Source organism: Vanellus vanellus, assembly GCF_965231255.1.
Source record: "Vanellus vanellus genome assembly, chromosome: 3".
Taxonomy (NCBI): domain Eukaryota; kingdom Metazoa; phylum Chordata; class Aves; order Charadriiformes; family Charadriidae; genus Vanellus; species Vanellus vanellus.
In genome coordinates, this window is record NC_138907.1 from 18,563,515 (window position 1) to 18,707,693 (window position 144,179).

At 40.6% G+C, this 144,179-nt stretch overlaps 2 protein-coding genes and 1 long non-coding RNA gene across 5 annotated transcripts; 1 reads left to right on the forward strand and 2 right to left on the reverse strand.

The window, feature by feature from the left end:
- Positions 1 to 3,870: 3,870 nt before the first annotated feature.
- On the reverse strand, positions 3,871 to 11,010 carry LOC309669660. Of its 2 annotated transcripts, none has more exons than XR_014268933.1 (3): positions 10,953 to 11,010; positions 5,939 to 6,082; positions 3,871 to 4,643 (listed from the first exon to the last, which is right to left on the reverse strand). It is a non-coding gene; the product is annotated as an uncharacterized lncRNA (long non-coding RNA). The 2 variants fall into 2 exon arrangements; XR_014268934.1 differs by lacking the exon at positions 10,953 to 11,010 and adding an exon at positions 6,718 to 7,180.
- A 7,098-nt stretch (positions 11,011 to 18,108) lies between these two features.
- Positions 18,109 to 99,409, forward strand: FBXO11 (F-box protein 11; the record flags this gene model as incomplete). Its single annotated transcript, XM_082481202.1, has 23 exons — positions 18,109 to 18,217; positions 58,826 to 58,953; positions 59,072 to 59,153; positions 65,803 to 65,947; positions 67,286 to 67,415; positions 68,480 to 68,563; positions 68,646 to 68,778; positions 73,828 to 73,934; positions 74,034 to 74,145; positions 79,691 to 79,797; positions 79,884 to 80,021; positions 90,953 to 91,170; positions 91,478 to 91,563; positions 91,645 to 91,739; positions 92,833 to 92,955; positions 93,061 to 93,146; positions 93,514 to 93,590; positions 93,702 to 93,845; positions 94,770 to 94,880; positions 96,018 to 96,125; positions 97,526 to 97,634; positions 98,038 to 98,136; positions 98,216 to 99,409. The coding sequence occupies 23 exons, from the start codon at positions 18,109 to 18,111 to the stop codon at positions 98,343 to 98,345; spliced, it is 2,661 nt and encodes an 886-aa protein (XP_082337328.1). The 3' UTR covers positions 98,346 to 99,409.
- Positions 99,410 to 99,519: 110 nt separating this feature from the next.
- On the reverse strand, positions 99,520 to 115,135 carry MSH6 (mutS homolog 6; the record flags this gene model as incomplete). Of its 2 annotated transcripts, none has more annotated exons than XM_082481201.1 (10): positions 99,520 to 99,689; positions 99,972 to 100,171; positions 100,359 to 100,513; positions 101,003 to 101,092; positions 103,370 to 103,487; positions 104,809 to 105,074; positions 106,447 to 108,988; positions 110,415 to 110,602; positions 113,339 to 113,541; positions 114,873 to 115,135. In XM_082481201.1, the coding sequence occupies 10 exons, from the start codon at positions 115,133 to 115,135 to the stop codon at positions 99,608 to 99,610; spliced, it is 4,107 nt and encodes a 1,368-aa protein (XP_082337327.1). In that variant the 3' UTR covers positions 99,520 to 99,607. The 2 variants fall into 2 exon arrangements, with proteins under 2 accessions (XP_082337327.1, XP_082337326.1); XM_082481200.1 differs by having other exon boundaries at positions 106,447 to 108,991.
- Between the last annotated feature and the right edge of the window lie 29,044 nt (positions 115,136 to 144,179).

The window sequence follows — 144,179 nt, forward strand, 5'->3', positions numbered from 1 at the left end:
GCAAGCCATATTGACTTCACAGTCTTTTAGGAGGCACCCTGAAGGATTTTAGGGAGACACTTACAGAGGAGTTGTACCTACCAGGAAACAAAGCATGGGCTGATATACTAAAAGACTACCCAGGAAATCTAAGCGGTTCCATATTGGAGGGAATTTTCTTCGTTTTCCTGAAATGCAGAAATTCCAAAGTGCAAAGGGATTTCTAAAGTGCAAGCAAAGACAATAGTAGGATAGCCTAACTCACTGCTTCAGGATTTCCAGACGCAATCTATTGCGGACATAAGGTACTCTCATGCAAAACAGCAGGAAAGAAAAATGCTGCAGAGAAGTAAGCGGAATGTGTAAAACTAAATGCTAGCCATACACAAACACTAAGTCCATTGATGAGTTATGATAATTAACCCATGGCAACACTAGAGAGGATTATTAATCTGTAACCAGTCTTTAGAATATGAGGGGGGCCGACCAAGTTCCTATATAACAACCAGCCCACACAATCACCTGTTGTGCCCGGATGAGATACAGCAAGACGAGTATAAAATATCCTGAAGGATGCTAAGATGTTCTAAAGATGTCCACCAGTTGGTGGAATGGAAAGCAGCACAGACAAAAGGGCTGGTGATACAAGCCGGACCCGAGACAGCTGGGTAGAAAGACTGGTATGGGTAGGTTTCTCAATGGTCCTTCTGATGCCATGTGATTACAAAAATCACAGAATCACAGAATGATCAGGGTTGGAAGGGACCTCTGGAGATCATCTAGTCCGACCCACCCACCAGAGCAGGTTGCCCAGGATGGTATCCAGGCGGGTTTTGAATGTCTCCAGAGTGGGAGACTCCACCACCTCTCTGGGCAGCCTGTTCCAGTGCTCTGCCACCCTCAAAGTAAAGAAGTTCCTCCTCATGTTAAGATGGAATTTCCTATGTTCGAGTTTGTGCCCGTTACCTCTTGTCCTATCACTGGGCACCACTGAAAAAAGACTGCTCCCATCCCCCTGGCACTCTCCCTTTAAGTATTTGTAAGCATTAATAAGATTCCCCTCTCAATCTTCTTTCCTCTAGACTAAAAAGACCCAAAATAAGTAAAGACAACCTGATTTCCTTGGACAAAATCCCTTGACTTCATGCCAATCTGCTCTAATGACATTAAATCTTGTTTTGAAACAGGTGAGGTTATGTAGGGTAAGGGCAGCAACCAGATCCCTATTCAGGGAGATGCTTACTGTTCTCCAGAGGATGACAGGTAATAACAGAAATGGAACTTTTGCTCTTGAAACTTGACATTAATAATGCCAAGCTCTTCTCCTTTCCACACTCTATTATGACTAGTTGTTTCTGTTATTAATAGTAACAGTTAGTGGTAGCACAGCAGTGCCTAGAGAGCTCCACCGCGATCAGCCCTGTTGTGCTATGTACTTTGCAAACACCCAATAAGACGGATCTCGCAGCCTCTCCCTGCCCAGGGGCTCAGCTCTAAAAAGACAAAGCAATCAGAAGACAGGAGGAGACCAGAACATGGAGAGATGACGGGAAGGGAATCGGCCGAAGGTCACATCTCAACGTCAGAAGGAAAAAGCAAGACGAGGCGCTGGGCTGGATGGTTGCCGGTGCCAGCCCGTGCTAGCAGCAGCCTCTCGAGCCTCAGCTGATTTGCGCCGGTACCTCGGTGATACTCTCTCTCTCCCAGAGACCTGACTCCGACAAGGCCGGGCTCTTTCAAAATGAAACTTGCACAAACCCCCCAGATTTCTTGCCCACGCTTTCCTTTTGCCATGCAGATGTTTATCAGCCTCTAATAGCTAGCATAGGTTAGCTCAACAACCTGATCGATTAAATTTTTACACTGGTACCTGGTAAAACACTATGGAACAATTGGAGCCCATGGTACGGTTAACCAGAAAAGCTTTGCGTCTTTTTGATCCGTGCATCCTCGATTCTCTCCTGTTATAACTAGTCATTTGCCACAGGCAAACAACCGTTGGTCTCCTCAGCTCCAGCTGAAGGCAACAAATGTCCAGTGAGAAGTACAAAAGCACGTTTGATAAAGAGGAACTACAGTCTGAACACCAGCCTTTCATCCGAAGGGATCGCAAAGAGCTTTCCAAGAGCCATTAAAAGCCCCAACGCAGCTGGAGGAGGCTGAGAGATGGGAGGCAGGCTGGCAACCCGCACATCCTCCCCGCAGAAGGAGGGGGAGGTAGGATATTTCGATCGAGGATATGAACGCAAATCCTTGTTGCTACCACGAGCCATAAAATCGGCAATAGTGAATCAGGGGAGGACAAACAGGTTTTGCGCTTTTTTTAATCTCTTGGGAGAATTTCAGATGTTTCTTGCCTATGAAATACATGGAAATAATCTGGAATGCCCCGGGACAAGTTAAAATAGATACACTTCAGAGAATCTAAACACTACAGTATCTTTAATCCTCCCAAACAGAACAATCATGACATTTTAAGAGGAGTAAATTCTTTTTTTTTTTTTTTTTTTGGGGGGGGGGGGGGGGGAGCACACTGCACTCATGTTTTCCAACTTCTCAACTGCAGATACCAGAACTTGAATTTTTTTTCTAGAAAGTGGTATTTTAACATTATTAAATTATCGTCGAAGTGGGAAGCTTAGTAAAAACACCGACACAATGTTTAATAAAAACACCAACACCGAGACAAATGCCAATGCTGGTGATGCAAAAAACCCACTAAGCCATTTCATCTGACTAAACAGTGTAAGAAACAAAGGCCTTTGAATTGCTAACAAGTTAAATCACAAATTGTAGGTTTCGCTATCAAATATAATACACCACAAGAAACTTTATCACACATGATTAAAGCTGGCATTAATTTGTGCTTGGCTTCCACCGCATAAAGCCCAAGCGCACCCCTGAGAGGGGAAATCCTTGTGCCTGTGGAAAATAACTGCGAACTTTGCCCTGTGGTGAGTCGGCAAGAGGCTGACACAGGAAAAAAGAAGTGAGTGGAAAGGATCTGACTGGAAACACAATAGCAGACTTAAAAGGCTCTGATAAATGAAAAGTCATTCCAAGATTAGGGTCTCATTCAAAAAAATAACAAAGACATTTTCTGGTATGTGGCTGAAAATAGATTCCATATGAAAACGCTTAGTATCAATGCTTTTAGTTCTCAGCCCTCTTCGAATAAATGCAGCATTTTTAAACACTAAAATGGCATTTTAAAAACTTCCTGAAATGTAGATGCAGAAGCTACACAATTAGTGTTTTCATTTTTCAAACCCATACTGCAGTTTTAAAGACTTTCACGTTGCAGTTCCTTCACACTTTTTTTCCTTCCATCTGCCTGATCTTGTCCTCGCTTCCCGTAAAAATACTACAAGTGAGGAAAAAGAAAACAATTTTCCTTGCCTGAAAGCTGAACTGACTTAGAGGCAGTTAATTCAAGTGTTCCAAAAGCTTTGTGGAACATTTAGAGAAAGCAGTGCGAAATGTTTACCGTTTTCAGACCATCTCTAGTATTGAACGAACCTTTAAATCTCTCTTATCAGGACATACCTAAATTTTGAACTCTGTAAAGCACTGCTGCAGACAGCATTTGTTTTCCTTCTCCATAAGAAAAAAAACTGATGGAGTGAATCTGAAAGGCAATTTCAAAAAGACAAAGCAAATGAAAGAAAACTCGAAGTTTTCTCAGACTGCCTAACATCTGCTCATATACAAATAAATATAATAAATTCAGTTGTTTAACAGTAAAAGCACACCTGGGGGACAAAAAAAAAAAGCTATTATTGTGTTGATACGTTAGCTATTAAAGCCTTGCAGCACAGGGTTAAACTGCTTGTAAGCACAGGCTCAGCACTAGCACGATTCTTACAAAATACATTAACCCGGGAGCAGAGATGGTCATAAATGGCACACAGGCAATCTCTCATTCCAGGGATATCGGCCAAAGAAGTAACACCCAGGCTCCCTAGAGCAATTTTTACTCTTCAAAAATTCACTCCAGTCCAAACAGGCGAGAGATGTTGCCGTCTAGCTTTGTAGCTCCCCATACTTTCCTTCCAAAATAAACTCCGGCTGAAAAAAACTTCCAGCCCAGGCCGCTCCCACCCTGCAAACAGGAATGAAGAAGACCGTGTAGGAGAGCACCACCTAGTGACTAATGCCACAACAATATCACCGGTGAAAACCACAAGAGGAAGAAAAACAAAACTTTTAATAGCAGCGTGCCACGTCCAGTTTAGTTTTGTCCTTTTTTTTTTTTTTTTTTTTTTAAACCTCTTTGTCCTTGGAGAGGTCTCATTATGACCAAACGTTGCTGTAAGTCAAGAAGCAATTTAGTTTAAATTCAAAACATTGGGTTTTGGTAAAACATATCCTTCATGTTTTACAACAGGCAGGTCTTCTATTAGAATTTGCACTTTAAACACCATAAATATGCAGTGTAGGAATCTGGGAGTCCAAACCGCCAAAAACTCAATTCTGCCACCATGACTCAAGTGAATAATCATGAGACATCTGTGGGACTACTTCCAGGAGTAGGAAAAGCAGCATATGTCTCCGAAAGTGCTTAGAACAGTACATTTCTGCCAATTTTATCGTGAATGTTCTATCTGCTGGTTGAAGCCGCAGCTTCTGGAGTCAAGTGCTTCCATGTGAATCTGAATTTTAACCTAAAAAGAAAAACAATTTTCTAACGCTGAAGTTCAGAGAAAAAGCTTGGGGAAGTGTGAGAGACGTGAACCCCCCCAAACTAGAAATCACCACGAGTAATAAAGTAGCATACTTTAAAATCTGTTTGAATGCTGCTGAGAGAGCGTGGGCACGGGTGTCTGGAGATGACAAGACTGTGCAAACTCTCTGAACCTCACTCCTGGGTGCAGCGGCTCAGGAAATCCGCCGTTCAGGAAAGACCACCGCTCCCAAACTCTACAGGCTCGCTCTTCTGCTGCTGCCTTCTGCTATTTCTGAACAACCACGCGCAAGGGGCTGGGAAACGATTCTGCATTGCTTTGGGGAGGAAGGGGGAGGAGAGGGGCTACTGACAAATCCTATTTATTTTCACAGATCAAATGTGGCAACTGTGGGTAATTACAGCTGTATTAACTTGTACAACTTGTAATTACAATGTATCTTCAGCAGAGAAGTAGCCTTAATACATACGCAGCCCCAATATATTACTCCTCTTCATGCTCTTACTAAAAATACAGACTAACAAACAAATCTAATTTCGTGGTTTGTTTCTTCCCATTTCCACAATAATCCCAGGTTTTCCGGGATAGTAGAACAAAGCAACCTGAAGAAGCAAACGTTTCCTCTTCGTTGTCTGAAGTCCGGCAGGTCGTATGGTTGTAATATGCTGTAGGAAACTTATTTTACTGTGTTTCTGTTGGTGTTTTCACCATCGTGTGAAATTTCAGTTGCTGTTCATGCCAGTCTGAATCCTTCAGCTGGAAGTCAGAGTAGCATCTAGACTACATCTGCAAGCAAAGGACTTTTGCAAGCCAATGCCCACGGCGGCTCTGCTTCGAGGTTTGCTCTTGCAGGGGAGCAGGCAGGTCTTCCCCCTGGTTGCTTGTGAAACCATCTTTCTTCCCCACTCCTTCCATCTGCGCTCTTTTTTGTTTACCATTAAGGTCAAGTCTGTGTGTTTTTCCCCACTCTGCCTGTTGCATTAGTGGCCCTCAAAGTGAGACCTTCTCTGGTTGGGAAATGCTTGGTGAATTTTTAAATACAATTATTGATTTCACATTAAATTTTCTTTATGAACCAGGAAAAGCTCTTATGTGAGGCTGTAACAGCCAAGAAATATTTGACAAGTTGTTTAAAATCTACTGCCTGGAAGCAGTCTGATCGATCGACTAATTTATTTTCCTTATTTTTAAGTAGATTCTTTAAACATACCTTATATTCACTGATTAGTATTAGCCATCCTGAAGTATATAGCACAAAAGTGATCGCATATTACCTGCGGCAGAAGTGACCACCTCTTGGATATTTTGCCCAAAGGTGTTTTCTTCCTTTCCTTCAATGGCACATGATTAGAACGTAATGATTTTGCCTCCACACCAGCCAACACTGCTTCCGTGCCTTCTCTTTTAGGGCATCGAACCTGCAAAAGGGCATATTCTTTCATAAAAGCAAACTTCTTGCCTGTTGCATCAGTTTATTTCACATCCCACAGGTGTCCTTTTGGATACAAATTATTGGCTGCTCTTTAGTGAATAAGTTTTTAGTCATTCTTTGGCCTCAGAAAACTACCTTTGAAATGTTTTATGCAAGAGTATTCATTATGAACAATTAACGTACTGAAAACGTCAGCACCTCAAGAAGGTATTATATAAAAGATGAGTAAATTTATGTTCACGCATCATTCAAACTTCCTGAACTTTTTATTCTTCTAAAATGTATGTCTCACATTGTAGTACAATAGCTTATATGAATTTCATGACCTGAATGGAATAATGTCAAAACTGCCTTACTGCACATTTTAGAAAAGGAAAGCAATCAATTAAGAGTTTTCTTTTCTCTACCACTATTTTTAGGTAAGACATCTGGCAGCTTGATAGTAATTCAAAGTACTTACCCTGGAACATCCCTTTGCATGTTTTTAAGTCAGAAGCCAAAACAAAATTGGTTTAGAGGAAGCTACAGTCTATATAGAGACATTCACGTCAGGTGAAAAAGGCCTTTTGTATCAATTGGGGGGTGAAAGGGTTACTTGTACTTACTTATCCTGATACTTACTAAGTTTTAAAATGTAGAACGATCTGAACTTCAACCTCTTAAACTTTTCCCTTTGACACACGGAAGGATCTCAGATTGTTTCACTTGATTTAGTGAGGTTTAAGCCTTAAAAATGATGCAAGTTTCACATGACAGTCCAAACACTCTGTAAAGTATTTTAAAGATACTGCCAGCTAATTAAACAAATCCAGGAGCAGCAGATTCTAATCTAATTTACAGTAACATGTGAAGTAACAGCATCAGTCACTTCAGTTGCTTTGCACTGCTGGAAGGGGGATTACGGCATGGGTCACCCTACATGATCAGCTGCGGTCACAGGTAGCACATACCACTCTCATAATGTCACGGCACCACACCTAGGAGAAGACGAGCGGAGAAGTTCAATGGCTGGTTCCCCCTTGGCGAGAACAAAGTCCCCCAAAACCCAGAAGAACCTTCAGCTCAGGGCTCTCAAAGTCGTCGACCAACTTCCTTCTCTGGTTTACAACAGCTGCTCTTCCAGGCCGATGCCATGAGGGCTGTCTTTTTACCTTTTCACGGGGAGAGGCACAAGGCGGCTTGCGCTCATGACAGAAAGGGTTATCGATTGGGCTTTATTAATTTTTTTTTTTTTAGCTGCCAGAGATAATTGCTAAGTTTAATACTGAATTAATAGCAGTATGAATTTTAGACAAAAGTCATTAGATCGCAGACAGATTGGGGATAAATATAATGTCAGTTGTGTATATCTCACACACTACAATAAGGGAAATACTGTCGCAGTAAGGTCTGTATTTCAATTCAATTATATTTGGCAGCTCAATTAGAATTGCTCACTAACTATAATACAAATATTTTCTCTTTGAGTGTGCTATAGGAGTGGATATTCTCCCCCCTTTATCTCACGATATGAGTGATGAACAGGATGATTCCAATTAAAACCAACGCCAAACATTCCACTCCCCAGTCTTCATCATTTTATGTTCCTTCACTGACTACTCTTCCACACCTCCAAAAAATTTGACTCATAAATCAGACTGCTACCTTCTCTCTCCCACACTTCACAGGATGAGTATGGAAACATCACATACACATAGTCCAACAGTGTCTTGCAACAGAACGTAGTTAGCTGTCAAGAAGCTCACGCAGGCTGTGGAAATTCCATGATTATGATAGCTGAACCTCCCCTATCCACCCAAACGCGGTCAGAGCCATGCAAAATCCCAGCACTGGGCTGCCACAGCTCAGCACTGCCCAACACTGACTACTGCAGCTAATGTCATATTGGAAAAGAGTTTATATAAAGAAAATTTGATTTGATGCTTTTCCTTCTTCTCAGTTGTTTTCTGCACCACATAGCACTGAAAAAAAAAAAGTAAAATGCCCAACTCCATTTTTTTGTTGTGAACAAATATTATGCTAATCCATACTGAAAGCGGTTCACAGAAGTAATGCCATCTACACAGATGTCAATCTAAAAAAAAAAAAAAAAAAAAACTTGCATCAAAATGTGCCTGGCTCTGCCAAACAATGTTACAAGACAAAGTCATCCATTTAATCACACACAGTAATAAGATCACCAGTTTGATAAAAAAGGAAGACAAAGATCAGCTGTTAAGACATGCAGATTACAAAACAAACAATAAAGGTTGAACATTTATAAACTTCTACAGCAACAGCTCCTCTACCTATCTCCAACTGCACCTGCAGTGACTGTCAATAACCTGTATATACAAAACAGCAAAAACACATCACTTCCTTTTATCCCATTCCTAATAGGAAAATTCTCTAAAATACTAGACTAGTCTTGTCTTACTCAAGTTTTCCTTCTCATCTTAACTAACAGCGACTTGAAAATACACGATAATCCTGATTTTCCATTTTCCTCTTCTGAGGTTTGCTGTGAAGAAAACCGTAAAAACTTAAGCTGAGGAACAAGAAGATGTAAGACTTTCTGGGACTCTGAAAATCTAAGTTTGTAGTTCTGGACACAGACAAGTGGAGCAAAACCAGACTTTATTTAACATATTTAAACTAGTTGTTTTGTAAGCTGTCCTTACCGACAATATGCATTTAACCATACTACATAAATTTCTTCAAGGCCTAAATCACACTGGTGCTCATCACCAATAGTCAGTGGAGAGGATTTTACAGTACTACTGATCTCATTTCCACACACATTTTTCTGAATGAATGATCTCTTCTCCATCTCTGCTTGTCAGCATAAAACCGACGAGACATTAGTTATAGGCAACTGAGAGAGAAGAGAGCATTTTCCACATACAGCACAGCTATTCTTTATCAGTTAATTTGGGTGAATTCCTGTTTTTATGTCCTTTGCATAATGAAAAGGTCACATATCTTTTGGTATTTATGTCCACGTGCTGGGTGACATATAGTCAAGACCAGAGAATACACACCTATAGGGCATGTACCACACACCCCGCTAAGGGAGCAATGCAAGCACTCAGTTCCCATCAACTGCAAAATCCTTGAGTCTTCCAGGGATGCAACCTACCGCTCCACCGCTCACCTCAGCAAGCAAAACCACTCATAGTCTCCAGATTAGCTAGTTAGTGGCAAATAAACATTCCAGGTTCATTACAAAGATTGTCACCCTGCAAGCGAAGCAAATCAATATTCCACACCCAACAGCCTTTACTCAAAGCCCTGGAGTCTCAAGATAGGCAGAGATTAAAGGACTATGCTTCAACCAGCAACGCCGTGGTGAAAGGCATCAAGAACGGTATGTTCAGAGAAGGTGAAGGCTGACCCACTGAGGACAAGAGGACAGAGTTCAGATCTCCCCCGGAGTAACAGGGTCATTGGGAAAATCAAAAACAAGCCTTTGACTCATGTGGTAAATATGGGATAGGAAAACCTTCTAAATCCGGAATAATTTAGGATGAGAGCTGAGCAAGGATTCAAACAGATACCTGCAGCGTGCTACCCTGAATCTATTCTATTTTGTCAGTTACCCTTCACAAAATACTTTCTGCTGTTGATCAGCTGACCCTGCTGAGGTATAGAAATGCTCACATGTAAAATGGAATACAAATAGTAGCCCGCGTGTCCCCACCATGTGGATAGCTGGAAAAACAAGGCAGCACTGGGAAGTCGTCATACGTGTCGACCTGCAAGACATTCCTTGCCAACCTATCTGCCACTTACCCTCAGCAGTGGAAGTTGAAAGCTCCTTGAAAGCAACAACCAACATCACCACCACGTGGCAATGAAATGAACTGCTTAAAATCATTACAGAGCTTAAGGTCTACACTCACTTCGTGATCCCAAGTTGGTCATCTTTTAAGTACGTGCTGCCACCTACTTAAACGGATAGCTCAATCAAGAAACATAATGCGGTGCTTCATCAACAGCCCAAACAGATCCTACAGCAGAGCAGCTATGTCTGACAGCACTCCAGTAAAACATATCTAAATAAAGGTGACTTTCACCCAAAGGCCCTGGGAAGCGCTAAAGGCATGCTTCCAGCATCACAGTAAGCCAATCTGTGTTCGAGCTTCCTTCACCACACAGGGGCCATGTTTTCCACCACTCTGTGCTAACACTTGCACACGCGCCTGAAAAATAGCCGCGCTTTCAGTGGGATTAGCTTTCAGTCGGATTACCTCCTTGATCTGCCTAACTGTGCTGCTGCATAAATGCTAGTTGACAGAACAGGGGACAGGGTAGGAGCACAGCAAAAGGGTGCCTGTGAAGAGCAGGATTGCTTCTTAATGGCAATGACAGTTTAGTCCCCAGCTGCAAAACGCTCTTCAGGACATCCAAAACCCCTTTCTGGGGAAATACCTCTCCTGAACCAGTCACAAGGATAACTAAGACCTTTTCCCCTACTCGTCAGATAAGCCATGACTGATAGATCCAACTGACGCTGAGAGATGGAGGAAAAGAACTCGGATTCATCTCTTCTACCTGCCCAACCCAGAAAAAGAGCAAACTGGTAAGATATACACATATGACACGCTACGCCTTTTTTTTTTTCCCCCTGGTTCGCTGTTGTTGGATTCACGGGAATTAATTTCGCAACCTTTCTGTATTTAAAGAACTTCTCTGTAGAAAAGGATAACTTTGGAGCAGGAGATTTAAAAAGGCATTGGTCTACCAGGCAAAGTTAAAAACCGTAATATTCCTCATATTCTCCCTTTTTAGCATGAAGAACTTGTCCCCACCTGTAAACAAAATCAGTTATTGATAGGGTAAGACAGTCAGATAACACCAATAGCACCCACACCCACCTGCTCTCACGATCTGAAGCGAAGGCAACTGTACCACATGTCCTCACGTGCTGATGGCGAGACCATAGCTGCTTTCAGTTTCTCGTCTCCAGGACTGAAACAGGTATTTCTTCTCACTGCTGACCCTCTGTTGAGGTGTGTGAAGATACCAAATCCCAGTTAAGAAGCACCCTTTGGACACTCTACAATGCCACCAACAGTTTGACACGTTTAAAATGAAGACTGGGATTTCTGGTGTCCATTTCATATTTAGCTGCTTACAATGAAGATGCAGCAAAGTGTTCTTAACCGCTACTGCCACTCTAGGCCTGTCTTGGATAAGAATCAGGTATTACAAGTGCTTTGTAAAAAATGGGGAGCTCAGAATCCTACCGATAGGGTTTTGGGGAACAACTATCCTCCAAACCAGCAAAAGCTTCCCTAAAGAAGCCGTTTTTTTCTTCAGTAGGTCTAAATCTGGAGGTAGGTTCTCATATAACTCCAGCCTCCTGGTAGCAAATGATTGATTTTTCCAGTTGGTGGTATCAGGTTTACAAGAAGTACCTCTTTCTCATTTGGGGCCTGACTCAAGTCATTATGTTGAAAGATTTGTTCAGGCTACATCCTCTCCAAAGCAACGTAAACAACAGACATACCTGCCATATTTGGGGGCGGGAAACCCCATCACTGAAGACAGAACTTGTCATATGGATGCACTGCTGATGCAATGAGCAAAACAAAAGTAAGACTCCAAGAAATAAAAATTGAGTTCAAGACAAATTTGAAATGAGAAACTAACAGCAAGATCTAGGGAAATTTCTTAAATCTGAGCCACCAACTTAAGAAGAACTACAAGTATAAGGTGTATCCCATGCTTTTTTATCTCTGTACACACATTTGGAAAGGAGTAGTGAGAAGCAAACCTTGAATAAACAACCACAGAGCCAAAATGTTATCTATCTCAGTATTGTATTAAGTGTCTGGACAGATAATTTGGGAGAATAATGCTATTTTAACAGGTCACCCATAAAAATTGTGTGATTTATACCCAATGCATTTTAATTAATTTTAGCAATAAAGCATTTTATCAGTTCAGACTATCTGAAACATCTAAATTCAGTACAAGCCAGTGGGCCAAACTTGGGGACTTCAGTGGAGGGCAGTGGGTGTCACTGGGAAAACAAGGCTGAAAAAAATAGATTGGATGCTCGACAGTTCCACCTTCACATGCAACAAATGTCATCCACTCCACCTCCTCAATATAAATTCCTGTCATTGACTGTAGGCTGGTCTGCTCAGTGGCATCTCTGCCCCAATACTACCTCAAACTTGTCATTCAGGCTTCACCTCTAGTATAAGCTGTTGCACCTTTCCCTCTGAGCTCCAGACCCCTTACACTTTTGATTTATATCTGGGATTGAACACATAATTTTCTCAAAATTTCATTGTCACAAAGGTAGCTATTGAGCCCACTTCCCACATGCTCCCCATACACAGCCCATCAAGCTGCAGAAGCGAGCACGGTACTGAGCCGCGCTGCAAGCCTGCTTCTGACTCTCAAGGGCCAATGGCTCACACCAGCACCAAGACCTCTGTGGTAGGAACCCACAGGACCACCCCCCAACCCATGCCTCCCTCCTTGTTAGTGGCCCAACAAATCCAGAAGGCAGGTGATGTGCATGTATCTATCTGGTTATGAAATTTCTAACGTTACAGCTGATAATGCTTTCAGACTCAGACACCATCCCTCCAGGACTTTTTTCAGCAGTTACTTTTATTAAAAACAAAAATAATTAACGAGAACTGAAGTACCATTCAGGCTTCCAGAGAGCTTTTGTTAGAGCAGAACCAAAATTAACATGTTCGATAAACATGTCGCAATACTCATGCAAGCTTATAGGAAATACCACACATTTCCCCACCCTGAGGTCTTTACTCTTCCTGCAGAAACCATGTTGGTACAGCAACAGAAAACTTCCCAGCCACAGACATTCACCCAGAAGGCAACTCACTAAGGTCAGCTAATATCAAGCTAGATTTCAGGAGACACAGACTCCAGGTAAATGGAGGGGAGATTTAAGAGTCATTTTCTATAAGAGCGGGAAGATCTAGCTGCATTAAATGGAATGTAAAACACAACTAAGAGGAACTGAGGGCCAGAGAAATAGCAACAAAATGGCATTAATATTTTTGAGCTGCAGAGCAAGCAGGTTCAACCAGTTCTAGGTATCACTATTTCTGAAAGGCCCACTTATTCCAAGCTTATATGAAACAACCCTCTAGGTTTACAGAATTTAAAGTCAGTAGCCCACACCAGGTCAGTCCCAAATCTTCAAGGCAGCATTTTTAGTTCAGGGAATATATTAACAGCTTACGAGATGATTAGAAATAATAGGCAGTCTTCTGCTTCTGAAAGCAGTAATGTGACACTGTGGAGAAAGCCTTAGATAAGGACTCCTGTACTCTGGGTTCTATTCCCAGCCCTGTTAATAGCCTGTAAATGCTCTTGGGCAAGTTATTTCAGCCCTTTTTGCTTCACTTTAATCTGTAAGGAGAGGGATAGACATGTGGCTCCTTGCAAAGCCATTTGAACCAATTAAAAAGCATGATAAAAACTGGCTTCTTGTATTGTTCAAATCCACAACTGTAGCTAAAGGCTCTGTGGTGGGCTTTGTGTGACAAACTGCAATAGTGCTCTCTCTTCTCAAAAATATTAGGAAGCAACAGCTAGCGAGAATACTGTGTATCTTCCACTTAATTGCAAGCCAGCGATTCAGTGGTTTGTGGGTTTTTTGTTTGGTTGGTTTTTTTTGTTGGTTTTTTTTTTTCCCAATTTGCAGTTTCTGAACAGTTTTTAAATAGAGCTTTAGGGCATCATATACAAGTTGAAGTGTTCTTACTTATCTTTTGTGAACCCCGTAGAAGTAATCCACAGATCACCATTCACTGAAATCTATTATCCTACACTTGTTTTGATCAACTGTTAAAGCAATACTCACATCCTCAGGGCAAGTAAAGATCATAACAACTTACATGAATCTGTCCCACATTCAAAGCATTTCTAACAACCTCTAAAGCAAGGCTTTTCAGGTTGCTAGTGGATGTGGCATTAAAGGGAATAAAATACTGGTGATTGCTGCAGATCACCCCAGCCTGAATCAGCCTCGCTGACTTAACAGTTTACGGTGCCTCACACTCATTTCCCAATCCTGCTTATTCTGTGTCCCCACCATCTCTAGTCTCATCTATTTTCTACTGAGACTCCAGAAAAGGAATACTTAACTGCTCCATGATCTTGATCAGATCTTCAAGTTATTTTAACTGTCTTCAACTTTAGAGCAAGTCAGCTGAATCGGAGTCACTCTTCTGTCTCTGCGTGTCACCCTCAAAAACAAACAGGAAGCCCTATATCAGTATTTCTGCCACTACAACTTGCGCTACTACTCTCTAGGAAGCTGCCTCATTAGCTACAAAGCTCTAACTATTCTATGTTAACACACAATTAACAAGTTACTGTTATTATCACAAAGGACTCTGTGGCATCCCTTTCTCCATGCAGGAAGGTGATCTCTTCAAAGCAGCAGCCAACTCTTCATGTACATACAGAGAACCAGATGTCATTAATGTTTAAATACATATACACTCAGAATTCGGCACAGCTTAGAAGATAGTCTTATACAATGAGCTAGCACTTGAAAGCTCTGCCCAAATTGCTTATGCTGTAAATACTCCAAATAAACTCTTCACTCAGGTCTTACGCCTTTCGGTTCATAATGTAAAGTTGTTCGTGGGTCACCAAAAGGTGATTTGTGGCCAACATAACCAGTCTAGCAAGCATTTATATTGTAGACAATTATGCAAAAAAAAAAATCACAGTATAGTTTAGCTCCACTTTCCATTCCCTCTCTTCACAATTTAAATAAAGAAAAAGCTGCCTTGACAAAGGCAAAATTATCTTGCCAGTATAAATTGCACCCACCTTCAGGAACGGTTTAATAGCACATCATACAGGACAGCTTAAAGCAGCTCCACAGTGGTCAATACAATGAAGCCTTAATATTAATTTGGACTTGCAGTGTCATTTTCAAAGAACGGTGTTCTTCCTCTCAGAAGCTATACAGCAACAACAGAGGCACGGGATGGCAAAGTATAACATTTTAAAAACTGACTTACAAAACTGAAGTTATGATGATCAAGTTCCAGTTGTCACAAATCGGATAGGACGGATTTAATTTTGTTATGAGAAGAGCTACAGAGCTCTAGTCAACACTTTTGTTGATTTTTCAGGCTAATGTCTGGCCTTCTAAAGTGCAGCCAAGAATATTAGACAAGAGCACTGTACACATTTTCCTACTCCATGCCACGCAAACTACCAATGAATGCTTACAGTTATCACTTTTTGCACCAGTAATTTATTTAGCAACTTCATCACTTACTCAGGATACGAGGGTCTCATCACATTGTGAAAAATGCTGAGTCAAACTTCTGCATAACGTTCTACAGATTGCCCTCAAAGTATTTCGGCTAAGTCAGTGAGACTATGTATTGGACCTGCTTATATATAGACTCATGTTTTTCCCATTTACAGTAATCTTTACCTAAAAATCCCTTTTTGTAATTGACTTCTTAAGGTGGTAACTCGTGTTAGGAACATGATGGTGGGAGTCTGGCAAAGATATCATTTGGTTTCAAACTAGTTCCAAGTTCAAGACTTTTTAAGGAAATCTAAAGCCTGCTCTGATTCAAGTTTTCAATAAAGTTATAATATCAGAAACTTTAGATTCTTATATGTATTAGGTGAAAATTAGCTTGTCATCAATCTTGACTCTTGAAAAGGTTTTCAGAGATTTAGAGTACTAAAAGTTTGGAGTGCGCCAGTACTGAGCAATTTCAGGTAACCTTGCAACACTAAGAATTCATTCACTAGGTCTTGGTGAAGAGAGCACAGCTAGACCAGTTGAACAGAAATGCAGTTAAACTATTAAAATATTGTATTTTTAAAGATTATAGGATTTTAATTGTGTGAGAGTCCTTAACCATGACACAGTAACTTCAGCACAGTTCTTGGGTATGGTCATTCTTCCCATTTAAGAGTTAAAGCAGTTTCCACAATGCTGCTATCAGAAAAAAAATATTTTTACCATATGTACAAGTAATTGTGTAGCTGTACCGAATGTTTAATACACTAGCCTGGTAATTGTTATGACAGAAACAGGCCCCAAACAGATTGACATTTATTCTCTTTCCCTATGAAGTTCTTTTCAGAAGAGCTTAACTTTATTATTTCTTCCCCTACTACTAGAGAAGGTGATAACAATTACTTTTCTTGGGTATGGAAAACAATCCTCCACTGTTTCTCCAGTCATTCCTCAAGGCAACAAAATATTAAGTCTAAGGAATGCTTTTTTTTGCATACATTTATTTCTGGTCTGATATGAACTTGAAAGTAGAATGTCAGTGTCATTTACTTCAGACATACAAGTATAAATGTCTTTAAAGCCTTTTTTTTTTAAGCTGTTATTTCCTATAGTCATATTATACCTTCATTTGTCACCTTTGAACAAGCTCCTGCATAATGTGCTCTTAATTACACCCATTTGTATACATTTTACACCAGATAACACACTTTTTCTTTTCAGGTGCAGACGTGGGCCCTGGTTCTGCAGACTCCAAGTGCTTAGTTTAATTAGGACTACACATAAACCCACCTTTGCAGCATTAGAAGCAGACTCCTGAGCAAGCCTGCAAAGAGAAAGCATCCTCCTTACAGCTCGGATTTTACCATCCATTTTATTAAGTGATTTCTGCAAAGGAAATAAAAGCACAACTAACTTCAATCATTTTTTTTTTTTTGCTGCTCTCAGGGCTACCAGCTGAGCGCCAACATGACAAATATAATAAAAGCAGGAGAAGCCTCATACACTGTCTAAACTGCCAGCCCAAGATAAATAGCATATTGCTGTTATTAGCAAAAGGAAACGAAATGCGAGTGTGCACACTGACCGAGGAATACATAACATTCCCTGAGTGAAAAAGTTTGTTAACGACCGGACAGGAAACAACCAGCCAGTACATGGAAACCGAAATGCGACGGCACCCCCAGCCCGAGCCGCACCAGGGCTAAACCCACACCCGAGGGGGGTTACCAAGACGCACCGTACACACAACAAGGGCTTTTCGCCAGCCGCTGCCAGCCTCCTTCCCCCCTCTCCTTCCCTCCCTCCCGTGTCACACACAGCCTCAGCGCAGGGCTGCGGGCGCTCGGGCGCCTCCACACCCCCTTCCCCTTCTGCGCTCCCACCCGGCTGCCCGCGGGCAGGCTCCGCTACGCTGCCGGCGGCACCCGTGCTGCAGCCCGGCCGCTGACAGGCACCCAGGCTGCCTCACGGAGCCCGCTCTCTCCCGCTCCCGCCCAACGGCCTCAGGTGGATCCGGTGGGGCCTGGCGGCGCAGACGCGGCGCTAACCAGGCCCAGGCCCCGCGCATGCTGCTGGCTCCGGCTCCCGCGCCCTCGCCTCACGCCACCGCTGGGTCCAGGTACCGCCGTCAGCCGCTCCTCCCCGCACGGCCTCGTCTCCCGCGCAGCCGCCACCCTCCCTCCGCGCCCGCCGCCCCGACCCTTATATCCTGGCTCCGCCACCCCACCCCGCGCTGCGCCGCCTGCCAGCCCGCCCCTCCCCACCCCGCGCCCCATAGAAGCGGTGCGGTGATTGGCCGCTCCGCCACCGGTCCGTTGTTTCGGAGGCGGCGATTGGCGGAGCGCGGTCGCTCAGCGGCTGCCTCCCCGCGAGTGTGTGTCTCTGGCAGTGTCAATGGCTCCTCCTGCCACGGAGCAGCGACGGGCTTGAGACGGGCAGGACCGCGGGGCTCCTTTAAGAGAGGGATTTTCGGGGGGGCCGGGGAGGGGGGCCGCGGCGCGAACGTCCCCCACAGCCAGCGCTCGGGAGAGCCAGCGGCCGGCGGCTCCTCTGCCTCTCGAGCGAGCCGGCGAGGAGGCGGCAGCGGCGGCGGGACCCGCGCCTGGAGGACCCCCCCCCCCCCCGCCCCGTCCTTCCCTGCTGCCCGCTGCTGCGAGGCGGCCGCCCCGGGGCTCCCTCCTTCCCCCCCCTTCCCCGACGAGGCACCGGTTGCCGGAGGATTCCCCCCCTCCCCTCCCGCCACCCACACGAGTCGGCAAATGAACTCGGTCCGAGCCGCCAACAGGAGACCCAGGCGAGTGTCCAGGCCGCGCCCGGTGCAGCAGCAGCAAGAGAGGAACAACGCCGCCGCCGCCGCCGGGGATCGGGGTAAGTCAGGCGCCGCCGCGCCGAGCGGGGGCCTTGCGTGGGGTTCGCCGGCGGCGCTGGGCCCCGCCGCGCCCGGCCGGGCACCGGCAGGAAAAGCCCAGGCTGCTTCACCCTTGGCTCCCGCTCAGGCCGCGCTTTGTTTGGCTTGGGCTCTGCCCCGACTCGGGGCCGCTGGGCCCTGCCGCCGAGCGGGAGGGAGGGAGGGAGGGAAGCGGGGGTTCGGCCCCTTCCCCGGCCGCGCTCCCACGCCCGCCGCGGAGGGGGGGGAACCCGATCGCCGCCGGCCCTTCGGGACAGAACGCGGCGAACGACCCCCCTCGAACCCCCCGCCCCGTCCCCGGGGGCTGCGGGGAGGCCAGCCGCCCTTCGCTCGGGAGAGCCGGTGCCTCCCCGCGGGGAGCGGCGGGCTGGGCCCCCGGGCCGGGAGGAGGGGAGAGGTGCCGCGGGGGGAGCCGGCGCCCGGGGGGCTGCGGGGCGGAGGAGGAGAAGGTTGGGGGGGGGGGTGCCGGGCAACTTGCGCCAACACCTTCCCCGCCGCCGCCGGGGAAATGGTGTCCGGGGGCGGCGGCCCGGGTCTCGCCGAGCCTCCGCGGCCCGCCGCGTCGCGCAATGTTTGCTGCGCAGTTCGGCTCTCGGGCTTCGGTTACAGCGCCCGGCGGGGAGGGGAGGGGGGGCGCGGGCCGCGGCCGATCGGCCATTTATTTACCTCAGCCACAACGCCTCCCCCCCCCCCCCCCCCCCCCCCCCCCCCCCCGCTCGCCCCGCCGCGGCACCCGGCGGCCCCGAGCCGGCCGGAACGGAACGAGGGTCTCCGTTCCCCTGCCCCTCAGCCCCTGGCCAGCGGGTCCGACCGCGCCGGTGGGGCCGGGGCCTAGCGTGAAAATGTTGACAATTTGGAGCTAATGGGGGAAAAGCACCATTGTCTGAGGGGATGGGGAAGCGGCGAGGTGGGATTCCTCCCCCTAATGGAGCCCGGAGCGGGGTCGCTGGTGCTGGGGTACGGGGGGGGGGGCTACGGAGGAGGTGGCGGTCCCTCAGCCCGGGCAGTGTCGCCCTAAGGGTGGCTCTGGGGGGGTGCGAGTGTGCGTGTGCTCCCTCTGTGCAGGGTTGGTGGTTGGGTTTTTTTTTTTTTTTTTTTTTTTTTTGAAGGCGAGATGGGGGTGGGATTGGAGGAGACATTTTGCATGTCTTATCTGGTGGATTGGATTTTAATTTTTTATGCATTGGCTGTCACAACTCTGGCATGATGAAGGAGACTGATCTGTGGTGCAGTTTTAGATGTACAAATGTCTTTTTAAAATAAAAAAAAAAGCCTTCATTGTCATCCGAATGTCTTTTGTTTGAGTATCTGGGATATCACATCGAGAACAAGGTATTTTAACTGCGGGGATGCATTGTGATAAATATTTTAGTGCGTTTTATGCAATCAAAACATTTTAAGCAAATGAAGTAAAGAAAATTTAATCTGAGGAAGTATTTTTAATTCTCCATTCCTCCCCCCCCCCTTCCTTCCCTCCCCTTCCTTCCCCCGCCCCCCCCTCTCACACATTGGTCAGAGCAAAGAATGTTACCCAGACCAGATTGCTGTGTATATAACCAGAGGATGTGATGTCTTATGCCCAATTATGGGTCTTGTGTAAACCTTCCAAAATCTTCAGTAATTACATAATTAAAATGACTTCTCTGGTATACTGACATTAAAAAAAAATACAAACAAAAAAAAAACACAACAAAAAGAACTTCCTCCTCTCAATGACATACACTGAGGATTTTCATCATCATCGATGTTCCATATGCAGAATATAGAATTTTTTCAACCTTAGTTTACTTTTTCTTTTAAACGGATGAAAATATAACTTCTAAATGGCATCTGGAAAGGTGTGCTTATGGATTAAATGCTGTGATTATTCAGTTTTACATTGGACTGCCTGTCTCAAGCTGTTCATATGTTATTAATTTGCTAAAGATACAGGCAGAAACTTTTTCTGTTAAAATATGAGGCTGCAATCCATTTTTCTAACTCTGATGTTTTGTGGAACTCTATATTCACCTGTTTATTTTTTTTGACATTGTTCATTGCTGTTTACCACTGAGTGGGGATAAAATTGTAAGAAAATCAAGTTCCACATTTAGCTGAAATTGCTGTTCCATACGGATCACTGCTAGCATTTACCTTGCATTTTTGAAGGTCAGTTGCGCTAGGTCTGACTTGCCCAAAAATGTATCAACAGTGTAAGGGTCTCTTGTTATTAGTGTTATATCTACATTTGGGGTGCCTCTAGTGCAGTTCCTATTCCTCCTATCTCAGAACTTGCAAGGTCTGATCCACTATCTCTGGAAGCTAATGCCAGTTTTACCTGTGACTTTGATTGCTTTGTGCAGGGTTGTTACTGTAAAGGATGATGAATAATGCTACTAAATTATAAGCCAATATAGTAGGGTTAGAGTATACCACACAAGTCAGTGGTGACTTTTTTTCGCCTTTATTGCCAAGCAATGTAGGTCATCTTAAAAAAGGCTGTATGAAAGAAGCAATGTAAGTTATTAGGAAAGGCTTTCTATTAAACTCAGATTAAAAGTTTTTATAAAAAAAAGTTATTAGATAAAGTGAATGCAGCTGTGATGAAATGAAAATTATTTTTTGTTATTATTGTTTCCTCCATATTACAGCACAGTACTTATAAGTACAAATATGGAACAGAGTTCATAATGTAGCACATAGTTAATCTTTGGAACTTCTTCTTGTTTCATATCATTAAAGTAGATTGCTTAGTAAAAGGTGTACTAGGTCTTGAGCTTTATTTATTATTTAATGATGCATAAGTAGACAGTGTTTTGCAACTGGGTAACAGCTGTTACATTTTCACCACTGGGTAAAAATTAAGTTATGACTCCTGTCATTAATAACTAGATCACTAGGAAAAAAAAGGTTTTCTAAAAATCCTCCATCAAAGGTTCCTTGTAAGGGTTTAAAAATCACACAAAGCTGTGCTTTATACTGTGAAGTGATCCTCATTTTGATGTATTTTATATATGTAGTTTGAATAGATCTAATGAATGCATAATCATGCTATCTGTATTATACATTAATAAACAATGGTTATGTACCTGTATTCTGATTTGTGGGAAAGGGGGATCGTAAATGATTGCAGATAAAATTTTTTTCTCCCCCAAACTCACTGTGTTGTACAGCCAAGACAAGATGTCATCAGGATATACTTCCCAAGATGTTTTGCCTTATGTTCCTCTGTTCACACCTCCCTCCATCTAAATTAGCCACACTGGCTACACTATGCTACTTCTGTTTTACCTTCTCCCTCCTGATCTCTCCCCAGTCACCAGTGGGGTTGCCAGTGGTTTATTCTGTGGTTTTGGAATTCTGCATGAAGGATACAGGATAGATAGGTCCTTTCATTTTCTTTAGGACAATGGTCTACCCAAAAGGAAATCTGGACTGGGCGATGTCTGTGTTTAAATATTCCTGTGTTTGCTTATAGTGCTTTTTTTTTTTCCTTGAGGGTATAGGTTTGACTACAGTTTTAGGAAGAAGACAAGGTTAGACACTTCCTGGGGAAAAAAAAAATAATCTTGTCCAGAATGCAGCTAAAACTGTCAACCTCAGAGCTATCACATATGATTATTTTTTTTCTTGTTTCTATTCTTCCCAAAATAATAACATTAGTACATATGTGCTTCTTTATAACATCAGGACATTACTGGATAATGTACTAACGAGGTTCTGAGCTTTATGTCCAATATTAAGTGCTTTTAGGACTGGATTCTGTATACTGTTAAGCACCAAATGTGTAGCACCATGGCAGCTGCGTCTGCCACAATCCTGCGCGTTCCTTTTACGTGGTAGCAGTGTCCATGTGACAAGGCAGTGAGCTGGCTCCGGAGCTGCCTGCGCCAAATGCTAACTGCCTTTTTTTTTTTTTTTTTCCTTCCCCACGTTGATTTTTGGCACAAGTGCCCGTACAAGGGAAGGGATAACACTGAATGCCTGTGGGTGTGGTGGGACTGTGGCAGCTCCGGTTTAGATTGGGTTAAGCTGGGTCAATACTTTTGGAGTTGAAGCATATTTAACACATACAGCCTGTAAACCTACCTTGCAAGTTTGCTACCCTTCCTCCCCCCAACCTATTTTCCAAAGAAAACAAGACTTATACACCCATACCGTCTGTCTGTCTGTCACTCTGCAACTTCTGAACTTGTTAGCTCATTTCAACCAGATTTGACAAAGGGGTGTGAAGTTCTTAAGTTTTGTGGAGATTATTGGCTGGGCAGAGGAAAAAGACAATGAGGGAAAGACATTTATAACTTACCCTCTCTACCCATGCCAAGAAGCAGCAACCAGCTGGCCTGTCAGCACACAAGGTAATTGAATTAGTCATTTGTCTGTAAAGGGGACATGAGGGCTTGAAGTACTGGGAGAAAGAGTAGGTTAGGCTGTGTAAGACACAAACATGTAGAAACTAAGCTCCAGTAGATTTCTTGCTCACAAAGCTTGAATTTTGTAATGTTGAGATAAATATCTCAGGAAAGTTAAGGAGTCTTTATTTGGCCCTATTTCAAGTGCATGCGTGTAAGCATGTGTGTGGTTTGGTTGGGGGTTTTTTTTGGTTTGTTTTTTTTTTTTTTATATATTTAATATATGCACCAAAAGACATATTGGTGTGTGCTGGGCTGTAACAGTAACTGAATTAAATGACTCTTATTCTGAAGCAAATGCCCAGACTTGCATCAAAATAACTAAATTGGTTTCAGTTTTTGTAGGATCATTCTATATGGCAAGAAGTCAAGAAGTCAGGCATCGGTTGCTCCAGGTGGAAGGAAATCTAACTCAGGCTCTTCCATATTCCTTAAGAGAGAGTCCTAGGCTGGGAAGAGATATATTTACATATGGATATGTAATCTTTGTTTCTGCAATGAAAAGTTTCCAAAGTCTAACTTACAGATAAACGGTTAGAATATGTAAATTTGGTATTTCACGTACAACTTCTTTTTCCAGAAAGCCTGATTCTGCATCGTGAGTACTAAGGAGTGTCTGGGTTCCTCTGTTGTCCTTCATGTAGGACAGGTGCCTAAATTTATGCAAAAGCTTTCTAATTTGGAGAGATCAAAATCAAGTGTATTTGTTCTTGGTGTACTGTTCTTGGTGTAATGTTCATCTCCCGTAGTTTTGGTATATTTTGGTTGTTACGGTTTCTCAGAAATACCAAGTATTTTTTTTATTTAGTTTCCATGTTACAAAACTTTGAGCCCAGTGTTTTAATAAAGAGGTAATGAAGTCTCCTACATGGCTCTATCTGGTATCTTTCTGCTTTGGGGGAAGGTTGTGCTCTGTCCCTTCCTGGTGCTTTGGTGCTTCCTGGGAGAATCACAGTTATGGAGTAGACCAAAGCTGTCCAACGTGTGTCAGGCTTTTACTGCAGGTGTGCAGGGCATTAAGCATAATAAACATTGTGTGCACTGGATATGGAGGATTTAACGTATACGCATAGAATTGGAGCACTGTGAATGCTTTGTCAGCCCAGCAGCTGCCTGGGAACGTCAGGCTTGCAGCTTGCTTTACATCGGCAGTTTCCTCACCAGCATGGTAAATCTGGTGTGCCCAGCAAGTGCTGAATTTGCAGTGCCTGTGCAGAGCGACTGCTGTGTCCGTGTGTTTATTCGGCACATTAAGCACACTTACTCTGCACATGCACAGTGGTATGGTCAGGGAGGCCAGGTGGCAGCCAGAGGGGGCTGCCACTGCAGGGAGGACATCTGCTTTGGGCCACCCTCCCGCCTGGGTCAGTTCTGTAAAGGGAGTGAGTATGCACCAGGTGTGTTGTATCGTGGGTCACCTGTGGCAGCACTTAAACTTCCTCTTACAGCTTGTTGCTGTGAGCTGGTTGGTTTGCTAGGGAGAGGAGGTGGTGTGCTTCTCTAAGATTTCTAAGTTTTCTGAGTTGTGCTGATTAAATATATTTAGCCTTATACGTTATAATAGGGGGTGTAGGAAAAGTAAATCAGAACTGTGCACTGTGTGGACAATAAAAGCAAAGAAGAGAGGAAAACATGACTGAATTAACAGGAGTTGAGAAAATGGAAGGTTTGTTCAATTGACTTTGTCATTACCTAATCCTCTCATGTTTTCTGGTTGTTAAGTACTTCTGTTTGTTTCTTGCTTATGTGGTGTTTCTCTGCTCAGCACTTGAATAGGAGGGGAAGCATACTTGGTGATTTTTATTTATTGTTCACGTTCAAACTGTAGTATCTGAATGTAGCCTAGGATTTTAGTCCGAGTCCTTTAGTTCTTGATGAAATGAGCAGGGGGTAGAAGCAAACTAAAATATGTAGTGAAATTACATCTATCAAAATTCTGCTTTTATAATATATTTCTACTTTTAAAAAAGACTTAAATTCTTGTAAAAGAAGAGAACAAGATCTAGATCTGGATTCTAAAGTAAAGAAGACACTCTAGAGGATTCTCCTATCGTTTAGATTGTACTTCCTATTAGAAAGTTTAGTGAACTTTTTTTGAGGTGATTAAAATCTCTGAATCTGGAATACTTCTTAAAAGATAACTTTCATAGTGGTTATTGTGGTTCTTCTCTATAAATAAGTTTTGCTGATTATACTGCCTGCCTGTTCTTAAAATGTTCATCCATGTTAGAAGCTGGGAGGACACAGACAAGCAACAAATGAACACTTGTAAAGCATACAGTTCTTTCGGCAGGCTTTTAGGGACTGTTTTTTATTCCCTCCTCTGAGATATTCCTCTAGTTGCATTTTGACAAGGTAATGAGGTAATTTTGGAACCTGGTTGCTAGAGGAAGGGGTCATCCCATTATCCCTGCTCCTAGCCCCATGTTCCCATCCCCTGCCTTGCATTGGCACTTGGAGCTCCCTGAACCAGATCACCACAGAAACTAAGCCTCCAAAACACCCCGAATAGTTATCTGCTGGTTTAGCTCTTTGACCTAACTAACTGCAGAGTTTGGCAAGTGTGTGAGAGAAGTGGTCATCAGGTAGGCTTAGGAGTGGGAGGAAAGCAGGGGGACTGCCCCTCGTCCTCACCGCTGACCAGCAGGTTGGTTTAGCTCCTGTGTGAGATGGGAGCCTTGCACCATGACTGGCGATCCTCCTGTCCGTTTGCAAGGAACTGTCGGAATGCTGCTGTGGCTCCGTTCTATGATACATGCCGTGATACATACAACAAAACCTGCTGTTTGTTGTAAGGGAAACCTGAGTTTTCCACTCCGTTGCCAGGTTCATCAGGTTCCTCCTGATGTCTTAAATGTGAGTAGAGTTCAGGCACCGCTTTGTTCTAGGAGCTCGAACTGCTGCATAGTTTTTTCTGACTAGAAATGTTGTTGCTGAGGCTCCTAGGTTTGTTCCTGATAAGTGCCTATGTTTTCTTGATTCTGCTCAGTTTATTCAGCAAAAGTGTACTGAAATATTATTCCAATGCATACCAGATATTACTGGTATTCCGATATCAAAATAATAGTAGTGTTTATCTTCTTGCGCAACTGGTTCTGTGTCCCAAAAAACTGATTCAGCTGTGTAGGTCTACCATGTGAGTGCCTGTCTAGTGTTGATGGTGTATGTAATGTTTTTCTGCAGTTTTTCTGTCCTGCTTGACTTCATTGAGTTTGGTAGGTGCTTGGATTAGGGTTATTTGTTTGACAATGGTCTCTGCAATTAGCAGTGAAAACTTATTTTAAAAATGAACTAAATCTCTTATCAGACATTGCTCTTGGGCTGTGAAAATACTGGGGGTGAACAGTAAGAGTAGATGCGGGTTATTCCAGCTGTAGACCTCTGGAAAGATAGTCCTTCTTATGTTCCAGAGAATTCCTAAGTTCCTAGCTCCTGAGCACGGCACAGAGAAACAAGCACTCCTGGGAATGAGGTTGGGAAGAAAAAGCTTGGGTTTTGTCCTGCTGTGAATTGCCATTTACAAGGCAAAATTAACACAATCATTACACTAGTTTTAAATAACCACTGTCCAGACCAGCAGAAGAGCTGAATTTGCAGTCTCATGGTGATCATGCTGTGTGCATGCTTTTGTACCAAAGGACTGGTTAGCGTGAATAGGTCGTGTTACAGTAACTATTTCCTTTTGGTAATCCCAGTTTGTAGTGTTTGGAAACAGCCTGTTTGCCTTAAGGGCTCTGATTTGTGTTTTCTGTTGCTTGTTTTCAGCTTATACATCTAGAAGAAAAGTTTTAAGGGTTTCGTCTCTTGCGTTCTGAATAGGGGTGAGTTATAGCTCTACAACCGGTCTAAATTTCAAGCTATCTTTGTATTTGGACAGGTTATTGTAGGATGACAGGTTACCATATGTCAGCTGATCTGTGGTATCTGATTCACAGTAATTGTTCATGTGTATGCTCTTAGCCTGTGGCAAATGGAAGGTAATTTGAGTTAGCTTGACCCTCTTTCATTATGCTCTTTCAAGGCACTCCCTTTTCCACGTGGATTGTTAGACCTGCTGGAGTGCCTTGGCTAAAACAATAATGCAGTTTCTGTCCCCAAGCTAGTTTGGGTGTATCTATATACAACAGTAAGATGAGGACTTTGCCACAGTTTCCTGTATTGTTGCTGTTTTGAGACCATACCTTGCTGAAGGAGTGAATACTACAAAGATGCTACCCTGAAAATCAGTCAGATGTTATAATTACTAGGTATGTTTTTCTTTAGCAAAACTTATGAAAGCTTTATTAGTGCATTTTAAAAGACCACAAATAAGTTGTTTAGTTCACAGTATCTTGGTATACTTCTTCCTTGTTTTTAAAGAAGTAGGTTTTACTTCAAGTTCTTTCAGAAGGTGCTTGGTAATTGAAATCATTCTAACACTGTAATAATGCTTTTGGATGTTCTGATTCAAAGCCTACTGAAATCCTGGCTAGCTGAAAGATTCCCATTGACCACAAATGGCACTATTCAAGATTCACTGATCTGATCTGAAATGACACGAAAGGTAAAACAATTTATTTACTTCTTAGTGCTTAGTTCTTATTTGAAATTTGATTTTACAACAGTAAATACATTGCTATCCAGTCTAGTTCATCAATAACTATTAAAAATCCAAAATACTACTTACATGTGTATGGAAAAATACTTTTCAGTAGTCAGATATTGCCACCCTGTCTTGCTGCCTTGCTGAATTTCTAAGGCTTCCAAAGAGAAACTCAGAACTGCTTCTTGAATCTACCTCATTTCCCCTTCTCCCACAGATGAATCTGGTTACTTAATTACTGCACTACTGATTCTATGTGTATATGACAAATAAATAAAGCTTCCTCCTCATTTTTCATTCTTACTTGGCCAGTGAGAGCTTTTTAGGAGGTATTGGGTAAAACTTACAGTTCCCAAGCTTCTTGTACTTGGAAAAGTGAGTGGAAAAGTATGACTTTTTTCTTCACTGGGAGTTCAGTCTTCTTAAGACATAGGCCTTGGTACAGACTTGCTGTAGTCCTCTGAGAAATAAATAGTTGTCAAATTTTGTCAACATACCTTTAAAGAATACCTTTATGCTGCAGAATTGTAGGAAAACTTCCGATTTTAATCATTTTTCTAAAAGCTGAGGACAAAATGGATGCTTTTCAGCTAAATAAGCCTTTCCTGACTATTGGGAAAGCAGGAGACCAGGAAGATGACCCAAATGCTCTGTTGGGTCATCAATTTAAATTGTGTGTAGTAGCTGTTCAAATTAATGTTTGCTATTTCCATAAATTGTTGCTGTCTTGAAGGAGGAAGAACAGCAACTTTGTTTAGATGGTGGTTTATATTAGCCTTTGGCAAGATGTGACACTTCAGCTTTCTTTGAAGATGGTGAGATCTGTGACCATCTTTTTTTGGCAGAAAGGTTCTGCCCCTTCACCTTCTTCATCAGTGATTGAAGACTGGTTATTCAAAATAAATAAGAGTTTACTCTGGAATTTCACTTGCTCTGTTTTGACCTGTATTGACTGCAGCTGCCCAAGTCAAGATCATGGATAGCAACAGGAGATAATTGAGCTCTATCCTTTATGACTATGGAAGTTGCAAGACTGAAGGTCTAGGGTGGTTGCAGTATCTGAAAATGGGTAGTGGGTTTTCCATCACGAGAAGAACCATTTTATTGAGATCCATTTGGAGCTTCCTCTCTGGCTCCATTTTTAAGTCTCTGCAAAGCTATGTAGTAATTGAGCCTCTGAGGCATATGCTTCAGATTGTTTTTGAGAGAACCTCCTTCAACTGAAGTTGTGCAGTCGTTTGGCTAGCTATAAGCATCAGTGGGAAGGCAGGAGGTAAATGCTTTGGGCTAGTGTTGCTGTCTGGGTGATTAGAAGAAGAAGTTGTGTGATTGTGATAATGGGTAGTATCTGAATGACTTCATGTGGCCTTTGACCCTTTCATATCTTGTAACATTTCTTAGCAGCAGCTGCTCATTGATCAACAGCTTGTGATTGATAATCTGTTGATAAAATTGACTAATCAGTATGGATGCTTGCCATTGTCAAATTTTACCTAACTGAAAAAGTCATACCTACTCAGGTTCAGTGGGTGTCTAATGACGCCCTGTTCTGAAGATAAAGTCATCATAGTACCTGTCAATGTGATGCTGGATTTCCCATTTTGTCTTAAGTAACGTTTGAACATCTGAGCTTGTTAACGTTAAAAGTGTTAATAGGAAATAATGTTTTCTGACAGCTCTGTCTCATCTAAACCTATTTCTTAAATGCCAGAGAGGAAGAGGAGGTGAAATTATTCTGATTTTCAGTTATAGACAAATTAAGCTTAGTATGTAATTCCAAAGGAAAATATATTGGTCATGCTAATGTTGAAATAAGCACTTTATCTTTTAGGGGCTTCTTACTTTAGCAGAGCTATTAGCTATAGTTTTCATAATTGGGCTGAAAATAAAAAGTGAGTTTAAAGAAAGTTTAACTTATTTGTAAAAATGTGGATAATAAGAGGGGAAAAAGAAGAATGGAAAATTAATTTTAAACAAAATTTCATTTGAAAATTTTCAGTATTGGTCTACCACATAATATCAATTTAAGATCAGTTTTCACATAGGATTCACAGATTTTTTCAGCCTATGTTTTTTCTGGGTAACTTTTTGAAGAAACTGAAGATTTGAGTTAAAAATAGGTAGTGTATGGAAAAATCATGATTTTTTAACTGCTCTATTTGAAAGGCCTACAGAGCCATACATGCCATCCACTGATGTTGTAAGAGTGGATTCATTACCACGTTCTTGGATAAATCCCAACAGACTGACTACATAGCTTGTTTCCTTTATTTCAGTCATCTTAGTGACCAAGATTGCAAAGAGCATTGCTGCCAATGCATTGTTTGGGGTTTTTTTGTGTGTGTAAGATTTAGAAACTTTATACAATTTTGTGAAATCAAGAACAGTAGTGGAAATGCTGAGCATGCTGAAATCCTAGTGAGTTGGGCACAGTGATTTTTCAGACTTAATATCCTTTGGGTGCCACTCAAATGTTTCTTCCTTAGCAGTAAGGTTGGACCTCCAGTATTCCTCCGGACTACCACTATTAGCAAACAGATGGTCTGTTGAAGTAGTACTGTAATGGCTGGGGAAGGCAGGAATTCTCAACTGTTTCTGTCACTTGTGTGGTGGAAATAATTACTACTTTCGTAATGAGCAAGTTTTAAATAGTAAGAAAAACTGAAGTGGTCTGTTTTAGTGTCTTCGTGATGTTTTGATGCAGATGTAGTCACTAAAATTATGTGTATATACTGTGTGTTAAACATTCACTATTATTTTTCTTAATATTTGTGTGTAGGGTCCTGTTGGCAGAATGATTATATTTTTCAGTAATATAAATACTGTATGTAGATTATGGTGGCTGGGGGAACTGCTTGAGCCTGGTTAAGTTTTCTTTTGTAAGATTTCTGGGACATGTATTTTGTCTTTCACCCAAATTCTTTAGTTCTGTGGAAGTGGCTGGATATAGCATAAAATGAAGTTTTATTCCTCTAGTTTGTGGAATCAAATACAGTTTGAGAAAGGGGCAAAGAGGGATAGATCAGAATAGCAAGATTTGAAAACTTGCTATCCACAAATCCTGCTTGTGTTGGTTTTGTAGATTGGTTTTTTAAAAAAATCAACCTGCTCCTTTTTTATTAATACAGATGAGTGATACATTTCCTTCCAAGGCATGCCTTTTCCCTCCCCTAATCAGATATTCTTCACATATGTGGAGACAAAATTCTTAAGTATCCCTTTTCTCCAAACCTAGCTGGCAAAGTTTCCCCACCAAGATAAAATTTCTGTTAATGAGACTCTCTGTAAGACTTCATGATTTTAGCAGTTTAAATTAAATAAAAAATTACTTTTTTTTAGTGACACTTTCTTCTTTAAAGAATAGACTCATAAATATGTGTGCATATTTAACTTTTTCTTTAAAGTGAGAGGAGCAATTCGGTGATTGTTTCCTCTTTCAACATTTCTAGTAACAGTAATGCAGAGGGTGGAGTGAGGCTAAGGAGCAGTTTCTAGTCTAGAAGGTTCCTGACTTACTGATCTCTTCACAGAATCCTTATTTTTGTGTATGCTAAGAGTTTACTTGGGAGAGAGCTGTTTGAGTATTAAGTGATATAAAAAGATACTAATCAGTGCGCTCAACTTCAGTCCTTCCCTTCTGCCTGAAGGTCTCGCGTTGGGATTGCAGTAAATGTGGGGAAATGTCTCTTATCCTGTCATTTCTTACAGCGAGTTTAATGAAGGCCTAGGTGCTGGTAAAGGATGCCCTTTGTTTTACTAATCTGGATATTTGTCTTGCAATACTCTTGTGTCTTGTAGGCTTTTAGTCCTGTCTGTAGCTGTCCTCGTTGCACACCTGGGATGTGGTGAAGTACCATTGTTCTGATGGGAAATGAAAGCATAAAGAAATGACGTAACTTGCCCGAAGTCACCAGGGAACTCTGTAGGCACAGTTTCACCGTTGGTTTAAGCAATGTAATTGCAGATGGCCACCAAAAGGGATTTTCTCAGTGGTGCTTTGCTTCTTCCTTCCTTTGTTGGTTTTAGTGCCAGTACACCTGTACCATCACTGGCCATTGCATGAGGGAGCTGGTGGAAAAAAGTCTGTACTCTCCTTTCTGGCAGTATTATACTCTTAGATGGGTTTAACTTTATCATGGAACCACATATGTGGGAAAGCACAGAATCGAACATGATGCCCTTGGGTTCCTGTGGTTGGTAGTCTAGTTTTGAACTATACAGTCTCTCTTGGTACAATACCTGTTGTCTTTCTGGACTTATTTTAGTGCTCAACTTGTCCCAGGATGAAAACTGGATAGTCAAACTGGGAGTTGTTGCTCTCATTTGTCTGGTGCTCCTAGCTGATCCCTGTTCAAGGCAAAGATCACTGAATGGCTCAAAATAGGGTTGTGGCGGTGCTTTACTCTTTCAAGGCAGCACATTAAGGTAAACGGGAATTGCAGTTGGCTGGCTTAATTATTCTAGGCTGAAAACTGGAGCTACTCTTGAATTGCCACGTGGGCTGTACAGCCATCTGTCATTGGGGCAACAACTTGTATTCTAAGGGGCAGCTGGCAGGGTTGAGGCTTGCTTCAGCTGGCAGGCTTTTTTTTTTTTTTTTTTTTCTCTTTTAATTTGCCACTGTATGTCAGTCAGAGCCCTTATTTGTGGGTAAGGAAGAGAGTAGGGGTTGTCTTAATTGTTTGTGCAATTAACTTAAAAAAAATCCCAAGAGGAAGGGTGAGCATTTCTGCGAGAATAAATTATGTTTGTATAATTTGCATTCTGTGTCCTTACAGACTATTTTTTTGCAGTTTTGCGATACAACAATAATGTGACAGTTGTGAAGCCATAGGTGTGCCTGTGGGTGCACTGAACCGTACGTATGGCACAAGAAAATTATATGTTCTTACTAAAATGCAGTGTTACATTGTGAAAGCACAAATACCGAAGCAGATATGTTGAGAGGAAACCTACAGAAAGGATCATGTGGAATATTCAAACATTTAGGTTTTGCACTAGTTCTTTAGAAGCTTTATCTTACAGGCTCCTGAGTACGGATGTGGAAACTCTTAATGGTATTGATCGTATGAACCCTTTGCTGTCAGCAGAGAGAGAAAAACACATACTAATAACATCATTTTATCTGAGGAAGACTATGTGGGGTTATGAAAGGTAACTGTGGGGAAAAATAAGTAGTTGGAGGAAACACTGCAGTTGGCAGTCAAACAATATATGTTTTTTAATTTGAAATGCTTTGAATATTTTTATTGGAAGAGGGGGTACTGTTCCCTCTCGCTCTGTTAGTTTGGTTGGCTTTTTTTGTTTCTGTTTTTTTGGTGATTTTTTTTTTTTTTTTTTTTTTAGAGCAGGAATGAGTTGATAGTTGACTGGTTTGGGGAAGTCTCAAGGAGCCCAGGAGACCATTTTACATTGGCTGTTGCATAAGTCTGACTGCTATTACTTGTTCGTTCCCCATAGCCAGCTGATATGCTGGGAGTAGTGTGTGGGAAACAGCATAACTTTAATAATGGATTCTTAGTCCTCAATCATAATCTTGACTGGTGCAAATGATATTCTGCTCTAACTTAAACCAGCTGATGGATGCTCTGAAAGGACCTTTATAAAGATGTAGGTAGGTGGCATACATGTGCTCTGTGTACCTCTCCCCACTTTTCTAGCGTGTCCAGTAGACCAGAGACCATTAAAGGGAATATGTGCAACATGCATTTATTGACTTTGTGCTAGTGAGAGACATTGGTTTAGTCTCAAAATCTGTCTCAGTGTTGATTGTGCCTTTCCAATGTTTAGAAATAATTGGTAGGCCCCCCAGGCTGTTAAGGCTGCAGTCTTATGAACATGCAGCAGGGACATGTCTGAAGCATCTCCTCGTTGCTACATGTAGCTCAGAGAATGGTCTGGAATGAAATTTTTCTGTAGAACTGTCCAACTAAATTATGTCATTTGCTAGGTGAAAGCAAATTTTTGATGGGAAACTTTTTTTTTTTGCTTTCAGATGTGGTGGAAACATCTGTCTTTAATAATTGCTTCAAATTTACAGGAAATTATATTTAGCTCTCTGTACTTTTCAATCTGAAAGATACAGTTGATTTTAAAAAAATAAATTATAATGACTTGGAATAAAAAGTTACAATTGTAAGTACCAGAAAGGGCACTGACAAGCTATTGTACTCATTTACACTGGCAAAATGAAGTTTAGTGGCACTTTCAAAATTACTTCCAGTGTAATTATTTCTGATAAAGGATTTGCCTAATATTGTCTGTATTTTGAGAAATTCAAGTCCATGACTTAGTTGCCTTGATTTTGATTTTTTTTTTACACTGACACCATATTTCCTAATAGATGCGTTAGAGACAGTTTTATGTTGGCAACCATGCTGTCTTCTCTGAGGCTGTCCCATTCGGGGGGGGGGGGGGGGGGGGGGGGGGGGGGGGGCAGGAGGAGAGGCTGTGGAGTCCTGGTATTACTTTTTCAGTGTGTTTTAACTTTTATTTTACTACACATGGGTCTCCTGTCTCCTATGTCATTTGTGGTGATGAGCGGGGAGAATGTGGTGGTGGTATGCCTTTTCCTCCCCTTCTTTTTATCTCACGTCTCTCCTTTGTTGGGAATCCAGAAGTCGTCTTCTGTATTTACAGTGAGGAACTAGTTCACAGTAAGGTTTGGCTTTATAGAAGATGAAAATTCATTTTGAACTGCTCTTTACTCAAGATGCCTGCAGCTCTGTATTTGTCCACTAAGGGCACCAAACCAGATCTTTTTTGGCACTGGAGTCACTGGCAATTTTGTTGCTGTGTTGGTTCCAGAAGTTTTCCCTTTGTATGATTTTCTTCCGTTTCCAATACTGTCACAGCTGAAGGTTTGCAGATCTTCAACCACAATCCATTACTTTTCATTAAAGGAAAGCTCCTCTCCTTTCCCATTTGTTTCTGAAAGAACACAAAAGACCTTTTAAAAAGGCTTTTTTCTTTTGCCTGAAAATCTAAGCTGAAGTAGCCAGACTGGGTTTTGTTTTTGAAATGCACATGACTTCTTTTATTTAAGTTTGAGGGTGCTAGGTCTCAAGTATGAAACGTGATTAACAAAGTTTTCAAAACCGGTTATGTTATCTCACAGCTCTTTACTTTGTTTGCCGGAATGCATTTTCTAACTAATAGATGGCACCACGTATAGCATAAATGGTTCTTACACTTGGAATATAGAAGAGTTTGCTGCAATGAAAGATGGTTTTAGTCTTCTACCTAAATGCTGCTCTGAAAGTCGTCTTAGCGTAATACTGTTTTGTGTATGCTTAATTATATGCGTTCAACAGTTTGCTGCCTGGCAGTAAATCTAGTCTGAGCTCTAAGTATGACTTTTACTCTCCCAGTCTAGGTTGTTATAAATGTTTAATATTTATTTTTTTTCATTCTGATAACTGTATTCGACTAGTGCACTTGATCCAGAAAGTATCTAATATGTTATTGCTGTATGCTTTACTTAGTACCAGATGGTAGCCCTGATATATGTGGATTGCTTCTCTATATGTTTTATCTCTATAAAACGAATAGGTATATATTGCTTAAAGGAGCTGTCAAGCTCTTGCCTGTATGCAAGGCCTGGAGTTGCTTGTGGACTGTTTCTCATACGTGGTGCCTATGTATGATACTTTTTGTTGTTGTTGTTGAGTAGTTTGGACTGCTATATTGCCTACATTTCCAGTAGTACAGACTGCTACATTGCCTACATATTGCCTTAAGATATTAGTATGACATAGCTGTTAGCGCCAGTAGAGCTCTTTCTTTGAGGGTGGGAGGGTTGGTGTTGGGAAGAAGATATGAATAGCAGTGTCTTCAGCTGAAATTACAGAAGTTACTAGGAAGTAGGAATTTATAAGTTTGTATTGAGTAATTCTGCTCCCTCCATCCCCCATTCAGGAGAACTGGAGGGTCTACTGAACAAAGAAGAGTGGTGTTTGGGTTTTTTTGTTTGTTTATTGTTGTTTTGATTTTTTTTTCTTCCTTATAGAACTTTATTTTTGATTGCAATAGGTGTAGAGGTCCAATATAACTTTTTTTTTTTTTTTTCAATTATAACCTAAATTCTGACTGGTTACTGTTTGGATTGTTTTTTTGTTGGTGGTGTGTTTCTGTTTGGTGTTTTTTTTCCCCCATTTCCAATTTATGTCTGGTATTAGTCTTGCACAAGAATTTAGATCTCTTGTTTAGCCCTCAGTAGGAGAGGAAATGTCACTGCACTCATTGATGATGGATTCCCTTTCATTGACTGTGTTGGGTTGCTTACTTGGTTGGGGTCCCTCCTGTTTCATATCCCCCCCATGCTATTGCACTTGGTTTTGTTGTCTATTGTTATAGCTGTCTTATTTTTCATGTACCATATGTGCAGAGTTGGATAATAAAAAGTAGGTGGATGAGGATATTTGGAAACTCAAAACTTTGAATATCCCATGCAAGCGAGGCAGGTGACTTTTCTACTGAAAAAAGACTTATGGTGTCTATTCTCAGCTGTGTCTGCAGAGACTAGTTGGCAACTGCAAGGAGGGGGAGGTTTATAATTTCGCAATTAAGGATGGCAGGAGTAGAGGAGAATCAAGTGCAGGTAAGTGTCCTGACTCAGTGTCCTGTTTTGTCCTGCAGCCTCTTTTAGTCCTTAAAACTGAAATAGCAAATGTAGGAATCTCAGCCTCACTTGGAGAAGTCTGCTTTGTGGTCAAAAAGTGGAGGTGATTCAGTGGTTGGGTGCATCCTAGTGGGAGACAGAGATGCAAGTGCAATTTGATGAAGAGGAAAAGGCAAAGAAGATCTTGGAAGTGTTTTATATTGCTGTTACTGATGGGTGGATGAAGGCTAAATGTATCAAGTTTTCATGAGAAGGAATTGAAGGGAGAGAATGTTAAAAATGGGTGAATGTATTCTGGATTGTGTTTATTTCTTTGCCTAATAACTACAAAAACAGGTCATGTTTAAAGAAGTAGCATATACTGGAGAATTGAGCTGTGAAGGCTTCTTAAACTTTTTGAAATATTTGGGGACCAGCCAGCTGTGGCTGGTCACTTTGTGTACAGATTCATCAGTTTGGAATCCTCCTTTGCAGCCTTTCATGGCTTTTTCTGCAAGTGAAATTTGTAGTCTAAAACAGTGAAACCTCCAATTCTACAGAAGCTTTGCATCTTCAAATCTTATCTGTATTAATAAATTTGTACTGGTGCATTATTTAAAGATCAGATGGAAAAAATATTTCAGATTTCTAAAACAAAGGACAGGTTGCTTCTCACAGCTTTCTGATAGGGTATGTGAGGAGCAAGTAAGCAAAAGATGAAGAAAATGTGGAAGTGGAAAGATGATGGTGGGATTATTTGTTTTTCATATTGCAGAAAACGGAGTCTTCTGGAAAGGGATTTATGGTTTTTGGTAGATTAATGCTAGCCATCCCTCCTTAACAGAAGTGCAAAGTTCTTCTAAGAAATACTTGTTTCTACCAGTATGCTAGTTTTTGAAGTTGGGAACAAAAGACCCCAGTAATCAACTAAACCCCAGAAAACTAACCCATGTGGCGTATTTATAGCATCTGGATATAGGATGGGTATTGATACATGTGGAGGAAAAAAGTAAAGATTGCTGTAGAAAAATTCTGGAGGTAACTTCAGAATGGTGACACATGATGCATGCTGAAAGTTAGTATTTTAAAGAATTATTCCTAAAATCTGTGTTCTGTGTAAAGTAGTCAAAAACTACGTGTGAAAAAATTACTTCAATAAATATACTGGCACTTTTTATGTTAAATGTTTATTTGTCCGGTCTACAGAATATGAGCAGTTTAATTAACCATAGTTTTGAGAATAAACATGTCAAGAATTCAATTTGACAGCTGTTTAGCATGCATCTTGACAATTTTTGTGGCTATGTTGAGCATGAATATAACAAAGTTGGCTAATACTCCATGCGCTCAACAAAAGTACGAGGGAAACAGCGAAGTTCAATGCACTTGTAAAATATCCTTGATACATATTAGAACACTTAGAATATCCCAGTTTTACTAGTGGAAAAACAAACAATGAACAGAGATCTAAGGATGCTATTCTGGATGGAGTATAATTAATAGTTGACAAGTATTGTATATTTTAGTTCAGTGGAGGAAAGCATCCACTTATTTAGTAGGCTGAATTTAACTGTGTTTGTGTCCCATGTGGCATACTTTGAGTACACGAAATATATTTTACTTGCTAAGAACGTTTTGAATGCTCATGATTTAAGAATAACTCATGAAGGATTCTTTTCTTTTGAGTATTTAGTGATACTGAATCTGTTTGTGGCTATGCTTACACTTCAAATATAACATAACAGACTGGACAAATGTGGTTTTGTAATGGGGTCTTTTTATGCTTCCAAATGGACAGTGTCTTGTAAGTTCTACATCTGTAGGATTTGAAACTTGTGATCTGTTGTACTGAGGTTGCACTCTATACTCACTATTCTGTCCATAGGCATTGGTCTGCTGAGAAGGTGGATGTGGCACATGGAGTGGCTATGTAAAAGAGGGTATCATCAGTCTGTAGATGCTTTGCATGCAAGGTTTTCCTCTAGGAAGACTTAGACTCCCTAGAGAGGCTGTCTTCAAGATAAAGATGCTAGATGGTCAATAAAAACCTCTTTGTCTCTAGAAGTGATGATTAGTTCTGGGTTGGGGCTGAATTGTTGGCACTGACCAGTGTTCCCTGAAGCACTGCAATTCTTCCCGGATCAAATTATGCAGGAAAGGTGAAAAGGACAGGAGCAGAGTGAAGCGGGCTCTGACTCTTCTCAGTATTTAAGACTTTTTTATTGTCTAGCATCAAGGTGAAAGCACAGAAGCAGAATGAAGCAGGCTCTGACTCTTGTCAATATTTAAGATTTATTCTTTTTTGTTATCTAGTATCTATGCACACATGCATAGCTCTTACTTTGTGACAGAGGTCTTGAACTTTCCTCACCAAAGACAACCTCCTGTAAGTCCTTTGAGAGTCTGAGATACAAAGTGGAATATTTTTTTTTCTGGATTTTTTTCTTATTATTATTTTGAAGACATATCTGAGGTGTCTGTTACTGGAAGTAAATCTCTATGGTGATATCTCAGTTTTGTTTACTGTTCATTTCTGGTTATAACTGGACACTTCCAACTACCATAATATTTTCCCAGAATATCACTGTAGATAGTGCAGTGCATATGTCTGCTACCAGTGTTCATTGTGCCTATCAACTGGAAATAAAGATTCATTCCATCATAGTTCAGGCTCTGGCCTGTTTCTCATCTTGTGTCAGTATCAGAAATTCACAGCACTAACATGAAATAATTCACTGACTGCTAAGTATTACACTTCACAGATAGCAGCCTGATCTGATGTCAGGCTTCATAGTTTTTCAATCATGGTTTGACTGATGCACCAAAATTTCTTTGTGTTCCTTACTTAGTCATCAGTGGTGGCATATGCTCTGGCATCTAGAGGAAAAAAATATTGTCAGCCAGCTACTGTACAATGACAGGGTTCCTCAAGGAATGTGTGTTTTAAAGCAGCCTGCCTTCTAGCCTTGCTGGCTGGAAACCTTAGGTTTCAGAGGGTTTGAATAATGCCCACTTGTCCAGCCCTTGGGAGCATAGAGAAGCCATGGGCTGTGTATTTTCTTTACAAGTTTAACTGCTTCGTAAAGACCTGTTGGGGGTTGTATGTTTCTGAAATGCATGCTTGTATGGCATCAAGATGCTTTTGTTATCTTTGGAGTGGAAGGGAAAGGTGGCCATTCTATCAACATTTCGATTGCACAGTAATGAGCATGACTGTATAGTTTGCAAATTCAGTAAAGAAAAATGTGGGATAAATGTGGTTAATGAAGTTAAGGGCTCTTGGTACTGAATTGGTCTCCTAAGTGTTAGCACAAGGTAAAGTAATTCAGATCAAAAGTTCAAAACTGTAGTTCACTAGATACTCCTTTATTGTCACCTGCTGTTTTCAGTGGTATTTAAATTCCAAGGAGTTAATAGAAAAATACTTATTCAACCCCTGCTGTATAGCAGTGATGTCTGAAAGAAGCAGCAGTTGAAAGAATATAAGCAGCAACATCTTTTAAACCCCCTACCTACTTTTGGAAGACATTAATCATTTAGGTGCTCATGAATTGGGTAGAGTATCTCAAGATGGCAGCAGCCAGTTCTGGATTGGCTTCATCAGTTTCAAGCAAGTCTTTGGGGGCAGAGTTCTTAAACTATGTGGCCATCATCTGAGATGATCAACTAGGAGAAGAGATGGCTGTAAGCAAGCCAGCAGGGACAGAGAGATGTGATCGTTGTTCACATAACCCCAAAACACTGCACAGTCAAATATGCAGGCATAAGCTCATGTGAAAACAAATAACAAGATTACTTCTTGTGTCTTACTTTCTCCTGTTCTAGTCTTGCTTGCAACCGTGTCTACAAGCTCTTCAGGGTAAGTTTGGATTCCCCCCCCCCCCCCCGCTTTAAGTGTTTGAAGTGACTAACTTGGCTGTGTCTCCAAGTGCTGCTGCAAATTAATAAGTGGAACAATTGAGTAGTTTATAGGTGTGTCAGGTTGGTAAGTTCAGAACAGGTGAAACTGTGACAGGATGACTTGATGAAGAAAACTGAAACTGAGACGATGATTACGAAGACTGACAGAAAATAGGGCCAGGAAAATAAATTCAATTTGGTGATGTTATATAACCATCTTAGTGCAGCCTGTAGATTCATTAGTTTGAGAACATACTTTGTAAGGGAGAATGATTGCGTGTGGCTTCACTTTTAGCAAATTGACTGTAATTTAGAGTGAAGGTGTAGGAGGTTGAATATATTATTACTCTGGTTTTCTAGCTGGTGTGATCTTGTCTAGCAGGTGAGTTTTCCAGTGTGTTCAGCCAGCATGTGTTCTAGCATACTTCAATTTACAGTTGCAAAGATACTTGAAATCATGAATTGGCACAGTAGTGCTTCATGATTATTTTTATTTTATTTTAAACTCTGAAATTCCTATTCAATAATATAGAAAAAGAATTAGTTATCTCTTTCTGTGTCAGGAGGTTATTTACAAACTTTTACAAAGATGGTGTACAGTAGTAGTGTAAGTATTTAATTCCAGATGAAAGATACAGGGGGGAAGATATTATTTTGAAGATGACCCTTAAGTAGGTGGTACTTGTAAGTCAAATGTGTCATCCATCCTGGCACAAACAGAAATGACTGGAAGAGCACAAAATGTGGATAGGAAGAGAGTGCAGGGAGCTGAGTTTGCTGCAGCTACCTCTGCCGGATGCTCATCCTTCTGCCCATCCTTTCTGATCCAAGAGAGAGCCCAGGGTGCACAGCCCAGGGATATGCGCCTGGCGGCACCGCGAGCCTCTGCTAGCTGTGCTCGAGAGGGCTTGGTTTCTGAACAGAGATGGGATGTTGTCACTGCTCTGTTCCCACCCTAGCGCTTAATTTTGAAATCTTAATTCTCTTAAGAAAGATCTGTTGAATGCCTTGGGCTTTGTCTTGCTTTCTTTCTCAACACTAGCAGTAAGGGATAAATCTTTTCCTATACCTCTGTAATCAAAGTGTTTATTTTTGTTATAACCAAGTTTGAGCAGTGTAAATTGAGATGACATGGTCAGGCAGCAGTTTCTTTCTTTCTGCGGGGTTGTCTTGATGCCCACCTTCCAGGGAAACCGCAAATATCTCTGTGTACCTTTTGGAAAAGCGAGGAGGGAAGCGGCTTCAGTCATCCTGTTTAAAATTTCTGCAGATCACCTTTGAGACTGACACCCCCCCCTTGTAGATATAATTAAAGAAACAGAAGCATTCAATTTTGTAAAAAGGTTGCTACTACTCTAAAAGAGCATTTGTTACGAATACCTCATCAGTTGCTAGCCCTTTAGCTGTTTGTTATTAAATAAACAAACATAGTGTGTTTGTAAAGGCTTGGTGATATTTCACTTGTCTGGTCAAGTGTGATGTTTTACAAGCAAACTCCTGGTCAAAATGCTTGATAATGGTGGTGGTGTTTTTTTCCCCTCAAACCTCTGGACCAGGAAGATGATGAAATGAAACTGAGTCTAACAGTTGGGAAGGAATGAGGTAATGTGTATGTTATGGAAAACTAGGAGAAGGAGGGAGTTTCTAAAATATAACTCTGTGTTCTGCAGTTGTAGTACTTTTAGTCAAATCTTTAAGTTACTGTGCTGAGGACGTTTTGATTTAGTCTAAAATATTCTTATTCCTTCATAAGAAGTCTCTTGCTGACAAAATATACTTTGATACAGATTCTTTGAATGCTTAACGTGGTAACACTTGCCACTGCAGAAAATTTCCATGTTTATGTAGCAGTTTTTAAGCTATGTAAAGCTTAGTAGTTTTACATGTGTATGGTTGAAAATACTATGGTCTGTCTTCCTATCCTAATGTCACGATGTCTGGGATTTTTGGATGCACTCAGTAGAGTGGAAGTGGGCTGAGGTTTTCAAGATGCTAATGTACTACACATTTATGTTTTATAACAAAGCATTCCTTGGGTAAAAGCAGCCGGATTGGAGCTTCGGTGTACTAGCGAGGCCATGTAATAAGAAATCTAGAGTGTAAATACTTGGTCTTGATGTGTTCAGCAGGAGTGGGAGCGCTGTTACCTGCCTGGTGAGAGTGCTGGAGTCAAGCAATGAATGAATCGTTCTGACGGCACCTTCTCCCTTTGCTGACTGTGTGGGGAGTCTGCGCTCCTAACTTAAGTCATCTTTCAGAAATGGATGGAACAGCCTTTTGAGCTGATCTTTTGCTTATTAGCTTATTTAAGCTAAAACAGGGTATCTCAGCAAAGCCACGGCTGGCTTGGAAAGGGCTCACAGAGGTTGGAGACTCCACAAACTCTGCAGGCAACCAGTGCCAGTACTCAGTCATCCTCACATTTATTAAAAAAAAAAAAAAAGTCTCCTTATGTTAAGATGGATTTTTTTTTTTTTTTTATAATGTCCTTCCAGTGCTTAAATGCTTTCTCACCTTATTTGTGTAGAGCTGTAAGCTAAGTCAACTTTTGCAGTGCCTTGGGCCAAAGAAGTCTTTGTTTTTATTTTAAATAATATTTGACCAGTTTGTCCTCCAGAAGAGATAATTATCTATAAGATTATTTGTCATACAGAACTTATCTGAAGGTTTGTTAGCCATCTGTCTTGTTTGTAATATGATGTTCCTTCTTAATGTTAATACTCTTTATTCCTGCAACCTTTTAAGGATATAGTCAGATGACCTAGAAGCCACAATAAATTAATACTATGAAGTGGCAGCCCTCCTCAACCGAGGTATTGCGACTGACCTAGTCTGCTGACGTACTAAGTAAAATTAGTTTGGCTAAATGAGAGGTGTTTATCTTTTCTGGTGGATCAGTGTGTTTGGAACTGTTCCAGAGCTGTACACCTGTGACTCTTCTCTTATGATGTATTTTTGTATATATATCAAAATTGTCTGCATAAAAAAGCCTGGACAGCTATGCATATGCAAACAGCTGCATTTCTATTCTGTATGTATTTGTTTAACTTTTCATCAATGCTGAGAATTACTAAATGGGACAGGATCAAACCATGTAGGCTTGTTGGAAGTATGGAGGTAGAGGAGAGTCAGCACTAGTCATGGCATGGAGGGAAACCTCCCTATGGGACAGCTGCCATGGGAAATCTTGACATCTTTTAGTACTTTCTACTCTTGTCTTTTCCCATTTTTTCTGTTCTTTCTCTGGGGAAAAAAAAATAATCAGGAAATGTAGGTAAAATTAATCAGAAAAGGAGTTTAATGATCCTGTGGGTTTTTTTTTGCATGTGTTTTGTCCACTAACTCTCCAGACTGTCTTGGTCTCTAAATACCCTGCTTTATGTATATGGCCGAGAGAAAATACATGAGGCAGCTATGGGATAGTGATGGAACAACCCAGACACGAAAGGAGAAGTTGAATATTAAGATGGTCAGTTTTCTTTAAATTTTTGGCATGATGCTAAAGAACACTTCTTCCTCTTAAAGCCTCTTTAAGTCCTTGTGGCCTTCTAGTGTAAGGGTTACTTTTGATGGCTGTCTTAATCTCTGTTTTAATGGCTCACAACATGAGATTACTGTGTATAGTGCAGGGCTTTGGGAGTCTGGAAGGGGCTGTGTTATCAGACTGTTTCTCCAACCATGCCATTTCCCCATTGTTTTTTGTTACATAGGTTCAAACAGCTTTTATAATTAATGCACATTATTTTAAAATAGCTTTTTTAACAGAAATTTATCATATTGAGGCATGCCAAATTATAGGGAGTTTATAGGAGGTGTGGTGGGTCAGGACTTCAAAATAGATATGGAATAAATGACAGAGCCATTGTATCTGGTCTTAAAATGGGTCAATATGCAGAACTATGGAAACTAAACAAAATGGGAGTTTAGGTGCATGAGAAGGAGGACCTGTTTAAGAAAGGGAAAAGTTCGGGATTCTGCTGTAGGTATACTGAAAGAATGGACATAAAAGGCAGTGGAGGGAGTAAAAACAACCCTGTCGAAAACTTTCAGCACTTAATGCTGGATATTTTAGACAATATGAAAAATCAGTAGCTCCTCTCTGTTTTGTGACTTTACGCTTGCTGTCATGTAACCAAGCTTACACTGCCTGCTTGAACTTTATGTCTCTTAATGCTGTTAAGAATAGACTCAAAATGCAAATAGTGAGCATCTCCTTTATTGGGAGGGGGAGAAAAATGCTTTTTTTTTTTTTTTTTTTTCTTAGATGGTCTTTCCATTCCATCTTGTTTGGCTCTAGCCAAATTTGGGGCATGGGAAAAACAGTTGAGAGATGCTGAGAAAAGAAGCTAGATATTTATTTTTTTTTAATGAAATTGTCCGTAGTTGAAAATAGTTCATCAAGATATGGGGCTGCATATGCAGAGTTTTAAACTTGAGAACATTCACTGCAAACACGTCTTAATTTGGAAACTCTTAAATTAAGCTGCCATTACATTTTACTTCAGAATTTCTCAGAAAAAAATATGTATCTATAATTAGTTGCCAAAGGACATAATTAACAGCCAAATACCGTGATTTTTGCCCTCCACCCCCACACACACCTTAGCAGTTGCAGCTGCTGGTGTTTTAGTCTCTGAAGTTTTACCAAAAACTGAGTTCCTGTGTCAAAATGAGTTGCCTTACATATTAAAAATGTATTTTTTTTCTGAAGTTGGGATACACTTAAAAATATATATACACAAACCCATGTGTAAGAGCTAATCACAATGTGAGATGAGTGTTAATAGATAGTTAATAGTAATGGAAGTTTAATAGCTATTTAGAAAAAGCTTTTGAAAGTTCATTGGTGTGGTATTTCATGCGTGATACTGCTTTTAATGATAAAAATAAATTATCAGTCTGCATCTGACAGCATGTTTCCATTGCAGTTGAAAACAGGGGAAAGTTAACACTGAGTGTTGTGGAGGGGTTGGTTATGAAGTGCTATGGTATGGGCTGGGTAATTAATGTGTATAGAAATTACACAGTGTTTAGGTTTAAAAAAAGAAGTATGTCTGTAAAAATCAACATGTTTTTTAAAAAAAGTTCTGTTTAGGAGGAGAGAAAACAAACAGCAAAGGTAGAAATGGGGATTAATATATCAAAACTATGCCATTTGGTTTTCTAATAAAAAAAAAAAAAATCAGGATGTAATTTTTTTTTTTTCTCCTCCAAAAGCCCAAGAGCAGTAACTGCTGGATTGGGGTCCTTAGGAGATCCTTACTCTACAGGGCAAGGAGGAATAGAGTGTCCTCCCTGTGCAGCAATTTCCTTGAACATGTAATACAAAACCTTGTTTCCAGCTTTCCTGATGTTTGTTTTGCAACATACGTTGGCAATGGAAAACGGACAGTCATGTTCTTCTAATTTGTATTTATATAATGTATTAATATTGTAAAACTTGTTAGAAAACCTATTTAGTCTTATCTCCCGGAGCAGAAGGTTTGAATATGGATAGTTGTTCTCTGTATATGGTTTACTTTCCTTTCTTTCTCAAAAGCAGCTTGGGTTTAGGTAGGCTGTTGACCCTTAGTACTATGGTATTTGGGGTTGATAACGGGTTTTTATTTTTACTGTATCTCCTAAATTTAGATTTGAATCAGAAGTCACCCACTACACTGGAGAATCATAGAATAGTCTAGGTTGGAAGGGACCTTTAAGATTGAGTCCGACCATTAACCTAACACTGCCATAACCACCACTAAACCATGTCCCTAAGCACCGCGTCTACCCGTCTTCTAAATACCTCCAGGGATGGCGATTCCACCATTTCTCTGGGCAGCCTGTTCCAATGTTTGATAACCTTTTTGGTGAAGAAATTTTTCCTACTATCCAACCTAAACCTCCCCCGATGCAACTTGAGGCCCTTTCCTCTTGTCCTATCGCTTGTTACTTGGGAGATGAGATCAACCCCCACCTTTCTACAGCCTTCTTTCAGGTAGTTGTAGAGAGCAATAAGGTCTCCCCTGAGCCTCCTTTTCTCCATGCTGAATGAACCCAGTTCCCTCAGCTGCACCTCATGAGACTTGTGCTCTAGACCCTTCAACCAGCTTCATTGCCCTTCTCTAGACACAAATTTGACAGTTTATTTAACACATCTTAATGACATATATGCTCACAAATAAGTAATGAGTAGCAAAGAATTTTCTTCCTACGCCCTGATGATGTTGGTTTGACTATAGTTGCACATGCTCTTTTCTCGGTCATTTCCTTGAAGTTAAACAGAGCCATGCTTTCCTGCTCTCGTCAGGCACTTTGGAGTTTGTAAGTCAAGTAATAGAATAATAGGATCAGTCATTTAGAGAAGTTTTCAGAGTAAGTAATGATCAGATAAGTTTGACTTGGTGCATGCAAACCTTGCCACAGTTAGTCTTGTAAAATTCAGCCTTATTACGAAGTACATTGGATACAACATACTTTTGACTGATCCAAGGATAATAAACGCTTGCTTTCTTTCGTGTGTGTGTGTGTGTTTCTGGCATAATTATCATTGAATAGCCTTGCAGAAAGTCAGGCTAAAAATAACTATCTACTGTAATAGGGGATCTGTCTTTTCAGTGAATAAAAGAACAATAATTTATGGGGAATCTAATGATTTTCTTTTTTTTTCACCTTCCCAGTCTGTAGTGTATTTAAGTTTTCAGTATACTGTTGCTAGTTGTTCACATGGTGGCATTTTATGGGGGATTTTTGCTAGTTTTTTTTTTTTTTTCATTTTGGCTGTAACATCTGAAATACTGTAAGTGTCGAATGCAGTACTTGGGCAGGAGGCGAAAGTAGCATGTATGTTCAGTACTATTATAATAGTAAGTTAGGGGAAATAGCCAAAAAGAGGTAGTGGAATTCATATTTTACCTTTTGCAGTTCACCTGGTTATCTTTTTCTAGTGACATGCTCTTGGATATCCAAAATTGTGACTATTATTAGCTCAAGGTGTTTTTCCTCCCAGCTATCTGTCAAAGTTACAAGGTCTAGCTTTTTGCTTCTGGACTGTTTGGTGTTCCTCTGCTTCTTCCTAGATTAATGGTTGGTGTAAATTGCCAATGCATCTGAACATGACTTAGAAACTTTACTTGGTACAGTATGTATTTGCCCGTCTATACCAGTAGGGATTTCTGTAGGAAACTATGCTTTGTAGTCTTGTTGGCTTATATTATTTCTGAAGGCTATGTCAGTGTTACCTGGGACTTCTAAAAAGTCAAGAATCAAACTAAGATTTTTTCTTGGTGACCCTCTGTTTTCCTAGTTACATTAAATCATAAAAAATACAGAGTGCTTAAATTGATGGTTTCTGGTTCTTGATTATTATTTTTTTTTCTTCCTTTGATGTAATATAATACTAAGATACAGAAAGGGCAGAATGACAGCCAAAGCCAGTAAGCTTTAAAGTACTATTAATGTAATTTTCCCCCTGCTCTTGCTTCTTTCTTGGAGCAAATAATGCTGACTGTACCCTCCTGGCCCCCCAGCACACAAAGAACTGTCTGGCTTTTCATCTTGGTTGCCTTTTTCTTTTTCCTTAAGTTTATTGCCACTGCAAGACAGATCTGTGACTGCCTTTCCTTGTCATGATAGGCATTTCGGAAACGCTTTTAATTCTGAAGAACCTTAGGAAATTCCTAGTTTAGTATATCAAAACTGCTCCTTGACATAACTAGGTTCCAGCTGGGCCAATGTATTGATAGATGTCAGTCACTTACGATGTAGGGTCCATATAAGGCAGATGGCTTTGCATGGCAAGTATCTTCAAATCTGCTGCTACTCTTAGTAGCAGGAGATAGATTATTTTTTTTTTTTCTGCCTGTATTACAACAGTGCTCTGCAGATGTGGCTTATGGCAGAGAAATCTGTGGGAGGCTTTCATTTCCTGAAAACTTGGTGAAATGATTGTGCCCTGAGATTATGTTTTACGGGAGTTATGCTTGAATAGTTGCAATAGTGTTTAGTCATAATGAGACTTGTAGCTATGTGGATTGTTTTATTACAGACAAACTTTCCTGTCCTTTGAAGGGGAGCCATGTTTCTCTTAGCTTCCTGTGCATGGCAGAAAATCTCTGCAAATGGATCAGTTATGGGCCATAGAAAATTTGAACTGTAAATTGTAGATGCATTAAGTGAAATCTGTGTATTCTCACTGAAAGTCCTCATTCCTGTCCTGTGGGGTTTGCCCCATTTTTTTTTTTTTTTTTCCCCTCAAAGATACCAGGAACTCAAATGAAGAAAAGTCTAATAGTGTCATTCATTCTCATTCTTTAGTTCCAGCAGTGCTAAAGGCAGTTATTCATGCAGTACGATATTAGGCTGGAAATAATTGCCACCGGAAGTTAATAAAACCAGGAATTTACAAACTTCTAATTCATTCTTTTTGGAGTACATGGCTATCAAGAATATCTAGACTTAATCTAATTAAAGAGTGTAAGCTTTCTGCTTTATAGCGCAGCTACTCTATGCTTATTAGAAATAATCTATCCTCACAAATATCTCATATTTATTTTACCTATGCTAGCTATGACATTTTTCTGACAAAAATGTTGTCTGACAGCCTGGCTCAGGTTAGATAAGATAGACCTACTGGTTTACCTTAATGACTGTTCCATAAAACTAATTTACTTGATTGTCCCAGCTGACCCCAGCAAGCGTCTGCTCTCTTCCCATTACATAAGTTTTGGAGGCTGGCTTTCATCCTATCAATGTCCAGCCGTTTTACTAATAGCATAGTTCAGGGAAGTGAGTTCTCTGTTGGGTGGTTGTTGGGTTGTTTTGGTTTGGGTTTTTTTTTAAGTGCCGGTGACTGCTTGATTCAACAATTCCTCTGTGTCATCCAAGTCCATGCGTTCTGGTCACTTTGGTGTTGCTATTGGAGAATCTATAATTTCTTCCTGTCTGAGATGCCACCTCCTGCTAAGGTGGGATTTTTGTAGGGAGGAAAAGGGTTGTGTTTGGTTGTGTGGTTTTGTTTTTGTTTGGTGTTATTTTCCATGACAGTAGTTCTAAGGGTGTGGTCACAGGGTTGTGTTCTTGAACCTTGAAGTACTGCCTGAAATTAAAGTATGGTGGTTGATTGGAAACATCTTTCTGGTCAATTGTGATGCAGAATAAAATGGGAATACTTGACCCTCTTTCAGTGTGTGTTTATTTTTGTCACTGGCTATGCTCTTCTAATGAGACGAAAGTTGCTGTATTTCAGCCAAAGGGGGGGGATGACCTTCGAGACTGGTAACTCGACTGCTCCAACAAATGAAGCAGTATAACCAGGTAGAAATTTTAATTAAATTGGTCCTAGTTGGAAGCTCGAGTCAATAATCAGAATAGACAGGAAAAAGAAAAATCAGCTTGTAGTAATACAGTATTTTCTTTAGCATCGCTCGGAAATGTAATGGGGAAGGACTTTTAAGCACTACATAGGAAAGGCTCTTAAATGTTGTATATTCCTGAACCTTTAAAATCTACTTGGTCAGCTTTTTCACTATAGCATCAAGGAGTCATGCAGCAAGGCCACAGCTTTGAAAGTATTGCTTTACTAATGAGGAATGCACCCAAAAAGGGATCCTTGTCCCTTCTCAATGAAAGCTTGTCAGAGCAGGAGTCAAGCTGCCTATTAAGCAGGAGGGGAAGTTCTCTTAATAAAATACTTGCAAAGCAGCCACCTGGAGATTTGTTTATTAGTTTGCTAAATGTTGTAGAGGATGCTGTAATACAGTTATTATCAGTTTGGGAAAACAGTGTAATTTTTAAAATTACCAAAGGAAAAAATCTGTCTCCTAGTTTGTTGGTACTATTGTTTGAAACACATGCTAGTGCTGATTATTAGAGCTGCTTGTTGTAAGAAAGATATTTTTTTTCTTCCCTCTCTAAAATAAGTTATCTGCCAATTAGCTCAAGTATGCAGGTACTTGCACAATTATTCTCTGTCTAATAAAAATTTTAGAAATTCAGTCTTTAACCTGGTGTTAAATATCTCTCTTGGAGGGGTGGTTGTAGTAAGAAACTAGAATTTTTCATCAAATCCTAGTTATCCCTTTCTGCTCCTGGCTTCTGAAGAGGAAAACACTCTTTGTAATACCTGAAGGGGTTTTTAACTAGTGTTCACACGTGATTTTTGTGCTAGATAGTTTTAAACTATGAACTCCCTAGTGAATGAGGTTCAGAGATGTGAGTAGCTGTTCGTGACGGTTGATAATTTTTAGAGAAATATAGCTGGGGACAAGTTTTGGGCTTGCAGCCAGTTTATCTTTCCCAGTTGTCTCCTTTCACTTTCTGTCTGCTTTGTGCCAGTTCTAAGAACTTAAGTTTTTGCTTTGTGTATACAAGTTGTATTTTAGTATGCAGCATTTTCAGGGTGCTAGTTGACCTACAGACCTTTGAAGGGGGTGTTCAGGCTCAGGTCTCGCCTGTCTGATTTGAGTGACCTGTGTAAGGGTTGCTGTAGTGGGCTTCACAATGTGCTGCGGAAGAGAAAAGATTTTAGGTAAAGGTTAATTTCCATTAGATCCCAAGAATAACACACAAAAAATCTCAGCCTTAAGAAACTGTCTATGTAGATAGAAGTAGTTACTTTTCTCCTTGTAGAAAATACACTTAACTGTGTTGTAAAACTAGCATGAGCTTTTGAGCAAATAGATAGTTGAGCATCTGATCTATTCTTATTCTTTTTAGGCCATCATGACTGCACGACCCATTTCCAGAGAGTAATAAGCTGTCTCATTTGGGTATTGATGTTTAAAAGCTGAAAATGTAAATTCTAAAAAGGTGCTGTTTGGTTCTTGAGGTGGGGGGTGGTGTGGTGCGTGTGTTTTTATTTTGCTCTGTACAAGTTCCAAGACTTTTAACTTAAAACATAATCTTTTTTTTTTTTTTTTCTCTCTCAATTTAAGAATTTCTATACAGGAGAAATTCTAGATATTCCACATAAATTTTGTTTATCAAATAAACCATTGCAAATTACAATAAGCTTGCATATTTTTTTACATAATATATCTTTGGGTTATTATCAGTAAGAAATTGTATGTATATTTAAAATATTCTAGTAGTCAGTAATGGTTATTGTATCTAGTTGTCGCTTCCCAGAAGGCAGAATCTCTTTACTCCATATGGTGTTCAGTAAGTCTGATCTTTCTGTAGTCTTTAAGAAAGCATACAGTTTTAATGTTAGGGCTGTCCCCTTTCCAAACTGAAAGCCTGCTACTCTGAGTGGAGATCTGTCGCTGAATCTTCTTCTTGCTGGGGCTAGTCGAGTTCCAAACAGCCTTGACTCCTGTCAGAGATTAATCCTTCTCGTTGACCTATGCCATCAGAACCTTACAAAAATACCAACTCTTAGATTTTATCTTTATGTGAGTCAAGCTGCTTTAGATATTGCTTGGAAAATACTACAGGGTTTCTTTCCATAATGATAATTAAAAAAATATTACAGTATTTATTAAAGTCTCTTTCGTGTTAGTAGGAGATAAGTTTGCAGCTACTTCTTAGTTCAATATCAATTTTTTTAACTTTCAACATAAAATAAAGGGAGTTGCTGTATACATGCCTCCTGTTTCTCTTGGTTTGTTTTTTTTTCAGTTTTGGGGTTTTTTGAAGTGCAAGTGGAACTTGACAGTGGAAGACCACCAAAATGCTCTTGCTTTGAGGACATGTTGGATTTGGGCTCAGTGAACTTTGCATGTCATCTTTCTCAGTTTTTGAGTTGTTTGGATTTGTTTTCTGTTTTGTTTGGGTTTTTTTTTTTTTTTGTGTGGTGGTATTCCTAGCTAGTGGCTGTCTCTTTGGAGGGAGATTCAGATAGCTCTCAAAAGAAAATGGTCTCCATTTCAAAAGCAACCTTCTGTCTATAATTTAAACTAACCCTTAAATGCTGCCCTCAATCAATGGGAAAGCTTCTTCTGGTGTGATAAACATTTGCTCTGAGATACGGAATACAATGTGCCATTTCTATGCTCAGTATCTCTTGGGTTTTGGTATTGTGTCTGCTTTTAAGTGTCAGCTACTTGTTGAGAGTGTTTGCAAGGACATAGGATGAGTGTCAGTCACACTACTGATACATACATTTATTTCACAGCTCGCTCCCAGAGATTTTGCTGCTTAAAGAAAAATGGTGGGTGGGTGTGTTCTTGTTTTCTGGGTTGACAATTTGTTACGGAGATGTTCGTGTTATTGCAGTTATCGTATGTGCAAACTCGGAACTCCTACCTTAAATTCCTGTTTTGTAAGTCATTTTGCCTTTATTGCTGTCTCTTGTGCGTACCTTCCTTTTCTATTTCCTTAAACTTGTGTCCTCTTTTCTTCTCTGTTGCAATTTTAAGCTAATCCAGCAGTGAGGTAGTTGGAGCTGTCATCTCACAGGCTGGCAGTGTGCCTTATCCATGTTTTGCCAAATATATGGCAAGATTTGCTCGACCCAGAGCAACTGAGTGAGCTATATCTGTTCACATTTTAGTTGCATTTCTCAGATTTTTCTTCCAATTATGAAGATCGACAGCATTGGGATTTTTTTATCTTAATATTTTATTATTTCATGCAGAAATTGCACCAGTTCTACTTAAGGCGCTGTATGCTGAACTCCTGTTACTGATGAAATTTGTTTGATAGGCAAGATGAATCATCATGTCATTCAGATAGTTTCAGTATAGGTTGACTTTATTTTTCAGCCGTGTTTGTCTAGGACCTAGTCCCAATTTGGTATAGATTTCTCTATTTTTCTCACCATTTTCTTCCCCCAGTCTGCAGGAACAATTTCAGTGCTCTGTCTGTTTGGGAATACCTGCCACTCCCAGCATTTGGCCTCTCTTGGCTACAAATATTTCTTTTTTTTCTTTTTTGGTTTGTTTGTTTTGTTCCCCCCATGCTGTCTGGAAGAGATGTGGAAAACGGCACAAAAAAGTGAAATTGTAGTGTTAAAACTAAGTGATGAAATCCTACAGATTAGTGTAGAGCTTCCTCCCTTTAAGCCCTCCCCTTTTCTTTTTTTCCTGATAAGTGTGTATTTTGAGGGGTTTAAATACTGTACTTTTTTTTAAAGCTTTTATCAGCCTTACTGTCTTCACAACAATTGTCGTTAATATTAAAGATGACTCTTTGAAATATTAGCTGAACACGTGTATGATAGAAGTGAAACCACATGCACGTGTTTTTGTAAAGAAGATGGTGCAGACATGATAAACTTTCTCTAGAAATGATCTGTGTATTTTTTTAATAAAGTATTTTGACATTCCTATGTCACTTTTCTGTAATTTACAATGTCTTCATGAAACAAAAAAAAAAAGGTAGGCTTGTACTCTTTAATGTACCCACTTCCATAGCATTTGTAGAAATGCAAGACAGTCTTTATTGATTATAGCAGTTGAGAGAGTGGCAGATTAATTTTATTTTTCTTTCCTTCCTGGAAGTATTTGTACTTACTGGTCTTCTGTGGGTGTTAAAGCTTGTGGTGTTATGGTTCAGGTGTCACAAGCCATTTTGAACTATCAGATAAGATACTTCTTAATTTAAATGTAGGTTTTGACCTGTCAGTGTCACCAAGTTTTTAATTTTCATTAAACATGATTTTGTTTGAAATTATTTTTGGAACTAGATGATCTTTAAGGTCCCTTCAAACTCTAACCATTCTATGACTTTTACACCAATTATACAGTATAGTAAGATAAATATTTAGGTAGATGTTTACTTGAGAGCAGACTCAGCTTAATTTAATGTCTTAAAAACTGCTAGTGTATTGCCTTGGTTAACACCGTGACAGCATCTGGTAGTCATTTCAGCAGGTGTTTGTATGAGGATATTAATATGACACACACTCACCCAAATTTGCTTATCAACTTTTATACTTATACCATCAACAAACATTATTATAATGCCTTTTATTTATGTTATTAGATGCAGTAGCTGATGCTGTTCCAAAAAATTTTGGAGGCACTGATGTTCTGAATTCTAAAACTTATTTTTCTGCTTTAAAGCAGGTGTATGCCTGTTACGTGAGTGTGTGTTTTAGGGGAGGATTTTCAAAATGGAGCTCTTGGTCTGATTAGTGTTGTCACATTGCTTGCTTGGGGAAAGGTAATGGGCAGTCTTCAGGAAATACTACTTTCTGAGAAGTATGTATCTGAAAGCCAGACCTGTAGCTGGTTAGTCTGTAGACTAGAACTTATAAGGAGCATTTGGAAGGCTAGAACCAAGCACCGTGGCTACTTCTGTAACAGGTCACTTAACTTTCAAGTTTCATAGAAGCATAGAATGGTTTAGGTTGGAAAAGACCTTGAAGATCATAGAGTTCCAACCCCCCTGCCACAGTCAGGGACACCTCCCACTAGACCAGGTTGCCCAAGGCCACGTCCAGCCTGGCCTTGAACACCTCCAAGGATGGGGCCTCAACAACCCCCCTGGGCAACCTGTCCCACTGCCTTACCACCCTCAAAGTGAAAAAATTCTTCCTAATGTTTAATCTGAACCTGCCCTCTTCTAGTTTTAAAGCCATTCCCCCCTCATCCTATCACTACGTGCCCTAGTAAAAAGTCCTTCCCCAGCTCTCTTGTAGGTCCCCGTTTAGGTACTGGAAGGCCGCAATAAGATCTCCCCAGAGCCTTCTCTTCTCCAGCTTGAACAGCGCCAACTCTCTCAGCCTCTCCTCATAGGAGAGGTGCTCCAGCCCTCAGATCATCCTTGCGGCTCTCCTCTGGACACGCTCCAGCAGGTCCATGTCCTTCTTATGTTGGGGACTCCAGAGCTGGATGCAGTACTCCAGGTGGGATCTCACACGAGTGGAGTAGAGGGGAAGAATCACCTCCTTTGACCTGCTGGCCACACTTCTGATGCAGCCCAGGATACGGTTGGCCTTCTGGGCTGCAAATGCACATCGCTGGCTCATGTTGAGCTTCTCATCAGCACACCCAGGTCCTTCTCCTCAGGGCTGCTCTCCAGCCATATCCCGCCAAGCCTGTATTTGTGCTTGGGATTGCCCCGACCCAGAGGTAGGACCTTGCACTTGGCCTTGTTGAACTGCATGAGGTTGGCTTGGGCCCACCTCTCCAGCCTGTCCAGGTCCCTCTGGATGGCATCCCTCCCCTCCAGTGTGTCTACCTTACCAAACAGCTTGGTGTCATTGGCAAACTTGCTGAGGGTGCCCTCGACCCCACTGTCCATGTCGCAGGCAAAGATGTTGAACAGTACAGGCCTCAGTACCGATCGCTGAGGAATGCCACTCATCACTGCTCTCCACATGGACATCGAGCCGTTGACCACAACTCTTTGAGTGGGACCGTCCAGCCAGTTCTTTATCCACCAAGTGGTCCATTTGTCAAATCCATGTCTCTTCAATTTAGAGACCAGGATATCATGTGGGACGGTGTCAAATGCTTTGCACAAGTCCAAGTAGATGACATCAGTTGATCTTCCCTTGTCCATTGCCGCTGTAACCCCTTTGTAGAAGGCCACCAGATTTTTCATGCATGACTTGCCCTTGGTGGAGCCATGCTGGCTGCCACCAATCACTTTCTTGTTTTCTGTGTGCCTCAGCAGAGTTTCAGGAGTATCTGCTCCATGATCTTGCTAGGCACAGAGGTGAGACTGACTGGTCTGTAGTTCCGTGGGTATTCCTTATTTCCCTTTTTGAAAATAGGGGTTATGTTTCCCCTTTTCCAGTCAGCAGGAACCTTGCCAGACCACCACGACTTCTCAAATATGATGGCTAGTGGCTTAGCGACTTCATCTGCCAGTTCCCTCAGGACCTGCGGATGTATCTCATCAGGTCCCGTGGACTTGTGCACCTTCGGATTCCTCAGGTGGTCTCACACTTGAGCTCCACCTACAGTGGGTGGTTCTCCATTTTCCCAGTCCTCGCCTTTCCTGATAATGTTTCACTTGACGGTAACTACACAGGCTGCATTTGCAAAAATATTATCAGTTGTTATTGTTCCTGACATGTTAGAAATCTGAGGGGCTGATCAGCTTTCTGCACAGAAGTGTGATGTGAACTGCTGGTGAGAAAGAAGTCATCTAACTCACCTGACTCTCATTATCCTTCTATAGCCAGCAAATTACCTGCGCACAGTTAGCAGGCAGCAGGGCCGGGCCGGAGGTTCTTGGTTCCTAACGCTCTCTCCTCCTCGTGAGCTGCTCTCACAGTATGTGAGCTGCTGTTGCGATATGTTCCACGGCCACCAGTGCCTCCAGGCCGGCACTGCTCAGCTTCCCAGGTGCTGCATGGATTTGGGCTTTCCCCTGTTGCCTTTCTCTCATCTTCCTTGCTGCACGAATGGAAAAAAGAAAGATTTTAATTCTTCTGATACCTGCTGTGAATCTGAGTGAATGTGTGCATATCCCTTAATGTCATCTGTGCTAGAAAAGTAATCTTTGAGCGGGAGTCCTGTCATCCTCCTAAATCCACTGCAAGAAAATGAATACATTTCTTTTCTGCTTAGCCAGTCCTTCAGTGTTTCAGCCAAACTGACCTTTACTTCCATTTTCCCCCACGGGCTTCTGCCTTCTCTTTCCAGCAGTAATATGTTTTGTCCTTAGTGGTCTCTGTGGTTTTACTTCTAAGGACTTGATTGGGGTTTGGCTCTGCCCTTTTCATCACCTACCGAAGGATCAGAATTCTGTGCTTTGATTTTTTTTTTTCTTTTTTTTCCTGTTCTCTTTGCTTATCATGCTTTTGCTGTGTTTCATGTGGCAATTTTGAACTTTTGTACTGACCATCCAGAACAGGGGAAAAAACCCAGCCATTCTGACAGTCATTTTGTGTCTTTAATGCAAAATGGGGGAACAGGCTTAAGACAAGACACTGAGAACCCCTGAGTAGTGTGTTTCTGGGAGATATTAGCAACAGAAATCATCGTTGCTCTATCAGACCTTAAATAGAAATAAGGGGTGCAAAGTAGGTACGTGCTGCAGTGTGTGAGTATGTGAGTTTGGGTGTTTTGCTACGAGAGACTTGCTGCTGGTGGTGGCCACCTGAATTCCTCCTGGCGGGGCCCGCTTCAGCCCTACAGCTCCTTTTCTGCTCAGGTGTGGGAGGGAAGGCTGGGAACTCTCCCGTAACAGCATCTCTCTTCCGCCTGCTGGTATCTGGTTAAATTGGTAGGGTATTTTTGATCAGAGATGAAAAGAAACAGGTAAGATTAGGTGACTGAATGGTGAGTATGCAGTGGGTCTGTAACCTCCTGTGAGTGTGCATTGCCAATGCTGGGCCAGACAGTCCTTCACAGGAAAATGCACTGCAGGTCATCCATCAGTGTCCTTCAGGGGTTTTTTTCATAGTGCATAAATACTTAGGCTTCATGGGCAGAGAAGTGCTCAGATGCTAGTGACATGTATCATGTGAGCTAACTTCTAGCTGAAGTTATGGAGGTTGCTCTGTTGTTTTAAAAAGTGGTGGGGTTTTGGTAGAAGTTTCACACTTCTGTCCTTAAAAACCTGTGCTGTTGCTGCAAAAGGGGTGGTGGTTCTTCCCAGTCATCTGGTCTTGTCTCCTCCTTGTGGCTGTGCTGAGCTGGACCAGCTGCTGGGCTGGCCGAAGGCTAATGGAGGTACTTCTTGCAGGGTCAGTTTTCAGGTGGATTAATGAGCTGAGGACACTCTCCTAGATTGCCCTGAGCTGACTGTGTGGAGTTGCACACACACCATCAGCTATCTTCGTGTTTTTACCAGCTTCTGTCCTCTATTTAGATGTCCCAGCACTGTTGTGATTCGTTTATAATACATGACGAAGTGTACAATTTATAAGCATCTGCCAAGGTAGAGGAAAAATTGGGACCAGAAAAAAAGCAGGAGGACACTGAAAGATCTCTTTCTTCAGAATTGCGTTGGTTAGCTGTCACTGATGTAGCAGCTTGGGCTATGATGGGATGTATAATCCTATATAACTGCAGTGCTTTGTGTTTTATGTCAAAAAACCAGGAAAGTAATGAGATTAAGATCTTAAAATGTAAGGGAATCTTTAGAACCTTTAAAATTGCTTTGTGTTTTAAACAGACTGTTTTAATATTTGAAGCGTAGGGGGGCTTTAGGGTGGGGTGTGTAGGTTTTGGTTTTTGTTTGATTGGGTTTTTTTATCAGTATCTCTTCACCATAGTATATTAAGGAAAAAATGCTTGCTCTGCAGTATTGCTTTTCTGGCTATCACTTTTACGTCATGATTTTACCTAGTTGAAAAACAAAAAAGCAGTTAAAAAGAAAAGGAAGTCTGAAATTCTTTTCTCACAGTTAAGCATCTGCAGAAAGTATACCTTTTATTTAAGTGAAGCTGGGCTTTAATTTATTTTCTAGGCGTTTTTTGTTCTGGCCTTTTTTAAATTCTTGTAACTTTATTATGTGATGCTAGTTGTAGGGCATGCGCAGTGATAAGTGATTATTCCTTGCTTGTTTCGAGTATGTTCCATAAATATATGAACTTGGAAAATTGAAACTAATGAATCAAAACCTTTTAAAATTTTACTTATTATGCTTTCTGCACTTTTTTTTTTTTTAAAGGGCAGGAAGAGAATATACTCTTACTTTTCTAAGTATAATTTAGGCAGGCAAACAGAATGTATGTATTTAAAGCTATCTCCGTTTTACAGAAGGATTTGTATGCTAGCCTGAGCTATTCCTGAAATGTTTGGGAGAAGTTCTGCCTTGAGTTTTGTACTAAATGCCATGTTTACTAAAGGATTTCTTGATAAGGTCTGGTTAATAATTGAAAGTCCAGTGTTCCTTGTTATGCTGATAGTGTTAGGTGAAAAATTTGAGGTAATGAGGTGATGGAATTAGTACAGTGAATTGCATGCTTGCAGAGAAACTGAAAACCTAGGGTTTTGTTTTGTGTTCCTTTTTAAGCAGCTTTTGGTATAGCTGCTGTGTACATATGGAGAATATAAGCTAATTCATGTGTACTTTCTCATGTAATTTTATGTATGCTGTGTATATTCTGTTTTTTCACTAAAAGTTCTTTGTGCTCTCGCACTTCCTCCCCCCCTCCCTATCTGGATTTATTTATCTGAAAATTTCAGTAACGTTTTTCTTGCATAAAAAAAAAAAAAAAAACCAAACAAACCTACAATTCTAATTAGCAAATTTACTTTTTTGTTGACAGATGATGATGTACCTGCAGATATGGTTGCAGAAGAATCAGGTCCTGGTGCACAAAACAGTCCATACCAACTTCGCAGAAAAACTCTTCTACCTAAAAGAACAGCTTGCCCTACAAAGAGCAGTATGGAGGTAACTCTTGTTTGTTTTAATTGTAAAGTAAATCTTACTGTTTCAAGAATAGGAAGCTATTTAGTACTTTTGAAAAGTTACCTAATATGTGAACTAATTCTTCTTTATATCATTAAAGGGTGCCTCCACTTCAGCTACTGAAAACTTTGGTCACCGAGCTAAACGTGCTAGAGTATCTGGAAAATCACAGGATTTATCAGGTAATAACTTCTTGGGGGTGGGGGGGGGGGGGAACATTTTGACTTCACCTACAACCACCCCGAAACTTATTTTTCCTGTCTGTTTGCCAACTGAGAAATCATAGTGAAAAAACAAACTTGTTCTGAACTTCAAAGTTGGAAGCATGATTTTAATCTGATTTTTAGAATCTGGTCCTTTAGTCTGCCTGCTTCACTGCAGGCATGTTGGTTTGGGGTTTTTGGTTTTGTTTGTTTTTTTGTTTTTTATGCTTCTTAAAGTGCTATGTAGTTGTATCCGAGCTACTATTACAAGCAATAATGCTGCAATGATGCAGCACTCTTGACTAGACTTACTTACCTTTTCTCATATTGAGGTGTTGCTCCAGTATATTGTTTAGAGGTAGTCTTGGCATGTCATTATAGCACTTCATTGTGGAGAGAGTGAAGAGAGTTTGTGTGTGTGTGTGTATTTATAAACAAAAAATACACATGTACCTACATGCATATACGTACATATTTCACACACATATACAGTATATGTACATTGTATAACAAACACATACATGCGATACATATGTATAATTATATTGTGTGTGTATTTTTATTTGTGCGCGCACACACATTATATACATGCACACACATATATAGGCACACATATCCTACTTGTTCTTCTTTTTTCTCTGTCATTTTTCTGTCTCTATGCTTCTACCCCTTTTTGTTTCCTGACACCCTCTTTAGTTCCAGGAGATCTGCTGTCACTTTTCCCTGGAAAATCAACACCAACACTTGCCAATTCCAATTGATGTGGTTTCTATTGCTTTTCTAGCAGGTTTCTTTTTTTTTTTAGTCCATGCCTCCCTTAACATTGTGAATTAAGACTGAGCAGCTGGCATAAGGCTTTGGTACATTTTCATTGCTTCTGTTGAAGTCTGCTCTTCCTGGCTTCTCACTTTCTCTATAGCATAGATTTTTACCTTTCGAGCCCTCTGTCTCTTTCCCCCTTTGTTTTATTCCCTTCCACCTGATTAATTCTTCATTTTAGCAAATGGTTAAGAATCATTTAACCTCAAATGTATATCCTTGAAATCGCCATAATCAACTGAACATCAACCTGTGTCATTTTACTTCCAGTTTCATTTCCTGATTTGATATCTGAAGCCTTGTGCAAAGTCATTTTGTCATAGACTCAGTTTCTTGTGCCAGTTCTTAAGTTTTTTCAAGGTTGTTCACTTATGATGTGTTCTTCGTTATGCTTTTACTCGCCTCCTTGCTTTAGAGTAGATATGCAGCTTTACTGGAGTCCTGTGGTACAAATTACAGCATGAATGACACTAATTTCCAAAGGAATTCTCCACACTTTTGCTGCACATTCCTTTTATTACATTCTTGAGGTCATGTGGGGAAAGTACAGGGACTGTGGAAGTTTCTCTAGCATTGGAATTACCAGAGGAATTGTAAACAATGACTTTATAATTGTACTTTTAAGATTGTATTCAAACCAGTCGCAATCTAACAAGGGAGTGACCAACTCAACCCATTTTCTATTAATCTCTTTCCCAGTATAGATGATGGTGAGTTTTTATTTTCCCCATTGAGTTTTTGAGATATTCCTGTAAAGTTTTAGAAGTATTGATTACGGTGAGATTTCCCCCCGCTCCCCCCCCCCCCCCCCCCCCCCAATTTTTGTTAGCATAGGTAATGATAGCTGTTGTGACTGAGTTGTAAGTGTGAGACTTCCTGCATTGTCATCAGTGGAGATGGTATATTGTCATCTGGAACATATAGCTGTTTGTTAGAACTGGAGATGAAATGAAGGCATGGGACTAGAAACATAAGAAAACGTCTTTCCTTCTTGTATGGACTCCAAGTTGAGGAAAATTTGACAAGAGTTGAGTGGAGAAATGCCAGTCAGTTGGAGTTTCCAACTGGAGTGGAGCCAGTAGTTGGAAAAACAAAAGAATATTCCTTATTTTAATACTGATTTCAGAATTGGTGCTGCTGAGAGAGTGTTGCTAATTGTAAGGGGGGGGGGGGGGGGGATCAGTCTCAGACTCTGTTAAGAAGAACACATTAAAATTTTGAAATATTGACATGTTTTTCTTCCTATTATTTGCAACCCTGTCCTGCAGTGGTCTCTGCAGTGGACAATGAGTTCTTCAATCCTGAGACAGAAAGATTAATCAATATACAAGAATCTTGATGAGAAAGCAACACATTATACAAAATACGTGAATAATTTTTCACTTAAACTCTTTTAAGTAGAATACAAAAACCATAGAAACCAAAAAAATTAGACACGAAAAAGGTACAATAGAGCTGTGCTGCTTATATCACAAATGACTAGTAAACCTACAAATTTAGCATGTGTTTGGTATCTGTAGAAAACATTCACAGCGTTTAGATCTTATTAATCCAAATATTTGTATAATATGCTACTATAATATTAATTTACAGAAAGATTTAAATTCAGTATATTCTGACTGTTACTGTACATTAACTCAACTGTAAAAGTTTGCTTCGTCTTACTGGTTTATTTCAGTGTCTTCAGTACCACTTGTTTTATCATAGCTTTTTAATTCAGGGTTTTAATCTTTTGACATACTCTTCCTTTTTTGTTTATTACTGTATAGGTTTTTTCCCTCTCTTGCTTTAAGATCACTATGTTTGCATATCAGTTTTATACTGGGCAGTTGTTGCTGACTTTTAACCATCTTTGGAAAACTTCAGTTCAGAGACAAGTAATTTCACTGAACTGTGGAGTAGATACTGAGACTCTAGGTTACTGAATCACTGGTTGATTGTTCCGTACATTAGGTACATGCATAGGTCATAGTTCACAGAACTTACTGCCTCTTCAAATTTATTTTTTACTTTTCCTATTGATTTATAAGATATTTTTCCAAGAACGCCGCATGCTATGTTTTCTGACATATTTCTACTTCTTACTAAGAAACTATTTTTACTAAATGCCTTCTTAAGAAGCAAAAGCTATTTGTCTCCATCTTCTCCACTAAAATGGACAAAAAAGCTATCCATACAAGATGTAATTCACTATTCGGGATTCATGGGGTGGCATTCCTGGTCTTTGTACAAAGAAGGTAATTCACTTTCAGGCAGCTTTCCCTACCCTTTGGCTTGGATTAGTATATTAGTTTCTGTCTACTAAATGGTCAAAATTGAAACTGAATTAGCTTCACGCATATCCTGTGGAAACAGAATGACATAACCAGCTGTGTTTCTAATTTTCAATTGTCTAGTATATTAACACTTTATTAACATCATAAATAGTTCAGCTGTCAACTTATGTTAGGGCAAAGATAAAGATCGGTGATGACCTCTTGTACTTCGTTTTTATTTTTATTCTTGTCTATTTTTAACACTTATTTGGAATACTGTCATTTTTTTTTTAATAAGAGTATGCATTGCATGCTTAACGTTCAGTTTGTCAATAGGCATAAAACTGTCAGGAGTAGCAGCACACATGTTTCTGATTTGGTGGCCAGACAAACCTTTAAAACTGTTTTGGCTTATTTTTGTAAACTGGGAGTAAGAACATACTGAATGCATCCTTGCTTTAACAGATTACTAAAAGATACCCAAAATGTGAAGTGTGAATTTATAAAACAAAAGCATGGTTGTCTGTCTTGGACCCAGAGGGTATTAAAGTCTTCACATTAAGAAGTAAATTAGCTTTTAAATTATACTGGAGAATTCCACTTAGTAATCACTGTATCAGTGATTTGAGTGGAGAAATCTTAAATCAACTCCTTCTTAATTGAGCAGAAGGGTGATTTAAATTAAATCTCGCTTCTACAGGATTTTGGACAAAGGTGGGCGAGGATAGCAAACACCTGTAAAATCTTCATTTTGCAAGCAGTGCCTAAGTTTTCAAGTAAATACAACTTGAATTTATTGGGGGGGGTTGGGAAGGGAGGTTATTGTGGCGCTTTTTGAGGTTATTGTGGCTTCTTTTTTTTAATTGCAAGGAGGCTTTTTTGGCACTTTCAATGTTGGTCCATGCCCCTTGCAGTAAGGAAATGCATCTGGATTTCAATTTTCATTTTGAGATAGGGCCTGGGAAAGAAAATGAGAGAATAAACTGTTGAGCAATGGGAGGCACTACACTAGTGAACTTCCCTATTCAATAAAAAAATTATTCAAGGTCCTAATGTATATAAACTTGGAGAAAGAAAAAATTCTAGGTTGTTTAGAAAAGTAACTGATTGTTTTGGGAAGAAGATCAAACTTTATGCCTCAGGGATTTGTGTGTTAAAAGGAGAAGATGGGTCATGGAAGGCTTGTGAGGATTTACTGCCTTGCATTCACAACATAGCATTTCAGCTTGTAAGACAGTAGAAGACTGTATGTCCACATCTAACTGGAAAGCTACCAGAAAAAGATGAATTCAGAAGCAACGCCCAATTATCCTGTGATGCATTTCAAGGGTAATTAGGACTGTAGAATGGATTGCTGCTGCCTGTTTGACCCAGGAAAGAACCTTTATATCTCCAGTGGAAAAGGACCTTTTTAAAACCAACATTAATTGTGCACGTAATGTGTTTTTGGTGATGCCCAGCCATGCTCACCTTATGGACTGCTGGTATACGTTCCCCAGACTTTGGGCTCCCTGAGTGTCTCTTGAGCATAAGACCTTTCCAGACTACTTGCTTTTAGTTAGTTTTGCTAGCTTACTGGCTTCAGCCTGGCTCGTAAGGTTTTTTTGTTTTGTTTTGAATAATTTTTTTTTTTTTTTTTAAATCTGGTATTAATTCTGCTGTTGAAGGGAACTGTCTTAGCCAGTTTCTGGGCATTCATTCCTGTCTCCTTCCTTGTGCTCATGCTAGCACTTCTGTAGCTTCTAATGAACTACAAGGAGCTGATCTGTTAAAAAAAAAAAAAAAAAAAAAAAAAAATTAGTTTGGAGGAAGATGGGTAAGGATGAGGGGAAAAAAATTCTGTTTTATTCTGTCCATGATTAGTACTGCTAACCTAAAGGATACTTCGGGAGCAAATAGCTATTGGCATGTGGAATGGTGAGGCTCATCCCTTTTATACAGCATAGATTTTTGTTCGATTAAAGTGGCATGTACCTATATCTTATGACTGTAAGCTGTGTTACTGTTGAGAGCAGCATCAGTCAATTGGATAAATGCCCTCCTAACATCTTTGAGGAAATCAGTATTTGTGAATCACCAAGATGACATCTATACAGTGGTGCAACAAGGAACAGGTTGAGGGGAAGGTCACTGCAAAGTCAGTAATATTTCAGAATTTGTACTAACTGGTCTGACCACAGATGTAAGCATGATACCCTGGAAAAACAGCTTTCATCAGTTCTCTCATATGACACGGGTTCTGGTGATGTGGTCTGTAGACCACAGTTTATCATCTTTGTAAAAGCCACAGTTCTGGTCCTTTGCAGTTCATGTCTTCTCTCTTCTAACTGGAAATTATGTCTTTTTTTGAGCTGCTTTGCCCAGGGAAGACTTGGGGCTTTTGTTTTGGTTTTTTTTTTGGGGTGTGTGTGTGTGGAATCTCCCATGCCAACTATTTTTCAGAATGCTATTCCCTCAAACTTAGTAGGTTGTGTTTCTGAGGGTCACTTTACTAGACTTCCTGTAGCAGCCAAAATTATGACACTATTGCTCCAGATGTTCTAGGAAAATAACAAATGGTGCAAGGGTCATTACATGGATGTAATTGCATTATGAATGTAGCAAGAGCTCTTAATGCCTTGCATACAAATCCTCTGAACTTTGGAAGCTGCTCTGTATGGCTCTGCCTGAGAAAGGATCCTAAAGACAATAACCAAACAAGTGTGACCTGTGCAAACAGAACCCCCCTGCCGTGAGGATAGCTACCACAGAAGGGGCTCATGAGAACACAAACTACACATGGGGGTTTCCTGTATGAACTGTTGCAGGTAGTGAGTGTGTGTCCAAGAGCAGGGGTCTAACAAAGTGCACTCATGTCTCCACACAATGGTACAGGAATGCCGTTTTCTCAAAGCGCTCTCAAGAAATAAAACATCTGGGAAGGCTAATGCTTCTTCTGGCTTAGATTTTTTTTTTTTTTTTTTTTTTTTTTTTCATTTTAAAAGGAGGAGTAAGTGGAAGGAGGAGGCTTTGGAATTATTGCTGGCTACTGGTCTCCTGCATCACAGACATGCTTTTTCCTAATGTGGCTGAACACGGAAGTTTTACTAGTAGTTTTTCCAGACAGTGGCTGTTTCTGAGTAAACTCTTCTGTATTTGAAAACATTTGCAGAGATTTTGACTTTGGGACTGGATTATTATTATCATATGGATAATGTGGGTTAATTGAACCACAATGAAGCTAATAGCAGTGAGGAGCCAGTATATCTGGAACATGCACAGTAGCCTACTTAACATCTGCAATTGTGTACAGATTGATTCCTCCAACAGAAAAGGTGAACTAAAAAGTTCTGAAAGAGGACTTGAAGTCTAACTTCTACGTGACTCCAGAGTCAACCATTTACCTCTGTTTTGTCTTTAGATTTAGATGAAATTTATTTTAAAAAAAAAAGTTACTTTGCGATCATTGGCATTTTAAATGGGAAACTTTCAAATGGCAAGTTGGTGATTTACTTTGGTCAGAATCTGGGATGGTTAAATATGTCAATAATCTTACATAGATTACTGTTTAATAGCAGCACCTGCAGAACAATATCTTCAGGAGAAGTTGCCAGATGAAGTGGTTCTAAAGATCTTTTCGTACCTGCTGGAGCAGGATCTCTGTAGAGCAGCTTGTGTGTGTAAACGCTTCAGTGAGCTGGCTAATGATCCAATTTTGTGGTAAGTGAAAAGCTATTCCTCATTATCTTGACAAATATTAGATGTGCTGCATGAGATGCCAGTACAATATAAAAATTGAAACGTTGGTTGCAATTAGTTGAATTAAAACCAATTGTATTTTAATATGTCTGATTTATTTAAGCAAATTTGTTGCTTATGAATATCTGATTATATGTGTTAAATAGTAAAACTTTTAATTCTCTAGTAGTGTAGATACTAGTTAAATAATGGCTGGTTTAAAAATCAGTGAGGTATTCTTTCAGTAGCCACACTCCTTTCTTCTTCTCTTTAACCTTTTTCCACACTTTTGTGGGGATTTTGTTCCTTTACACAAAAGAAGAAACGCATTTCTTAATGTTAAATGCAAGTTTTGTGTATTGCTACTTAGGTGTTTTGGGGTGTGTGTGGTGGTTTTATTTGTGTTTGTTTTGTTTAATGGTTGGATACTCAGGGTGTTTACTACCCCTGGGTTATTGAGAGCTTGGATAAATGGGATCTATATTTGCATTCTTTTATAATGGAAAAAATAACATGTTTCTTAAGCTGTTTTCTTAAAATAATGATTAAGACTAAAAGAAAAAGGTTAAAATCTGAGCATAACATCACAAAAGTGTGGGATGGGTGTTTTTTTTGTTTTTTTTTTTTCCTGTCCTAAAGACAGTTTGAGGTGTCTGTCTTGTCAAATGCACTTAGAACTGAGATTCAGTGGTATCTTGTAAGTCTGGGCTTAGTATCAGCAGGCTGAGACACTACAATTATTTGTGTTCTGGCACTAATCAGAAGAATCCAACTGTGTGCTTCATGTGCTATTTTCTTTTTAAGACACTGTAATCCGTCCACTGATGAACTCTTTGAAATACAGTGCATCATTTGTTCTCTGTGAATGCTTTTTTTTTTTTTTTTTTTTTTTGCCTCTTTTTTGCTTGTGGTAAGGTGAGAAAGAACTGGTGGCACACTTTAAGTTTTGCTATTCTTGTGCTACTAGCTTTCCTAAGTATTTAAGCAATGCTGTAGTTAATATACAATTAGACTCTGATTCCACAAACAGTGTAACTAACTGCTTAAATTTCTTCATGGAAATTGCGTGTTGAGAACTCTGTTGCTTGGATCGTGCAACACATGTCAAACTTTTTCTTAGAAAAACACAGAAGTCACTCCAACAGAAAAATTGTTTTGGAAGTGTTTTAAAGCGGTTGGTACTGATCTTGGTCGAATTCACTGTCACAGACTGGTGAATGCTGTTGGAAAAATCCCAGTTTTTAACATTTGGTGTGTTATATTAAAATGGAAGAGTAATCAAATATATATTAATTTTCTTTTCTGCTTGACACTTCTCAGGAAAAGATTGTATATGGAAGTATTTGAGTACACTCGTCCAATGATGCATCCTGAACCTGGTAAATTTTATCAAATTAATCCAGAAGAATATGAACATCCAAATCCCTGGAAAGAAAGCTTTCAGCAACTGGTAACAGTAGTATTCATTTATATTCCAATTTACAGATTGTTTATAAAAGTAAAAACTCCAGCTTCTGAAATGTGGCTGATAATAGTAATTATTTTGGTTTTACACTTTAAATAAGATGATGGTACTGAGAAGGTGGGGAGACATCCCTGTATTGTGTTATGAAGTTATTTCCTGTTTCAGAGCACAATTTCGGGAGACACATCATGGTAAAGTGGAGTACTTGAGCATCCAGCTCTTCTATTTTGGGTTTTCCTCATGTTTTGCACCACTGAAATTCTGTGGAAGAGTGTGTCATGGTCTGTGGCTTACAAATAAACTTCAAATAAATTGTTGTCATCGTATATTATTAAACCAGTGTGCATGCTGGTTATCAGATTCGTGTGCACCTTCCTCTAGTAAACGGAACACTATATTGATAATATCACTTGGGCTTAAATAGTGATTTACAGCTGACATGACTAGAGCTAAACAAGTTACCTTTAAGGCATGTGATTGAACCTCTAAAGTGTCAAAGTTATTGTAAGAATGTCTGGGCCTGATATTTGAAAAACCATAAGTAATGGAAATAAGTATCAAGGTGAGTGTATGATACAATGCTGCATGTAATCGGTTAATGAAATTCTGAAGCCTGTTGAGGAGAAATACTTGACTTGGCTTCTTTGTTCAGTACTCAATCAAATGTGAAGGTATAGGATTCTTTTTTCTTCACCATATAAATGCAATTTGTTTTGCGGCAAGCTGCTAGAAAAGCAAAAGATGGAAATAAGAACACCTGTTGTGGAACAGATAAAGTACATGGAGCTTTTCAGTCACTTTAGAGGCTTCTGGCTGTGTAAGTAGGTTAGCGTCTTGGTTTAGTTGATTGCTCTGTTAAGCTCAGACTTTTTTTGGTGTTGCCATTTCAAATCAGGTGCCCAGTATGGGAGGTCAGAATATGACCCGTAGTTCCTGGAACAAACTGTTATCAGCAAATGCCTTGTTAATTGCGGGAGTAGTAGATCTCTTGTCTGTGCATTCAGATCCACCTACCTGCAAGCTTTCATATACTCTCTTCCTTGTTTCAGTACAAAGGAGCGCATGTAAAGCCAGGGTTTGCTGAACACTTCTACAGTAATCCTGCAAGATATAAAGGAAGAGAAAATATGTTGGTAAGTTTCTAAAGCAGTTCTTAAGAACATTTATATATCTCTGTATGGGTATTTCTCTCTAAACTTGTCCCTTTTCTTCTAGTATTATGATACCATTGAAGATGCTCTTGGTGGAGTTCAAGAAGCTCATTTTGATGGACTTATCTTTGTTCACTCTGGTATATATACTGATGAATGGATATATATAGAATCTCCAATCACCATGATCGGTGCAGGTATTTAAACTGAGATACTTTGTCTCAAAGTATGACTTGTGTTAATTACCACCTTAATTACAAAGATATTCTGGTGTATTAAATATCTAGTATAAGTGACCATTTCTATTCATCAGCCCATTAAATAAGTATTTTCTGTACAAGCATCACTAATTAAAAAGTAGATGATGCTTCAGACTGAAGTACCATTGTGTGCTTGTTAGTTCTTGGAATAACTTAATCATTTTTTTTATTTCAGTAGGAGAAAAAGAATTGAATTTGTCAGAAAGTATACTCAGTTACATGACTGCAGCTGAAATTTTCAGGTGGTTCTTATGAAATTTGTTTATATATAACCTATCTCCAGAGTAGAATCCAGCAGTGGGAGCAATCCCAAATTAGTATCTGTCCCATTTTCTTCAGCACTGTAATTCCATCTCGAGGATGGAAATGAGAGCATCCAGCAGAAAGATTCCGAGACTGGAGGTTCTTTCTTCATCTCCCAACTGTTCCTCTAAATGAGAACCTTTATGGAGAAGGAAATAAGACTCTGGTTTAGGAAGTTAATATAAGATAATACATCTGGCTGCAAATTGTGGTGTTTGTGGAGATGTTCTCTTATCCTGTCCCTACTTCGAGCTTGCTAATGCCCAGTAGCATGATAGTGGTAAGACTGTCTTAATGTCTGGCAGAGATCTTGGTTAAGAGGTCTTGGACCTCTTGCACCTGCAGTGACCCAGAATTGAACTGCACACTGCTTGCTTTTTCTGAGATGCTGTCTGTCTAGGTTGTTTTTTTGGTTGTTTTGGGGTATTTTGGTGGTGGTTTTTCTTCTTTTTTGGAAGGAAAAAAACCCACCTCCCTCTATTTCAGGTCTTTATTTGTTCTGCATATCAACTGTTCTGTTGTTGAGTGAGCCTACTCTGGCATTTCTTGTCCGCATTTTGCAGCCTTGGCAGTGAGAATTGTTTTGACCAATGCAGTCAGATCGTTCCAGTGGTAGTCTTAAAACTTGTCCTTGCAGATCCGCAAGATGCAGCTGTGTTAGCATGTTAGTTTGTCAGTTCGTGACTACATTTATAGAACTAACATCCTGAACATCCCCGCTTACTGTGCTTTGGTTTGTGTTGTGGAGAGGTTTTGGAGCACAAACTGAATTCCTTTTGGATGAGACTAATCCAAGAGACATGTTCCTGGAATACTGTTATTGTACTCTAGCTGTTGTGCACTCAGTCAGAGGGACCAGGCTAGGACTAGTCTAAAGTCAGTCTCTTCAACCCTCCTTGTCCTGCACCCCGTGTAGTATGGATGTCTGATCCTCAGCACTACTTCACTCTGTAGTACCACTCCTGTTATGCTGCAGTGCTTGCTAATGCAGATGTGCCCTTAGACAAATAACAAAATACCCCCAGCTTCTGTTTCAGTAGGGGATGCCAGTACAAATAGGTCAAGTCATATTTGTGAAGTGTTTAAAATCCAGAAGAAACTGGATCAACTCTGTCCTACGCTATATAATTTCTCCATTACTTCATGAGACTTGAAACAACATCTTCGATATCTGGTTAAACTTCTGCATGTTCTCTGGCTCCTTTTAAATTTTGAAAGACCCTCTGCTTTCCCTTCCACTGGAATTAACTTGTTTTTCTGAGTAACTTAGGTTATCTTAACTACAGTTCTTTAAAAGCAAGGGATCTGCATTGTGTATTTTTGTAACAGAATAGCTGTCTTGAGGAACAGAACCTCCAAGAGAAATCCAGAAATGTTAGATGTATTTATATTTTAGTTTCTGGCACTGCTGTCTCTTCACTTCCTCAGACTTTCTCTGCTGAATGGTCAGTGACATTGTAGAGGGAGTCAATTTTCATTTGTCTGGAAAAGAAAACAAATTAAAGTGAACCACTAAGCCTTGGAGAACTACCTCTTCTCTGTTCAGTCTGGCGTGCTTTTCAGAATAGTAGGATTAAGGCAGCACCAAATCTCTCTGCAATTCTACTCAAATTTCTTTAATAGTTTCTTCTGCTGACTTCTGAAGAAGCACAGCATTATTGGAAAGGCAGCTTTTACATACCAGGAGATTTCAAGAACCTTCTGCTTTCTCGTATAAGCAAAATGTTCTTGCAGAATAATGTCTGGTATTCTAGGTTTGTTGTTTACTTTTGGGGTTATTTATCTCTTTCCTTAAATCTAGGTGAAGGAGTCAGAAGGAAGGTTCAGAAGGAAGCCTTCAGAGGTATTGCTAGTACTGTGGCTTAGCTGAACTGTCAAGTAAGAAGCAAGAGTAGAGGTCCTGTAAGGAAACTGATGCATTTGGTTCAGTGAACAGAAATACCTATGAATTTCTTAAAAGAATTCTGTTTTCCAGGGTTGGAGAGGGGCTGTCAGATCACTGCAGGAATACGAGCCTTCCATGGAGTGCTTATTTCACTCAGGACACAAAGTCTGTTGTCTTAATAGCTGTGTTTCAGCAGTTGTACAGATGTGTGTCCTGATTGGAGAATCTTCACTGAATATGTATTTTTTTTCTATATTTTAGGAGATAGATTTTTCCACTTTATTTTCCATTTGAATGAAATAATGTGCAAGTAAGTGAAAAAAGGATTATCTAAGGATTTTCCAGTCAAGAAAAAACATTAGTAAAAACAATAAGAATTACTGTAATTTTAAAGGCAGAAAAATCTAAAATGGTAAAGGCTGTCATAATTAGGTGTTTTTTTTTTAATTTTGAGTGCAAGAGAACTTTCATATGCCTGGACTCTTCTTTAAATACCTGTTCTGCATCTTTGAATTAAAAAAAATATGTTTTAGACTAGTTTGGAGCTGTGTTCTTTGCTGTAGATTTTACAGACTGCAAGATCTAAAAGGGCCTCTGCATTTTTTGCCTGATACAATTGAGCAGGGTCACAATTACTTCCTGCAGAATTTCATAATTTTTCTATTAATGCACCGAAAAGCGAAATTGGCTTATTCCTTTTGAGGAATAAAAGAATTCTAAGGCAACATCCAGTTAATTTTTAATTCTTTAGGCAGTCTGTTATCGTAGGCTTTGTGTTAAATTATTTCTAAATGTTCTCATCTTGGTCCTTAAACTGAGCGTGAATTCTGATCCCATGGAATGACTCCCTTAGACTTCACCAAATAGACTTCTTGGGGGCTATGTTTTGCCCAATTATTGAATTAGTGGCCCTTTTCTTTCTCTTCCCCCTCTTACACTGGTTTCTCTCTGCTAAAGTGGTCTAATCCAAAAGTTGAACCAGGTATTTCTCGGAATATTTCTTTTGCAAAGATTCAATAGGATGTTGCAGAGAATTTCTTTGATGCATTTAGAATGAAACCAGTGCTTGAGCAAGTCCTCTTCCCATTTCACCCTTTTCGGGCGGGGAGGATCTAAATGCACTGGTCTTACTAATTGGCATGCTCCATAAGGGGCATTCTGGGACCTCCCAAACTGAGAGACCTGTAAAGTAACTCGTGCTGAGAGGAAGGAGATGTCTGTAGAGAACAGCATCCAAGTGCATGGCAAACACCTCCAAGCACAATTCCACAAATGTCTCTGCTTTGTTTGATAGTGTTTCAGAGCATGTAATGTGAAGTGCAGTTTTTCCTTGCCCCCCTCCCCCGAGGGGAACACAATTCTGATATTAATTTACAGTTCTTTTATAGCCTGGTAAGGGCTCCATTTATTTTCTGGGTTTGGTTCACCTGCAATATTGTGGTGCTGTTCTTTTGCAGATGCTGGTGTACTGTTGTTTATATGCCAGTGCATTTGCACCATACTGAAAAACAGTTAATTATATGTGGAATATTACTAGGCCACAGAAAAATATTTTTGTATGATGACACAAGTCCTCATCAAAGCTTCTTCTAGTTGTTATCTAGAACTAAGTGAATAGCGGTATGAAGAAGAGCTAGACTACCTTAAAATATTTGCAGCTCTGCAGTAATGAAAGCAGAGATCTAGCTTTTAGATAGTGAGAACAAGCTGGATAATGATGTAAATGTTGCTTCATTCTGACTGGCACCTTTCTGCCTGAGTGATAAAGAACAGGACATACCACTTGTCTGTACTACTGTCAACAGACAACAGAGAAAGACCTGCTCGTGAGAAATCCTGTGTGTAGGCTCTTCAATAAAATGGAGAATTCAGGGCAAATATCTGGTCATGTTTGCGTGTCTCAAGTTGGGAATGGTTTGAAATTGCCATCTGATAAGTTATCTGCTATAACATGTGAAATTCCATATTTACATTTCCTGTATTGAGGACGGCTTCTTCTGGCTTGCATATTTAATGTGTAGTTTTGAATCAGACAAACTGTTTTGCTTGTGCATGAGTGTCATTGAATTCATACCAATATAAGACTGTTGTTAACTTGTGCTCCCTCTGCTGGCTGTTGCCATACCAATGTAAACATTTCCTTCCCTTGGATTAATGATCAAGAATAGAGCAGAGCCTTACTGTTAATATAGGAAATCAAATTGCAGATAAAGGGAACTCACAAATGAACCATTTTGAAACCTGCTGTACATACTTTCAGAAGTATGGTTCAATCTAATGTTATAAGATTTTCTTCTAAAGAATAATAAGGATATCAATTAAAAACTCTGAATCTTACATTTGAGAAGTGTGGGGAGGTCGCTTGTAGGTCATGAGCAGATTACTTAGTTGTTTAAATTGGTTCAAATTAGTGATGGAATATATGTATTTAGCTTTAATAAAAGGGTTTAGAATACCAAAACAAACTGTATGTAGTAGAATTACAGTGCCTATAGACCGGTATCCATGTTTAAACTGTTAATTCCATTCATAATAAGTAGTAGTCAAAATCTAGCTCTGTACAAGAGCACATTTTTCTCACAGTACTAGATATTAAATTGGTGTGAGATTGTCTTGGTTAAAGACTAGTTTCTTCATTGTCTTGGAAACTTTCTGGTTTAAGATTCTTCTGACGTGAAGACTATGTGCCAAGAATAGTGTTAATTTTCCTTTGTTGTTTTGAACAGAATTCTGTAAGTCTTTTGAGGAATTTTTTTTTTTCAGTGGCATAAACTAAGACTTAATAAATGTCTTTACAGCACCTGGAAAAGTAGCAGATAAAGTTATAATAGAAAACACTAGAGATTCCACCTTCGTTTTTATGGAGGGTTCTGAAGATGCCTATGTTGGATATATGACAATCAGGGTAAGAATCTCAAACTTCAGCAGAGCTTTTGATAATTTGATTTTAATTCCCGAGCAACTAATTAAATACTACACTTCTGTGTTGTCTTCTTTTTTTCAGTTCAACCCTGATGACAAATCTGCTCAGCACCACAATGCACACCACTGCTTAGAGATTACCGTGAACTGCAGTCCAATTATAGATCACTGTATTATTCGAAGTACTTGTACGGGTTAGTGGGCTTTTTATTGCTTGAAATTAACACTGTGTTTAAAGTTACTAAACTAACTGGGGCACATAGAAGCAGCAAACAAATTGATTACGATCACTATTGGCATATTTCATTTTTTGATGCAGGTGTTTATACAGGTCTGCAAGCCTTATTTGCCTTGAAATGGTATTATTACAGTGACTTCTTTGTGTCCAAGACCTTTGTGATAATGTATACTTAGTCTTCTATTTGAATCAGTTTGGACTGTCTGGGCAGTTAGTTTAAACCTGAGAAGTGACAGTTTATATCAACTTACCTGGTTTTGGTATATATAGTTGTAGCTGGCAGGAGAGGGCATTTGAAGGGGGCACATGTGAGACTTTTACATTAGGTTCGTTAAAATATGTGGTGTTGGGATTGATGACAATAAGAGTCATGACTTGTAACTGCTGAGCTAAGCTCACTTTCCTGTCAAGAGTGGAATGATTTGACATACTCGAAGTATGAGTTGCTAGCTATACAGGTAGAAGAAATGCATACTGTGGAAAGCTAGACTTATTTCACCATCAAAGATAATGAGGAATTTATACTGCCTGATTTGGGAAACATCAGTAGTCTATATTCAGGCAAGAAAGGGTCAGAGGCAGTGGAAGTGAAGAGGCTGGGTGGCAGTTCAGTCGTTGGCAGGAAGACATTGCAGTCCGCAATCACTAGGCACAAGACATGGCAAGTTTAACATGTTTGAACACAACCAGATGAAAAGGAGTTGGAGCGTCAGAAAGAAGAGGTACAGGAGAATTAAGATACTGAGTGTTTGCATGGAAATGGCAATATGAACTTTATATACTTACGTTCAGCTAGTGAAATGGAATGGATCTACACAGCAAGCTGTGCATAAAGGTTGCTTAGCTCAACATAAAGGCAAGGAAACAAGGAGATCTTCGACTAGATATGAAACCTCCACACTTCTGGTATAAACTATGGAGGAGAGAATTCTGCAGGGAACTGTAATAAGAACGGTGGAAGAATTCCTTGTCTGTGCCTTGTAGAGGAAGATATGCTCTTTCTTGGAGGTTTCAGGCTATAAAATGCTACTTCACTTTTGGTCAAGGCAGCCCTGTGCTTCATATCACCATCTGTTGTATTGGAGACATATCAGCTAATATGTGGAACTGTTAAAACTGAAAAAAGTTGAACAAAGGACAGCTAGCTGCTCTCAGTATCTCAGTTTCTTTGTTTAATGCTAAATACCAGGAAACCGAATAAAATTTTGTTTTGGAAGTTCCTATACGCCAATATTGGGGACCCTGATAACAAATGAGAGGAATTAGATTCATTTATTGGACCCAATTCAGCTTGGCTATAAAAGTAGTTTGAAGAGCTGCATGGTTTCATATTGAAACGTGTGCTTACAGATAAGCTAGTAGGTCTCTGTTTTTGTGAAAGTTGTTTATTAAAATTAAGCTTTGATAATTTTTTTTTGTGAGCACTTTTCATTGTGTAAGACTGAGAATTTTTGAACTTTTGTTCTGTTCAATACTCTGGATTTCTGAGTGTTTGCTGCATTAAATTGTTGCTTCTCTTCTCCAATGTTAAAATTTCTGCTCAGTTTTGGAGGCTGTGTGTAGGCTGCACTATCATCACTTATTGATTATTAATTTTTATTGACTTTTATAATCTTACCAAGCCTTGCTGTAACCTACTCAGGAAGTACTAAGTGTGTGTAAAAAGAGAGGAAGAATGGCAGCCTGCCAGAAAAGGCATTTACTGTTTCCAAGTCAGTGACCTCTCTGAAATATTGTTCCATAACCATTCAAAATCTCTTTCCTAGCACATGCTTAATACCATCTCTGTAGATCTCCTAATTGCATTACAGCATATTTCTACATTATGTCATATGTGAAGTTCTTAATGTATGTAATATGTAAAGATGGGAGCTATGTAAGTGCAAGTGATTTAAGCTGGAGGTCTCTTGCTGCCAGTCCAAAGCATTCTTTTTTAATAAAGTTTAAATGGCAAGATCCTGAGTCTAGAGGTTCTATTGCATCCGTTGTAGAGGAAAACTGTATTAGTCCTCACCTTGGTAGATAAAAGTAGTAGTGGATGGCAATGTGTCTTTAAGTATTGCTTTAGTGTGTGCAATCATTATATTCTGAGTAAACAAAATAAAGCCTAAACCAGTAATACATGTGCTTGGTACTCTAAAAGCACCAATTTCACACGATCGATAATGAAGTCCAGTTAAGTGAGTCAGAATAAAGATTGCTTTCATTTAAATAAGCAAAATGTTCTAAAAGCATGCCTCTATCACATCACACTGGGTTCCCAAAAATCCAGAGTTCCTCAGCATCACCAAAAGAGATAGAGGAAAGGGGAGTGAAAGCAATTATGAAATACAAGAGATGAGAAGTTATTAGCAATTAATACAAATAGGAAACTAGGAATTGCAGGAAACAGCAGGACTCCCCCTCCCCAAAATACAAACACCCTAACAAAATACCCCCCTAGCTCTCTGAAAACTTGATAAACAAGACAAGGTATATCATCTACCAGTATCAGGTATATCAGGGCTACCAAGATGATTAGGGGACTGGAACGTCTCTCGTATGAAGAAAGACTGAGGGAATTGGGTCTCTTTAGTCTGGAAAAAAGATGAATGAGGGGGGACCTGATCAATGCTTATAAATACTTAAAGGGTGGGTGCCAGGAGGATGGGGCCAGGCTCTTTTCGGTGGTGCCCGGTGACAGAACAAGAGGTACAAGGGCACAAACTTGAGTATAGGAAGCTCCACCTAAACATGAGGAGGAACTTCTTTACTTTGAGGGTGGCAGAGCACTGGAACAGGCTGCCCGGGGAGGTGGTGGAGTCTCCATCTCTGGAGACATTCAAAACCCACCTGGATGCGTTCCTGTGCAACCTGCTCTAAGGTGTCCCTGCTCTGGCGGGGGGGTTGGACTAGATGATCTCCAGAGGTCCCTTCCGACCCTATGATTCTGTGATTCTATCTGTCTAGAAGAGACAGTGTTTGTGTCTTAACTTGGGGAACAAAGGCAGTTTTAGCAGTGATGCTGATCCATCATAGAATGGAAGAATTTGAATGGCAGTGTGTTGTGTAATTTTTGTTCCATATTTAATGAGAATAGGCAGGAATGATAAATGTGCTCATACCCTAGAGGGATAATGAAATAACGCTCCAGTCTTGACAGTAACTGTGGATGAGGTTAAACAGCTGTAAAAATAGACATTCTAAAATCATGCAGGAGTTTAAAAAGAACTGGCCAAGAAATCTTCTGGGCTCCTATTATATATCAACAGTAACCTGAAACCTGAGCAAGATGGTGTGTGTCCCTGGGGGTGGGTGGCATGGGGAAGACTAAACAGGACAAAGTAGGTACTGCCTGTTGATCCTGGGTAGAATAATGAGATAGTAAGTGAGGGGGTTTGGTCAGTCAAGAATTTAAAAGTTATGATTGAAGCAAATTAATGTGTATTTACAGAAAGTTATAATGGTTGCATCACACTTAGCATTTTTGGTTACTTTCTTTGACTAAAAGAAGGTAGAAGTCCTGGTATAATTACATAGATCCTTGAAAAACATTTGACTTCAACGTATAGTGCCTTCGAACATTAAAATTTTACAGAATTACCAGAGCACACATTAAATAGTTGAAAATAACTTTCAGGGTAATTATAAATAGCTTTTTTTGTGGCTATTTCAAAGATGAATAATTCCCTTTAGGCCACTTTATCAATGACTTGCAGAGAAGAAATAAAATGCATATTGATGAGACTTGTAGCCAATGAAGACTTAAGGTATTATAAATAGCCAGGAGGATGGGTTGTTATTCCCTTTTTGGAGAGTGAGCTCTCAAACAATATTCATATTAGTGTGGACAAGTGTGAAATTATATACGCAGCTTACTTTTGTTTCTAGTTTTAAGTGACAAACCTCTCTCCAGGGAAGCCAGATTCCTGGGAAAAGCTTAAGGAGTCATTGTGGGTAAATGGCAAAATATGGGCCCTCGTGTAGTCTAAAGAAAAGTGGCCAAAAGAACTGATGTGATCCTTAGTTATGCTTGCAGGAATATTGAGCAGAAGTAGAGAGACTGTATTACGCCTCTGCTTAGTCCTGCTTCAGAATAGAGTGCTCTTTCCTGGTGTCCATAGCAACAGGTTGAAAATTTAGAAACGGTTCAGTGAAAAGTCCTAAAAGATAAAGGAGAAAAATTCAGTCGTAATGAAAAACATACTGACTGCAATTTCTTACTTTATCAAGAAGAAGGCCGAAGGAGTAAATTGCTTGCACTAAATACATGCATGCGTTGGGTATGGCATATACTGGTATAAAGAGAACCAGTAACTGGGCGTTAAACCTGGAGGAATTCAGATGAGCAGTTAAAGTGTAAATTAACAGGGTAACAACTCTGTAACCAGCTAAAAAGCTTTATGGTGGTTTCTCAGGTGCTGGAAATATTCAAATCAAAATTAAATGTGTTTCTAAAAGATACGTGCTGAAGTTCCTGTTACTAGAATTGAAGCAAGAATTAATTCAGGGAATTATTATAACTTGTATTATTCATAAGGTCAGACTAGACAATCAAAATAATTTCTTTATGATTTTAAAAAAAGCTCTGTAAATGAGTTTATGAATTATTAAAGTATAGTCTTTGTGGTACTATGCTAGAACGTAATATGAAAACTTACTAATAGAGCATGTACTGGCTCGCTTCTTTAGTGCTGTTTAATTGCAGGGAAGGTGTGCATTACGTAGGCCGGATACCCTGAGATGAGGTCTTACCTTTGTGAAATTGCTCTGAATCTGCTGTTGATTTTTAGTGGCCACAGAATTTCATGTTTTCATACTTCACGGAGTTCAGGGAATTGAGCTGATCTGATGAAGTCCTGTGCAGTTTGAGTCCTAGTTGCCTGAAAAGAGTTTCTTTTCTGAGTAATGCTATGGTAGTTGAAATCAGCCAAGGAGCTGCAGCAAAGAGCTGTGTAATTCAGCTGGGAAGAGACCTGTTGGTTTCTAATGTGTAGTTCTGTACAGAAGATTGTGCTGTTTGTCTCCTGCTCATCTTTAGTTAGACAGTGTGTCTTTGTATGCTATGAAATTATTATTTGTTTGGGCTCTTTGAAGTACTGGGTTATGAAAGTTTAAAGGGAAGTAGAATAAGGCAGTAATTAGCATAGAACTTTATTATATTTCACTTGTCCTTTGTCTTGTGAACAGTCAGTATACAGTGGGCCTAACATAGGGAAATAAATGAGTGAGAACTTTCATAAGTATTAATTATTATATAAATTATTTTCTGTTCTGGCAATCATACGCAGCTGCATAACCTTGGCAGAGTGATTTTAAAGCAACTCCTACCTCGTTTTTTTGCATCTGCAAAAAGATGACATTAGTGTTTTTCTCCCTGTGGCTTGCAATTCTTTGGCACCGTACACGCCAAATCTTTTTAAAATATCAGTTCACGCTAACTTTTCTTGCAAAAGCACTGCCAGACTATTTATAAATACACTATGCTTTGAAGCTATGGTAACTGTACTGTTTTCTTCCAGTTGGCTCCGCAGTATGTGTTAGTGGCCAGGGAGCTTGTCCTACTATTAAACACTGTAACATCAGCGACTGTGAAAATGTTGGACTTTATATTACAGACCATGCACAGGTATTTTTTGATATCGATTTCTTTACTTTGATAAGATCGTCTTATTGTTCTTGATTCCCATCTTAACTTACATTTTTATTTCCTAGGGAATATATGAGGACAATGAGATCTCCAATAATGCATTAGCAGGGATTTGGGTTAAAAACCATGGAAATCCCATTATCAGACGGAACCACATTCACCATGGACGTGATGTTGGCGTTTTCACTTTTGACCACGGCATGGTAATGTATATGTTTTATTTTGAAGAAAAAACTGTAGATGTTGTGTAGCTAAAGTCTTCAAATATTGCCCGTCATTGAAGAAAGGTTTAAAACAACATGCTTATATATGTCAACAGATATTTTAAAATATGCCTACTGTTCTTCTCTTGCCTTTCAGTGGGCAACTTCACTTTAGCAACTATTTTAGCTTAAAGAGGTTTAAGCAAGCGTTTTGCAGTTGATTGGCAGCCTGTTACATTGAATTATGTTACAGTGACAAAATACCTCTTGAAATAGGATGTAAATGGAAGGCTTACATTTACAGGATCACTTCATTCTTTTTCCTTTGGAACAGAACAAAAAATAAGGTGCTGGAAGACTTAAAAATGAAATAAAATGCTCTGTGGAGACTTAATCGGTTTTAGCACAATATTCTGCATGTCTTCCAAACACTGCCAAATCATTGTTTTTCCTGCTTGAATGACAAAGTCCCAATCGCCCCAACTCAGCTGGCAAAATGAGTGGTTTTCTTCTAGTCACTTTTAAAATGGCAGATCTTTAAGGATGCTTTCCACAGAGTGCAAGAGCTCTCGATGCCCAGGTGTAAGAAATCAGGAAAGGAAGTCAAGAGGCCAGAATGGCTGAGTTGAGACCTGCTGGTCAAACTAAAGGACAAGAAGGAAATGCACAGGTAGTGGAAGCAGGAACAGGTATCCTGGGACGAATATAGGGACGCTGCCCGGTTGTGTAGGAATGGGGTCAGGAAGGCCAAGGCGTGGCTGGAGCTGAACTTGGCAAGGGACACAAAGAATAATAGGGGCTACTACAGGTATTTCAGCCAGAAAAAAATGGTCAAAGAAAGCATACCCCCCCTAATGAACAAGGCTGACAAACTGGTGACATGGATGAGGAGAAGGCTGAGGCACTCAACAGTGTGTTTGCCTCAGTCTTCACCAGCAACCTGTCTTCCCACACCTCTCGAGTGGATGGTCTGCAAGACGGGGACTGGGTGAGCAAAGTTCCTCCCACTGTAAGAGAAGATCAGGTTCGTGACCACCTGAGGAACCTGAACATACAGAAGTCTATGGGACCTGACGGGACGCATCGCAGAGTCTTGAGAGTGTTGGCTGATGTAGTTGCCAAACCCCTTTCCATGATATTTGAAGAGTCACAGCAGTCAGGTGAAGTCCCTGGTGACTGGAAAAAGGGAAACATTGCACCCATTTTTAAAAAGGGTAGAAAGGAGGACCGTGGGAACTACTGAGCTGTCAGCCTCACCTCTGTGCCTGGGAAGATCATGGAACAGATCTTCCTAGAAACTATGCTAAGGCACATGGAGGACAGGCAAGTGATTAGAGACAGCCAGCATGGCTTCACCAAGGACAAGTTCTGCCTGACCAACCTGGTGGCCTTCTATGATGGAGTGACTACATCAGTGAGCAAGGGAAGAGCTACGGATGTCATCTATCTGGACTTCTGTAAGGCCTTTGACACGGTCCCCCACAACATCCTTCACTAAATTAGAGAGACATGGTTTTGATGGGTGGACTGTTAGGTGGATGAGGAAGTGGCTAGGTGGTTGCATTCAGAGGGTAGTGGTCAACAGCTCAATTTCCAGATGGAGACTGGTGACAAGTGGTGTTGCTCAGGGGTCCATTTTGGGACCAGTACAGTTTAATGTTGTCTTCAATGACATAGACAGTGGGATTGAGTGCACCCTCAGCAAGTTTGTGGATGACACCGAGCTGCGTGGTGCAGTTATCCCATCCCTCAGGTGTGTCACTGTCCAGAGGGACCTGGACAAGCTCAAGAAGTAGGCCTGTATGAACCTCATGAGTTTCAACAAGGCCAAGTGCAGAGTCCTGCACCTGGGTCGCGGCAATCCCTGGTATCAATAGAGGTTGGGGGATGAAGGGATTCGGAGCAGTCCTGCAGAGAAGGACTTGGTACTGGTGCATGAAAAGCTGGACATGAGCCAGTAACATACGCTCTCAGCCCAGAAGGCCAGCCGTATCCTTGGCCGCATCAAAAGAAGCGTGGCCAGCAGGGCAAGGGAGGGGATTCTGCGCATCTACTCTGCTTTTGTGAAACCCCACCTGGAGTACTGTGTCCAGCTCTGAAGTCCTCAGGACAGGAAACACATGGACCTGTTAGAGCAGGTCTAGAGGAGGGCCACAAAAATGATCAGAGGGCTGGAGCCACCTCTCCTATGAAGAAAGACTGAGAGAGTTGGGGTTGTTCAGCCTGAAGAAGAGAAGGCTCTGGGGAGACCTTATTCTAGCTTTTCAGTGCTTAAAGGGGCCTTACAAGAAAAATGGGGACAAACTTTTGAGCAGGGCCTGTTGTAATAGGACAAGGGATAATGGTTTTAGACTAGATAGAAGGAGGAAATTTTTTATTATGACACTGGCACAGGTTGCCCAGAGAGGTGGTAGTTGCCCCATCCCTGGAAACATTCAAGGTCAGGTTGGACAGGGCTCTGAGCAACCTAATCTAATTGAGTATGTCGCTGCTTATTGCAGGTGGGTTGCACTAAATGACCTTTAAAAGTCCCTTCCAACTCAGACTGTTCTATGAAAATTACACACACAGAAGTATAAAATGTGATCGGAGTATGGTGAACTAAATGTCAAACTATATAAGGGATGCTGAAGTTAATACTGCTCGCTGTTAGATAAAGTGTAATGTTCAAAATCAAGGTGATCTCAGATTCCTTCTTGCCTTTACAAGGATACCGCAGAATTATTATCTTGCTGTAGGTGTTGGTTACTGCAGGATGTGGAATGCCTACAACTTTGGTGATAAAGAATAATAAACTGTCTAGTCAGTTGCTTTGGAGGTTGCATTTTTAAAGGTGCTGTAGATAAATAGGAATCTTTCTCTGGTGCTGTGCTGCTGCTGTAATGAAAACCTCACTGTAACAGACTTGATTTCAGAACGCTCCTGAAGAATGAGATCAGCCAAACCAGTGCATGTTTCACATATTCTGGGATAGTAGTGCATATTCCCCTCCATACATTTTGTTCCTAGCCTTACTACCTGACACACTTCTTGCCTAGCTATGGTTAAATATATGCTAGATCTCTTCTTTGGCAAGACTGTAATTAGACCTGGTGTGTTATATCCACGGATGTTCTTCATAAGTAAATGCCTTTTGTCATGAAAGTAGTAGTTTTGCTGGTAGATATTTAGTCCCTGAGAAAGATAAATAACACTTGTAAAAATGTAAGCATTAGACACTAATGACTTTGACTAGCTGAGAAAGAGGAGTCTCAAGTCACACTTTTGCAGACATAGCTTGGGTGTAGACTGGACCTCTGTTTCTCGTTCCAGTTTTCTCACTTTACCTTCTGACCTTTGGATGCGCTGTTCCTTCCATATCCCTCATGTATTTCATCTTGCTGTCACCACCACTCCCTCCTCCCCAGTTTAGTATGTTCAGAGATCTAACAACAGTAGACATTCATTTTTAGCTTAGACTCATTCGATGCTTGCTCCAAGGAAACTACAGTCGACCATTTTTGAAGTAATCTTATTCCTAAATAAAATGTTTATTAATTCAGGTACTAAATTGCTTTAGCTTTCCTACTGAACTTCTATATGAGGATTTTCCCCAACACATAACACCGTGTAGGACTCTTGACTAGGTCTCAGATGCCTATTGAATAAAACAATCGCTCGTAGTAAGACATTTCTTCGGGGAAATAAATTTCCATAGTTTTGATGAATGGTTAACGCAATTATATAATGCAATTGTAGCTAATACATAACGCAGCAAGCTTTCAGGAAAAAAAAATATGTATTTTTATCATGCGTAAGAGGAAGAAGAGAAGGAGCTGGTTTTTGAAGATCAGTACTCTGATCCCTGACTGGGTGGTTTTAGGCTTACTAAACTGTGGATCTTTTTTCCCTTTGTTAGGATATCTTTCTTCCCTTGTAAGTACTTGTTCTATTGCTTTAGTTTGAACCCAAATCTGGTCAGGTTCTTGGTGAGTGTTGGCAGTCTGGAAATAGTATTAACAGAAAATCCACTGTGGATAGAAACCAGTGAGGCCTTTCTCCTTTCCACCCAAGTTGCTGGGGAGGTAGGGAAGAGGAGCAATGCAGTACTAGTTGTAGCTGCTTGATTTGTGGTTTCCTGGTCTCAGTGGAAGGTAAACAGGGCACGGAGTGCTGTTATTTTTGCTGCTGGTGTAAAATCTTCTTGCCAGTGGAAGGTCAAATGTGGTGGGATTCTGCTCTGTTAGGTGCCTCTTCTCCACTCTCTTAGTTGCATCCTAAGGAACATATTTGTTCTGTGTTGGGCAAAATTATACCAGCCCAGAGGAATGCCATTCTAGCAGTCTTGTGACAGATTTCTTTACAGCATTTTATATTCTCTAGAAATGTAGTTGTTTGGCCATTTTGCAAACTTGCAGACTTAATATAAAACAAAGACATAACATCTTATCTCATTGTTTGGACACTGCCACTGCCTCATTTAAGCTGTATTAACATATTGTATAAGCACTTCTAATCAGCTTCAGTAAGTACCTATATCCATACATCCCTCTAAGACTTAAACAGGCTCAGAAACATGTAACAAAGTGATTTCAGCTACAGAAAAGCTGGTAAAGGAGAGTGCTTCAATAACTCCTGGAGGGGTTATGCCTTTATGTAGCCTTGAGGGTTAACTGGGAAGTTTGGCTAGGAGCTACTTCTTTTTTAAGTACTGAAATATAAATATTAAATATATGAGTATTGAAATATTAAAAAAAAAAAAAAGCCAGACTGAATTCACTTGATTCATTTGAAATAAAAATGTATTTGATCTGTTTTCTAACTGGTGGAATGCCTGTTCCAATGCTGTGATCAGTGTGGTATCACAAGCAAAATGGAATAGAAATAAATTTTTCTTTTTTGTTTAAAGGAAACACTAGCACATTAAAGAGAACATGTGAATAAGATTTATCTCAGCTGTAAATATTATTGAAATCTTTCTTACTCATAAACTCCTTTGAACGATTTCCCCTCCTTCCATTTCAAAGTCTGCTTTTGTCAGCATTCTCTGTTCTGTATGATGCTAGTGATAGAGTTGATGTAATGACATTATTGGCAATATTTGCATACTTTTCAAGTGACATGGTATCTTTCAGGTACAAATCCTACATACCTAAACAAATTAATGGATTTTCTCTGTTTACTTGTCTTGCTTCCCTTCTATTATTTTTGGGTGTGTATTTTATTTTTTTTTTATTGCTTGTCACTGTGAAGTGGGAGAAGTACATTCCAGTGCTGAATTCCTACCCTACACGTTCTTTTCCCGTGGGTTTCTATGCTCAAGTGCTGGCTCTGAAAGGTTCAAGAGTGCTTTGTTTTTCAGTTTCATGCTCTCAGACTGTTCTTTGTGTTTTGATACTTGTAGAAACTTAACCTCTTATTTTTAAACTAGCAATATTCTGATGTTTGCCTTAGTGCTTGTGCCAAATGTTTAACAAGCAGGCATTAAAAATGCAGCGTGGCATTGGCAGCCCTTGGTACCTTATGCTGACCTCTCCTGCCAGTCGCCTGAGACGAGTTGCCAGACGTTTGTCATAAATTGTATTTAGTAGTTGTATGCAGACAACAGAGAACTTCCAATTTACTGTAAGAATAAGCGCAATTTTGTAGTTTAAAGCTGAGATCTAGGCATAAAAGTTCTCATTTTCATTTCTCCCAAATGGGAAACGTAGCACTGTTGCTTTTTTTTTTTTTTTCTTTTTGATGAAAGAAAAGTATAGTAGCGTGTGTCTAAGTTGGGTGGTTGTGACTAGTTGACAGCTCAGTCTTTTAAATACTTTAAAATTATCTGGTTTGTGGTATGTATATAAAGTCCAAAAAATATAAATTAAGCTTATGCCAGTTTCTATACAGACTACATAAAAAATTAGTTGGCCTTTTCCTGCAATAGCAGATTTTTCCTATGCACTAAAAATAAAGTGTTTGTTTTGCATCTTGAATGTGGATTTCTTTATGCCACATTTGGATTTTTATAAAATCCACTAACTCTCAAATAAAGACCATTTCAGGCTTTGGAAGGCAAACTTTTATAAATGTAGTTTTTATGCTGTCAGTCACACTTACTATTCTATGTAATTAATTTGATACAGAATCAGATACTTTTTAGCAGTTATTTCTTTCTGTCTGGGTCTCATGGTTTTCTTCCTTAACCTGTTGGGAATACAAGTGTCAATAAATATTTAGGAAGTGTTAAAGCTTGCAGAATTATCTTCTTTTTTCTCCCTTTTTTAAATACCTTTGTTGTCCAAATAATAACATGAAATCCCTCTGTTTCTGTAATGTTGTGATCTTTGAGACAAAGAAAGAAACACCCTTTTAGAACTACATGAGGAAAAAATTCCTCTGAGAAGAAAAGTAGTGAACAAAGTCCCATCAGTTAAAAGTTTTAACCCTTGTGCATTTCAAAGCAGTATTAGTTAGACTACATAAAATGCAGAAAGCAAAAAAAAAAAAGCCCCCAAGTTCAATTATTGAGTGAGTCTTGATGTAAAAATTCTTCTGAGCTTGTCCAGCTGTGCAGGAACTCTCCTTTGTCACCACATCAGCTTCTTCTGTATACTAAGGAGTGTGTGGAAACATCAACATTACCATTACTGTGGTGTTGTCTGTTAGTGATTTTTTTATTTATTTTTTTTTCTTTCTCTCTGTTCAGATCTTACCAGGCTGCAGCGGTGTGTTCTTGCCCACACTTCTGTCACTGTAGCTGTCACCTTGTGCCCACAGCTAATGCTTTGCCTGGTATTTTAAATAAATGAGGTGTACAGAGCTACTTTTTAATATTTAGTATTTTTCAAGCAGAAGGCTACTGCTAGGGTATTTTGAGTCTCCTTACACTTGTTTTTTTTGTGTAAGGTTGTAATAGTTTTCCACATGCATCTCTTAGACCTTCCTTATTAATCACAGGGGTTTCTTTTTCTTACTAAGCAATTCTGGCACTGCCAAGTGCTGCGTCCTCCAGGTTCTTCCACTGCTAGTTGATGCATTATAACCAGAAACCATCATAAACACAAGTAAAATACCCAGCGCACTTGCGAATCATTCTTAGAAGGAGGTGGAGGCAATATAACACTTGTGATCCCTCTGTGCAGACGAGTATTTGACCTTCCTGACCTTAATAGTCGCCTGGCAGAGCCTCCATAGAGGATCTGGGCTCGAGCTGCCCGACAGCTGGACGGAGCTGAAGAGCTGCAGGTTGGGCCGCCCATGTGTGCTGTTAGACAGAAGTGGTAAGAAAGGGAACAGGCTGTTTCCAATGGTGTTACTGGTTATACCTGGAGCTGGCAGTAAGCTTTGGGTTTGCAAACAGTGTTAGTGAGCCCTATGGATAGTAGGTTATTTAACTCCATACTTAGAAACACTATTTCCTTGTTATTTCCTTGTTAACAAAATACTTGTTAACCTTCCAAGAGGAAAATGTTGTCTGAATCCATATGTGATTTCTTGGGAACCAGAAGTTCATCCCTTAATAAAATAAAATAATAAAAAAAAGTGCAGGGCAAGGGGGAAGATGTCTTTCGGAGGATATAGTTTTAAGGCTCAACAATGCCTTTTGAAGGGGAGAGGCTGTGGTGCCTAGAAAAGATGCCAGGGATTGCCTGGGGGTGTCTTTAAAGACTGAGATAAGTTTAGCCCTTCTCAGTACAGCCTGAATTTGGGCCAAAGAAGTTGTTGGTTTCAACAGAGAATGACATAGGAAATAGGCAGTCTGGGAATGAGGTGGTTGCTCAGGACTGCGGAGTAGCACATGTTTCTGACAAACAGCAATTCTGTTGGTTTAACTGAATTTAGTTTTATAATTATGCACACAGGTGGGGTTCAGACATGGTTTCGACAAGTGGAAAAATACATCGCGTTTAACTGCATCAGCTCCAAGTCAACAGTTCAGCTTAAGCTCACCCTGCTTGAGGTGGACTGGACTTTTTGATGCAGTTTCTCTTTATGAATATCAAATGTTATAGGATTTCACCTAGCAGAAAGCCTTGACTTTCTGAGCCAGCAGCCAGCCTTATAAAGGAATCTGAGATATAGTTCTACTTTTTTTTTTTTTCTTCTCCCCCTTTTGAAGAGCACTTCTTTCACAGAATCTTACAACAAATTCTCAGTTTCTTCTGAATCAGCGGTCCTACTTTTTTCGAGAAGGTAGAAGAGCAATCATTCTGAAGGCTCCATTTTTTTGCTTTTTGAAGAAATGACACTTGTACTCTGCTGTCAAATGATGTTATGGTATTCTAGGACATAGTGGGCAGAGTACAATTAATCTTACAGGTACCTCTTCTGTTCCTCTCTGAACTTGCATATTATGTAGATACACTGGGACACAAGGAGAAGTGAAGGAGCCTTCTCCTTCACTTCATTTCCAAGCGCAGTACATGGTACTATTTTCAAGAAGTAAAAGTATTTGTACCAAAATTTCCTTACTGTTAAATAACAGTATTTGCTGAAGGTCATGAAGATATTGCTGACCACATGATAAAGATTCTGCTTGTTTGCAACTTCTAGATGGCATTTGAAATGGCTGTGATGAAGTATATCTGAAATACCTCTTTTCCTGCATCATGTGTTGCTGTAGTCACAATATATTTGGCACTCAAAGGGAAGATAATGTGTGAAGCAACTAAAAAGATACCAGATCATGGATAGTAATATTTTAATTGAAATTATGTATTCCATTAAGAGAGTTAAGCTTTACTTTATACCAATTTGTCATCTTTCTTAAGTTTCTCTGAAGGCTTCGTTTTAAGTGAAGGGGGGGGGGGGGGGGGGGGGGGGAAGTGTTTCCTTTTGGGATAAGAAGTCCCAAAGACTGCCTGTTGGCGTGAAAGGTGTATTTCTGAGATTTCCTTTAGATTCGCCTGTCTATTAGTGTGTAGCTTCCTTGAAAACTCTGAAAACATCTTGACTCACTCTGAAGAAATCTAATCCTAAGTCCTTGGAAAAAAATATATTCTGAATATTTACAGAAAGTAGGATTTTTCCATTTGACTTATTTGTCATCCAGAGGGGCCTGGGGAGCCAAGCTGTGCACGCTGACGGTACTTTTTTGGAGAATATTTAATCGATGCAGTGCTTTTTCTGGCTGCAGCCCTCAAAGTAGGGAGAAGTGCATGCTGTCTTGATTTCCTCATTGAACTGTATGTATTTCTGCTTTTTGCAATCAAAATATGTTTGATGAAGTGCCTTAGCAATTCACAGCACATAAGTAATACAGCAGTGAAACAGAGTGCTTTCTACCAAGGTTGGCAGTAACTTTGAGTAATTTCCGTGTGGTAGGTAGTAGAAACTCCGGGGCTGAGGTGCGCGTGGTAGTAGGCGATGCGAGTACAGACACTGGAGTCCAGGTACACTGAGCAGTAGGAGGAATTGTGGGGTTTTTGTAGTTCGCAAGTAAAACAAGTCTCACAATTAATAAGACCAAGTAGCTAACTTAGGTGACTACAGGAAAAACAGTATTTGGACGAGGTGCCTGTGAGGGTGGTAAAGATCAGCAAAAGTCAGGCCCCTTTCCTTTTGGGTCGGATGTTTTACCTATATACGTATTATCAGTTCATCGAACGGTTAATCTTTTGCATGATGAGCACTGGTACTGCTAAAACTTTAGCTGGAGTCATATAGTTTGTTTATACTATAGGTGGCTTTGCAGAGCACAGAGACACAGATATCAGAAAAGAAAGAACTAAAATTGGCTCACGTTATCTTTCAGCCGTGTGTTGTTGTATGTAAGGGGCAGTGCAGTTTTGGTTGGTTGTCAGCAGCAGAGTACTGCTCTGAATGTCATGTGCTCTGTTTTTTAGTCTTGCCCTCTGTAGCTGCCTGCTGGAGATAGTCTGGGTTAGAGCTTTCAAGAGCTCATATCCAAGCCATCCGCAAATTAAAACACATCGCTTGGTGATTGTCTGCCATCTCTAGTAAGAGATGCTTCCTCTTTTTCGGCTGTTTAGTCTCTGTTCTTTTAGTTAGGCAAAACGTCCATATAATATCATTATTCACCTCGAAGAATAGGTTGAATTTTATTATCAGAACTGTCAGAAAAATGCTCTGAGAGGACTGACACAGTTACTTTGCATGGCCCTGGAATGAACTAGAATCGGAGAAATCATTGGGCTGAAAACAACCATTTTGCCAGATGAACGTTCAGATGGACCAGTTCACCGTGCTGCTACACGAGTGCTTGTAGCAGAAGGAACATGCCTGAGATGGCTTTGGGGAATGCCTTTTTTTTGCCTCTTTTTTTTTTTTTTCATAGCTATGCTGCTTATAAAACATTTCTTTAAATACAGTTTTGTTGTAGGCCTACTACTATTGCAGTATCTAAATGGAAATGTACACCATTTTAAGGGGGGGGGGAGTTTGCCAGTTGGCCACTCAGACCAATCCAACCCTGGAACAATTACTCATCTCCCACATCCAGATGTATTTATTCTGACCAGTTATTTAAAAAAAAAAACAACTTTGGACACTTCTTCCAAATATATTTATTCTTACCAAAAATATATGGTTCTGGGTCTGAAAATAGGTATGTAGTCTTCTCTTCAGCACTGTCCTTTTTATATTGGACCTGTGGGCTTGATGGCCTTTGAAAGCAGTCTGATCCCTAAGAGCTGCTAAGGAAACCTGATAGCCAGTTCTCTTCAAGGTGCTACATCCAGAGTTGCCATTTTTTTGTGGTATTCTATGGGTAGTAATAAATAGCAATGCAAACACAGTGTCTTTGAAACAGTATTTTATTGGGGTGGTGGTGACAAGATAGTAGCAGTAGCTGTTTTAATTAGCTATATAACTACTTACATATTGTCCATTTTGGTACTGTTTCCTTTTAAATGAGGATTGTATATAGAAGGGAGGGAGGGAGGGTAGGGGATAACCTTCATTTTAAAAAGGACTTTTACAGGAAACTGCATGTTTTGTGTCTTAAGGGTTATTTTGAAAGCTGCAACATACATAGAAACAGGATAGCAGGTTTTGAAGTGAAAGCATATGCCAATCCTACGGTAGTGCGGTGTGAAATCCATCACGGCCAGACTGGAGGAATCTATGTTCATGAAAAAGGAAGAGGACAATTCATAGAGAACAAAATCTATGCAAACAATTTTGCAGGTGTTTGGATTACCTCAAACAGTGACCCAACAATAAGGTATCATTTTCCTCATTGATATTTTACTACTTAAAAGATTTGATGGAGATGGGAAAAGTGCGATTTTATTTCATTTATTTATAATGAACTGTAAATACTCCTGTATATGTAAAAATGAAATTTATGTGTGCGATTGAACTGCATTTTTAGTTTGCGTATGTACTTGGAAATACATATTTCTCAAATGACAGAACCTAAATTATCTATTTTAAATCTGAATATTGTATAGCCCTATATACTGCATACACTGTACAACACTGTACATGTATTATCCACATTACAAAATGATTATACTTTTGTTTCTTAGGGGAAATGCAATTTTTAATGGGAATCAAGGTGGTGTTTATATCTTTGGTGATGGAAGAGGCCTTATTGAAGGAAATGACATTTATGGTAAGCTAATTTGCTTATTCCATCTTGAATTCTGAGAAAAATTAGTATGTAAGTTGTATTAAATAACATTTTTGTTAACAGGTAATGCATTAGCAGGAATACAGATTCGAACAAACAGCTGTCCCATAGTTCGACACAACAAGATTCATGATGGTCAACATGGTGGAATTTATGTGGTAAGTATTACCCACAAACAGGCATACAAACTTCTTTTCTGTTCATATAAATGTTGGAAAATGGTACTCTATGTAAAATGTTTGACTGTACTTGCAGTGACTGAATTTCTTACATTATAAACTAAGCTAATTGTAATAGACTGAAGCTGGTGCTGATATTTAAAAGATGAAGGCTCTTATGAATGTCACTAAATTATTTCTATTACAGACTAAAAAATTTAAAATGGGATAAATGACAGAATTTCACCATTTCTTGGCTAAAAGCTTTTTAAAGGTTTAGTTTTCATAGTAGTTTGTCATTATTTAAAAAAAAAAAAAAGAGAAATCTGTTCAGCTTTTTTGAAGTATGATATGTTTAACACTAACCTCAGAAATATTTTTTTTTTTTTTTTTTTTTGCCTTCAGGATGATATACATTGCAATTGCTGTACGGTCGTGTATTGTAAAAGTGAGGAATAAAGCACAATTTCCAGCGTGTGCAAGGGCTCTGCTAATTGAACTGAAAGAGCTGTCAGGTTCCCTTAAGCAATATCAGATTTTGAGAAACATTTGCATATCTTTCTGCCAAAGTCGCCTAAGGTTCAGCTAATGCTGCAAGTGTGCAGCTTCATCGGTTGATTCTTTAAATCTAACCAGAACAGTTTACCCTGACCAAGAATACTATTGCTTTAATTTAAGCACAAACAGGTGGTAAAGATAGTTACCTTAAGAGACACACCAATTTTTTTGTCACTCTGGTGGACAGGGTTGGGTGTAGGTTTAAGTGCCGGGTGCCATAGCGTTCAGCTGATTGCACGGCACTGGGGAGGTGGTACCTCTTCTACCAACAGCTAGCAGAGATTTCCAAATACTACTGCAGAGCCTTGAAATGTAATGACTTACATGCAGAGTGGTCTTTGTTTCATGGCAAACATTCAAAATCGTGATGTACTTTACTTTAAAAAAAAAAAAAAAGTCAAAGTATGTACTCAAATAGAAAAGAATTACTTTGCTCTACAGTAAAGAAGCCATGTTGAAGAGGGATGGGTACAGCCAGAAGAACAGTATTGGCAGTTAGCAGGTTTTCTCAACTCTTCAATTGTCTTGTATTTAGCATGAAAAAGGACAAGGTGTGATCGAAGAAAACGAAGTTTACAGCAATACTTTGGCTGGAGTCTGGGTGACAACAGGGAGCACTCCAGTCTTGAGGAGGAACAGAATACACAGTGGGAAGCAAGTGAGTTTTGCTCTGTGGTTACAAGGGGGCCACAGAGAAGAAAGTTCTTCTGTGTTTTTATGTTTCATTGGTTCGGAACTAATAATTTAATTCTCGGTGTGTTAGGTTGGAGTTTATTTTTATGACAATGGACATGGCGTGTTAGAAGACAATGACATCTATAATCACATGTACTCAGGGGTTCAGATAAGGTAAAACATATTCTGTTTTTATGTCAAAACGCACTTAGCTTGTTTTGTGCTCTTTTGTGCCCTTTTAACTGTTCTTGACATTTTGTTTCTAAAATAACTTTTTTTTTAAATCCAGTATGTCTGAATATCCTCTGCTTCAACTTCTAAGAAAGTTATTACTAATACAGCCTGGATATTGACTAGAATGTATGGCCCTTGAAGTCCATAAAGCTAAAACATGTTTGCATGTTGGGAAATAACCATATTTTATTAAGATTTTTTTAAGCAGCGAGTTCTATGGGGCACTTCTGTCGACGTGTTTTAAATGTTTGGCCTTGGGAGATAGTAAACCATTTTAAATGACTTCTTTGCTTACATTTCTCTCTAGAACTGGAAGCAACCCCAAAATTAGACGCAACAAGATCTGGGGTGGTCAGAATGGTGGTATTCTTGTCTATAATTCTGGTAGGTTTGTCTTTCACGTTTATCCAGAATTGTTTATGTACTGCAATATTATCTCTCCACATTTATTATCCTTTTGGATTTTATTTTTTTCCACACTTCCTTCAATTTTAGGGCTTGGATTTATAGAAGACAATGAAATTTTTGATAATGCAATGGCTGGTGTATGGATTAAAACAGACAGTAATCCTACACTAAGAAGAAATAAAATCCATGATGGAAGAGATGGAGGCATCTGTATATTTAATGGGGGAAGAGGTAGGGTTTTTTCCCTTACTAGCATATACTGAATATTCTGGATAAGAGTTTAATTTCAGATTAAGCGGTGTCCTTTTAAAGTGCTCTTTAGAAACCTAGCCCTTGTCTTCTGAAGTAATAAAATAGTTATAACGAACATCCACTGATGCTTTTTAGCCTTAATTACATCAGTAATACTGAAATCTGTGGGAGGCAGAGAGGTAATTAATCTCATCCAAGACGACTGTTAGATTGCTGCTTAGGACAGTCCTTTTATCCCATCTGCTTTTGTAAGCTTTGCCATTTGACTGAAAGACAGTATTGAATTCAAGTCATGTAGCCAAAAATCATGCATTTGAACAGTTCGGGTTCTGCCAGTGTCAAAGATACAGGGGAAAAACAAGATCTTTAAGGAATCTCTTGTATACTTGTAAGTTTAGAAGTGGTCCTCCTCTGAAATCCCCGAACTGTTGTGTGTCCTGATAGTAGCTTCTGATGTTTTGTAGATAATCACTTGCTGTAAATGAGCTTCATTTTTAAGTTAAACATTCTACAGTAATCCTGTCCTGCAGTAACAAAAATGCAAGTTAAGCTTTGCTTTGGCAGGCTGCTCGTTTTAGAAGATGGGAACAGAAAGTTGTTAGAAAAATTGAAGAAAAACTTGGAAAGTGAAAAGAGTTAGTGTTTCCTCAAAAATGAAACGGAGTTTTCTGTAATGGTGCATACAATCCCAAATTCTATTCCGTACACTGAAAAAAACACACATATGATTACACACTGAGCATGACTTGAAACTTGTGTCACTAACTTCAGTGCTGTTGGTGGGTATTCCCCAGATGAATTAGCAGGATGGTGATACACGAGATCTTTTGAAAATATTTCAGAGTGGTTACAGGTAAGGAAATGTTAACAAGCTGAAATGTCACGTTGTTTGGTCTGTCATAGGTCTTCTGGAAGAGAATGATATCTTCAGGAATGCTCAAGCCGGTGTTCTTATCAGCACCAATAGCCACCCCGTGCTAAGGAAAAATCGAATATTCGATGGATTTGCTGCGGGTTTGTGCTGTTTAAATCGAATTTTGAAGTCTTAGTCACAAAACTAACTCTGAGTTTCTTTACCCCACGGTATTTAGACATTTTAACAGAGATTGGGATATCCTTCAGTGCAATCTAGAAGTCATTTGAGAATTGTAGCCAGAATATCTTTACAGTGGTCTCTGGAATTACTAGCCTGTTGAGAAGCAACATATATGCTGCCTTCTCTTTTTTCTGTGAAATAATACTTTATTTTATTTTAGAAGTAATTGATAACGTTGTTTAGGACATACATAGAGTTGATCTGCTGGATGCTGGTTTGAATATTTAAATACTGCTTTAAAACCTAGGAAACAGAGCAAATACACATTTTAAAGATATTTGAATTGCATCTCAAGTTCAACTTTCTCATTCCACAAACTTGAAAAATTACTAAAATGAGCATTTCTTACTCGAAAAGAGATGAAGAATGTTTGGCGGTGATTTTTGTGCAGTTTTACTGTTTAATGATGGCAGTTCCATACCTCTTGCATTCCGTTCCATTTCAACTAAAATTGCATTCTTGAGTTTTCTCCCATCTTTCTTTCAGAAGAAGCAAGTTTTCTGAGAAGAGCCTCTAAAGGTGTTGGTTCAGTGTGGTGGGGGGGAAGGATAGGTTGCTGTCAAGAGCAGTCCCGGACAAATGACTTGGAAGACACGGGTTACTGATAAAAGCTAAGATTTAAATAAACAAATTGTAGGTGCCCATCTTGAGAACTTTTTAAAAAAGATATTTTTAAAAGGGTAAGGTATGTGCACAAGAACTTTCAAATATATGTGACGGTGACAGCTTTAAGCACACAAAAATCATATCCCCCTTGAAAATAGATGATCATAGTACCATTTTATTATCCAATAAACTAGTAGTGTATTGTTACTACCAGAAACCGTGCATGCCAGCGGTAGCTCTCTGAAAGAATTCAACAGAAGTATTTGAACCTGTTTTATAGCAAATTACAGTGCAATTTCTAGCTATGTCATTTTCCTTTTTTCCCATGATTTTACAATGGTTTAAAAAAACATGAACTACAGATCATGAGAGAGGTAAAAACGCACTATGTCTAAGGATTTAACTTTCCCACTTTCTTTTCTCTTCTTTGTTCCCCTGACCCAATAAAGGTATTGAAATAACAAATCACGCAACTGCAACATTAGAAGGCAATCAGATTTTCAACAACCGCTTTGGAGGTTTATTTCTAGCATCTGGTGTCAATGTCACGATGAAAGGTGAGCTTCTGCCCTCGTTGGCTGTGTGTGTTCACTTTGCATTTTTTTTTAATTTGGTGCCGTGTTTTGGGCTTATTGTACCGTTTCTTCCGTTTTTTGGCTTAGACTTGGTACCACCTTAAGCTGAGTTGTAACAGGGTTTCAGCTGAAGGCAATAACCCAAGCTAAACTGTCTTAGATTTTTAGACAGCTAGACACTTTCGAGGGTAATTTAAGGTTTTCCTATCATATTAAAACTCTGTTATTAGCTCTTTTGTCTCAAAATTGTTTCCAAACTGGTTACTGGTGTTTGGCCTATCTCAAATTCTAATTCTAAGTTAGTATAATGGAAAGTCTTTTGTCACATATCTGAAAACAAATGTCCAGGAAAGAAACGTGCCTCTCACTTGGCTGTTAGGATCTAAAAGCATGAATATTCACAATCCCGAATCACTTTTTTCAGAAAATAGGCACAGTTTACATACATAAAATTCCTATGTACAGTGAGGAGGTGTGCGTGAGACAAGATCCTCTTGGAGGAGATTAGAGCGATGGTTTGAATGCCAGTCAGCTCCAGGAGGTTACTCTAGGAGAAGAAGATTCAGTTTTGCAGAATTTTTACCTGCTTGGCTTTACTTGCTTGCCTTTTCCTTTATATTCTTTACACCACTTAAAAGACGGGCTCTGGCTCCCTGCATCACACAGCTCCTGGGCTTACTGACTGCATCAGTCAGCGCTGCGATGCTATCAGGAGCAGGCAAAACTAGTTTGAGGTGCACTTTGGGACTTGACTGAAGATCCAGTAGCTGAGTAACATAGAGGGTTATCAAATCTGCTGTGCCTTGAGACAAATCTTTTAAATGCTGGAGGTGGTCAGACCTAATTCCCACTTCCGTTGTGTTGGAGAGCGCCTTATTCTTAAACTCCCCTGGGGGAAACACCGTGCTTTTCTGCTTTCTAAGGGAGGTGTAAAAGTCCTCATGGTAGATGAGAAGCTTTCAAACATTTGGTTTTCAGACTTCTCAACAGAAAATACAAGCCTGATAGGAAGGCTTGTTTTCCTAACCGTTTATTCACAAACCAGTTGACGAATAGGATTTAAATGAAGGCTTATTAGGTACTTTATGCACAGTGTGTGCAGAGAGGAACAGTCTGTCTGGTCAGAGGAGTGCACTGCACTGTCCGGGCATCTGCCTTGTCATCAGCCATTGACAATTTGATATGCTTAAATGACAAAACTAAAATGCAGGCATAGAACTAACTGTTCCTAACGGGTTTAGCCCTTAAAAAGGAAGGGGGGGGGAGGGGGGGGGGGGCAGGGCACAGGGGGTTGGCTCTGCTTTAACACTTCAAGAAAAAAAAGTCATTGACCCAGGTGTGATTGTGATTAGTTCTTGGCTTTTTTTTTTCCTCCCCAACAGACAACAAAATAATGAACAATCAAGACGCCATAGAAAAAGCTGTCAGTAGAGGCCAGTGTTTATATAAGATATCAAGTTACACCAGCTATCCGATGCATGACTTCTACAGGTAACAGCTTCTTTTCTGTCACTTACAGTAACACTTTTAAATAAACACAATTTCTCTTCTAGCAAGACCCCTAAAACAGTTGCCATATGTCTGTTCACACAAACGTGTGCTCTTCCTCAACTTCAACGGAAAAGGATTAACCAAGTTCCCATTGTCTTGACTGACTGTGGGCTTGAAGAAAATGTTTTGTTACTGTGACCCTGAGCCTAAGTACAGCAGAGCTGCTTTTTTCGAAACAGGCAACCACAAGTATGCCACGACATCCAAGTTCACATAGAATCCTAAGTTTTAGTTTTGCACACATCCTTCCTTTGGTGCTGTTCTGCCCCCACACCCTCCCCCGAGCGCTTCGCTCAGCTCATGAGTTTTTGATTCATGCCTAACGCGATGCATTTTACTTCAGATGTCACACCTGTAACACCACAGACCGCAATGCCATATGCGTGAACTGCATTAAGAAGTGCCATCAAGGACATGACGTAGAATTCATTAGACATGATAGGTATGTTTTGAAAGTGTATGTTGAGCAAACTCTGACAACGCAAGTAAAGCAGAAACTAAAGAGCTCTCTTTCTTTGTAGGTTTTTCTGTGACTGTGGTGCTGGAACACTGTCTAATCCCTGTACGCTTGCTGGAGAGCCTACACACGATACAGATACACTATATGACTCTGCTCCACCTATAGAATCTAATACATTGCAGCACAACTGAATTCCTTTCCGAAAGAAAGTCCTGCCATTCTAATATCATAACTATTAACTATTAAAACTTTTTTTTTGGAGGAAGTTATACTTGCCCATTTCTGCAGAAAGAGACTGTATTAAAGCGGATGTGTGAGGTGTTGACACTATGGAGCTCAACCTACCAAAAAAGAAAGTGGCAATATGTTGACTCAGGATAACAGAACTGGGCGTTTTAGCATTACTGTGTAAACAAAGACTTTGAAGGGACAGAAGTGAAGAAAAATAAGCTGCAATTTTGTACAGATACCAACTTCTGAAAGCTGGTGTTTTTACAAGTAGCATTGAAACGCAGTCCAATTTGCAGTAGTACTATTCTGTAGACAAGCAGCATTCTTTGTTGCTGCCTTTATGGACATGGGTACCAATTGCTTTTGTAACATGGTAAAAAATGTGAGCTAGCACTTCTGCATTTCTTTTGATTTTTTAACATTTATTCAGATTGAGAAATATGATTTTAATGCTTTAATCTCATGTAGTTTGTTTCTAATTTCAAGCAAAAAAATCTTATTGTACTTGAATGTGTCCTGTTTTGTTAGCACACCTAGACTTGCTGTAACTGTACTCATGTCCCAGTATGTACGTTCTTTCTATGAAAGAGAAAACACTAATCTTAAATTATATCCAGCAATTTTTCTGGTGTCCTCTGAAGTTAGAATAATCTCCTTCCCTGCCCCAGCAATAGTCTGTACTCAAACCACCCTAACAAAAGAGCGAGTGTTTTAATGAGACTTCCTAGACTATAATGCACTATAAAACAAAGTACCCATGTAACTAAGTTTTGTGAATGAAATTTTACTATGTTTTAAAGTACACGGTAGAAAGTCTCCTCAAAACAGTCTTGTACTTTACTCTGTTCATAGTTTTTTTTGAACAGTCTGGACATTACTTACATAACCTGCTGGAAATCACAGCAATTTCCTGCTCTAATGAAGCTGAGACAAGTATATATACAGCCCTATACAGTTTCATAGCTTTTTTCCATTTATGTGTATTGGTGACAGTGGGTAATCAACAGCCTGAAAGTGTATGCATGTACCATAACATCTAGACTTAATATATTGTGGAGTACTCAATAACCATTATGTAGAGGGTAGGTAAGAATTAAAGGGTTTAATTTCCTAGGAAAGACAATGGAAAAATGGTCATTTTTAAAAAATAAAGTTTATTAGATCATAACGTTGTCTGATACCACCTTTTTGAGAAACCACCACTACAAAAACTCTTCTGTTCTTAAAGATGATTGATCATAGCGGTAAGTTTCTGAACAGCATTTGCATCACTTGTTGCACCATCCACCACCAGGCACAGATACCTAAGGGAAATAAGGAAAGTCAGCTTTACCAGCTGTGCTTTACCAGACAAGAGCACAGTGACCCAAGGCTTAAAATACTGCATTACTCATCATATCTGCCCTCTTGCAGTCAGACTTTAGTACTTCCCTCCCTCACGGCTTGGGAAGTACATTTGATATTCACAAAAATAGTTTTAACCTCCCCCTCTCCTGTGAGACGATGAGCAAAGACCACTGCCCAAACTTTAAAATGGATGCCTACTAAGCACTGTGCAACTTCAAAATGGAAAACCAAGGCCTTACCTAAATACTCTCAGTGAAATGGTTATTTTTTCAAACTCTTTTGCTTTTCTGTGCCCCTTCTGAATAACTTCCTCTGGAATATTAGCAAGTCTTGCTGCATTGAAGCCGTAGCTCTTTGGACACGCTCCTTCAATGAACTTATACAGGAATGTAATTGTTTCCTGGCTTGGGTCTTCACTCTCGTTTTCAACCATACATGCCTAGAAAGGGTAAGTTTACAAGTCAGCATATGGAATACTTGCCTATGGGCTAATAAATGCATGAAACATCCCTTCCTTTTCTTAGGACGCCTCTGTGACTCTGGGCAGAAGGGTGCAGAAAAGCACACATGGCATAAGATCTGCCACAAGAAAAGATGCTGTACCCATGCGTGACACTGACACATACCATGTGGCCAAGCCGCACTGCCACATTGTGGGAATAATCCTCTACCAGCGAATGGTAGTGTGTGGAGAACAGAGTCCGACACTTGATTTTCTCTGCAAGTTCTTTCACAACCGCACTCGCTATAGCTGTTCCATCAAAAGTAGCTGTGCCTCTGCCTGGACAAGAAATAGAAAAGCAAAGTCAAATGCAATGCTTTGTTTGCCATGTATCGATTTGTATTGCTCATTTTTCTCCCTCCTTGCTGTGTGGAAGATTGACAAACAGCAGTGAGTAGTGACAGCCACCAGCATCAGTGAAGTGACCTGAGTATTTGCCCCATAACAATCACTCTCTTCTGCACTGCAGAAGATGACATTTCTGCTCTCTTGAGACTTGCTACTGGTTTGCTGCAAGTAACTCTGCAAAGGAAAGCAGGAAAACTCAGCTAGAAATAGGCTAATAACAACTGGGGGGTGGAGGGCATTGGATTAGTTTCTGGGCCACCTAAAAATACATGTTTTAAAGAGATGTAAATAGATACCAGTTAAACAGTAGCAACATTAAGATACAGTTACCCCTGTGTAGTTGGTTGCCATTTAGACAGCCCAACAGTTAGTCTTTAATCTTAGATTTAATTTCCATCTATTACAAAATAGACTAATTACCCAGTTCATCCACAAGAACAAGGGAATGCTCTGTTGCATGCTGGAGAATGCTGGAAGTCTCGCTCAATTCAACAAAGAAGGTACTTTCACCTTTAAAAGAAACAAGAGCCATGAAGTACTAGTCAAAAATCTGAAAAGCACAACTAAAACCCCATTTAATCCACACTCGGCCTCAGTCAAGCTAAAATGAAGCTTGATGGCAAACTATGAACAAAAACAAAGCTTTTTTCCAGCATGAAAATGGTGAGGTTCCATTTGCCAGAAAAAGCAGGTTTTGGTTCCTTAAGATTATAGGCATGGGCACAAGTATAATTTATTGAGTATATAAGTTTTAGGCCACTTTATCTGTCTACTTTTAACAGCACTGGTCAGATATGCTGGACAAAAAGAGGGGCACAAAGGCTACAAGATGGGGAGAACCTTTTGCCCCTTCTTGCTCTTAAATGCACAAGGCAGGCCTAAGGTGTGTAGCTTTTCAGGGTGAAAAAGCACCCTGAAAAATCTTAAAAAAAGACTAAGAGACTAGACTAATTGGTTTGGTTGTTAATGTCATAAGATAATGAATTGCTCAGATAATAAAGCTGTACTCGTATGTACTTTACTTGAGTGAAGTATGATAAAAGAAATACACTGCTGCTAAGGACTGAACATCTTACCAGCAACCTAGATAACATGAGGCCTGAAATTTAGACCTGAACTTGTTTTTTAGCAGATTACAAGCAGAAGGACACAATTTGGACCCTTGCACACAATAAATCTGCATGTATGAAGTCCAGATTCACTACTTTTTCATGTGGTGATAGGGTCTGGGGCAGACCAGCCACTGGGCAAGTGACAGGTGCTCTCACCCACCTCTCTCTTCACAGAGGGTTCATTCCAAATAATCACAGACAGCAGCCAGCAATTAATGTAATTTCAGAGCAGGCAAGTATTTACTTCCCATACTCATGCTGTGTGAGCACTGCTGTGCTCCAACACAAGTTTTTCAACATGAGTTATTAAGCAGTGTCCAGCAATCCTGATTTTCTGCATTTATTTACAGAAATTTCCAGGATTTAATGTATTTTTAACAATGTTAAGGAATAACCATTTATTCACTTTAAAAAAAAATAAACCCCTAAAATTACATAAGCAATTTTAAAATATTACTTAAAATTTACTTCATACAAGTCCTGTTGACATCCATTACAAAATGACTGCCAGGGAAAAATTTTTGCTGTGCTTTCATTTCTACACAGTATGGAAACTAATGCATCAAAAACAGATATCAAAGCTAGTTCTGCTATGCAGCACTCAGCCTCACGATGTGAAATGTTAGAACATTTGTGCACATATTTGGAAGAGAAAAGAATAGCATTCAGTTGATAGAAAAAAAAAAGTTGAAAATACTATATTTTTCTTGACCACCTCTCTTACAGAAAGGGCATTTTTTATTTCTACCATAAGAACTTAAGTACTCTTCCATTAAGATTTTTTTTTTGTAGTGAAATTAAAATGAAAATAGCTGGGCAAAGAAAGCCTTAGTAAAATTCTCTAGCTGCAAAGAAAAGCCTTGATTTAGGGAAGCGTAAATATTTTTTTTAATTAAGAACTCAGAATGATTCGTTTCCAAATTCCTTATGTGCAACAAGTTCGGTAGGCTTAACTCCTTTCATATTCACTGACCCACATTTTTCAGCAGAAAGATCACAGAAAATCTGCGCCTTCCTTAAATGAACTGTGATACTACTCTTACCACAAAAAATACTTTTTCTAGCCCCATCACACTTTGCCTACCACCACAGGCAGACTTTCCCATTCCAGTTGTTGTGCCATCCTCCACTTCTGTCTTCCTCTCCATTGAACAGACAAAATACAAGAATTGTCAACTACTGCTTCCAAGGAGGAAGCCCGCCTCTCTCAATTGTCTGAAGAAATCAGATTTCAGACATAAGGCAGGCATTCTGATTGCAACAAAGGACCTCTAGTCCTTGCGAGAAGGTACAAAAACAACTCTACAACAGCTGTCCTATTCCAGAACACTTAGAAAAAGATACCGATGTGAGTAGAACACAATCAACTGTACAATATCGAGAAAGATATTTCTCAGACATGCATCCAGCTGGAAGGCAGGCTTTTAGTATTAAAAAATTCATTAAAAACTGATCCTATGTGTCTGTCAAAAATAATGGAGGACAAGCATATCAAATAAACTGAGCATAACTACAATCCCGTTTCTCCTTTGAACAAGGAGAGACAAGAAGTTAGTTGCTCAGCTCTCCCTGCAAGAATCAACAGACCATCCTTTTCCAACTTGCCACTCGGAGCAAGAAAAGAAACTCGCTTGGTGGCAAAAGCGCTTTGGACAGCTGGATTTCAGAAACTCACCTGACATAATTCTGTCTGAGGCACCAAGCCTCGTAAATACTCTGTCGATTGGTGTAAGCCTGCAGACTTCAGCAGGTACATAGCATCCCAGTTGAGCCATTATAACCAGGAGACCCGCCTGCAGAACAAACATCAAAACATTTAGATTTTTACTATGTGCTTGGAGCTTCAGTTCCACATACAAAATGATGGAATGAAAACTGCATTTCCCCTAAAACAAAGACTAGAGTACATAAAGCTTCCTACTGTTTTAACAGCTCCAGGCTGCAGCATCATAATCTCCAAGTAGAACTAAGCTACTCTGAAAGCTTTCAAAACACAAGTTATCACAGCAAGCAGTGTTTATAAAGCAAACTCCCTGTTGCTTTCCCAGTTGCCACTGAGCTCTATTTTCCTCTTGTTCAGCCTGCAGAAGCATCTTTTGCCATATGATGCCAAGTCCTAGATAAGACCACTTGAAAAAGATAAAAGATACTCTGTCTTTTTTCCCAACCATCTCTCATAAGAGAAATAAAACTTATTCCTCGCTAAAGTAAGGGAAAGTAGAAAACCTACTATCTGAACACGGGCATTTTCTACCATCTTATATTTTGTCTTTACAGTGTAATTGCTGTACTGTGCTGCATACCCTGAAGACCACTGCTGGGACCTCCTTTGACATTTATAAACAGTCAGGTCACGGAATCACGGAGTTTTCAGAGTTGGAAGGGACCTCTAGAGATCATCTAGCCCAACTCCCCTGCTAAAGCAGGATTGCCTGGAGCACATTACTCAGGACTGCATCCAGGCGGGTCTTGAAAATCTCCTGGGAAGGGGACTCCACAACCTCCCTGGGCAGCCTGTGCCAGTGCTCTGTCACCCTCACCGTAAAGAAGTGTTTCCGTGTATTTGAACGGAACTTCCTGTGTTCTAACTTGTGCCCATTGCCCCTCGTCCTGTCACTTGGAACCATTGAAAAGAGCCTGGCTCCATCCTCCTTCAACCCACCCTTTAGATACTTGTAAGCATTAATAAGGTCTCCCCTCAGCCTTTTCTTCTCCAGGCTAAAGAGTCCCAGCTCTCTCAGCCTTTCCTCATAAGGCAGATGCTTCAATCCCTTAATCATCTTAGTTGTCCTTCACTGGACTCGCTCCAGCAGTTCCCTGTCCCTCTTGAACTGGGGAGCCCAAAACTGGACACAGTATTCCAGTTGTGGCCTCACCAGTGCAGAGTAGAGGGGGAGAATGACCTCCTTTGACCTACTGGCCACACTCTTCCCTACACAGCCCAGGATTCCATTGGCCTTTTTGGCAACAAGGGCACATTGCTGGGCCATGGACAATTTACTGTCTACCACAACCCCCAGATCCTTCTCCTCAGAGCTACAAGGTCATGTAATTCCTTTATGCAAAACACAGAGGTAATCTGGAACATTCAATCTCATGTAGATAGTCAATCACCTGTCTCATGAGCGTAGATTTGCCACCCATATTCGGGCCAGTTACTAACACACAGGAAGCTTCACTACTGCTATCTTCATCTTTGCTGCCTATCACGATGTCATTAGGAATAAAATCATCCCCGAAGAAAGTTTTTGTAATGCATGGATGCCGTGAGTTTTTAAGTTCCAGGAAGGGAGGAGCACTATCCACAGGCAGTAGAATTACAGGTCGGCACAGTGGTCCATCACCATCTTGACTGTAGTTAGCAAGGGACATCAAGACATCTATAAGATTAAGAGAAATTCCAGTAAGTGACGCTTTCACCTTTCTTTCTTTATTCTCTGGAATGCAGTTACTTACTGAATAGTATTTTTGTAAATACAATTTTCCATTTCTGTTCCATTTTCCTGTTAAGGAAAACACCCAATAAGTACTCCAGAAGAACAAGTAAAAGGTGGGGATATTCACAATGTCTCTCCTTATTCCTTCCAGATTTCCACTGACATCAGATTAAAAATCCTCCCCTCTAGTATTTAGTTTAGTCTTTAAAGAACACATCATTTCACTTCAAAAGCTATTTTTTTAACTTACATGTATAAAATAGTATTTTCTTGCATTGGTTTTTAATTTGGAACAAGATAAGTAAAGAGGAAATCAGCTCCTGTGACACTGAATTATTTTAAGACTCATAATACTGCTTGAAAGTTGCCAGAATAAATTTCTATAAACATTAAAATTGTGTGCCTAGCAGAAAGCAGCAGCACAACCCCTCTCAATTAGCCTAGCTCTAAGGCTTTAAAAGCTGATTACCTACAAAATGAGACCACGTTATATGATTTTAGAGACTTTATGTACACATATTACAGCTGAGCCTGAAAGCTGTCTCCCTCTCTACTGAAAATCAGTTCAGTACTTGCCCTGGTACTGTGGTGTAGCTCATGTGACTGCTTCCCAGCCCGCTCAGAGAATCTGTTCCTAGACAACACTCACTGCCCACCCGTCCTCCCTTTTCTGCCCATGGCATTCAGAAAGCTTTCATTTTTCCCTGGAACAAAGACATCCCAGGCTGCCTCACAGTAGCAGAAAATTCACAGTACAACAGTACGCCAGTGCTGAGAAGGGAACACAGGAGACTGTTCTACCCCAGAAATTTAAGGAAGATTTGGGGAAGTCTTCCTACTAGACTACTTTCTTCAGGGCAATGACAACAATCTTTTTATTTTTAAAGGCTGCTGAGAAATCAGCCTACTCAGATGGAAAGGAGATGACTAGCACGTAAGATTTTTATACCTCCATCTGCATCACTGCCTACATTTAATAAGAAGCTACTAATCCATATATGAGATTCCTAGGAGCAGTGAGAGACCTGCCAGGCTATGCTGAGCTGTGAGAAATACTCAGCAGCACACCTACAATCACACCATAGGAATGAAGTGCGAGCTTGCAAACATCAAGACCCAGCAACTGTACTGCCATTTACTGACAGGAAGGAAACGGGTGATCACTGTTAATTACCAATGCTGTAATCACAATCAGAGTTTTGAAAATACAAATTAAGAGCTGGCAACAAGCCTTTTTTGCTTATCCAGATCAGATTTCATCATGTACTATACAAGAGTATTTTTACTATATGTCAAAATGAAGAAAGCCTCTTACCTAACACAGCAATGCATTCCACCGCTGTCTGCCAGTCTTTGCTATTTTGATCAAAGTTGTAAAACAAACGCCTCATACAGTCTTTTAATGCTGCATCTCTGCGTTCTTCAGCATTAACCATTGCAGCCAGCATCTTCTCGATCTCCTTGGTCCAGTAACGTTTATATCCCTTCCTGGTTGACTTCAACTCGTACTCCTCAGGCAAATTACGTGATATTGCACTTTCCGGTATTTCCATTTGGTATCGGTTTTTGCCTGCCCCCCAGTACAGCATGGATTTGAATCCAAGCAATTTGCGTTGCTTATCTAGGTACTTGTGGAGATCTTCCTCAACGGCTTTAATATCCTGTAGTGCTTTATCGTAATCGGGGTCAAAACCCACCTTTGGGGTAATCACTCCTGTCTTTCGAGCCTGGTTATGATCAAATGCAGTATCCCATCTTTTAAGCTCTCCACTCAAGTCTGGGAAGCGGCCATTTGGATTCTTGGCTTTGCGGGTGACTAGCTGCTTAAGGACTTTAGATTTGAAGTCACTGGCAATTTCTTCCATGACATCGACAATTTCATTCATTACTTTAAACCCCTCCAGTGCAGACAAAAAGTCAGCAATTTTTTTTTTGCTGTATTTGATTTCTTCATAAAAGATGGCCCTGCTGTCAGGATGGTTCTGACTTTTAAGCGGTGATCCAATACTGTGAATTTTGCTGAGCAGCCTTTCGAGGTCAGGAAGTTTCTTCAGGTGCTCGCTAACTTCTGACATTTTATCTGGCACTGCCAGAAGGTCCTCAACAGCATCTAAACGATCGTTGATGGATTTAGGATTACAAAGCGGAGCGCAGAGCCACTGTTTCAGGAGTCGCTTCCCAAATGGCGTACAACAAGAATCAATCCTTTCCAATAAAGTACCTTCTGTGGTTCCATTGGTTCCATTCTGCAGGACTTCCAAGTTCATCAGGGTGACTCCATCCAGCACCATCCGCTGGTCAGTTTTGGCAAAGAAACTACTTGAACTTGTAGTTTTTGCAGTATCGATATCCACAGGGACATACTCCTCGAAGTTTGCCAGCGATAACAGCTCCTGATCAATCAGACATTTTTTGAGATAAAAGACACATCCCCCAAGAGCTGACAAAGCTAATTCACTGTTTTCACCAGGAGTTAATCCCAGCGAGTCACTCTCTGAAGTCAGAGATTTGATTACAGAGGGCAGAGAACATCCATTTTCAGAGTTCTGTTTTTCCTTGAAATATCCTTCTTCGAGAAGGACTTTTAGTGTTTTAGATGCATTCCAGAACTGGGAACCGGAGATCAGCCCTTCCTGAATGCAAGAAACAAGAGAGCCCTTCAGTATCTTCTGTGTGTCCACAGACAGGTTCCCCTTCTCATACAGTACCTGCACAGGAGTGTAATGCGCTACTAAAGTCCTAAACCTCGAACAGTGCCGGTCATCTGAGAACTGGCCTACATAAAACTTCCCCACTGATGTGTCAACAAAGCAGACCCCATAAACACGTTGTCCAGAGGAGTCTTCTTTTTCCTTAACGCACAGAAGGTATTTGTTATGGTTCTCAGAGGGATCACAGTCCAGAACACTGTAAGTTTGTGTTCCTTTAGTAATGATTCTGCATATTTCTCTGCGTACAACCTTGTCAAATTTTGTTGGGTGGGCCATTGACTTGTAGCGCGTTTCCATCATTTCAGGAGTTTCTGTTTGCTCAACACGGGCTACCTTGTAGCCTTTCTGCACTAGAACATCAGAAAATCTGCCAAATGCAGTTTCTGGAAAACCAGAATGGGCCCAAGTACCTTTCATAAAGATCAGGCCCAACTCATTTACGCCAGTGACTGCATCCATATGATACAACTCATAGAATTTTCCAACTTTGTAGAAAATCACAGCATCAAAGTTTTGACTTTTCAGCTGCCACCACCTCCGCATTCCTGGCGTACACTTGTTGAGATAGTCCTCGGGTACATACAGGGTACATGGGTCATAATCAGGGTCACTCTGCCGTTTCCTGTGTGCATCTTTCTTTTTCCCTTCCTGCAGCCAATCAAGCTTCTCATGTTCCCATACTGCGAAGCCACTGATGCCTCCACTGCAAGCATTTGCTTGAGATTCAAAACTTTCAGGTGCTGCAAATGATGTCAACTTAGATTTGGCTTCTAAAGAAATCGCTGCTGCTCTTTTGGGTGTTTCAGAATGGTCATTTTCTAAGCTACTCCTTTTAGCAGGCTTGTTTATCTCTCTTCTTTTTCGTTTAGAAGGGACTTTTATGGGACTTTCTGCAACACTCTCTGCATCTGTCTCTGCGTCAGTAGATTCATTTTCATCCACGCCGCTACTAGCTTCCTCACTGCTTGCTGCTTCTTTTGCATCAGGCTTGAACTCTACATCAGAGCCATCATGATCACTATCAGAATCCAACACTCTTCTTCTTTTGGCTTTTATGGCACTTTCCCTGTTCATTACTCGCTTATTACTCTTCACATCCTCCTCACTATTGCAGTCATCACTGTTGCCTGAGGCACTGTCACTCATCTGCTGGAAAAATAAATTATTTTACCTACAGAAAATTCTGGCTACAAAATAAAGTATTGCCGCTGCAAAAAGAAGCACAAAAGCATGCCATAATGCAGTAGCTATGATACTTCAAGCAAGAGACAGTAGAGCCACAGCCAATTCCATTTACCTTCACAGAATTTAATTTTTTTTCTGGCTAACAAACTGCTACTGACCAGTGGCATAATTAGTCCTCTTTGTATTCTTTATAGCCCCATTCTTTACTTTGCATAAGTGATGCTGATCAACAAAAAATTTAAACTGGACAAAACGCATATGGTATATGAAATTCAGCACAAAGGAAAACACACCTCCATAAGCTAACTCTGTGCTGTAATTTTTTTCCTACGGACCTATATCAGAAATGTGATTGGGTTTTGCAGCCTTCCAGTACTAGCCTATGTGAGTTTTGCCCATGATTATTTTTTTTTTAACTACCTATTTCCACCTACAAACATACTACCTTATAGTAACTTGCAAAACCGTTGTGCATGTCTAGGAGAAAGAAAAGAAACTCCGTTGTTAGCCTTTTCAGCTTGAAACTTTAAGAACTCCAGCACCAGTGCTGGAGAAGAACAGCAGTGGAGGGACTGTAATGAGTACAAAGTTCCAGTACCCACTGCACTGTTGCCACGAACATTAACACAATGCTTGGAGTGGCACCTGTCCCTCAGGGCAATGTCACACTGGAGAAAATAGATGGGCCACGCTGACAGGAAAACCACTATCCCATTGACAGTTTCCTCATACCACTCCTTCCCAAAGGTGGTGGTACTGAAATAATATTTGAATCATTCACAATACAACATGAATACAACACAATAAAAGGTCTCTTTTTAGTCACCCCACTAACAGATTGGTGTTAACAGTACAGGAATTTGTATTTTAGTGCTATGCTACAAGATGAGGGCAGGCTCCAAAAATCCAATTTAATGCCTTAAGATGAATACTCGAAAAGTTAGAAAATTCTACATTATGACAAATTAAAACTTCATATTGAACTTAGGGGAACGTGGAATATGAGTATCAGATACAGAAGATAAAAAAATGCACCAGTAAAAAAAGCACTTTAGGAGTGAGAAAGTGGGTTACCCAGGGAGTAATCAATGAAGAGAGCTAGAGAGGTTAAGTAACTTCTGAGGTCAGTCCTTACCATACAGAACACCAAAGAGATATTAGGCTTGTCTTTCCAACTAGAAAAGGTGAGAGACCAGCATATGCTGACAACACAGCAGCAGTACAAAAAAAAAAGACATATGGATACATACACATGCATGGTTAAAGAGCAGATAAACTGTGATTACTGTACCAGAGAATTGAACTAAGCATGGAATATCCTGCAAAGTGACAACTTACAAGTTCTAGCACTATTTCTGAAAATGACAGCAAGTAAGAAAAATTTTACCTCCATTTCCTCCTCTTCCTCTTCTTCCTCCTCCTCCTCCGTGTCTGAAGGTTCACTGCATACTGCCAGTTCAAGCCGCTTAGTTTTATCTTTACTCATTGCATCATCCGCTAGCACCATTGCTCTTTTAATTTCAGGCTTTGTGCTATAAAACATACCTCCCTTCAGCGTCTCCCCATCTGATGAACCTGTAAAACCACAAATAATTTGTCAGAAATTGAAGTTAGTCTAGCATTTAGCCAGTCCTTTAGTTAGCGTTCATACTTCATTTTTAAATGTATTCAAACAACTAGTATAATTAACATTCCATGTTGTTACCAGTCATTCCCACCACATCTTAAATATAGCAACCCATCACTCATTCAGCCTGACTGATAAACTACCCCTAGAGAAAGTCTAAACACTCAAATGAAATGCCTACCTAGTACACGAACACTTGAAGAATTGCTTCTATTTCTGTAACTCATTACGACATCTGAGTACTTCAAGCTAAGCTGTAAACACCCTCACACTAGCTATAGTTACTACTGAAAAGCAACACTTCATACTAGCAGTGCAGCAGGCCTGACCGAGACCACACGGCTATTTTAGCAATGGTAGGTAAGTTCAACCATAAAGTTATCTTCAAGTTACAGGCATCAGTCGCCTATGACAGACCTCTTGGCTAAAGCTCTGCTGGCCATTCAAACTGCTCCTCTAGGTGCAGCAAGGTGTCCAGATCCAACACCAACCTATTAGCCAGATTAGCCGATCCTCAATCACACTGGCAATCTACCCTGACACTGCAGGGTATCAAGCAAAGCCTACTATTAATAACTGCACTACACACTCATCCTCTCTCATATCCCTTGAGCACCACAGTTCCTCCTTCCACTACCTGTACATAAACACAAAAACAAAGCCAACCAGCCTGCAGACTGATTTCTGAGATTCATCTCAAAGCCATGCTGAGCAAGTAAATGGTGTATGTAACATATTCTATATTCAACTTGGGTAAGAAAGAAGGGGGACGCAAGAGTACGCAATAGATGGGAAAGGCTACTCCTTTTTCTGTTCTTGTAACTTTAGCTGGCTGCATATGACAATAGGATCTGCTCAAATGGGTCCTTACACCCGCTCTTGTGAATCCCTTCATACACTGTCATTAACTAGAGCTTCAGCTCTCAGTCAATGGTAGACAAAAGGCAGCTGGCTCGTAGGAGGCTAACTATCTCAGAAATAAGCCAAGCAGAATTCTTTCTCACAGACATTTCTTTGAGCTGGCAGTAGTAAAGCCTGGAGTTACAAGTAGCTGCTTCCATGGCATAAATGCAACACATTAACAAACCAGATCTCCATTTTAGTTTTGCAAATGCAGTATGACAATCTAAAAATATTTCTCGTTGAATATTTACAGCTTAACAATGGCAGGAGGAAAAATCTCATGATATAATTTAACTGCATGCTCAAGTGTGCAACAGCTGCATATTCACTTAACCCACTTCTACGTAACTCCACTTCTTGCATGCCCAACTGGTAGAAGTCTAGCCCTGTGCCATCTATATTTATTCGATTACAAACAACACCACAATGTAAGAAACTTCTCTGTTTTCTTACCCAAAGGCTCCAACACTCTTACTTTGTATACAAAGATACTTTTTGTCCGAATTTAAAAGCAAAGCATGTATTTTAAATATTTTTACTCTGTTCTGCATTAACTACATTTCTTGTGGATAGACCAGTGTTCCTGTGCTTAATTATTTTGAACACTTATGTTTCCGCAATTTCCTTTTGGTAAACAGATCAATTCTCCTTACTTGTATTTGCTTCTAAGTGCAACTGCAAGCTGTTAAAGTGCATTTGATCCTTTTAAAATACCTTCAGGAAAGATACATATAAACCATGGACTAACTCACTTGTGTTAAATTATGCTAACATTTATAGTAATAACATTACCATTTTAATTTAAAACTAACTATGGCTTAAGTGCAGTACATTTGAGTATACACAAGCCAAAAAAAGATGACTACATGATCACGAGATGGAACTCTGACTTGTAAAAAGGAAGAAACTGTTTAAATTCAGTTGTTTCACTGACATCACAGGCAAATCCTACAGTGTATCAAAAATACTGTATTGCACCCAAAGTACTTGTCTGACTAACAAGACAGTTTACAGCAACATGATTTACACATGACAGTTTATGGCCAATGATTTACAGTTTTCAGCAACGGTAAAATTATAAAACAAAGGGGTAGGTAGATCACGATTATTAATAAAGTGAGATTTATTATGAAAAAAGTTTTCATTCTTGAGTACATTTGATTTTCATTAGTTAGCTAAGTCATTTCTTCAAGACGACAAACACCAACTCTACTCTGTAACTACAAGCACAACCCTAACAAACACTCTGAATTCTCATATATATATTTTTTTAATTAACAGAACTGTACTGCATTGTTTAAAAGAAAGAACACCACAGTAGAATTAGTTACCTAATATCCTGTGCCTAGTCTTTTGCTTCTCAACAAGCTGCAGCTCCCACACAGCTGCTTAAAAACTGGGTTTGACATTCCTAGTATTTTAAGGATTTCAGAGCTAAATATTGCAACAGTGGATTTATTTTTTAGATCTTTTTTATATCGATGGGAGAAATAAAAGAAAAAACTTTAAAACATAAGCAAGTTTTAAGTTTGTGTTCTAATCTAATAAATAAGAGAGCTTAGTGTTTCATGTTTAAAGAACTATATAACCATAAATGCACCTGTAACCCTCACAAACTTGCTTTCCCCAACTTACAAAGTACAGAATATGCTTTCCACTCAATACTAATCTTTGGTTTGCTGCTCTTTCTCTATGGAGAATACCATACCCTATACTCCATGCCTAGTTTTCCAAAACAAGTTGTGTATTTCCATTTTAAGAGTTTTATTTATATCTCTTACCTTTATATGGCCTCAGATATTTTATACTGACCCAGCCCCTTGTAGGGCTGTCGTCAAAAAACTGTACATGGACACGAGTGGATTTCCCTTTTCCTCTGACTATTGTTCTTTCAGTCGGATGGTTGTATATGAGACACGGCCACCAAGGATAACCTTCCATCTTGGCCCAGACCAAGTCACCAGGTGAATACTCACAGGAGACACTATAAAGACAACAGATGTGTAATTTAAGGAATATAAACATTTAAAACAGCTCTCTTCATAAACATAACTGTGCACTGCTTCTGAGCAGCACATCCACTGAAGGTCTTGGAAGGCCCTTAGGTGGTGCAACCTAGATTATGCAGTCCTTCTATATGACTATTTATATCACTCTTGACTTTTCCAATTTGGTCCTCCAGGTTCTACCGGATCCCCACATTGAAAGAGCTTCACAGTCACAGAATTCTGGTTGATGTTGGAAGGGGCCTTCAGAGGTCACCTTGTCCAACCCCTCCCCTGCTCAAGCAGGGCCACCTACAGCCATGTGTAACCTGAGTCTTAGGGGATTTCTGAAGGGAAAGGGGAGAGAGTAACTGTGTCCAGCCAGGCATTAACTGAAAGAAAAAGACTGCAGACTACGTATTATGAATTGTCAGCCTACATAACTAAGGCAAGTTTTCCTGTAGAGACTAATTCTCAAGAGGGCACCTAAAGGGAACGAGTAAGAGATTTCAAAAAACCCTCAAGCTACGAAAAAATGAATAAACAAAAACTCCGTCTCCACTGCAGAGCACCTGATGCTGCTTTTATTTCCTCCCTCCTTTTCCCCCCCCCGAGGCTTCAGCCCAGCCACTGCCACACTCCGCCGCTGATGGCTGCGGGTTTTTCCGTCGGCTGTCGCCAAACAAGCAGCGACATACAGCCAGCTGACGCGCGAGACGCTCCGCATCACGACACAAAACAGAAAGATAATTTAGCCACGATTAAAAAAAAAAAAAAAAACCCAACGTATTTCAAGCCAGGAAAAACTAGAAGCGGGGGGGGGGGGGGGGGGGGGGTGCCGGCGTCGTCCCGCCTTCCCACCTCACCCCAGGCCCAGGCCAAGGGCCAGGCCGCCGGCCTGCCCACCCCCGCCCCCCCGCCCGGCCTCCATCCCGCCGCTCACACACGGAGCTTCCCGCCCTTCCCAACGAGCCCCGGCCCCGAGCGGCGCGGCCACCACCGCCGCCTCAGGCGGCCACAAGCTGCCAACCGACAGCCCCTACCACCACCACCACCACCCCCCACACCCCCCCCCCCGGGCCGGGAAGGCCTCGGCGGGCCTGAGCCGACCACCGCTTCCCCGGGGGAGGACCCCCTTCGTCCTACAGGGGGACACCCGGCGCCGCCGCTCCCTGAGGGGCCCCCGCTCCAACCGACACCGGCGACAGCGCCCGCACCCCCTCCCTCAACGGCCCGCGCGCGCTGCCGCCCCCCCCCCCCCCCGCCCCCGCCTCTCCTCACGCAGGCCGCACTCCCGCGGCCTCCTCTCTCCCCCGGCCCCGCCGGTTACCTGGGGGCCTTGGCGGCCGCGCCGCGCCCCCCGCCCTTCTCCCTCGCCTCTTTGCACCGGGCCGCAGGTCTGCCCGCCGCGCCGTTGCTTGCCGCGGCGGCGGCCGGGCTGGCGTCGGCCTGGCAGCCATTCTGCTCCCCGGAGGCGCGGCGGCGGCGGGTCCCCGCGCCGGCCTGCGGAGGTGGGGTCGCCGGTGCCGCCGCCCGGGGCGGCGCAGGGGAGGCCTTGGGGAAAAAGCGGAGCAAAGTGCTCTGGCGGGACATGGCCACGGCGGGAAGCGCGCAGCCCGCCGCCAGCGCGCGCTAAACCCGCCACCGCCCGCCCCGCCCCCGGGCGTGGCCGCACCCCCCACCCCCCACCTCCCCAGAGCTCCGCCCCCCGCCGGCGGTGGCGGGAAGCGCTGTGGGGGCGTCGCGGTGGCTTCGGCGGGGCTGCCCGCCTCTCCTACCCGTTACCCGGCCCCCGGTACCGCGGCCCCCGGTGGTGCTCCTCGGGCCGTCCGTGTTTGCCCCGCCTTCCCTCTCCCCGCCGCTGGCAGAGGGCCCGGGGCGCCTCCGGGCCTACGGTGAGGCGGCGTCGCGGCCTGCTCCCTCCCCGGGCAGGCGTTCCCCGAGTTCGGTGGCTCAGAGGAAGGTCTGTCCTTGTGACTACAGCCCTTCAAACCCCGCTCCGTGTCCTCAGTGAGGCCCAGGGTGGTTGTTACGGTTAATGAGCCGGGACGTTCCCGCCACAGCATCCTCAGGGAGGGAAGAAGCTGTGGCGCGTACGCTGGAGAACTCCTTCCCGGCCTCTGCGGTGGAGGGCAAGAGCAGCGGTGTGGTGGGAAGAGGAGAAGCTGGTACGTGGCTTCTTCCTTTAGGCTCTTCCTTTGGGAGAAGCCGCAGCCCGAGCGTTCACACGCCATTCGTGGCGTCACACATAGATGCATTTACGCTTGGGCGCGATCCTCCCTTCATCGGGCTCGACCCTAGGTTTCCCACAGCAGAGTCTCAGGCACCGGGTTTTATAAAATAATTAATTTAATTGAAAGGTACAGCAGCAAGAACAGTCCCGGCTGGTGCCTCCAAAGAGAGGGACCTCGAACAAAGGAATCCCTGAGCAGTTATACCCTTGTGATCTCTACACCCACCCCATACCCGTGTCTTTTACTCCGATGGTGGTTTGTGGTCTGGGGTCTTCTAATGTCTTACTGGATTCTTTTTCTGTGTCCAGGCAGGCAGGCTCTTATCTTGTTGATTTGCAGTTTCAGCTGAGGGTTGGAGACTCCTTATCTTCTGGCTTACACTCCTTGTGCTCCTGCACTCTGTGGCAGAGCATGGAGAACTGAAAAGCCCCAGACTTGGGGAAAACCACTACCAAAACATCAGTGTGATATCAAAGTACTTTCCCATACTAAAAGACTAAACACAGCACTGTATCAGCTGCTAGGAAAATTAGTAGAGCTAAGAAATGGCAGCTAAAATAATAGGATCTCTTCCTCTGCTCTTCCTACGTGTTTTTTCATATTCATAGGTGAGGCCATGTCCTTTAAAAGCAATTTTTTGATGCACTAGAATGCAGTCCATTTCATGGCTCTTAACTGTTGTGCTTAAGCTACAGTATACAGAGCAAAAATAAGAACTTACTTTTATCAGCATAAACGCAGAGAAAATATATTCACTGTCACTAGATGTCTGTTAGCATAGCTTTTTCTTTTACTAAAATTGCCGTTTAGTTTTGCAAGCCAAAACCGTTCAGCACAACTACAGCCAAAAATGTCACAGGCGAGTGAAAATGTGGAACTGCAAGGTAGGGATTTGGCCACAAGAGGTCACGCGAACCCAAACGATACTGAAGGAGTTTAAAAGCGTCTTCCTTCCAAAAGAATTATTTCCGCTTAATTTCAAAGCATAATTTCCCTTTAACTTATAATCTATTGCTTTCATAAACAAGCCGATGTGTCCTCAGCTACACACACCTCAAACTGAAGTAGAAAACCAGCTGCATTCAGTTTCCTGAGAACAGTGCAGGGGATTCCAAAGCACATGGACTATGAAGAGCTTGGAAGTGGAACACGCTGCAGGATAAAACCCCTCGGCATGTGTTGCCGTTCCTATCAAAAACACTCGCCAGGACTGGTACCTGCACAATTGCTTGGGTAGCATATGTTTGTCAATTGTTTGCAGGAAATAGGCAACCCTATTTAAATTCGTAACTGTCTGGAAAAATTACGTTCTGATCATCCATCTGGCAGCTAGAAGCAGGGAGATGGGCTGAGGCAGGGAGAATGCTGAAAGCAGCCCCAGTCACTAAAGATGAAGCCTGTTTTGAGCAGACTCCACGTAGCTTCTCCCTGGAGATGACCGTTGTCAGTTCATATGAGGAACAGAGATGACAGAAAAACATGAAGCATCATCTGAATTTGGTGGCCTCCTGAGCCAACATGGTATCAAGACGACAGAAGTCACTTTGTTGTTGGGGTTGGTTTTGGTAACCCTGGGATTTCTCCAGTCTGCCAGGAGCAGGGGAGTCAGACCTGGTGACTCTGCTGGAAGAGGGGCATGTTACTGGTTTGGCACAGATGTGGAGGTCTTGAGAAGAGACCTTGGAATTTATGGACCACGTGGTCCAGAGTCTTGAGCAAGGGGCCTGGCCTATGCACCTATGAGAAGATTAATACTTTGTTTTGCAGCTCTTTAATTTGTCCCACACAATGATACCAGTTCACCAGGTCTGTGGTGTCCCCATGTCTGGGTCTGGGCATTCCTCCATTTATGGCGACAGCCACTTAAGAAATGCCACATCAGAAACATACCAAAGTCTGTATTTTAGAAAGTCTGGATCCAATATCAGGCGCCCTCCCTAGGGTAGGGTAGCTCCGCACTTTGATAACCACAGAAATGTAGGAGTTAAACTTTGCAATACTGGATTATTGTACATCCCCTTTTCTGTGGTGGGATCACTCTGGGGAAAACACAGATCACACCAGTATTTATTAGATATCCTTTTGTTATGCAGTTATTAATAGCAAGGGACTCATCACACGCTGCATTCACTTACTGCCCCACGCCGTTCACAAACATGCACACCAACAGGTACCCGTGTGGAGTAAGAGTTGGGAGACCAACCCCAGCTGCTTGCTTAAAAGCGGAGGCAAGCGTTGATGTGCTGGGGGCTTTGAGGTGGGTGTTCAGGAAGTCCCTCCAGATGTTTTTTTTCATCATTTATGTATGTGTGTGTGTATTTTATATATTTAGATGATAGATAGATAGATAGATAGATAGATAGATAGATAGATAGATAGATAATCTTGTAGTTCTGCATATCGCAGCCTTCTTGTACATAGCCTGGGTTGTATGACCCATGATTCACACTAGCAGATTTGGACAGATTTGGCAGAGTGTCAGTGTTCAGGGTTTATCAGTTTTTGTGGATTCAGCAGGACTACTAGTCTCTAGAGCTTATCAGTTCCTGGCAGACTTTTGCATGCTACCGCTTGGCATGCACTTTCTTCAGCCTGCTGTTTTCTGGTACCTATTTCTCCATCCACATGTGCCTGTAGAGCCATTCACACAAACTCACACAGAGGGGGATTTTATGACATGGTCTTCAGTTTCTCTCTAGTAAAATACATTATTCTACTTGGTTTTCTACCAGTCTCAGCAGGGTAAATTATGGAATAATTAAAACATGAAAGTCTGAAGTTGTTTGATAGGAGGCTATAAAAGGTGATGTTACCAAAAACATTATAAACAACTCTGTCCTTCCCCCCCTTTTTTTAATATCCTCTTTTGAAGAGAAAACCATAGGGAATCGTTAAGTTGCTGTAGCGCAGACTTTACACCAAGCTCAGCTGAACACCGGAAAGTGCTGTATTTATCTTAATTCTTTTCCTCCCTCTCCCCCTGCCAATGCATACGCAAATACTCCCACACAGCCATCAACTGTGCTTTTTAGCTCCCTAAACGGTTCTGAACAATTTCCATTCTAGGAACGTTGGAAATGGCAAGGATTTGGCTTTTTTCAAGATAATATCTCAACATTTTTGAAACTGAAACAACTTCGGTTATACTTTGCTTTACTAGATTATACAGCACCTTCTCTACAGCTGATACAGAAAAGGATGATGGACTGTTGTTAATGGTGGAGTAGGATGCAAGAGCTAGCTTGCAATGCAGTCACTCTCTGCTATACTTCGGCTTTCCTCTGGAATTAATCATTTCTGTCTGCTTAGATGCTGGAATAAGGAAAATGCTAACCAGGTAATTTTGAGGTCTTTCTGGAAAAATGAAATCATGTAAATCAAGAAGGATACCTAGAACAATACCGACAACAGAAAAGCAAAGTACACTTGAGGCTGGGTGCCTGTTGTTTATCTTCTGCAGTGTTTGCTATCTCTGATATTCTTTGAAAGAAACATTTGGCAGGAAGGAAGCGTCATTCCTTAGGTGAGGGATCTTGTTCCTGAAGTTTCCAGGCACAGTCAAGAGCAAACTGGTCAGGCTTAGGGAGCAGCAGGAGCAAGGATGCTCCTGGCTGGGGCAGTGCCCTCACTGACCGTGTTGCAGACCCACAGCATCTGAATCATAAAATACTAAAATCACAGAATGGTTTGGGTTGGAAGGGACCTTTAAAGATCATCTAGTCCAACCCCCTACCATCGGCAGGAACATCTTCCACTAGAACAGGTTGCTCAAAGCCCCATCTAGCCTGGCCTTGAACACCTCCAGGGGTGGGGCATCCACAACTTTTCAGGGCAATCCGTTCCAGTGCCTTGCCAACCCTCAGTGTAAAAAATTTTTTCCTAATATCTAATCTAAATCTACCCTCTTTCAGTATAAAACCATTATCCCTTGTCTTGTAACTACAGGCCCTATAAAAAGTTTCTCTCCATCTTATAATCCCCCTTTATATATTGAAAGGCCACAATAAGGTCTTCTCTTCTCCAGACTGAACAACCCCAACTTTCTCAGTTTTTCTTCATAGGAGAGGTGTTCCAGCCCTCTGATCATTTTTGTGGCCCTCCTCTGGACCTGCTCCAACAGGTCCATGTCTGTCCTGTACTGAGTACTCCAGAGCTGGACACAGTCCTCCAGAGGAGGTCTAACCAGAGCGGAGTAGAGGGGCAGAATCACCTCCCTCAACCTGCTGGCCATGCTTCTTGTGATGCAGTCCAGGATACAGTTGGCCTTCTGGGCTGTGAGCACACATTTCTGGCTCACATCAAGCTTTTCATCCACCAGTACCCCCAAGTCCTTCTCGGCAAGATTGCTTTCAATCCCTTTATCTTCTATCCTGTATTGATACCGGAGGTTGCCCTGACCCAGGTGCACTTGGCCCTGTTGAACCTCATGAGGCTTGCATGGGCCCACTCCTCAAGCCTGTCCAGGTCCCTCTGGATGGCATCCCATCCCTCAGGTGTGTCAACTGCACCACTAAGATTGGTATCATCGGCGAACTTGCTGAGGGTGCACTCGATCCCACTGTCTATATCATTGATGAAGATATTAAATACCATTGGTCCCAGTCCAGACCCTTGAGGGACACCACTCATTACTGGTTTCAACTTGGACATTGAATTGTGTGGGCAGAGCAGGGTACTGACAACCACAACAGCCCCAGACAAGGCAAGGAAGTGGATCAGATCTGGGGTCCATCTGGGAGGCAGGGCTGCAGGCAGGCGCATCTGCAGCAAGCATCGCTCAGGCAAGGGCTGGGCACCCAGGGCAAACAAATTGTTGATAACAAACTTTTGAAAGCTCTTCAGGCAAAATTTCCTAAAGCATTAGCAGAAGAGCTATACCTATGATAGTTAATGTCAAGAGCAGTCTAGGAAATTTCACTTCGGTGGGTGTTTGAAGTACAAGATATGTGCACTACCCCTCTTTATGTGTCTGCTGAACAAAGTAACAAATTTGTCTTCCAGAATTAGTAGAAAGTTCTTAAAATGAGAAAAAAAACCTGGCTATTATAGGTAGGATTTTTTCATTTTGAATAAAACAGTAAGATTTTCTTATTCCAATATTCTGCAGTATCTCTGGGATAAATGTAACAATTTTCACTTTTCCCCTTTAGTATAAAGACGTTTTCTGAAAATTTTTTAATATCTTTCATTTTCATTTTTTGGCACAAGGCATGACTATGGAGGAAGATTGTGAGTCTTAACTGTTTTTTATAGGGCTGCTGCAAATACTCAGTAACTAACAAAACCAGGTGAAATAACTCTGGCATGCAAAAAGCTTAGTGGGGAATGGAAAGAAGAGTCCACTGCTTCATTAGATTAATATGTGTCCTTTCTCTGAGGTTGACTTGAACTGCTTTTATACCCGTAGAGGTGAGATGGTCAGAAGTAACCTTAAAGCAGTGCAAAATGCTTTACGGGCCTTACCTTGGTGACAAAGGGTGTCGGACCAATCTTAGGTTGTGAGGTGGAACAATTTACAGAAATAGTTTCATCATGCTAATACAGACAGGACTGAAGACAACGTTGACCTTTCTCAGAAATTCCCCCAAAGGAGAATTTAAGCATGAGATGTACGCTGTAAATAAGGCAGCCAAAGAAAGGTTAAGTTTTAAGAAAAATATGACCGTGACAAAATGTTAATGAGTACCGAAGTCATTCTGGCCTAAATATAATTGATCCGGTTGGCTGGTAAGAATCAGATACCCTAATATACTAATTTTCTGCAGGCTTGGAAAAATGACTATGTAAGAGTGTGTTTAAAGGGCATTTTTTCCCCGGTGCTAAGTTTACTACTCCTGAGTTTCCACCTCAGCATCCGACATACATAAAGGGGTAAGCACGAATATGAAAATAAGTCAGAGACTGTTTATTCAGTAGCTCATTGTTCTGTAATTGAGTTGAGAAACCACCTTTATTTTAGTAACAGATGATAACTAATTTCCTCTTTGCTCGCTTTTTGCATGTCTGCAGACACGCAGCTTCCTTGTACCAGTTTAGAGGAGCTTGTACAGCAGCAAGAAATGAAACAAGACATGCATGTTTATTTAGGATCCCTTTAATTACACAGTCTATGTTTAAAACCTTTTTACTGTTTTTCTTACATGACAAAGCAGCAAAAAGAAGAGATGAAACTGTAAGATTTCTGAATAAACGAGAGTTTAGGGTGTTTTGTTTACACTGTGCCTTCTTTTAGATGCAGGTCTGAAGTGAGATGAGAGCTGCTGGAATGGCAGGCAGCAGAACTACCAGAAACAAGAGTTCAAAAATCAAAAAAAGTCTAAACATAACCTGTGAAATTGATTTGCGACAAAAACCGCAGACAGACCGCGTCTCCAATTCAGATGTTTCTCAGGTGGTACGTTATAGATCCATGCATAATAATAGAATGTCCTAAAAAGGAAGAACTTTTTACTAGGGCATGTAGTGACAGGACGAGGGGGAATAGCTTTAAACTAGAAGAGGGCAGGTTCAAATTGAACACTAGGAAGAAGTTTTTCACTTTGAGGGTGGTAAGGCACTGGAACAGGTTGCCTAGAGAGGTTGTTGAGGCCCCATTCCTGGAGGTGTTCAAGGCCAGGCTGGACATGGCCTTGGGCAACCTGGTCTAGTGGGAGTTGTCCCTGCCTATGGCAGGGGGGTTGGAACTCGATGACCTTCAAGGTCCTTTCCAACCTAAACCATGCTATGATTCTATGAAAAAAAAAATAGAAAGAAAAAAAAAAGCAGGCAAAAAAAGAAAAATGGACCAGGGCTGAAGACGATCAAACTCTTTTCCATGGTTCCATCCTGCTCCCACAAAGCAGGAACATTCATCTGCTGATTTTGTTGGGTTCAAGATCCTCCTGCTTTTTGAAAGTGTAGTAGCCACCCACAGTTATCCTGCTTCCTGCCTTCTGTTTTATTGTGCCTCTATTAATAGTATGAATGCTTGTGGGGTTTTCGATGATACAGTTTAATAATTTCAATTTGCAAAGAAAAAATAACTCTTCGATTCGGAAAAAAAAAAACAACTGTAATCAACCAGTCTGACCTGCATAACACAGGGCATTGGATTTCCCTGAATCAATCCCTGTTTATATCAGATAATCTCTTGTGGAAAACAAACAGTTTTGATTTAAAGTTTTGCAAAGACAGATCATGACAATGGTTTGTTAATTAAGTGCCATGAGATATTTGCAGCTGTTGAGGCAGGGAACATAAATTTGAGCTGGATGGAGAGGGCTAAGCAAGTTCCATTTTTTTTCCCAGCATTGAATTAAGGAATCGGTGTTGCAAAAAGAATTTGTATTTTGCATGACTGATGTTCTCTGACTTCAGAGGTATCACCTGTCGGCATTGATGATAGGTGATAGAAGCAAAAGGAAAGCAGCGTGGTGATGAAGAACAAGTACAGTCACTGCTTGGAGAATTAAACGTTTCAGTTCTGCATCCCTGCCAGATAATGCTCAGAGAGCCAAAGGAAGATTGGTTCCTACTAATTAAAATGCGGGTGAAAAAAAAAGAAGAGGCTTCTTGATTTCCTTCTTAAATCTATAACTTTATTCCGTATGGGGAGCTAATCTCCTGCCAAGTGACATTGGCACTAAATCTGGGAAATGTGTTCCAGAAGTTGTTTCTCTGATGAAGGTGCAGATGGGGACAAGGATGAGGTGACATGGGGCGAGGCGGTCTGTTCTGCTGTGACACGATGCTTGGAGTTTCACACTGGAGGAGTGTTGTGCCCACTGAGCCTTGCCCACGCTGGAGCCATCCCCTGACTCAGACCTCAGCTGACAACTGGTTTTCATAGGGAGAAAGATGTAGTTTAACAATGAACCTTTGCTGAATGAGTATGCTTTTACTAGGAAATAATAACCAGTCAGCTTACTGGGAATTAATAGCTTATTAGAACTACTACTCTGAGACCTTTTTTGCAGACTTCTTAATGCAGATGCTCTGAGAGGTGTCTTTCCTGAAGTTTCCAGTCTGTTAGCAGCTTTATGTTTATGTGGATTTATTTTTAAGGTATGCGTACACTCAGTTTGTGACAGCCAACAGTTTATCGATTGAAGTGAGTCTAGAAATTAATTTTCCCCATAACCACCAGGTTAGCGCTTGTAAAGTAGCGCAAAGGGCAAAAGGTCTGAGAGACTCAGAACATTAATTCAAATATTTATCAAGAGTTTGTTTTCATGAAAATCACTGTCTGTATGCTTGTGGCTGCACTAGAGAGGTGGTTCAATACACATTTCTCTAACCCGGTAGTTCACGCTATAAGATGCTACAGTTTTAGAACACTGCTTTTTTAATGTAGCTTGGGTTTCACTATCACTTTATATTTCAGCAGCCAGACTTGGGAGCCACATCACATGAAGCTTCCAGGCTGACAGGGCTTGAGATTTCTGAGATGGCAGTAATGACCTCTGCTTAAACTCAGAGAAAAACCTCGTGCTTGGCCCGAGGTAGAGCAGGGATCGCTCCCGGTATGTGTGGTGGAATATAAACCTGGGGAACCACGGAGACTGAGAGCTCTCGATGGAGTTACCAGGGCTCTCATCTTGCTCATCCCCATGATGGCAAAGACTCTCCGTGCCATGCTCTTCCCCTTTCCGTACATGGCAGTGGCTTTGTGTGTCACCTCACTTGCTCTTCTCCATACCATTTTTGCCATCCCTCACAAGCTCAGGCCTCTCTCTGTGGTTATCTCCTGGGTTTTTTTGCCGCATGTACCGTATCTCTCTTCACATGCTGGGGACAAAAGGTTTCCCGTTCTTTTATTTTTTCTGTAAGCCTTCCTATTCTCTACAGGAATCTCCAATCCCTGCCAAGAGCTCCACTCGGTGCTGGTTTTCTTTTCTTTTTGAGAAGGAAGCCATGCAGGGTGCTAATATTATATGCTCCACCAAGCTGCTGTTCAAAACTGACATACGCAAGGGCAATGTTGTGCTGTAAGGTGTTGGTCTGTAGGCGGTTATCAATCTGTCCTCATTCCCCTCCTAGTTTTTACAAAGTTTTGACCACCATAACTGAACAGAAACAGCAGCAAACCCTGCAGACAAATACCACCATGTTTGGATATAAAGTCCAGTTCATTATTTTTGATACTGCTTTAAAGTTAGGGCAAAATATTGTCAAAGCATCAAATAATACAACCGGTACTGGTCTTCTAGTGGGTACCTAATAGCTATCGCTGAAATCAGTTGCTAGTAGTTGTTTTGGTACACAGTTTATTTGCTGATAAGTTATACTATAACCTGCAGTAAGTTTAGTAATCTCCTACAGCAGTTGTTAAAAGAAAATAAAAATACATTACATGTATCTGGATGGCATACTATTTCATGATAGAATATGGCGATTAAGCAGGCTGGGGAACCAGTGAGGAGGGGAGTGATACAGAGGCAATTTGCCTACAGTACAGAGTTATTAGGTATCTTTACGCAGCTGACATCCACAACTTGGAGAGGCAGGGGATTTAAAACTAAATGCATTTCAGGTAAGGACAAAGGTATATCTTCACAAATTAGAGATAGTGCCAAATACACTAATTCTTTCCATAGATCAGGCTCTAAAGATTATTTCCTTTCTCAAGCAAGTTTCTATTTTAATTAAAAAACCCCTAAGATTTATTGATATCTAAAGTAGGTTATTATATAAAGTTGTCCTTCTCCACCCCTCCCACCCCTTCCTTTAATTGCCTGCTGAAGCCAAAAATTCAGTCATGATCTGGCGACAACTGTAGTGCCGTGGAACCACACGGTCCTGCACTGCCAATTGCAGTGGGACTCGGTGCAACCCTGGTGGTCTGCACGGTGCAAGAAAGTTATTTGAAGCTTCATTTTTAGGATCACCGCAGTATTTTTTTCTCTGTTTTTCCTGTGGGGAATTTGGAAGAGATGTACGTAAGGCTTTTTGCCAAGACAGAGCCGGTAGCCTGCAACATGGAGTCAGGGAAAGAATGCGCAGCCAGCCCTCGCGTGCTCGTCATGAGAGTGATATTCAGTCACCCCTTTTGTGGAATCCAGAGCACATGTAGGCTGGCCATAGCTCGTCCCCCTCCCCACGTACTGGATGATTCTGGTGATACTCTTCCTTATCCAAGGGCTTCCTATGTTGCCTGTGGGCTTCCTACATCGCTCCGCAGAACCAAGCCCAACTAACCCGCATGTTAGAACATTGATGGATGTTAAAAAATGAGGGACAGCACGTATATGCATTTTACGTGAAACACAGGTGTCAAAAAATTATAAAGTAAATAGTCCCAATTTTAAAGGGACACTGAAAAAGTGCACGGTTTTAGAGGGTTTTGCCAAATTGTAGTGGGATAATTATCTATCTCTGAACAGAACTGCAGTAGCGATGAATGATAAGTATCTTGCCAATGTGACTCTATAACCTGTGAACTGTGATTTTCGTCAGAAATGTGAGTTTGTATGCCTGTGCCAGACAGAAAATGTCTCTATTGCTCATTCTATAGGCACTGGCATTTTCACAAATTCGACACAGAGCAGTTGAGAGGTTAGACTAGTTGCATGGCGAGTCTGCTATCAGTGCTGCCTGAACTTCAGAAGTCAAAGCTTCTAGCTGTGACATTCATTCATGCGTAATTTAAGGTATAATCTCTATCACTAAATTTGATTTTTCCACAGGGTTACCAGGAGACAGGGTCTCATTTTACACACTACCTTTTCATTACTTTTTTTTTTTTGTTTCACGTTTAATGGTCTGCTGTTTGACACATTCTCTTTTCTTCATAGTTTCAGAAAGGTAACTTCAGCGGGAAGACTCCCACATCACTGCTTGACTTGTCTATTACCATGTGTCTTGAATATCCTGTGTTCATAGTAATAATACAGTGCAGCTTTTGTACTAATAGAAGTACACCTAAATAATTTTCACTTGTCTTGGAGCATCTGCTATCTCCTCCCACATTCTTCCTGAAATCTTAACGCAGGGTCTCTTAAAGAAAACCCTGCTTCATAGTTAAACTAGCTTGTCGAATTTGTGCACTTTTTAAACACATTTATTTTTCTGTGAATGGAAAATGCACTTCATTACTTTGAAACACTTTTGTATTGGAAAAAAATTACTAAATGGCTGAAGTACAGTTCGTTAATTTTCTGGTTAAAGTTTCTGTTTACTGTCTTTTTCGCTCCCCTCAGGCGGTGGCTTACTTACCTCTCAGCCAATTACAGCTGGGCAGTACTCACAACGGGGATTCATAATTTTAGAAGAAACTCTTGGAAACAGATGGCCCCATATTTTTTTTGGTGAGGACTGCTGAACTCCTTTAGTATCTAATTTAAGTAAAATCTGTGAGCTGACAGCAGGATAGGACTTATGCTGTATTGCCAGCTTCAGGCATTAAAAAATAACAAGTTTTTAAAATGTAATGAACTTTTAAATTTGCCTTGTGATTTTCCAAGCTCCAAGTGGTCGAATTTTCAAATATTTCTCTGGAAGGGTGAAAGCTAAGAACCTGCCTCCCTTGCAAATAAAAACTTAAATTCTCATGAATACCTGGGAACTTGGAAACTGGGGTTTCACAAAAGGTGTCATGTGTTGTGAATTTCACCGAAAAAAACCCCGGGACTCTCAACTGGGCAGTTGATGGTACCCAGCAGGGCAGTTCAGCACCCTCACTAGAGTGCACCTACTGCATGTGCCCATGGGTGTGGGTATGCACATAGACACACGGGGCGAAATTCAGAAAGTTGTCTTTATCGAAGGTGTCATCTTTCCAGTAGAGCGTGAAGGGTAGTCCATTTTCATGAACTGTCCACTGAGAAGGAGACGGTACCTGTTAGTAGGCAGGGAAGGTCTAAGGGGGTCGCTCTATATCTTTTAATGGACCTAGCTGGAGTGGCTGAAAAGGGCAGAAGAGCTAGGTACTCACAGTCATCTACCAGCTGGATGGTACCTTCTGCATCTGCTTCAGATGGAGGCGACCATGTGAAAATTTCAGTGCAAATTAATTCCACTGCAAAGTTAGACGTGAGCTCAAATCACAGATGTTCACTGTTTTTGCAATGATGCAAAGGAACAACACTTAACACAGCTTTATTGTGCTGCTGAGAGACCAGGTAGTGACCTCCTGCGCAGGCACCACAGTCATTCCAGATGTCTGCAAAGTAGATGTAAATTTGCATCTTGATTTCAAATAAGTAGGCTTAGAATAAGTGCAAACTGCCATTCAACTATTTTCCACGTCAGATCTAAATGTTGTCCCCAGTCCTCTGTAACTTGTTTCTACCTGATTAAGTGAGAGCAGACCAGCATTGTGTAGCACAGGCCGCACAGTTGTCATACCACGTTGAGATGGAGCACACGTAAAAACACAGATCTGCCCCATGGTTCCCAGCATACTTCCTCTTGTGGTTGTGTGGGTGGCAGAAGATGGTTAACACTTAGTTTTCACGGTGTTGATGCGCTGTAATAACCTCAGCATCAGGATGCTGAACCAGTTCCTTTTTGGGCTGCCAGTGCATTTTTCTCCACTTTAAGGATTTTGTGACAACGGTCCATGCTATTGCTAGAAAAAACCCAACTACTCCTTTTCAAGTATTTTGCCTTATAAAGAAATGGTGACACAAAGAAGATCAAAAAGGGAAAATAAGTCTAAAACAAGGGGAAGGGGGGCAACAACAAAAGGAGATAACAATGATCAGGGCATAGGACAGAAAACGTACTTGAAAAAGGAGAAGACTAATCAATGGAAGCAGGAAAAAAAAGGAACATTAAGAGACCTAAGACTGTATCTGGAGGAATACCCCACCTCCTTAAGGCACCTCCCCACCTTAAAAGGAGCCACAAGGCTCCAGCTGCACCTGAATCTTTTTTGGTGGCGTGTTCTGTCTTTCTGCCAGCTCCACTGTCTGAAATGAGGTATATCTTCATGACTTACTCTAGAGAATCGTAAAGCTATTTCTTAGTGCGCCAAATTTCTTAGTGCAATCTTTGGGCTTGGTTGGTTTGTTTTTATTTAAAAGGACGGTTTCTTCTTTTCTCATAGCCAAGCCAGAGAACCCTGACAAGCACCAGCAACACCATCCAGGATACTGCAGTAGAGGGAGCCACATCATCACCATCCGTAATCGATAACGTAAGTACATTACTCTTCCCTTGCTCCTCCGTGAACATGTCAGCCACGTCAACTCTCGCTTGTGTAGAAAATGATCTATAGAAAGATACGTGTGCACTGAGTGCTCAGGCCTCCCACAGAGAACTAATTTATCGAATCAGTACAAAATCAGAGCCGTCCTAGTAAGAAACATAATCAAAGACAAAAGTTGGTACACAGAACCTGACCCGAAAGGGTTTATTTTGTGATATAGTTTTGGGTCGCTTTCCCTCAGCTAACAGGTTAAATACGTTTTTCAGCTACTTTGCAGCAATGTTGCATTTCCCTAAATAAGCACGTCTGCTGCAGTAACCAAAGCTCTGAAGGAAAAAGAATAGTTGCAAGAGCACATAACATGCTTTGTATGGGTTTCATGGTAGCAATTTTTCTGTTAGTCTCTTCTGTTCCAGTAATACGATGTTCTGCATGTTAGGACACTGGACACCTCCGTGTGCTTCATGCAGTAGGATAAATTGAAAGAAATAACTTAATTAGGAAAACAATTCTTAGCTCCAGGTGCTAAAGTTTTAGCATCACCACCAGCCATTATTGTCTTTCAATGCAGCTGTGACAGGTTAATACAATTAATCATGGCTTTGTTACAACAGACAGAGCACATAAAGTCTAACATAGTTACCTGCTGAATCTTGACCTGATAAGATTTTCAGGGAAAAAGGTATTTTATTTCTTTTTACTGTTCAAGAGCCAGACTTCCAAAGGCATTTAAAGACCAAAGAATACAAACAGGTGGGTCAAATGGTGCTTTCTCCTATCTGTAGGTATCTGTTTCTTCAAGGGCTTCTGTTAAGGCTGCCCACTTGCTGCTGGAAATAGGGTTAGGCTTACATGGCACTCACATGTTTTTTAAATTGTACTTGAAGCAGCTTTATTACAATTTATTTTTATTACTTGGAAATAAGCATCTTTTAAAAACAGGTTGCAGAATGTTATTGCTTCAAGACTTTCTAATTTTTGATGTTGTTTTTATAATATTTTATGTCATTGCTGTTCAGTTTTCACTTTTGCTTAATGCACAGGTTGGATTAATTTGTTTCAATATCAAAGGGGTGGAGGAAGTGTATTTTCCTAACATTAAAAGCATAATTGAGTTCAGATTACTTCAACTTTCTGGGTTTTATGCTTGAAAGTTGGATAAACTGGACTTGGGAAAGTTGTTTTACTCTCAACAGGAAAAGAAAATATTTATTTATTTTTTTTAAATTAAATGAAACCAACAGATTATAACTATATCCTAGGTGGTATATCAGATATGTAAACAAAAAGTTAAGTCACTGGGAGTCACACTGTAGATTCAGGATATAGTGAGTTTGCTTATATTCTGATGACATTGTTATAATTTAAAAGAGTTACTAGCTGTATGTTGAACCTAACTTTTACAATAAATTAGTGCTAGAAAGATGTTACAATTTGAGAACCTTTACATGATTTTATAAATTGTACTTTTTTATACCCCCTACATAATACATTAAGACTACACAATCTGGTTAGCCTGATTGCTTGTTATTTCCCCTTTTCCAGAGATTTTGTTAAGTTAAAAAAAATCCAGTAATATTGCAGATTTTGTAACCTTTGGGGTAATTTGTAAAATTGAGCAAAGCTCTAATACGAGATCACGTTTTGGGAAAATTCCAAGTTTACATAGTATTGTAAAGAAATGTGTGTGGGGGAAGGGGGTGTCCCCATTGTACTTGGTAGTAATATCAAATCCTGCCAGTACGTACAGTCAGTGGCAGGTTCTTACAAGTGGTTTTCACTTTTTCCCGTGCTGAAATTGTCTTTTTCCCTGCTTACGTGTTTTGACGCCCTTAACTTTTAGTCCCTGCTTTCCCTAGTCTTATCGCTCTTGGTGAAAGGTGGAACAGTTAACATTTGTACTGTTCAACATATCGCCAAGATTGTGTGTGATAAACAAGAGCTCCCCTACCAACACTAAAGATCTTTTTTTTAATGTATTTTTATTAAGCAAAAGTTAGACAATTCATTTTGAATCGTAGAGCAAGGTAACAGGAAAAAAAGAATGAAGCTAGGAGAAATTCTGCCTGATTGATAAATGATATTCCCTAGGTTTGCCAAGTAGCACATTAACAATGCACGTTCGCCATTAAATTCTGAGGAGTATGTAAATTTCTGAGGCATGTAAATTTCCCTGAGGCATGTGGTTAGATCATTAAGTATCTGCATTTGTCTTTCGAAAGAGCGATTCATAGAGAGTTGATTGTGATTTCATACCAGATTTACACCCTGTGCAAATCCCCCTCCTGACTGACTTTCTGGTCGGCACATTGACAATAACTTGGACACCTAAGAGGTTATAAGTAAAAATTATCAAAAGGTGGATGTAATATGAGGCATATTCAGAGGTGACGCTGTAGGCCATTTCAGATGTAAGGACAGGAATAAGGGTACGGCATAAACCAATTCTGCTTTTAAGAGGATTGATATCTAAAAGAGAATTACCTCAAATTACCAAATTAGATCCTGGTTTAGTTCAGTTTAATAGTATGGAAACAACATGAGCAATATGTCAGTAAGTATGTGAGACGAGCAGTTTGAAGGTCTGACTTTATGCAGTTTAGAGAGGAAGAAGTGTGAATTAGTCCCTAATTAGACTTCTCTGTGCATTGAGTATAACATTATAGTTTGATATTCAGTCAAGTAACGGAACACATGGTACAGCAGTACAAATCGTTTTGTTTATGATTGCAAATGGAGAGATTTGTATATAGAGTTAGCTGAAATTTTTCATATAAAAAATTCATTTGCTGACAATGTAATTTTGGATCAACTGGAACTACTTGCAAATTCACACCAGAATTTGGCCAGTAAACTTCAGTCAACAAATACAGAAAAAACCCTAAAATGTGAAACAGTTTGTTTTAATAGAATATTTTACAGTGAGATGTGCCACTCTTTTAATATAATGGTTTATTTCAAAATTGAGTTAACTATTTAAGATGGCATGAAAGTATATTAAAACACGATGAAATAATAATACTGGATTTCAAAACTATTTAGTTTGACCTAGCAATCGTTGTTACTTTCTATTTTTATCAGGATGAAACCTCAGACTCTTCTTTTGAGTAGATCTGAAACAATTAGCTTTTTAAAATGGCGTATTTGTTCAACTTCTTTATTTAAATGAGGAAAATATTGCTCTCTTCAGATTTCATTTTAGAAAATGCTCTGAGCTACCAATATACAAAACACAGCTTGAATTAGGTTCTATCATTTACCTGCTGCTGGCAGATACATCACACGGGAGGGGAACCTGGACTGTTCCTTGCACAATGCAATTGAGGAATAAAAGCATATGACATAAAGGTGCTTCTAATTCTGAAGCCAAATGATAAGTGTGCTTAGTTCTCATGTAGTAAATCTAGATGTTGATGATTTACAAGGAGGATTTGAAGGAGGATTTCGTGAATTATAGGAAAGATTGCTAGTGGACATAATACACTTGGATTTTCAAACAGGCTTTGGCAAGACTCATCGTGAAAAGCCATTAAAGAAATTAAATTTCCATGGGATTGGAGGAAAGGTCCTCTCGTGGTCTGAAATCCGAATACAGGATAAGAAGCGAAAGGCAAAGCTGTCACTTTTCAGGGCGGAGAAGGGTCAACAGTAGTGTCTCCCAGGAACTGGCTGTGAGGCTGGTTTCAGTCAACATCTTCATCCATGAGCCAGAGAGCACAGCAGACAGCAAAATCCCCAGGTTTATGGAAAATATTAGTCAAACGATGCACTGGTGATGGGGAACTGAGTTAGGGGTCAACAAGGTGACAGACATGCTTCAGTGCAAACAAAAATATAGTTAGTTTATCTAAGCTGCACTTACATGATATTGAGCTCATAATGGGTACTTGGGAAAGGGCTCCTGCAGCCATCACTGGCAGGTCATTGGCTCAGTGTGCAGCAGCAGCTAGAAAAGCCACAAAACACCATCAGGGCACCATCAGAAAGGGTTCTGGCAACAAAACAGATGGCATCTCAGGCCCACCACAAAGGACCGCAACAAACCCACAGCTTGCCTCCTGCATGCAGGCAGACCTGGTCCCACGCACCTCAACATGGGCAGGGAGGCGTTAGACATGGCAATGAAATTTGCAAAGGGTGGAGCTACTGCCTTGCACGGAAAGACCAAAAAGACTGGGATGGCCTGGTGCAGAGAGGAGAATGTGGAGAGGGATATAATTGAGGTTTACAAAGTCACTGTGAGCTGAATGTTCACCAAGTCTTGCCATGTGAAAGCTGAGGGTCGCTCAATGAAACCAGTAGGAGATGGGTTTGAAAGAGATGAAAGATGTACTGCTCTACATAGCAAGGTCTGAACTTCTGGAACTTGCTGGCGTAGGACATTGTGGTTCTGATGCTCTCCACAAGCTCAAAAAGGCACACGAAAACTGTCCTCAGCTCCATCAGCAGACATTAAAGGGACATACCCTCCAACAGCCCCAAATCCAACAGTTGTGGATACTGAGGGAATGTGCTGCAGAAAGTGGCCGGGCTCAGGTGTTCTCCTTACATGGCCTCTCCTATCACCACTGCTGGAGACGAAGCATTTGGTCTGGATGGTCCCAGCAGTTGGACCCAGCAGGGATGTTTTTATATTCTTATATGCCTAATTTTCAGTAAAGTATGGGCTGGTCAAGTCCTATGGTACCAAAAGTAGCTTAGTAGAGCCGTCATCCCAGTGCAGGGTGGGTTTGGTACCAGACTAAGAGGTTTTACAAGTAGGGAGGAGACTAGAGTTGGTAATCGCTTACCTTCACAGGGTTCCCACACAGGAACTGGGCACAGTCTAAAGCTTTCTCATGTTGCCTTTATTTTATAGGGGTGAGAACAAGCTTTTTACTGAGATTGTGTGTGAAAGTCATGAAATGACAGAGACTAGTTTGATAATGTTCATTTTCACTATAAAGGGTGAATCTTTCTGTTCCTTCTTGGAAGTCTCTTCTTAGAGACAGTGGCAATCCCTTCTGTAGTGCTTTTTTTTTAAATACAGAATAAATCGAGAATTAGGAAAAATGCGCTCCTGTTTGAGTCACCAGCCCTGTCCAAATAATAGCTCAAAGCTGTATTGTGCTGCAGAGGCTCATAACTGCGGAAGCCAATTTAAAAAGTACTGATTCCTTAATAAATAATGATTAGTAACCCCAGTGGAAAGGGATTGGGCTGGCCCAAGACACCTCCCTTGTTGGTATAAAAGCCATCCCACAATGTCAGATGCTTTGACTGCCTGTGGAGTGCCAATACTGCCTGTAGGAGATCAAAGCAAGTATTCATTGAGGGCACAATAATATGGAAAACTAAGCCACAGCGTCTTTATGTAAGACATCCAAAACTAGTCCACAAGCCTGTAGAAAAGGACAAAAAAATACTAGGTTTTATGATGAGAAATACATGTCAAAGGCTTAGAGATCTAATGTGCCTCGCTTTTCCACCATAAAGCCTTTTGTGAGATTTCTGGAACATGCAGCCAGACACTGCTGCCAAATCTGCAGCCACAGGGGGCTCCCAAGTCATTTAAAAAAAAAAAAAAAAAAAAAAAAGCCTCTTTATTCGGTTAACTACTTTGGATTTATAGGATTACTGTACTGAGGACTGGCTTGATGCTAAGCACCCTCCCACAATTCAACTGGCTGTTGAGAGAACAGTCACCGGTTGTTTTCCTCACTGAAACAGATATCTCCGAGAACATCACAACTGTAAGACTTCCTACTCAAGTGATCTCTCAGTGTCTCACCCCAGCACCTCCGTTCACACTACTCCGAGCTGAGTGAAATGAGGGATTTCACGGTTTATCGACAAAGCTGTGAGATCCATGCTCAGGCGGACAAAAGCCAGGGTTGCTTTGCAGAATTGAGCTACATCTTAGGGTGGAAATACTGATCTGGCAAAAGGAGTAAGGTGTTTCTTATAGCATTAGAAGTTAAAAAAACCAAACAAACAAACAAAAAACCTACACCTGAGTTGCACGTGGAGACTCGGTAGCAGCCCATGCAGCACAGGTGACTGTCAAGGACTCCTATGGAACAGGTCCCCAGTTATAAGCGAACTCCTACATTTTGCAGTCTCTTCTTCTTCCATGTGGCCTCCAAGCTTGTATTGCTGCAGATCTTTGTTGATCCACTGATACACAGTACAGATGGTTTATACATCTGAGCCAGATTCTGCCTCATTTCGTTTTTTTTTTTTTTCCTCTTAACTTTTTCTTCTTCATTTCCTATTCCTCCAAACCGATGCACTTTCACTCCCATTCTGTTTGCAGTTTTTATGCATCACATTCTGCTCTTAGTTACAGTAGTAAAAATCTGGTGTTGTTGGTTTGACACAAATTTAGCTGGTCAGAAGGGGTCTCCCGGCAGCTGAGCTGGGTTATTTGGGTTACTATCACCATGTAGATCCTTGGATGGATGCTCCTACCCCTGCAGTGGTACTGACTTTGGAGCTGTTGGCAGGGTTGCACATTCAATGACTCCCTGAAGTCAGATAACACAACTCAAATCTGTGTGTTCAGTGACACCTGCAGATCTTGGAGCAGCAGTAACATTGAGGGGGAGGTGGCGATGAGCAGCTTCAGCAGTAACCTCTTACCCAACTAGAGCCACAACAGCAAATCTGGCTATGGCCTACGTTGCTGTTTGCCTTCTGTCTACTTTTATTGTTGTCAATTCATTTCCCTCATTATTTAAAAAAAAAAAAAAAAGAAGTTCTGAACATCTTTCTCTTTCTTTCAGCTTCTTTTCTTCAGAATCCACAGAAATGGGGCTAATGAGAGAGAAGTAAAAATAACTAGAAATGCATACGCATACAGATATATTTATGTTCCTATTTGTATTTCAGATGCTTTACCATGACTTCTGTCTTCAGTTCTATTTTAATTTAACTCCCCGCTAACGTTTTCTTTATTCTGCAAGCCAATAGTGTACTAAAGGTTAATTAAGTTCATCGTGGGATAGAGACCTCAGTCAGTTAAATGTCATGGTTACTTCTAGTAAATTAGAAAGAAATGTGCATATTTTTAGTCCCTTGAGAATATACTGTCAGATCACAAATATTCAAACCAACTACTATTAGCTGATTAGCAGCCTACCAATTAAAACAGCTTTGCCTGAAGAGGAAAAAAAAAAAAAGAAAAACACTTGAAAGCCTTTATTAATTACAAAAATACTTAAACGATTTAACAAATGAAAATAGTAACAAATACCAAAAGGCCAGATGATGCCTCCAGTTATACCACATAAGTGAGCTTAAAAAATGGGAGGTGAGCCAATTCTAGAAACGGAGAGTAAAGCAAGCTGATAACGTTATGGCTCAAAGGGAAGAATGGGCTTCATTAATTCTAGTTTTCTGCACAGTCCTGGCTTTTTTTCTGCTTCTAGCCATAACTGCAAAATTGTTCAATACAGTTTCCTGACAGATTCAGCTCTTTCCCTTATCCCCAAGTGTACTTCCAGGGCTCTTTACACAGAAAAATAATAGTTTACCAAGCTATGCAACATTCATGAACCTTCAACATTAGTTTGCATTACATCCACATATTGCATCCTCTTATTAAATGACATTCCCAATACATGGTGGCTGGAATAAGATAATTCAAAGCTGATAGTGTTGCCAACAAGCCTTCCGTGGCTCAGTAGCCTTCTGCCATAGTCCTATTTAACCAGTGGATGTAGCAGTGGAATATAGGGACCTTTTCTTTATGTAAGAGAGGAAGCAGCAGGATAACCCGTAAAATCTACATTGATTTTCAGGGCATAAGTGACTTAGTGAGTGGGCAGGGCTTACCACAATTACCTGTTCCTGCCTTTTCACTGCTCTTTGCAAGGGCGATTGTCACTGGCTTCGCTGGGACCGTGGATTCAGGGATAAATCCGAAATGAAGATGCATACTGGAGTTCACACACTTTAGAGCATGTTTCAGGCTCTCAAGCGTATCACATTGCATCAGTCTCTTTAGAGCTCTTCTTTCAGGCCCTCAGGCAGATGACATTGCATCAATTTCATATTTTAAAGATTTTCTTCTTCCTTTAAAGCTTGCAGTAAGGGCAAGAAAATTGCCACTTCTTTTTTATGAAAATGCGGATTCTGATGTAATCATATGGCACTGTGAGCTGAAGCCCCAAAATAACTGTATTATACTGCCTTGGCCGTAAAATTACTGAAGTATTTACAGTATTCCCTAAATGTTCCTACAGAGGAACAGCACTACCAGCGCAAGACCTAACATTATTGTAAGTCATTTAAACGGTACAGGGATTACAAACCTGGGTAAAGTCTCCCACGTGCGCTGCACTGTGTCAGCTCAGGCGCTTCTGAAGCATTTCAATTCGAGGAACCCCAGACTGGCAGCCATGGGATGGTCTCCTCTTCTCAGGGGACGTTTCTCAGGGAGCCTGGTAGGTCGTTGTCCTTCCGTGCTCTGTGACAACATTGAAAAAGAAAAAAAAAAAAAGAAAAAGAGTCATGCCATTACAGAAAACCCAAACCTTTTTTTGAAGCGTACCTGTGGAGATGCTGATTGCCTGGGTGGTATTCTGTGCGCTTCCACTGGTGTCAGGAGTTCAGGCTGCCTGGCGTGTTCAGTGAAGCAAGAGGTTTCCAGAAGCACAATATTCACTTTCCTTTGTTTTTGCATGGTCCTGACAAATGCTATCCCACGTCAAGGAAGCACCCACCAAAAGTGTATTTTTTTTTAATTTTTTTTTTTTTTTTTTAAGTGGAAGGATTCCCTAGTTCTTTCAGAATCAAACCCGGTATTCATGAGTGCTGACATCCTGACTTCTCCAAAACTGGTGTTCAGATTCTTAAACTATTATCTTTATTTTACATTGCATTGCACAGAGTAATTTCAGTTTAATTATTTCTGGGATGTGGGTTAAAGAACTTGTAAGGGGCAGTATATCAACCACAATGTGGGTTGTTCATCACCTAAAAAAAAAGAAATATTAATTGTATGGGTGAGAGAAGTGATTTGGTTTAATGTTTTATGGAACAGAACAGGTCTAATTCTCTTAATACTTTACTTTTATAGAATCAGCGTTGAAATAATAAATTCCCTCTACAGTAAATCTCTGATACTTGTTTCTATTTTGTTATCTGCTAAGAAGGAATTGCTGGCTAGGTCTTTTAATAATTTAATTCACAATATGGTTCAAGCTATGCTTTTTTGTAAGGGTGCTGCACTATTCCAAAAATAATTTAGAGGCAGAGTTGGTAGCCAATCTATCTGACAGACAAAGCAAATAAAAGTAGTTAACACCTAAAAACTACTCACCTAATGAGTCCAAGCACCTTCTTTAAGGGTTGCATTTTATACTCGCAGGGAATTTTTGGAGGTAGTATTTTTAGTCTTCAGGTACCTTTCACTGGACAGAGAAAATCCCCCACTGTTTGGATTTGCTAGGCCTGGCTTATATTGTTAGCGCGGAGACAAACACATAACCAATTTTCTTCGGTTATATGCGGTGCTTTATTTCAAGGTGCCGGGAACCAGGGGTGTTCACCCAAATCTGGCTCCAAAATGGCCTTGTCAAGTACCCATTTTATATTCTGTTGATTACACAATCTTATACACATTCAACAAGTATTGCTACATTATCTAATACATATGCATTACAGATTACTTCATTCTATTGCGACATCAGCCTCCTTCTCTGCGCATGCTCATCCTCCCTCTGGTGGTCGTCAGTGGTCGTCATGATGAAGAAAGAGTCTTCCTCACTGTGTCCTTTTCACCTCACTCCTTTTGACTCGATTCCAGTGCCTTCAAGGTTCTGCTTGACTCCCCTGGTATGTCGCTTAACCGTTCTTCTAGGTACCTAAAGACCTTAGGATACATTCTTTTCGTTACGGTTTACTACATTTTCCCATCACCATTGGTTACCTTTGTTTGGTTACTATGGTTGTACCTTACAAACACACTCTAATATATACAATACAGCTTACTACTTAACTCTTTTGTTTCCTAACATTTCCCCCCTTTGAAAATACTTCAATCACATGCAAGTATTTTCACCTAAATTCAATTTATTTCTCTATATGTTGGTGGGGGTGTTATTTTTTTCAGATGTATATCCTTTGGATATTCTCTGGCCACTGCCCCTACCAGACGGTGGGTCCATGCTCTGTTTCTTCCTATTTCTGCTTTTATACAACAGAACATTAGGTACAACACAAGAAATATCACAACTATTACAATTATTGTTTGCAATAATGAACAAACCCAGCTTGAAAGGTGAAGGCCTAAACTATTAAACAATGTTCCAACCCAGTTTTGTGCAATTTCTTCTCTTTCTCGTTCTGCCTCTTGTTCTCTTCTGGTTAGTTGAGAAATATAATTTTCAACATCTGCTGTTACATTCGGAATGTATATGCAGCAATGATCAATTCTGTCTTTCAAGTAACCACACACACCATGTTCTTTAATGGCTCTTCGCTCCAATTTCGGACGTATACTCGGTCTCCAGGTTGAATGTCGTGCACTGGGTTTTCCAGGGGTAGAGGTCTATTCCATATCAAAGTGTTCCACAACTGCATTAAAATTTTTCCAAGAGATAACACATATTTATAAACATCTTGATTCCCTTTAATGTGCATATTCGGATTTGGGTTTGGGGCCTCATATGGTTTGTCATAAAGAATTTCATAAGGACTTAGTGACATCCCACTTCGGGGTTTAAATTCGAATTCGTAGCAAGGCAATAGGCAAAGCCTGGGGCCATTGTATTTTAGCTTCCTGACAAATTTTACTTATTTGTCTCTTTAATGTTTGATTCATCTTTTCTACTTGCCCATTAGATTGTGGCCTCCAAGGGGTGTGCAGATCCCAAGTAATCCCTAAAAGTCTACTTACATCCTGGACAATGGCTGCAATAAAATGAGGCCCACGATCTGATGATATCCCCAAAGGAACTCCAAATCTTGCAATGATTTCTTTCAACAAATATTTTACTACCTCCTTAGCTTGGTTTGTGCGACAGGGAAAGGCTTCTGGCCATCCAGAAAAGGTATCAACCCCCACCCAGCAAGTATTTATACCCTTGGGCTTTGGGCAGTTCTGCAAAATCAATTTGCCAATAATCTCCAGGCTCCATTCCTATTTTGATCTTTCCCATTTGGACTGATTTCCTAACTATCGGGTTATTTTTCAAACAAATTTCACACTTAGATCCTATTGCTTTTGCCATTGTTAACATCTGTGTAGAAATCATACCTCTTTTTAGGTAAGTTACTAATGCTTCTGCACCCCAATGACACTTCTGATGCTCTGTTTGCAAAATCTGTCGCATTACGGCTGGAGGTACTGTTACCTGTCCAGTTGTGGTAACATACCATTCTTGTGTATTTTTCCGGGCTTTTAGCAATTCCGCTAATTTCTCATCTTCTTTGGAATAACCAGGATCCTGTGGAAGGTAAGTATGCAGTGGACTTACCTTCAGGGGTACTAGTGCCATTATATTGCTCTATACCTGTCGAGCCATTTGCTGGGCTGTGCGATCTGCTAATGCATTCCCTTCGGATATCTTAGACAGGTCCTTCTGATGGGCTCTGCAATGCATTATAGCTACCTGGTCTGGCTTTCGTACAGCTCTTACTAGTCCCAATATCTCCTCTTGGTACCTTATGTTTGTGCCTTGTGCGGACAACAATCCTCGTTCTTTCCATAAAGCTCCATGGACATGTACTACACCAAAGGCATATTTTGAATCTGTCCATATATTAGCCTTCTTATTGTCACTAAGTTCTAGCGCTCTTGTTAGGGCAATCAATTCTGCTCGCTGAGCCGATGTTCCCGGAGGCAACGCTCGTGCCTCTATTACCTCTTTCCAAGTGGTTACAGCATATCCTGCGTATCGTGTTCCACTTCCCATGAAGCTGCTTCCATCAGTGAACAATTCCCAATCCGGGTCTGCAAGGGGTACATCCTTCAGATCAGCGCTGGTTGCATAAGTGTGCTCGATAACTTCCACACAATCATGCTCGAGAGCTTCTTCTTCTGGATCTGTTCCAAGAAAAACTGCTGTATTTAACAGGTTAGTAGTTTTTAGGCTTACATCATCTTGTTCTGTCAGAATTGCCTAGTATTTCATCATTCGACTAGGAGACAACCAATACCCCCTTTTTTGTTCTAAAACAGTTGTTACCATGTGTGGTACAAACACATCTATGTGCTTACCCAGAGTCAATTTCCTGGCTTCTTGTATTAAAATAACAGTTGCTGCCACGGCCCTAAGGCAAGAGGGCCATCCCGCACTTACTGAGTCCAACTGCTTGGAAAAATACCCCACCGGTCTCTTCCAGCTACCCAGCTTTTGGGTTAATACTCCTAGAGCCAGTCTCTGTCTTTCATGAACGAACAGTTGAAATTCTTTTGCCAAGTCCGGGAGGCCCAAAGCAGGAGCCGTTCTCAATGCTGTTTTTAGTTTCTCAAAAGCTTCTTTCTGTGGTTTATTCCAAATAAACATAGGTGACTTTTGGGCCTCATACAGTGGTTTAGCAATGAGCCCATAATCCATTATCCATAACTGACACCACCCTGTCATTACCCGAAAGGTTCTCAGTTCGTGCAAGTTTCGGGGTTCTGGAATGGCGCATATAGCTTCAACTCGGTTTATGCCCAGTTTTCGTTGTCCCTGTGAAATTTCACAACCCAAATACAGTACTGTTTGGCATGTTATTTGTGCTTTTTCCTTAGAAACTTTATATCCATTTAGTCCCAACTGATTCAGTATTGCTATTGTGACTTTTATGCATTGAATCCTGTCCTCAGTTGCTATAAAAATGTCATCAACGTACTGCAACAGTAAATACTGTGATCTCGGTACCTGAATGTCTCCTAGGGTGGTCCAAGTTTCTAGTTCTTTGGCCAGTTGGTTCCCAAAGAGCGTCAGGCTATTCTTGAATCCTTGAGGGAGTCGGGTCCAGGTTAGCTGTGTTTTTCGTCCGTTGTAGGGGTTTTCCCATTCAAATGCAAACACTCTCCTACTATTTATGTCAAGTGGAATGCAGAAGAAAGCATCTTTTAAATCAATTACTGTAAACCACTTATACTTTTCCTTCACAGATATTAACAATGTGTAAGGATTCGCCACCATGGGATGTATATCTTTCGTAATTTCATTTATTGCTCTCAAATCTTGTACTAATCTATACTCACCGTTTGGCTTTTTAACGGGAAAGATGGGTGTATTGTATTCTGACTCACATTCTTCTAGAATTTCGTATTGCATAAATTTTTTCTATGATTTTCACTATACCCTGTCTAGCTTCTAATTTCAGTGGGTACTGTTTAACCCTAACTGGCGTTGCCCCTTCTTTCAATTCTACTAACACGGGTTAAGCTAATTTTGATTTTCCTGGAATGTCTGTTTCCCAGACTGTAGGTATCACTGCCTCCTCTACCTCCCTAGGGATGTGCATTTTCGGTTGATCTTTGAGTACCAGTATTTGTCCAACCTTCGATTCTGGAATTTGCATTATCAATTCTCCATTTTCAAATATTATTTTTGCATTCAATTTTGCCAATAGATCTCGTCCCATAAGGGGAACTGGACATTCTGGCACATATAGGAACTCATGAGTTAATTCTTTTCCTCTAAACCTTAAATCCAGGGGTTGTAAAAATGGCTTTTCTTCTTCTTTCCCTGTGGCACTTACAATCGTAATTGTCTTTTCCCCCAAACCTCCACATAAGTTATTTAAAACTGAGTATGTTGCTCCTCTATCGACTAAAAATTTCACTTCCCTTCCTCCTAGTTCTATTTTCACGAGGGGTTCTTTATCTAGTCAGCTTTGATGCATATAATCCCCCAACACCATCGTCTTTGCAGCCTCTGCCCCCGGCCCGAAGAAGGGATTTCGAGTTGGACACTCATTTTTCCAGTGACCCTCCTGTCTGCAATTGGCACACTGATTATATCCTAACCTGTTATAACCTATTCCCGCTCGAAAGTTAGCAAATCCTCTTCCTCGCCCTCTTCCTTGCATACCACTTTGCCCCCTGCCTCTGGAATTCATATAGTTTTGTTCCTTTCCATGTATTACCACCAATAAATGTTGCTGTTGTCTCCGGGCCACTTCTTTCTCTCTGTTATTGTACACTTTCCAAGCCACCTCCAACAATCTGTCCAGATCTCGCAATTCTGCTCCTTCTAGTTTCTGCAGTTTCTTCCTGATATCATCCTGAGACTGTCTAAAAAAGATCAACGCCAACTGCACTTTAGCTTGCTCAGTTTCTACATCCAGATCTGTATATTTCTTTGCTATTTCTTTAAGTCTCTCCAGAAAAGCCGAGGGCGATTCTGTCTTTTCCTGTCTAACATTATACAATTTCGACCAATTAACAGCTTTAGGCATAGCTTTCTGGACCCCGACAACTATCCATTCCTGATATCTCCGCAGACTTCTCATTCCCCCCGGTGTGTTATAATCCCACATTGGGTCCTCAGTAGGAAAATTCTGATCTGTAGTTCCCTGGACCAATCCTTGTCTTACATCCTCCCGAACTTTTTCTCATGCCGTTCGCAACACCATTTCCTTTTCCATTGAATCCATCAAAGTATCTAACAACACTTGTATATCATCCCAATCTGGATTTTGTGTTTTCATTATCATTTTAACTACACGAGCCATTTTATCCGGGTTTTCTCTATATGTTCCTGCCAACTGCTTCCAGATAACCAGGTCTCCAGGGGTAAAAGGTATTTTAACACACACGGGCCCTTCTGCCCCAACTCCCTGTCTCAGAGGAGCACTAGAAGATTGGCCTGAGGGTCGGGTCTCTGTTTCTGTCTTTTCCTTCTGTCTGCTTCTATGTGCCACGGGAGGGGAGGTAGGATCACCATCATCCTCACTGTTAGTGTTGCAATCATTGGCTGGTGGGGCCAAGGGAGCAATCATCAGGTCTATACTTTCATCGTTTTCCTGATGTTGCTTAATATTATCCACAGCCAAACATCCCATGCACCTTTTATCAGCTTTGCAACCCTGACAGTGAGAATTATTGCTTGCTTGCAATACCATTATTCCACAAGATTTTTGCCATTCTTGGTTGTTTCTCAAACTAAAGAAAAGATCCACATGTGGTACTTCATCCCATTTTCCTTCTCTTCTACAAAACAGCATTAACTGTAAAATGGTATTATAGTTCAAAGTTCCATTTTCGGGCCACTTTTCTTGATCTTCTAGTTTATATTGAGGCCACCAATCATTACAATATTTAATTAACTTATCTTTCTGAAATGCC